Here is a 144,179-nt window from a genome sequence, read left to right as displayed (position 1 = left end):
TCATGAAATTGAAATGTTTACAACTTTTATAAACAAATCAGATTGTTTAGAGAGAGAGAAATGTCCAATCGTTGTACAGCAACAAATCATGTGATCAATGACAAGGTTGGACGAAAACACGAATATAGATCGCTCCCATTTCAACAAATTCAGTTGCAAGAAGAGAAAAAATGAAAAGAAAATATAGACAACAATAATAACATGAAATAATTGAAATTTTGTTTTATTTTTGGCCTGTCCTACGGTAACTGTAAGAATAAGAAATGTTCAAAGAAAGCAATTTTTTTTCATGCAAAACCACATTTTGGATAAGTGTTCATTCATTATTACTCTTCTACGGTCTACCTGAATTGTCTAGATAGTTAACCCCATTTGGGCGCTGTGATTATCCCCAGACACCTGTCTGGGGATAATGAAAATTCGTTATTCCCAGACACATATTTGAAACTCCGCTCTTTTAAATAATTATCCACATTCCAGAATATGGAATGTTTCCAAATGCACATAGAAATAAGGAAAGTTGATAAAATATTTATAAAAACATAAAATTAACCACCATTAAATCAGTTATTACTACATATATATACACAATATGCGTCAACTTCGAAGTGGGTGTCATGGCCGAATGGTTTAGTCGTCTGCCCTGGAAGTTTTTCCAGAATCGACGTTGTGGGTTCAAATCCTGGTCCCACCACTATTTTTTTTATTTTTTTTAATTCCGTCTTCTTTTTACAGAACGTTGCAAGGGATAAATGTCCCATCCATCCTCCCCCCACCTCTTTTTTTTTTTTTTGAGCGAGTCTATTCTTTTCTTCTTTTTGTTTGGCCTTTTGTTCCTTTTCTGGGCATGAATTTCTTAAAATTGTTTTTATTAAAACAAATATTTATTGTTTGTTTTTCTCTCCTCTATCTGACCATTTGGTCGCTCCCTGAATATGTCTGTTTGTTTGCTTTTTAATTATTTATTCTTTTTAGACACTTTTTGAGATTGGAGTGGGGACGAATTGGACAATTTGCTAGAAACTAGAAAGGAAAAGAGAGAGAGAGAGAGAGAGAGAGAGAGAGAGAGAGAGAGAGAGAGAGAGAGAGAGAGAGAGAGAGAGAGAGAGAGAGAAAATTTAAAAGAAAAATAAAAGGTGGGGGGAGGGTGGATGGAACATTTATCCCTTGCAACGTTCTGTAAAAAGAAGACGGAATTTAAAAAAAAAAAGAAGTAAAATAAAATAAAATAAAAAAAAACTGGCGGAACCAGGATTTGAACCCACAACGTCGATTCTGGTAAAACTTCCAGGGCAGACGACTAAACCATTCGGCCATGACACCCACTTCGAAGTCGACGCATGTTGTGTATATGTAGTAATAACTGATTTAATGTTGGTTAATTTTATGTTTTTATATATATTTTATTAACTTTCCTTATTTCTATGTGCATTTGGAAACATTCCATATTCTGGAATGTGGATAATTGTATCAATGACAGCCCCATTTGGGTGCTAAAAGGGGACTTGGTTCCAAGAGCACACTAGCTTGAGATCACCTAAAAGTCTCATCCTTACACCAGCACAGGTTCCCACTGAGACAAGAGGAATACACTCAAATGTTTGAAAGGGCCATCATAGTCGAGTCATAGCCTAATTTCAGTTCACAGTGTATATTTTCTTAATGTGTCTAGTCAATTGTGTGCAACCCCACAGTATGACACCAAGGCTCTTATTTCCTGGGAAATGTGTGAATTTGAAATTGAGACAGCTCATATATATGAGCCCAGGTGAAAACTCAACAACCAAGTGATTTTTGTCAAGCATCAAACTTCGTTTAGTGAGACATATAAAGAATCACAATAAAACATGACTGTCCCTTCGGGAAAATGGTATTTTTCTTTCCAAAATATGCTACAAAAAAAGTGAAATGATGCCCCCCCCCCCCCCCAAAAAAAAAAAAAATAGAAAAAAGGCCAAGATTTGCTGCTATTGCAGCTTGAGTCTTGAAAAGAATAATTAACAATAATAATAATAATAATAATAATAATAATAATAATAATAATAATAATAATAATAATAATAATAAAATAATAATAATAATAATAATAAAACATTGCAACAAAAAACCCCCACCACTTTAGAAGCAAGAATAAGAAAACAAAAGAGTTGACAACTAAAGGAGGAGAAAAGTAAAACAGCAGAATTATACATCTTTTTAAAAAAAGGAGTATGGAAGAATTATTTTCAGAATCAGAAAATTTGCAATTTCAGCAATACATTTTACACGAAAGATTCATCTGCTGAATTAACACAGTACAGGTCATGTCACCCGCTGTCCTCACTGTCTACGATAATTGGATCCTGACCCGCCTTCCCTTGCTTGCACGGTTATCTCAGCATGCTGTATTTTTGTTTGGCAGCAATTGCGTCACTCTCTGGTATTTTTTCTGTAGTTCTCAAAGTGAATTGGGTGAATGTTTTATCTTAATTGTTCAGGTGGAGTGCCATTTTCGAGAATGATGAATCTACCCTACCAACCATGAGGTTTGCAGTTCGTAGTGCCCAGTGCCCACTTGCATTAGGATGGGCTTTAATTTATAAAAGCAGTTATCAACTGCGGGTCTTAATAAGTACTTGCTAATTTTCTAATTTTAGCTGCTTTATTAAATGATACTAATCGATAATGTGGGTAACCTTTTTTCTTCTTCATTTTTTTTTTTTCTCCTCTATTACCTATTGATATTGAATTTACTTATTCACTTGTACCGTCAATATTGACTGGTATTGATTATTTCACATCCCTATGAGCAAAATGGCGACCAATGCTGTTCGGCCTTGATTCGAAAGCTACTGACTCAGTTCAGCTTGATTTGAAATGTTATTCAGCCTTATAAACGTAGTGGGCCACTACAGACAATTCAGCTCAGTGTTTTATTTTCTTTGGTTTTCCTAACCGAATCATTTACATAATCAGAAATTGGGAAAAACAGGTGAGAATAATGAGAGAAGCTGTGGCCTAACACCGGGTGAGAATAGCGAAAGGGGCAGCGACCCAATGCTGGGTGTAAATAGTGAAAAGGGCTGGTAGCTCTATTCTCACACTGGGTGAGAATTACCAGTCCCTTGAAGTTTCAAAAGATTTTCTTTAGTTATCCCACCAGTCAGAAGAGAATTATAATAATTTAATCTTGATAAAAAATAAATGTTGTTACTAGTAGTACTAGTTTTTTAATTTCATTACATTATTTAGTGTAGATTAGATAGTAGTAGTAGTATGCCCGTACATCGACATTGCCAATTTTCTTCAGATGTGAATTAAAACTTTTGCATAGATTATCAACATGTGAATTCATCCAATAGTTTTGCTTGATTTTCTAAATTTGCCATAAATTGTCAATTGATATTTAAGGGTGTAGCTGACCAATCCGCTCACTACTCAGCAGTGTGAATAAAGAAATCCCAGTTCTTTTTCTTTTTGACCATGTGTCTTGAGTTTCAATTTTTAATTTTGTAGTGATTTATATTTTATTTACTTTTCAGAAAATGGCTCACTTTGTTTATCCAACTGCAAACCCCATGGCACAATGTGCCCCTACTGCTCAGGCTGCATATCCCTCGGCTCAAAGTGCATATGTAGCAGCAGCTCCTCAACCAACTGCTTATGCAACTGCTGCTCCAAGAACAGGCCAGACGTATGAGAGTTACCCAACGGCAACCCCTGCTGTCCACCCGACTACACAGTATGCTTACTCAAGGGCTCAGGTTGCTGTGACGGTAAGTGAATTCACTGCAAGCCTTTACAGGTATGATTTATTGTTAACTTTAAATTATGCTCATATGGCAAACAATTTCAAAGTGGTTATGTTCTGTCCCTCCAGGAAAATTGAAACTGCCACAGCATCCGTATATATGCAGTGGCATAATTCTTCACGGCTTATTTAGAAAAACCAGGTTATTAGCAATTTCTTTTTGACCCACCCGGCACACAATTTGTGGTAGAATCGAATAATGTACTTGCGCATTATTGAAAACACATTCTATTACTCTAATACTAATATTTTTATTTGAGGTGAGTAATCAGGTACCGGAACTTTGCAATGCTGAATAATCTCGCACAAAATTACATTTATTTGATTTTGTTCTGAATACCATTTCGTTCGCACTAGTTCCTTTCTATGTTAGTTCTTCACTTCTATGTTGCTCATAGTATGACGTGTAGCTCACACTGCCAAAACCTAGAAATCTGAACCAATAAACTCCACCAGGCTATATCTTCTGTGGCAAAGTTGAAAAATACACTAGTAGTAGTAGTGACGGACAGCCATAGATTCTAGTTTTTAACCCAACGGGACCTGTGAAATTTGACAGTGACCTGACAAAGATGACCTCATTGTCAGGGCTTTTTTGTGTTCCTGAACTTGAGCTCAACAGGTATCATTCCACAGGCAGTGAGGGCATCCTGTGGGATATCTGTAAATCTCACCATTTTCTGACACAGTCAGAAAATATTTTATTGGGCCATGTCAAGAGGACCAAATTTTCCAAAATTGGGAACCACACCCCTTTTGATTTTCCTCAAACTTGGCTCAGTTGAAGATACTGAAGGCGAAAATTTTCAATTTTTGTGAGCGTCGCATTATGCTATGAGTTATTGTTGGCAACATTATAGTACCAGACCCATATTTTGGATGTATTATGTTATTTATTGAGATATACATCATCAATGACCAAAGATAAACTATAAAAGTCATGAAAAAAAAAATGGAAAAAATTCAATATTTTGGCATACAGAATGCGCAGCTATGTTCTAGGACAGATAACTCCAAAAGTTAAACAAAAAATCTATTCTTAAAGTTGTACAGAATTACCAAATTTGAGAGATTTAGCTTGATTAACAAAAAAGTTTTAGCCTCTCAAAAATGGACCCACGAGCGAATTTGATTTCGACACGTTTTGAGACAAAATTTCAATTAAAAAAATTTAATTCAAATATCCATATTCTGAACTGAAAATTTGGTTTTCTTCATGTCTCATAAGTATCTTCAACTGAGCCAAGTTTGAGGAAAATCAAAAGGGTTGTGGTTCCCACCCTTGGTCCACTTGACATGGAATGGCCCTATTGCTGTCTGTAGCAACCAGAAAGTATATATACATGTCATATACAGTCATTTACAAAAGAAACTAGACAGTATGTTTCAGCTAATAGTTCGGTTGGGACAATACAATAACATGATTTTGCAAAATTGAGCACAAGATTGAAATCAACACATGTGAGCTATCTTGTTTGCCCATCATTAGAATTGATCAATGCAACAAATCTTCTCCTCATTGGTGATGTCACCTGAAGGATTGTTTCTGCTGGTATATCATTCCAAATTGTATTAAAACTGATGAGCGGGTGGTTGGATGGGAGCATCACCCTTGAATCATATACCTATGATGTTCGCATGGGTGTACGATCCGATAGTGATGTCGTTTCTTCTTCTCTTTACTAGCTTATCCTGCGTCTTTGGTTTGTGATTGTATTTTTGACAGGGGATATTTTTTTTTCTGTAAATCTTCTGCCTGTTTGTTCTTGGTTATTTATAATTTAGCTTATGATATCTTTAGGTTATGATTTTGATTTACATTTGTACTATTTTTGTTAGATTGCTTGTTTTTTTGTTTCAGTGGTCTCTCATATAACCTCAATTGTGTTGGAAGAGACCTAAAGCAACAAACAAACAAAAACTGATGAACAGTGTTCTTGTTTTTTTATTTTTTAGCTTTCTTTTCACAAATCCCACATATGTTCAATGGGATTCACATCTGGTGACACAGCTGGCTACGGGTTCATCAACCTTACATTTGAATCATTTAGGAAAGCAAATGTTTGTCAAGCTCTATGTGCTGGGGCATTACCATGCTAGAATATCACCACTATTGATTTTTCTGATTCCAAATAAATGGAATGCTTCAAGAATATTGCTGATATATAGGTCTGAGTTGAGTCTGGTTGTTACGTATAAGCTCAGTTTTTCTACACACACCAACCAAATATAAAAAAGACAGGCCTCTGAATGATGTTTAGTCAAAGATGATTTTAATAATTATTGGAATGAAAATTATATTTTCTCCTTCTTGAATTCTAATACAAATGTATGGCTTTGCTCTTTATTTCCCTCAGCCAACTGTGACATATGACCAAACTAAAACATATTACCAACCTACTCCTGCTGCTACATATGCAGCATCTTCTGATCCGCAGTTTCAAGCTGGTGAGTTTTGCTTATTACCTATATCACACATTTCTGATACCAAATTCATTAATCATCTGTCACTTATAGAGCAAAAAACACAAGGGAGTATGTAATAAATTTAGTAAACAGTCAAGCACATATTCAACAAAAATGTTCAAATAAGCAAAATGATTGATTATTATGCAAAATAAATAAAGGCAGCTATATGGATTGGATAGATGTTGATTATGATTAATAGAAGTGGATTGATGTATTTTTATTGCATACGGTGAAGTACACATTTCTCTGCCTGTTATTCTTCGTTTTCACAGTTTCCAATCTAATATATAATATCTAAAATTTGTAAATTTACCTATTTTCTTTGTACAAATTTCACCTATTCCTTTTTTTCACGGATTTGACTTAAATATTTTGTCAGAGCAAAGATGAAGAATACGTGCTGTATATTTTTTCTCTCAGGTCAGACCTAAATAGCTTTATTTGAATGGAAACTGATAGCGCATTTCATTAATGTTAGTGTTTTAGGTATAATTGGGATTACTGATTTGTTCTATTTATTCTATTCAGCTCATAAAAGATGCTCTCCCCTTTTTCAAACTTTTGTCATTATTGTTTAGGAGGTTAGATGCCTGGATGGATAAGCAGATGCACCTTGTTTAAAATTTTGCCCTACATTTTTTGTTGTTGACTTGTTAAACAACATTGACCCTTTATCTCCATAACAATAATTACAAATGACATCCTTCTTTGAAATGCCTTTGTGCACACTCTGGTCTGCATAGAAAGTTGATGTAAAACAGTTTTTTTCTTTTCTTTTTTTTTCTCCTCTTACAGCGAAGCCAGTTTTCAGCACTGGTGCTACATATGCTAGCACACCTCGACAGACTGCAGTGGCAGCACCAAAAGCCCAGGCTTTGCCAGCTTCATCATCTGGTACCAGCTATGTGTATTCCTCAACTACTCCCACTGTGACCACCTATTCAACCAGTGGATATACAACAACCACTGCTGCCCAGTCAAATATATCTGGTAAGTGAATTATACAAAGGAACCTAATACTTGTGATTCATCAGGTAGTGATCCATTTCAATTTTCTATGTTATCTGGGACCCAAAGTGAGAAACACACATTAAGAAATTAGAAAAAAAAATCAGTAGACAAACTGCAAAATTTGTAACTTATTGTAAGTCCAGAAATCAAGTGTATGCGTCACACACGCTTTGAACCAACTGGGATAGCAATCATTAAGAGACTGTAGAAAATCAACCCTGCTTATTTTCTTTCTTTTTTTTAAAAAAACCACTCGTGCTAATCTGAATATCCCTACGGAATACACATAGCAGAGTAACTGCACTTCCAGACATAGCAATACCTATAAACTCACACAACCAGACACTAGAAAGGACACCTATAAATACAGTTTTTATCCTAGAACTATCAGGACTCGAAAGTGCTACCACAAAAATAGTAGACAATGCAAGCTTATGCGCATTCAAAACATCATTAGACACTTACTGTAAGTTACATTTGGTCTAAGATATTAATTTTTTTTCTCTTACCTCTTGGAATATATGTGTATGAAAATATGGAGCAGACCCAAAGTGAGAAACACACATTAAGAAATTAGAAAAAAAAATCAGTAGACAAACTGCAAAATTTGTAACTTATTGTAAGTCCAGAAATCAAGTGTATGCGTCACACACGCTTTGAACCAACTGGGATAGCAATCATTAAGAGACTGTAGAAAATCAACCCTGCTTATTTTCTTTCTTTTTTTTTAAAAACCACTCGTGCTAATCTGAATATCCCTACGGAATACACATAGCAGAGTAACTGCACTTCCAGACATAGCAATACCTATAAACTCACACAACCAGACACTAGAAAGGACACCTATAAATACAGTTTTTATCCTAGAACTATCAGGACTCGAAAGTGCTACCACAAAAATAGTAGACAATGCAAGCTTATGCGCATTCAAAACATCATTAGACACTTACTGTAAGTTACATTTGGTCTAAGATATTAATTTTTTTTCTCTTACCTCTTGGAATATATGTGTATGAAAATATGGAGCAGAATTTGTATGTCAAAATATGTCTTTTTTTATTCTTACTGTACAGTTATGGTGATGGGCACACATAGTGCCTTTTGCAACTCATGCTGTATGTAGATTCAGATTCACTAGATTTTCCAAATTTTTTATTCATAGGCTATGATGCAGCATTGTACTCTGCTGCAACAAATTATTACAGCCAGCAAGAGCATGGACAAGGAAAAAGTGGCACTGCATCATGGATGTTGAAACCCAAAGGTCCCCCTAAGACACCCCAACTTCATTATTGTGATGTGTGCAAAATCAGTTGTGTTGGACCGCAGGTAATTTTTATTTTGAAATGCATTGCCAATTTGTATACTACAAAGCATAAAGAAGATGCTGAATACTCTTTTTTTTCTTTTTAAAAATTTGAGATGCTGATGTACATTTTTAGTTTGAATTCATATGACTAAATGTTCAATGATAAGGTTTTCTAAGTTTTAAGAATAACTGCAGATTATTACATCCAATAATCTTTTGTGATATATATATATAAAATATAAATTGTCACTCACATTATATGGCCAAGATGTTCGTTTCTGTGGCTTTCGTCCACATCTTCAGTCGGCATCTGAAGACGACTGAAGACGTGGACGAAAGCCACAGAAACGAATGTCTTGGCCATATAATGTGAGTGACAATTTATATTTTATATTAGCTCTAACCATCATTATCGAGCACTTTCGTACCTACGAGTACCCACCAACACTCATAAATATATATATACACACACATACACAGAACTGCCAACATGCGATTATACAAACAAAGGATTTTGGGGAGCAAAAACAGAGATTTCTCATCCCAATCAGGGATAAAAGGAAAACTGAAGATAAAATAAAATTGCATTCACCAAAACGAGGAATATAACGTATTTAATTTACGATATATGAGAGGGTCAGGATCAAAATGTACTGTCACGCAAATCAGATATTGATAGAAACAAGCATTATAACAAAACTCATTTTTGTGGTCCTGTCTTAGTGCCAAAAAATTCAAACTCTCTTGATCTCTTGATTATTTTAGACAGATAGTTTCCTTCAATTAGTTTATTGCCTTTTTCTAAGTTAAGTCGTAGTTATGCTTTTGTATGTCTTTTTTGTTATCTATATTTATCCAGACATGCCAACTGTCCTGATTTTATTGGGAAATTCCTGATATTTATCTATATTCCCGATTTCCCCAATTTCCAGCTATATCCTGCTTTACATAGTGTTTTATTATTCCAGAAAAAATGATCATCATTACCATCACTACCATCATTCATCATCACTATCATCATTTATATCCCTTATTTGCCCCAAAATTTTCTAGAATTTTGTCTGTGAATAGTTTGGTTTATTTCTATATAACCCTATACACATTGTTACAGCACACAGACTCAGGAACAAAATATAAAATCTGATAATTTTAGTTGCATATTAAATTATTTTTTTTTTTAGATAAGTTCCACATGTAATATTTTATTGTAGAATCACTTCAATGGATTTGTCAGAGATTCAAATTGATTTTTACTAAGAATGTGTAAATTAAAATATTAAAAAAAATAAAGCAAATCATTAAAACGGTTTCACTTTTGACAAGAATTGTTTCTTTCATTCTTGTATCAAGACATACAGAGAACATTTAGAAGGTCAGAAGCATAAGAAGAAAGAAGCTGCAATGAAAGCCACCCAACCTGCAGGACGGCAACCACAAAATCAGATGAGATGTGAACTCTGTGATCTTACTTGTACTGGAAAGGATTCTTACGCTGCTCATATCAGAGGTGCAAAGCATCAGAAGGTAAATATCCGACCTTTTATTTTGAAATAAATATTCAGGCATTCCTATGATGATATTCCACAAGACACAGAGCAAATTTATGATGTTGACATAAGTTTTTGATTTGATAAGTATTTCATGAAGTTTTATTTTTTAAATATAGATTTTTGGTTTTAATCTGATGTAGGATTAATTTTTCTTTTCTTTAAACAATTTTTTTTTATCCAATAGGTTGTGAAATTACATACTAAACTAGGCAAACCAATTCCATCAGCTGAGCCTGTGTTAACTCCAGCTTCTACCAAAGCACCCGCAAAGGCTGCCTCTGGAAAGTCTGTGGTTGTGCAGTCTGCCACTGCTTCCAAGAAAGTTTTGGCTACTCCAAAGATTAATTTTGTTGGTGAGAATTTTATTTTATTTTAATCTTCCCTAGTTGTTAGTTGTTTTTTTTAAATGTGAAAGTGAATTATTTTGAGGGGATGGGGGACAGTTCGGAAGCGGATAAGAGTTAAAATGAAAACTGAAAAACATGTGAATGTGACAGTGAAACAACAAAGCAGAAGGAAAACTACAAGAAAAAAAATCATCCCAAATATGAGGCTTTCCTCGGCTGATTTTTTAGGACGGCTTTTTTTTGTTGTTGTTGATGCTTTGTCTGGCACTGTCTCTTAAACAGATTTTTATTTTGTTGGTTTTGCCCGTTTGTGTATGTCACAAAGTGACAATGCCAAAGAGTGAGTCGGTGGTCTGCAGAACCTCCATCCCAGTCAATGGCCTTAAAGGGTTGCTAACGTCCAACAAATTGACCAGCCCAACAAACTAACAATCGAAGAATGATGAGTAAATTTTCATATCTCAAATTTATTGATGCAAATTACTCTCTCACACACTCTCTCTCATTCGCACATGTAATGACGATCACTCAATTCACTAGACAGTAACAATGAACGTTGCACAGGTATACACACTAGTCAAAAACAGATTTCACAAGAAGGTGGGGCCCCTTACATTTACAGAACACATAGAACAAAGATATGATCTGTCCGTCACAGGTACGTCAGGGCTTCTTCCCCTAGTCGAGATGATGCTATCTGTCGTCCTTTCTCTCTAATGTCACAACTTGTAATGTCCAAACTCAAAGAGTGTTCTTGGAATCTAAGGCGTCGGCCTTATAACAATAATACGATAATGTCCACGGCTTTGGCCGGATATGATCAATATAGATAGATGGGTATAAAATCGCTGGCATCAGCCAAGGATAAGGCTATTAAAATGTTCTGGCTTTGGCCACAAATCAAAAAAAGAAATGTCTTACACCCAAAATTCAACAGGGTTAGAGTTAATTCATTAAATAGTTTCTTTGGCTTTGGCCCCAAATCAACAGGCCCACTAGAATGGGAAAGAAAACAATATATAATTACCATAGAAAAACAAAAGCAATAATACTTAAACTAAATCACCTTTACACATATCACAACACTACAAGCTTCTCAACACACGTGGTCACTGCCCTACGTGCTTGGCACAAACTACTAAATTAGAAAATCACTAGTATTAATAAACTCATAATATAAGCAGAAAGATTGAATCAAATGAATAATTCCACCAACCACAAGGCCTGCAACAATTAAAATCACAATTTGATTTTAATAAAATTAAGTAAAACTCTTGGAAAACAGCATCGGCTGAACTTTGCATAGAGAATAAAATACGTCCGAATCGTCTGACGGCCAACTGGTGAATGGGGAGGATGAAAGTTTTACAAAAACCAAGAAACAGAATTTTAAAAGAAAAGAAATACTTAAAGGAATGGTCTCTCTTTGTGTGCCCGGAAATGACTCAAGGGAAAATCCACGACCTGTGACATAGTATTTCCGACCTCAAACTAAAGCAACTAAAACGGTTCTACGCAACACCATGTCCCTATGTCCCTTTATCTATTACAGAGAAGTCAACCACAAAAGGACGAATGCGATATGATCATCACATCGGGACATTACGAACTAAGAATAACATTGGGATTAGCGTACACAATAAACTTAAGAAAACAGTCGTAATAACATTTCGTGACAGTGTATATAGTCCCTTTTATAGGGTCCTAAAGCTACAATGTTTGTTTTTTTTCTTTCTCAATGCTATTGACTGAATTAACATTTGTTTTTTGACTCAATCTGAGATTCTTTTTTTTTTTTTTAAATATTGTGTAAACATATTTCTATTAAATTTTAACATAAAGATTTGAATTTTAAATGTCTCATAAATACTTGAAAAAGATTAATATTTTAAAATAATACAAAGGTGATTTATTTTCGTTTTATAATATTTATTTCAGGTGGAACTCAGTTAAAAAGCACTGGAATAAAAACTAGTGAAGAAAAAATCGAGTCAACTACGACAAACACAACAGTCTCAACAGGAGCTGCAAATGAATCACCTGAAGCTGCAATGTCTGATGATGAAGGTTCAACTTTTTAAATTCATTAAAATGAAAACTCACTTTATGATCCTTATTGTGATCCATCCTTGCTTATAATACGACATTTATTAAATCTCTCGAGTTCAATATAAATCAGAATAGATTTTTCTTTGATTGTTTTTTTTTTTTTGAGGGGGAGGGAGTTAAGTTTTTTTTGTTTTTTTTTGTTTTTTTTTTCTCGTTTTCTCTCTTTCTTTTTTTGTTTGTTTGTGTCATGTTTATTGTTTTGTTTTGAGTTTTTTCTTTGTTCTTGTTATTCATGAAAACACAAGATTAAAAAAAAAGAAAACACAAGATTTTTTATTACCTACTGACTAGTGCCATTAAATAATCAAAATTCATTCTTTCCTTCTCCCTTCTCCCCATTTTCCATACTTTTTCCATATGTCCTCGGACTGCTAATATTCAATTTTAACAAATTGGTCAGTAAACATGAAACTGTAGAATGAGAGTGAGGATTCAAATCTCTTAATTTCTTGTACTTTCAAGGCCCAGTTATTATTTAGTGGTTTTCTTATAACAGAATCAGTGCATGTTCATTTTGTTTTTGCTTTTTGATAATTTGTTGTGATTTTGATTCAAACCCATCTCTCTTATGGTGTTTTGACTATTTTCCCTTTCAGATGATGCAAATACCCCTGAGAAAGATGTTACTCCTGTTGGTGAGTTATCTTATATTTATTCCACTCTTAAGACTACTAACATATGCATCATTATTTCTATTATTGGTGTTCAAATGTTCAGAATTTGGGATAAAAATGTTTGTCACCTAAATCTTTTCCCAGTAATTAGATGGTTGCAAAAATATATAAGGCCTCTTTTGTTATTTTCTTTCTTAAGGACATGAGTACATTGAAGAAATCACAGCAGACAGTGGCAAAGTCGTCAGCTTCAATTGCAAACTGTGTGATTGCAAATTTAATGATCCATATGCCAAAGAAATGCATCTCAAGGGCAGGCGCCATAGGCTTCAATACAAGGTAATATCATAATAATATTTTTTCTGGCATATATATATATATATATATATGTGTGTGTGAAGGACGATGTTTTATTATGGATTTGTTAAATAATTTACTTTTTCATTTCAACCTCCTGATGATTTAAACTTAAGAATTATTACAATCTGTACACATTTCATTTAAATATAAACAAAAGAAACAGATAAATAGCATTTAAATGCTTGTGATAATTTAAAGGGTGCCTTTTTAGTCTACTATCAAACTCAAAGATCATACTTAACAGAATTATTCTACTTCCTGCCTGTTTTCATTTATCTCCTTGATCAACTTATCTACATGTCATCATCTGTCTGCTCAGTAACTGATACATTTGATTTTGTTGTTCATGGCATTACTGAAAAACAAAATTTTGGTAACTCTGTGTTTTGGTGTGTGCCCTTAGAATTAATTTAAAAGTAGCCGGCAGTTTCTATTTGTTCTTTTTTTCTAAGGAATGGGGAATGGGTCTTTGAAATGGAGGGAGATATAATAATGATAATATTGAAAAATTGTTATTGTACATAGTATGGAAAATATAATAGATTGTCTGTAATACTCCTTTACCTCATGGAATGCCTCGGCAACGGTATCTCAGGATGTCGTGAGGAAGGACATAATTTATATTTTTAACGCCTGTTGAGGCTCGGGTAACTGATGTTTAAAAAAAAAAATCTCAGACACTTTCAAAAAAGATGATTTACAGGCCTGAGTGAGCCAAGATAGAGAGAGAATATGTGAGAGGGAGAAAGATTTAATTACATAGAGGTAAGCACAAAGGACGAATATGGTGATTACGAAATAAACTAAATAAGTTATTTCTCTTAGACCATAACAGGTATGCAAGTTATCTTTACTGTCAATTTAGTCTTCCAAAATTCAAGGTAAACTCTGGCTTCATGTAACTTATGAATGTGAAGATCTTCTTATCCATCAGTGGATGTAGGTCAAAATCAGTCATTGTTATTTTTGGAACAGGAATTCTTGTTAATGATTTCAGTTAACAACCTGGGTGGGGTTCCTACCTCCCATAGTAGGCTGGGAGGTACTTATTGTGTCTTCTATCCCCCTAAATCTGTTTTCCAACTTGCATTCTGTCTTTGTCTTGGAATGAGATTGCTTGGTTTTGTTCTGGCTGGGAGGGAAACAGTCAAATGCATAGTTTTTGTTTTGGGAGATGATATTTTTTTCCTTGTAAATCATCTCTCTGTTAATGTATTATTATATTTGTTATAATTTATAATGTGAGCATTTGAGTGTATTCCTCTTAGTGGGGGCCGTGCTTGTGTCAGATGAAACTTATTGGTGATCTCAAACTAAGTACATTGGTGGTATGCTCTTGGAATCTACATCTGATCCCTATTTGTTCCCAGTTCCCCTTTGTCTTACTTTTTCTTGGATGCTTTAATTGTAATTCTAGAACTTTTTACTATCCCATTTTCTTCCTTTTTACTAGCGCTGATATAATATAAATGTGTTGCAAGCGCCGTAAAACCCTTAAAAACAAACAAAACAATCAGTTAACAACGTTTTTCAAAAAATCTTATTTCATTTTAGAAAAAGGTGGATCCCAATCTACAGGTAGAGGTAAAGCCTAGCATTAAAGTCAGAAAACTACAGGAATACAAGATAAAAATGCAGGCTCGAAAAGAAGAGTTTTGGCGTAGGAAGGAACAACAGGAACGTCTCAGAGAGAAGATGAGGTGAGAGTAATTTGGAATATTGTTTAATCATATTTAAATAATAGTCAGGTTGATGGCCAGACTTGCTCCGATCAACAAATATACAATCCTGAGTGTAAGAAAAAAAATTCAGCTTCCACCAGAATCATTATTAATACATTTACAGCTCAACTTTTCCGGGCCAGTGTAATTCCAGGATTTTTAAAATTTTCATTGGTTCACAGCTGATACGTGAATATGGATTTAAATGATTCACAACTATTTTCAGGTTAATTCTGGTTTCGTGTTATTGTGAAGTAAAGATAAGTTTGAGATTTGGTGTGGAAAAAAAACTTTTTGAAATTGAACATTAATAAATCAATGAAATGATTATTGACTTTTGAAAGATAAAAAATTGACCATTAGCCATTAGTATAAAATGGTTAAAATGACCATTAGTATAGCTGCCAACCCTCCCTGAAAATGCGTGAGTCTCCAGGGATTATTGACCATCTCCTGTCCTCTAGCCGGTCATTAAAATCTCCCAGTTATGGATATAATTTTTTTATTTTTTTTGGAAAATCCCATTTCAGTATTGGTAATTTATAGCACTTCTCTATTAACAGCCCCATATATATTGCACAGGAATACGGGAAATATTTGATTGTAAACTGTCTCTTTAATTTCAGTTGCTCATGAAAGACCAGTTTTTCACTAATACCTTTTCCCAATAGCTCAGTTGGTAGAGCACTCACTTCAAACACAAAAGGACCAAGATAAATTCCTGGTGCAGTTGAGATTTTTTCTGACCCCCATGTCCACCCAACAGTGAATGGGTAGCTGAGTCTGTTAGATTTGGTGGAAAGTACTTTGCGATAGCCTATCCAAAGGATAGCAAGAAATTGCTATTGTCCATTTCACGCTATAGAAACCAGGATAAACTCCAGCTCCATGGGCCCAATGGCTCTGAAGGACTACTTACCTTTTCATTTTTAAAAATTCGGCATAAATGAATATTTAGATAAAGCATTTATAGTGGTAAAATATTGCACAAGAAAGATCTTTTTACAAACTTTTCTCATATTTTGTGAATGAAAAGCTTTGTAGAAAAGAATTTGATTTTAATCCTCTCAAACAAAAGGCTAGTGTATAATTATTCTGAAAAATAAATAAATAAATTTGTTATTGCATTGAAAATTAAATTTTTATATTTTTATCCGAAGACTCACAGGCACAATTTAACAGCCACTGAACAGCAAACAAAAATACAAACCTAAATCTTTCATCACTGTTATACATATAATATCAACCGCGTTTACTTATTTTGTACTCTCTTGCAGAATGGAAGATGACATTTATTGGGGTCATCGCCGTATGGAAATGATGGGTGGTCCTATGCCTCCAGAATTCATGGATTGGCAACGTTTTGGCCCAATGGGTCCCATGATTCGTGGTCCTTTCCCTATGCCTCCTGTGGTATGTAGTATTTTGTTTCAATATCCTCTTCGATCTCTATAAAACCCGTAGAAGTTATATGGGTTACAAAATACTATTGGCCCTTTGACTCCACAGAGATAAAGGTTTGAATTACCATTAGCAATAATAATTCCTTAAATTAAACAAAAATTTGGACATTTGTATATATTTGTTAAAATATTGTACTATGTGCATTAAGTTGTTATCTGTATACAAAAGATGTTTTCTAACAATGTTAAAACAACATTATGGCTTTGTTTTACAGATGCGAAGACCAGAATCATCAGATGACAGACATGTAATGACAAAGCACCATGCTATTTATCCAACAGAGGAGGAGGTAAATATTTAGCATTTATGAAGATATAAAATTGGGGGCCTCAATAGTTCAGTTAGTAATGCACTCGCATCACATGCAAAGGGATTGAGATTGATCTTGGTGAAGTCGAGATTCCTTTCTGATCCCCCTGTCCACCCATCAGTGATTGGGTAGCTCAGTCTGTTTGATCTGGTGGGAAGTTCCTTTGCAATAGACTAGCGTCCGATCCAAAGGGTAGCAAGCATTTGCTTTTGTCTGTTTCACGCTTTAGAAACTAGGATACTCCCCGGCTCCATAGGCCTAATGGCTCTGAAGGACTACATGAAGATAACATATAGGAAACAGATATGTCAACTCCATTCTTTTTTCAAATTGCTGGTTTTTGGCACTGGCCTCTGGCGACAGCAGATGTGTGTGCTCGACATGCACACTTGTAAACAAATTTCTTTTTAATGAATAAAGTATTATATCTTATCCTGCCAGGTGCTTGAAGTATGTAACTACATAAGAAACGTTGTAATGCTTCTTAAGTCATTTTATTACCCATTGTCTTTAGAGATTTTTCTTATATTGAGGTAATTATCGTTTTATGCCATTAAGACTGAAAGTATTTAATATTGTCATCTTGTCACAATCCTATTGCAGTTGATGTCTGTTCAGAATATTGTCTCTGCTTGTGAAAAATCATTGAAACAAGTGTCAGATTTCCTGGCGGACAGGTATGTATACCACACATCATGTCCAGTTATGTTTTATTCTTATCATTGTCCTAATGATTTTGCCTTTGAAACAATTTTAATTCAATCTCTTATTTTTTATATTAAATCTATTGATGCCATAAAATTTATTTCATGAAGTTTGCTTTCTTTCTTTCAGCATTTTTAACCTGGTATTTTCAATTTGTGTGTTTTCACTAAATATTTGATTCAGCTTGGCAACTTGAAGGATGAAAATATAAAAGCGTTGATTGAGCTTTTGAGCTTTATATAGCGCATTATCCACTAAATGTGCTCAAAAAGCTGTACAAGGGATCCCTGGTCAACAGCAACATTTAACATGTAGGACGGGACATAACGCCTGTTAGGCGATATTACAATTTTTCGGACAAAGACAACGCTGTTAATGGCCAGGTACTCATTTTCCACCTGAGTACGGTGAGAGAATGTGAGAAAAGAGCCTTTTCCAAGGACTCAACTACGTGCCGAGCGCGAGGCTCGAACCCAGGACCTTCCGATCCGAAAGCGAGTGTCATACGACTAGACCACATAGCCGGTATAAGTGTCATATTGATACAATTTTACTGGTTTCAATAATGTATCAATTGGATCATTGGAAACAACGATTTAACTTTAAAATCTAAATTGACATTAAAAGGAAATAATATGAAGTTGCATGTTCTTTTCAAATAAAAATTAATGTGAAGAAATATTGAGCTGTAATAAATAAAAAAGACAAATGACTGTTGAAGTTTTGGGTTTCCCCTTTATAAGAGCAAAGGATTTTACACATAAGAAAGCAGGAACAAGTAGATGGTGTTAAGAAAAAGAGAAGAAAATGTTAAAGAAAGAATTATTTAGGGATCATATCTTGTTCAAATAAGGTTGTGTCATGTCCAATGAAAGAACATGATTTTAGAACAGTACCAAGTTTTTGAATTCGCATATTTTGTAGCTGTGAAAACATGTAGATTTTCCAGAGAAAGCAAATTCATATTTTATTATTTGTTTACAGTGATGCTCCTGTGAAAGAGAAGGAAGACAAAAAAGCTGCAGATGGAGATGTCAAAATGGAAGAAGATGGGTGAGTCCTATAGTAAGGACAAAGTAATGGTGACATGAATAGTTATTGACATCTTTTGAGATTTTGCACTGGATCTCTTTATCAATGGAGGACGTTGGTTGCCACATGAGATGAAGCATTGGTGCCTCATGAGATGAAGCATTTCACGTAATCTACCTTCTCCCCCTTTCTCTTCCTCCCTCTCTGTTTTTCTCTCTCTCTCTCTCTCTCTCTCTCTCTCTTTCTCTTTCTCTCTCTCTCTCTCTCTCTCTCTCCTCTCTCTCTCTCTCCTCTCTCTCTCTCTCTCTCTCTCTCTCTCTCTCTCTCTCTCTCTCTCTCTCTCTCTCTCTCTCTCTCTCTCTCTCTCTCTCTCTCTCTCTCTCTCTTTTATTTTTTTAATTTAATACAAATATTGAAAGGGTTAATTGTCATTTTGTGTGCTCATCCAGGGATAAAAAAGATGATGCAACTTCAAATCGTGTGCTGAAGGGTGTTATGCGTGTAGGAGTACTTGCCAAGGGTTTACTTCTTCATGGAGACTTAAATGTAAATCTTGTCGTCCTCTGCTCTGAAAAACCCACTCGTACCATGCTTGAAAGAGTTGCTGATTCTCTTCCTAAACAATTGGCTGTGAGTATCTATGTTTTCAGTTATCTTTTTAATTAAATTATGTTCCATGAGGTATTTAACATTATAATTGACAGTGCTTAGAATAATGCCAACTAAGCCTGCTTTAAGAATTAATAGTTTTGTGGAAAAAAAATATGTTTAAGCTCTATTTTCTTGTTATGTTAAGTTTAGTCATACATACTGCCATGCAGAATCACTCTTCTTGATCCTGTGTTTGTTTCTTAACATTCTTTATTCAAGGCAGTGTCAACTAGAAAACATTGGGGTTTATTGGGGTTTTATGTTGCTTTTTTTCTTAGCCTTTAGCTTTCCAGTCCTCATTCTGTTTGTGGTGAGAATGTATTAGTATTGGTGACACTGATGTCTCAAATAATTAGATTATGTTGGCTTTAGAATACAAGATCAGAAATAACTTTAGATCGAAACATATTTAGTGAATTAATATAATGTGATTTGGTTAGACTTTTGAAGAAGATAAGAAAGTGAAGGGTAGGGTAAATTATATTGAATCAGAACAACGAACATTGTATATATTTTTAGAATAAAAATCGTTTCATCAACAGAGTGAACAAAAGATTTGAAATTAAAAAGTATAAATAATGGGTATGACAGGTATGATGATGTGCAAGAATTTTTTACCCCTCTCATGCCACTAATTAGCATTATGCAGTTCAATTATTGGACCGAATTAATCAAAATACCCTAATTGCTTTAACTCATTCAACCCTAACACCTTGTATTTGGCCCTGGTTACTTTTACCTAATCATTAAATACATTTTCTTAGTTATAGAAATATTATTAAAGTTACTGTTTTTATTTTTTACATGAAATTGGTAGTTGAATAAAACTATGTACATGGCAATATTCTTTTGCCATGAGTAAATGAGCATATTTCTTTTTTCAATTTTGAAAAGTAATAAAAGTTTTCTAGGGAGAGCGGACAGCTCTGAGGTAGAGGGCTTGGGTTGAGTGAGTTGAGATATCCTAACTGCTAGTCATTGACATGATCATCACCCTATTTGTTCTTTCACTGTCTTCAATTTGATGTCATTTTAAGGTTGATGTGAATTATTGTATTGAAACAAGAAACAAACATGAAAATATGTTTTGCTTCATTGCATAGTTGTATGCATATATGGTCACTTTTTCCTCCAACCAGAATGTGACAAAAGAGGAATATGAGGTTCGTCGCTGTGTAGAGGAAGCGGCAATCATCGTGAGCAGTAATTCTGAGCCACCCACAAATTGCACTATCACTCTCACTTCTCCTGTGATGAGAGAAGCCAATCTTCCTGATGGAGGTAACATTTCTATTTCTTATATATAGGACTGCAGACTTTTTTAAGTATGGTATACTTGTCGAGCAATTTATAAGCTACACTATCTCACATTGACCTCTCCTGCATATTTGTTTGGGTTGTGGGATGAGCAAAGAGCTTAAGGGTCAGGGTTGGAAATTGTCTCTTCATTTATGTAAACGGATACCAAATGCATAGTAGACTGGTCATGTTTTTAGCTCTTAATAGTGTGTCGGTGAAATACAGGGTGTTTCAAAATGACATTACAATTTTAAACACTTATTCTTGTCTTTGAGATCTAAAGTAAACAAGCTGAGGATGTAAACTAGAATAAATATTGAGCATTTGAAGTAACATCAGTTTTTTTTTTTTTTTACCTTCGCTTAATAGAGGGGGATATTTTTTGTTTACTTTGGCTCTCAAATAAGTATTTAAAGTTGTTTTTCTCTTTGAAAGACCTAGTATTACCAGATCTGCAATTAATAATGATTTTTCTCCTAACTGTATATGTAACCCAGTTTTTGTATTCATGAAGGGAAATAGAAAAAAAAACAGGGTGGATTTTGATTTTTCACTGATAAAATCATTTTTTAAAAAGTTTTGTTTGATATTTGTACGATATGACAAGCCAAAACTTGTAATGCAACTTTCATAACAAAAAGATATCACCTTGCCTCGATGGAATCCAGAGGTGTACTTTTATCTATACTGTACTGCCATATGGTTTTGATGGTTTGTTTTTTTATGGTGGCTTGGTAAGGAATTAAGAGAAACTGGATCTGTGACAATTACCATATTACCATATATAAACATCTTTGAGTACCGCATAAGGCTTCAGATGTTGCAGGGAATGGTGACTATCATGGAAAAGTGATATTGATAAATGTAAGAAATTCCATAGCCATAACAATGAAAAGAATGTCATGCCAACAAGGTCAGATTTGATTCTGATCCAATTCATGCATTTCATCTCATTTATTGTTATTACTTTATAATGTCATGACTTTAAGAGAGGTAAATATCAATGAATTTCATATCAAACAAAACTTCAATGGTTTTTATTTAATTTGAATAAGAAAAATGTGTTATTTCTTAAATGATTGTTCATTTAAAATCATTTTGATGGCCTTGGGTGAAAACTGTTTGATTTGGGAAAATCCGGACTCTGCAGGAGATTTGAATAAAAAAACAATGATACAATGATCAAATGGAATGAACGGTTTTGTCTAGTTTCAAAATATAGCATTTTATCCAAATACATGTAGATATGGTGCCATCTTGGCCTATTGTTTAGAAAACCGCTTATTCTTTGAATTGAACAGTTTATGACTGAAGCCATTGATTTGTTGATCAATTGAAATTAAAGCAAAAAGCATCCTGTATTTTGAAATTTTAATGAGTTTTCATGTTATTGAATTACTCGTGAAAGACTAAAAGTTTGGTGAATCATATTAAAACCTCCTTCTAATACGAATTTAGGGGACTGCATTATTTTAAAATTAATCCGTTGAAGCAAGAAATTGTCATGTATTGCTGAATAGGATAACTGGGACATATATGATGGAAATAGATATGTTGCAACTGGTGAATTTATTTAACAAGTTGATTGGTTAATTCATTCTTCATTTTTAAACAAATATCTAGGACATGATCATTCTACTCATTATTTTCCTTAACTATCACCAATTGCTTGCTTCCCCCTTGACACTTTAAGCTCATTGTTATATTTTATCTTAATGCTCTCGCTATAAATATTGCACACAGATTATTAAGTACCCACAGGTGTGATTGAAAAACTCATGGAACGTGGAAGGATTTTTGACCATTCAGATTGGCTTTTGGGAGCACAAGAACAATCCTCTTGATGCATTGTTTTGTTTCGTTATCTTGTTGAAATTCTTGTTTTTAAATGGTTTTATTGCTCATGTGCAGCCCTTTCTTTTCTTTTCTTTATTTGCCCCTAGTTGAAATTTTAGACAATTGATCAATATTGATTTTTAAAATCTCTTTTCTTTCTACCCATTGTTAAGAAAGAGAAGGAACAAGTAACAATATTTTCAAGTTTTTAAAAATTGATAAAAATGGCTCTCTCTAAGAGTTGAAAAACAGCCTAAAAGGCTATCTCTCTAGTTTAAAACGGTGCTTGGCTTTGGTACTTTAAAAAAATTTTTTTTTTTTGGATGGGGATGTTTGTGTTGTTATTTGTATAAATTGTATCTTGATAGAGGCATTATTGTGCTCCTAAACCCACATTTTATGTGCTGTAATGGTCAAACACCCATTCCTGGCAGTCCAGTGATACGAAGTACTTCGCCTTTCTTTAGAGACTGTTAGCGTCAAAGATCCTCCTGATGTCCTCGACAGGCAGAAATGCCTTGATGCTCTAGCCGCTCTTCGACACGCTAAGTGGTTCCAGGTTTGGCACTTTTCTTTATACTTTGCAGCCTTATGAAGTTAGTATTAGTTGTCAAATGAAAATAATGATCTGGGTGGAGAGATAGAAGGTGTTATTTGATCTTAAACAAAAATATTGTACTTAGTATAGGGTTGTTAGAATGTGTTCTGTAAATTAAATGATAAATCATTGCAGTAATACCGTCAGCTTTATTGTTCTTATGAAAGTGCATTCTGTTATTATATTTTCATATTCTTTTGGGTTAAAATTTTTTTTTTTTTTTGCAATGTTGACTATTGGAAGAACATGTTTTGAATTGAAACGAATGAACTATGAACTATGCGAGGAACTTTTTTATTGGCTGATCTCTCATGTTCCAATCCTGTTTATTGGGCATATGTTTTTCAACCATATGTTTCATGCTTCGTACATGATCCATACAAATGTATAATGACTGCCTTTCTCTGACATTAGTCAACTCTTAACTGATAATCGTTGGTGAGACATGAGCACAGGTCTAAAGCAAAGAGATGTACATGAGGCTGGAAAGTCAGATGTTAGAATTCCATCATTCAAGTGTCACGCCATTTTTCACAGATAATGTATATATTGTTTATAGAATATATTAAACTAATTCTGTATATACATGAGTTTAATATGCATTGACTTAGTTTCAGATTTAATTAAAATTAGTGATGTCAGTGTTTTGAAACAACTTTCACTATAAAAGGTTTAGTATTAATTTACTATAATTTTTTTTTTTACCTATTTCAGGCTAGGGCGAATGGGTTACCATCTTGTGTTATCATCATACGCATTTTAAGAGACTTGTGTCATCGTGTTCCTGCATGGTCACCACTAAATGAATGGGTTAGCAGCATATTTAATTTCATATTCTTAACTGTTTCTTAGTCTTCAGGTTATCATATATGATTTTCTTAATTTTGTAATCAAATTAGACATTTTCCACCACTGCCGTTTGTTATCGCAGTTTCTTATTAATCTGTTTAAAATTGCAGTGGTTTGGGGTTTTTTTGTATTGTTTATTTTTTTTTCTTATTGTTTATAAAAAATGTTATGATTTTGCACATTGTCCTGTTCATAATTCCAAATGTAAAAGAGCAAAACATCTTTCTTAAACTATTTTTTATTTTCAAAGAAACTAACTGATCTCTGTTGTCTGTCTTGTTTTATTGGAATTAAGGGCTTGGTGGTTTAACCTAACAATTTATATGTGAGCACAGTATCATTACTTGTCAGTATTTATCTTTTAACGTCAATGAGCAAAATTAACTTAATTTCTTCTGATTAATTGTAACTAATCAAATATGAATCAATATACAAACATTTAGGCACACATTTGTTAAAACAAAAATAATTGACTCTCTCATAAATAAGAGGTGTAATAATATCTTGCTTTGAAGCAATTGAAAGATGAGTGTGTCCCAAGCAATGATAAAATGATGATAATTTTTTTGCACATTTAAATAGTAGGTTATTTATATTTTATATTAATAACAGTGGTCACTTTTAATTAACTTGTCTACACATTAGGCGACTTCCTGAAAACCATGGACATAACAGCCTAGTTTAAGTACCAGAAGACCAAAATTTCAAAATCACTTTTAACATGAGTTTTAGTCCATTTAATGTTTGCTGGGTCAGGAAAATCAATTTGCTTCTTCACCTTTCTTTGATTGAAGATGAATTAATGAAATACAATGGAAGGAAAATGTTAAGGGAAAATATTTCTCACGTAGTTTGCCATTTCTGTTCATAATAATCTCTTCATTAAATTCTTGAAAGGGTGTACCTTTTGGTGTAGGATCTTAAAACACTGATTGTCCCATAGACCTGACAGACAACACAAATGATGTTTTGAAAGTGTCATTTCATAAGATGAGAGTCGTCATCCAGGCCAGAGTATACAAGAGAAAACCAGCAGTAGCAGCTGCATACACACCTGATTCACTATTTTAGGCATACACACCTGATTCACTATTTTAGCTCACTCAATCCTAGAGTTTTTTTATACTTTTCAAAATTGGAAAATGTATTAAAAATGAATATGTGCATAGATAGTTTTATTCAACTACCATTAACATGTAAAAACTAAAAACATTAGCTTTGACACTACGCATATAATTTGTCTCATAAAAGTGTAATAAATAGTTATGGGGTAAAAGTAACCCAGGTAAACTACGGATATAGTCGGTGTTAGGGTTGAGTGGGTTAAGTCAGACTCCCATTGCCCAATCTGCTATGTGCTCTGTAAGAGGATAGTTTTGATTTCCTCATGGCAGCTGTCGATTTAGACAGAGACCACTGCTTTTGAATTATTTTTGGTAAAATTATGTGTAGATGTTAATGTCAAAATGAGCAGGAAAAAATGACTGTCTAATTGTCAAGGGTTATTCATTTATCTTTATCTACTCCTTCTTTACATAAACAAATTTGTTTTACAACTTTGTTTAAAATTCAGGCAATGGAACTGTTGGTAGAGAAGTGTGTGAGTACAGGAGGAAATGCCATGGCTCCAGGAGAAGCTCTCCGCAGAGTATTTGAATGTATTGCTTCTGGAATATTGTTGCCAGGTCAGTTTGTATTGTCCTTGTCTGCTGCTCTTGAGTAGAATAAAATTGGAACTTTGTCATATGATGAGCTTTTCTGTTTATAATGGTTTGAACATTTAATATAGTTGTGCTTGAGAGTCTTTTCTGATAAAGAATTATTTAGCTTATTATTTTAATTCTCAATGAATATTGACATCACAAGTCCTTCCCTTCAACTCTTAGAGTGGGTAAGGCTTAACATCTACATGAGTCTAGAACGAAAACAGAAACTAGAATAATCCAATTATAACATCCTGCTCATCTGAGGAAACAGTGAAATTCGACAAAAAGATGAAGGAAGACATTACATTTCATTTTATCTGGATCAAATTTTTACAAGACATATTTTGTTGACCAAATTTTCAATCTGCCTGTACACTGTTGTTAAGAAAAAGAATCAGCCATCTTCTTGAATTGTTCATTAGTCTCTTTGAAAAAGAAGTGGTTTATTTGACATCAATTTAAAGTCTGCTGACTTTCAGGAAAGTGTGAAATATTTTTCATAAGGTATCAATCAAAGGGGGTAGAAGTGGCCGATTGGTTAAGGCATTACACTGTGATTAGGAAGGTCTTGGGTTCGAGCTCCACTTCAGGCATTTTCGTTTTTTTCCTTGGGCAAGATTATTAACCCCCAATTTGCTCACTTGGACATCATGGGTGATTCTTGTTGACATCAGATGGGTGGGGTTCCTGACCTTCCATAGTGGGCAGGGAGGTACATACTGTGTCTTCTATCCCCCTATGTCTGTTTTCCAACATGCTTTCTGTCTTTGTCTTGGAATGAGATTACTTGGTTTTGTCCTGGCCCTGGCTGAGAGGGAAACAGTCAAATGTATAGTTAGTTTTGGGAGATGATATTTTTTTCCTTGTAAATCATCTCTCAGTTAAGCACTGTATTATGTTTTGTTTTATGTATTATATATGATTTGTAAACATTTGAGTGTATTCCTCTTAGTGGGGACCTGTGCTTGTGTCTGGATGAGACTTTTAGATGATCTCAAACTAAGTACACTGATAGGTTGATCTTGGAATCTACATCTGTTCCCTATTAGAACACATTCCCCTTTACCTTACCTTTTCTTGGATGCTTTAATTGTAATTCTCGAACTTTTTACTATACCATTTTCTTCATTTTTACTGGCGCTGATATGACCTTAATGTGTTGCAAGCGCCGTAAAACCCTTAAAAACAAACAAAAGCATTGTTGACATCTGACATCCTGTTTGATGTATTTTTTATATTCCTTCAAGGAATGCCCAGGTGATGGGATCTTATGGTGCCGTTGCGAAAGGGCGTATTTTAAAAAAAATAATTTTCTTTGTCAATTTGTTGATATTGAGTTCTGTAATAAGGGCAAGACACATTATTATAAAAGATGGTTATTCTATAATTGTGGCTGTGTCAAAAGGTCGTTTTCCTAACATTTGACCAAAAAAAAAAACTTTATTATTTTTGAAAAGCTGTTGAAAATTTAAATTTTCATCTATTAATCTGAGATGAAGATGAAAAACTGATAGTCTAGCACCAAAATGATAGCAGAAATAGCTTCCATGCTTTGTCTACCCTTTTTGACACTTTAAATAATTATAACGGCAATACTAATGGTGGTAAACCCAAAGTTTTTGGGCTATTTATCATTAATCCTCCCAGAGGAACTGATGAAGACTAAAGTAATTACTCAGCTTTTTAAGATAACCTTAAAATAATGTCTTTTCGAGTCAAATGTTATAAATATCACCCACTGGCAAAACCTAGATTGCCCTTTCAAATATGCTCAATGTAGGCTGATATTGCAACCCTTTAATTCCTTTTGTTGAAACACGTGGGCATTATGACTAATTTGCCCGCTTTGTGTCTGTCTGATTTGATGCCATAGTGATTTTGACTGTGCTTTTTCTTTACAAGGTGGTCCTGGTTTATATGACCCCTGTGAAAAAGAAGCTTATGATGTGACAGCCACGCTAACTAATCAACAAAGAGAAGATATCACTGCTCTTGCTCAGGTAGGGTGACACCCCTTTGATCATAACTTACTTTGATAAATAAAGTTTTCAAAAATCCAATATACTAATCATATATGTATATTAATTAGACACTTGGTTAGTGTGGATTGAGTTATTAACAATTTTTATTGATTATATACCAGCTATTTCTTTTCTGTAATATTCAATAGTGCTTTCGGCAATTTGTTTATATTAGGTGAAACTGATGAAAAGTGACAAATATTGAAATATTGGTATTGTACTTTTTGAAGTTGATGTATACAAACACATTTGTATGTTCGACAAAATTATCCACAGCATGCCCTACGACTCATAGCTTTCCGACAAGTTCACAAAGTTCTTGGTATGGATATGCTGCCTATGCCACGATTTAATAATAGAAAGAGAAGACACACTAATAGTACAGAGGAGGAAGGTGAGTCCTTTCTTTCAATTGAAATAAGGAAATTTCAAAGTTTTGTTTATTAGCTAATATGAGCTCTTTCATTTCCATGACATACGCTCTCTCTCTCTCTCACACTTCTCTTCTCCTCTCCTCTTCTCTTCTCTTTTCTCTCTCTCTCTCTCTCTCTCTCTCTCTCTCTCTCTCTCTCTCTCTCTCTATACATATATATATATATACATATCATATACACACGCCAAGTGGCATCGTGCAGGAATAACCCATTATGTGATCCAAATGAGAATCAATAATCTTGCCCAAGAGAAAAAACAAAAGTAGAAATTGCCTAAAGCATGGCTTATATTTCGAGACCTCCCGAGTCCCAGAGCAATACCTTAACCCTCTCATCCATTTTCATGATTATTTGACATAAATCCAATTAAGCAATGGGCTTTTGGTACTGAAGAACCTCCACGAATAAGGAAATGACATTTCATACTAATGTGTTTTGTTACAGGGTTGTCATTACACTTTACATTTTTAATCCTTCTCAATCTATCTCACTGTAAACAGTCTAATTTCATTTTGTGTCCTTAATTTCCGCTTTCACTGATCTTTCAGCTAGGAGATGATGTGATTAATATGTGGCATCCACATTATATAATTTTAATGTGTTATTGTTGTCATTAACCGATACATTTTTAAAAATCTAAATTTTACCTTTTCTTTAATACAGTAAAAACCAATTAAACCAAAAATGTCAAAACTGAAAAGATTGCTAAACAGAAAGGGAATCAAAATGTTGTCATTTTTTCTTCTTAGTTTCTGTTACCCGAATATCGATAAACCGAAAGTACTATGCTCAAACTATCTTTAAGCCGAAAAGCAATTGTCAAATAACAATAAGCTAAGAAAAATATATTGCTGATAACCGAACAAAATTCCTGTTACAACCGTTACACAATGCTCTCTCTTGTATCCATTCAACACCGCTCACACACCTCCTTTGAAACCCTCTTTACTTTGCCACCAACTCCCCAACCCCATCCCCACACTAATCCACAGTGCCTTATTCAACTATTGCCTCTCTTCTCCCCCTCTCTACCAACCCCACCCTGACTACACATTCTTACTTGATGATGAGAACACAATATGCTCTGCTGGTTGAGAGCAGTAATGTTGTAACTACCAAAGATGACATTCGAGTTATAACACGATTGCTCTCTTTGGTACCTACTATCACAATGCTCGTTTGTGTACACATATAGGTACAAACACCCCCCCCCCCCCCCCCACACACACACACACATGCACAGAAACACGCTACACTTCTTCAACAATTGAACAATTTAATTTGATGCATTCTGTTTGACAGTGGGATAATATTATTATCCCTTGAAAATCATAACTTTTTGAGGTTTACCTAAATCGAAATAGAATTCCAAGTCCCTTGAATTACAGTTTAACCGGTTTTTACTGTATTATTATTATGTAACTTACTTGAAATTTTCCTTTGTTGGGTGTTTTTTTGTGACTATTTGCATTCCACAAATTAAATCAGATGATGTTCTCTCATATAAATTGCGTAATCCATTTTAGAGGTTAGATAAAAGATGGTGTATGACCACTATTATTAAAATATCTACATATTCACTCAGTAGATCTGTTACCAATGTTGATAATACGAGTAACAAATGATAAAGGCAAAATAAAAATTAAGTGTAGTTAATATAATTCATAATTCAAATGCAGTGATATGAATTTTGTACCTTATTTTCAGTTTTAGGTCTTCATCTGTGTGATCAGTTGGGAAAAAATAATTTGAGATACACAACAAACATATACATATTTGATAGAGTGACAAAACACCATTTTCTCTGATACGTCCAAACATAATGTAAGACTGCTAGTGCAAATAGGATTTGAAGATTTAAAAGTTATTTCATAAACGTTATTCAGTGATGGTGTTTTGTCATTTGACATTTTGAGGTCTTCAAATCAAGATTTACTATCAAGTTTAATATTAGAAATTATTTCTTCTCGTTGAAATATAGGTGCTGAAAAGAAAGACCGCAAAGAAGCAGAAGGTGCAACTGGTACTTCCAATGCCTGAACCGTCAAAAATTTTAGGCTTAAAATGTATATTCATTTCATTATTGTCTTTTTGTTGTTTGTTTTAAAAAGAAGGAAACAAAATTCAATTAATTTTCAAAACAGTTTCGCATTCATGCAATTGTCTTAAGTTTAGACTATTATTTTTGACAGCTTTTTACCTATTTAGGTTGTTTTTGAGTCTCATTTTGAATATTTTGCTACTTTTTCACTCTTTTTATAATTTATAAAGGTTGCCATTGTTGTTCACATGAATAAATCTAATTGTTTTTATTTTCAAATGTAAGATATATACAATGGGTCCTAATGGCTGTGGCCTCTATTTCAATAAGAGAAAATTAAATAACTGAAATATCTATGGTGTTAACTGTCATGTGGATTTTGTAATATATTTTCGCCAAGTCCCAACATCATAATTACATACAGATACATTTGTTGCCAACATTAATTTGTTTTTTTTTCACGACAATTTTAGGATTTCAGTCCTTTTCATTTTAGCTTTTTTTTTTTAGGTACTATAGTGATTTCATGAGAATTAAGGGCTGGTATTTTGTTAGGTTGAGATATTGCTCGTCAGTTTAGGTACTGTTGTGATTTCATGAGATTTAAGGTGCTGGCTTTTTGTTAGGTTGAGTTATTGCTCGTTAGACTTCTTAAATGTTCGCCCTTCAAAGGGAGCCCAAATGTCTACAATGTGGTTCTTCTATACAGTATAGATGATGAACATTATTCTCATTAAGATCTATTGCAATGTTTCATTACAAACCTTATTGGTAGTGTTGTTACGCACAACTGCAATGTTTTTTTTTTTGTTCATTATTGTAGATAAGCCTCCATTTAATGTAAGACTATTTTTGGAACAATAAGAAATATTCTCCACATTTCAAGAGTAAGAGTTGTCCCTATTGAGTATTGTCCCTTTCGAAGCATTATATATCGTACAATTTATTTGAATTCGGTATGTTGTTTAAATATTGACTTTTTTTTCTGAATAATTTTTGGGCATCACAAGTTATGCGATCCAAGTTCATGTGTTCCTCTCCAATAAAATGATTGTAGCTTCAATTCAATTATCTTGTTTACTTTTTTTCTTCTTTTGTGGGTGGGGACCCCCTTACCCCCATCATGGTATGTAGAGGTCACTCTAGCTATCTCTTCTATTTTACTGATATCCTTTATCCTGGGTGGGGTTCCTGACCTCCCATAGTGGGCAGGGGGGTACATACTGTGTCTTCTATCCCCTTATATGTTTTCCAACATGCTTTTTGTCTTTGTCTTGGAATGAGATTACTTGTTTTGTCCTGGCCCTGGCCGGAGTCCTAGCTGGGAGGGAAACAGTCAAATGCAGTTATTGTTTTGGGAGATGATATTATTTTCCTTGTATTGTTATGTATTATTATATTTGCTATTTTGAATGTATAATGTAAGCACTTGAGTGTATTCCTCTTTGTTGTATTTTGTGCTTGTGCCCGGATGAGACTCATAGGTGATCTCAAACAAAGTACATTGGTGGTATGCTCTTGGTATCTACATCCGATCCCTATTTGATCCCAGTTCCTCTATGTTTTAATTTTTCTTGGGTGCTTTAATTGTAATTCTAGAACTTTTTACTATCCCGTTTTCTTCCTTTTTACTGGCGCTGAAATAACCTAAATGTGTTGCAAGCGCTGTAAAACCCTTAAAACAAACTTTATCATTTCCATGTGGTTTTCTATCTTTGTCTGAGAATATGTAACTGAATAATGCTCAACTTCCACATTAGTACTCAGTGGTGCTTTATAATTCACATGTCATTCACCAAATTCACTCAACAATGCCTCTCATTTTAAGACAGATAGAATAGGCTGCCGTACCAGTTTGCTGCAGCTTATTGTCAAAGATAAATTAGTCATATGCTGAGTCATTATAGTTGATGAAACATGGAGTCATCATTTTGAGTCGGGCGGGTGGTTGGATGGGAGCATCACCCTTGAATCATATACCAATGATGTTCGCATGGGTGTACGATCCGAGAGTGATGTCGTTTCTTCTTCTCTTTACTAGCCTATCCTGCTTCTTTGGTTTGTGATTGTATTTTTGACAGGGGATATTTTTTTTTCTGTAAATCTTCTGCCTGTTTGTTCTTGGTTATTTATAATTTAGCTTATGATATCTTTAGGTTATGATTTTGATTGACATTTGTACTATTTTTGTTAGATTGCTTGTTTTTTTGTTTCAGCGGTCTCTCATATAACCTCAATTGTGTTGGAAGAGACCTAAAGCAACAAACAAACAAACAAAATTTTGAGTCGGAATCTAAGCTGCTTGTTTTTGTTTTTGAGGGTTTTACGGCGCTTGCAACACATTAAGGTCATATCAGCGCCAGTAAAAAGGAAGAAATGGGAAATCAGATATAAAAGTTATAGAATTCAATTAAAGCACCCAAGAAAAGGTAAGACAAAGGGGAATTTGTTCAAATAGGAAACAGAAGTAGATTCCAAGAGCACACCATCAAAGTACTTAGTTTGAGATCACCTAAAAGTCTCATCCAGACAAACACAGGCCCCCACTAAGAGGAATACACTCAAATGTTAACAAATCAAATATAACATGTAAATAAAACATAATACAGTACATAACAGAGAGATGATTTACAAGGAAAAAAATATCATCTCCCAAGGCAATAACTATACATTCGACTGTTTCCCTCTCAGCCAAGGACTCCGACCAAGGTCAGGACAAAACCAAGCAATCTCACTCCAAGACAAAGACAGAAGGCTATTGGAAAACAGATAAGAGGGGATAGAAGACACAGCAAGTACCTCCCTGCCCACTATGGGAAGTAGGAACCCCACCTATAATCTAAGCTGCAATCAGTGGATTGGCAAAATCTGCCATCACCAAAGGTGAAGATTTATTATTGTGAAAAATCAGGGGACTTCGTTCTCCCCCCCCCCCCCCCCCCCCAGAGATTAATGGGGGGGGGGGGGGGGGAAAGGTTATAAGAAAACAAACCAATAAAACCCAATTTATTTCTCTCCATGCTGATAGTTTGAGCCGTGTTTTCTACCTGCCTGGTTGACCTTTACTTGACCCTTCACGACTGGACATTCCCCTCATGGAGTGTCAATAATTTATTCAATCCTCAGTAGACTCATGGCCATATAGTGCTCAGCAGCGGGATGCCCGGATTGTTAAAAAGTTCTAACTTTCAATAGGTTTTTTAATAGTGAGACTGATATTGTATTCAGTCATATTTTTAACCACAATTTATCACTTAAGTTTCCGCAGACTTTGTTAATAACCACAAAGAGACTGTGGAAGATTTGTCTCCGTAGGATTGGGAATCACATCGCTGCTGTTACTGCTCTCTTGGTGAAAACGTTAAGATCTGATTTCAAGTTAAAGTTCAATAGAATTCTATTTGTGAAAGGGTTAAAATTCCAATAGACGAATACCTGCATGATTCTGTTTAAACCGAATGAAGTCAAATGAAATACAAACAAGGCAGTCGTGGTGTGTTTTAAACTTTAAATATTCTCTCTCATGTTTATTCTGATAGTCTTCTGCACTCACTCGATGAACATTCCGTGGTGGAATGTGCCTGCTTACCATTTTTTTTATTCAGAAAAGTATTCTACTAGTTACTAAATGAGGTCAGTCTGTTTAAATGAAGGAGAAAAGAATGAGTAGGCTGAGGATGTCGTGGAATTTCCTCTTTATTTCATTACAATGCTTAATGATAGTTCACCTTCACTTAACACAGCTTGTTTTTTCTAAATCTGACATGGCGGTTTTTTGAAAGTAAAAAAAAAGAATCCCAAATTTTGAAAGCTAAAAACAGTAAAATTTTATATAAAACAAAAATAATACAGTGCATAACAGAGAGATGATTTACAAGACAAAATAATAACATCTCCTGAAACTATACGTTTGACTGCTCCCCTCCCAGTCAGGGCCAGGACAAAATCAAGTAAGATCAGGGGCCCCACCCAGACTCTCAGCCACGGACTGTTGGCAGGGTCAGGACAAAATTATGGGAGGTCAAAAGATTCCACCCATTACTCATCCCTGTGGGCATATCCTTGACTGAGTAAAAATCGAATGAGAACAAACACTGCAAATCTACAGATGAGGTGTGCATTGTATTGTTTAACTTTTGTATTATTTTTTAAAGAATTGTTTGTTTCTTTATTTTTAAGAGTTTTATGGGGCTTTCAACACTTTTAGGTCATTTCAGTGCCAGTAAAAAGGAAGAAAATGGGATAGTAAACAAAAATTTAGATTTACAGTTGAAATCACACGAGAAAAAGTAAGACAAAGGGGAAGGGTTCAAATAGGGAACAGATGTAGATTCCATGGGCAAACTATCAGGGTTATTAGTATTAGTTTGAGATCATCAAAAGTCTCATCCAGACACAAGCACAGGATCCCACTAAAAGGAACACATTTAAATGTTTACAAATCATAGTATAATAAAACCAACAAATACAACAGCACAAATTTGAGAGATGATTTACAGAGAAAAAAATATCTCCCAAAACTAACATTATACATTTGGCTGCTTCCCTCTCAGTCAAGGACTCTAACAAGGGCCAGGGCAAAACCAAGTAATCCCATTCCAAGACAAAGACAGAAGGCAACTGAGAAAATAGTTATAGAGGGATATAAGACACAGTAAGTGACCCCCTGCTAACCATGGGAGGTCCAAAGTGCGCATTTGGAAAAAGTCAATATCAACAGTTCCTTCATTGACAGAAAAAAACGGAAATTTATTTGATTATGAAATATAATACGATCTATTACAATCAATAAGATACTGACATGACACTAATGACATTGCTTTCATCCCAAAATCATGATTTCCTATGGTACCTACATATCTTTTTTTTTAAAAAGAGAGGGGTGGGGGGGGGGGGGGGGGGGAAGAGATAAAATTAATAAATTGTAGATTACCTCAATAGATAGTTGCGTATGCACAAGCACTAGAACTATCCCGTTTAGTGAGTTCTTTAAAAAAAAATTTTCAGGTTTGCTTGAATTGTACTCGCTATCAAAAAGATTCACTGGGATGTAACGTGGTGCTCAGGAGTAACAGTCTAAAATAATCTCTTATCACAAAACAAAAAACAAAACACGTATTTATCCATTTTCCCCATTTAAAAATGGCATTCTCCCAAATAGTTATGGATATGAATAAATAAATAAATAAATAGTGACCCGGAACATTTAATAAAATCCAATAAATATCGTGATATTAGTGGTTAAGACAAAGAACAAAATATGAAGAGTGATCAAACTGCAATTGAAACCATTGCCAACTCATGCAATTATCAATTGCCTACTATTTAAAATTTTCTACATTGACTACACATCACATGGAAGCTTCAGAGCAAGACTCAGAGCAAAAAGTAAAAAGATCTCCTTTCCAGAGATTGGCTTGACAAGCTTACAATGAGGAAATAAGCAAACCAAAACATTAAAAAAATGTAATGAGAGGGAATGGGGGAGGGAGACTAGTATAAGAAGAAGGGACAAAACTGTCAATCTCATCGTGACCAAAATTTAGTTGTGTAAAAAAAAAATGAACATCTATTTGGCTTTCCCTTGATTTGCCACCTTGGCTTTGGCTGCTGCTACTTCCTCAGCTGATGCCAGGTAGTAGTGTCTCACGGGGCGAAGATTCTCGTCAAGCTCGTAAACTAGTGGCATTCCTAGAGAAAAGGGGAAAATGATTTCATCAATATTAAATTGTGACAATGTGAATGCTATATTTTTTTATTTTTTTTGGTCACAGTATAACATAGCAATGACTATGAAAATTTTTGTTTTCTATTTTTGTAGGAAATACTACTCTTAAATCAAAGCCCTATCTCCACTGAGTAAAAATCTTTTTGAATTTTGAAAATCCATTAATATATAACAAAGTTATGCAGTTTCAAAGGTGTCATTTATTTGGATGACTCACAAAGAGAAAAAAATACGGAAAATATGGGACGCTTTTTCTGCGTTTTATTCTGGTTTGTGGCTGTATCTCGGTTAATACGTGGAATTAGATATTGAAACTTGGCAATTTTATGGCAAAATTATCAGAAAATATGATGACAACAGAAAAGTTCTAACTTGTATAGTTTTAGAGCTGTATGGCTAGGGTCAACTTTAATTTTGTTTTAAAATATACATAATATTGATCATTTGGAACTTTTCCGAAGTGAAATCTTGTGTCTACAACCCATACAAATGACTCGAAAAATGCCTGCTAAATTATTATTAATCAGTCCCATGAGACCATGGCTTATGTTATTTCTAGTATTTATTTGAGAGAGAGAGAGAGAGAGAGAGAGAGAGAGAGAGAGAGAGAGAGAGAGAGAGAGAGAGAGAGAGAGAGAGAGAGAGAGAGAGAGAGAGAATGTGTTAATCTACTATCCCTATGACATAACAACGAAACACTACGTTAATTTACGCGCGAGGATTTGTGTCATCCGTCGTCGCGAACAAGATTGCCAGATGGCCACGTGTGTGGCCAAATATATAATTTTGCTTCTTTTATTAAATTTTATTGATCTATTTTTGTCTCAGTGACATTTATCCTAGTCTATTCAATTTTCTGTTTGTTAAAATTTAATTCATTTTAAGTGGGCCAGTCTTAATAATGAAAGCCATATGATTTTCTATTTAGCCACTTTTGAAGTCGAATTTGGTCAGGTTAAAGTCTGGCCATCTGGCAGCCTTCCCTCGCTCACGTCATTTTCATTTTTGTGTCGCGCGATGGTGGAGCAAAATGGCCGTCTCCATATTTTCACTCATTGAAATGCAAATTGGGTTGATGTTTTGTGAGAATACGGGAAAAGTACCTATCATAATCGAATGAAATTAGAAATATAAATAGAAGAAATGTGCATATATAACCTTATGAGCGACAAAATCTCTCCTCTTTGTAGTTTTAGAAATATTGTACTCCAAAGAGTAAAAATCTATTTTTAACGGTCTTCTGGTAATCGTACGAGTTTTGTTGCTTGACATAATCTAAAATGACCTCTTTTCTAACTGTGTGCCAACTTTCAGTTATATTCATCGATAAACAGCGTCGTAATTAATTTTTTAAAATAGCATGTACGGAACGGCTTCGTCCCATATTTTGTCGCGAATTTGGGCACTTCGTGAGCGAAAAAGAGGCCCAAAGATTTGTGCGGGATAGTCATTGCTATATAACACTCAGAAAAAGGCCAAGTGAACCATAACTCTTTTCAGAGCATTGATACTTTATTCTCAAATCATATTTTAAAAAATGTTTGACACCTCACTCCAAGCCCTTGCACTTACTATCTTTTCTTTTTACTATCATATCTTTTCTTTCTAGAAATTTAAAAATGTAATTCTAGTACATTGAAAACCATTTGGGACCTTTCATCTCAAAAAAGTATTGTGTTGTAGTGACCCTGATGTTTAAAATTGAAGTGAAGTCCAGATTTTTTTTTATGATCAGTGAATGGGAAGCTGGGTCAGCTAGATCTCGTGGAAAATAGTTTGCGATAGACTAGCATCCCACCCAGTAGTTGCTATGGTCCGTTTAACACTAAAAAAACCAAACTGGGGTAATCTCTGGCTCTATGGGCTTTATGGTTCTAAAGGATTATTTTGTAAGCTTTGAGATAAACGCCTTTTTTGATGAGAGTGGGGTTCATGTCTTCAATTTCAAAATCTTAAATTTTCTGATTCTGAATATTTTTAGTTAAAACTCAACTATCTGGCTCTGTCCAACAATATCAGATTGATGCGGTGGGTTATATGAGTACAGTGAAACCTTGTGCTAGGAGCACTTTTAGAAACCTTAGAAAAATGGCGGGTATAACGAGTTGGGAATATTACAACTAAATTTATCATTATTTAACACAGCCTGTGCTCAGCATCAAGTTGGTGGTAAGTGTGCATGCACACAAACACACACACACACAATCACACATACCAATACACACTGTCTCTACCTCTCACACAAACACACATTTACATATTGAAGCGAGAAGACCAAAAACAAAAGGCAATGTTCATTGTCAAGGTGATTGCACATAGGTAGAAAATATTTGTCAGTCACAGTATAATGAATGCCAGTTACAGCAAATGAACGACTGAATCAATGAATTACTTTATTGAAATTCAAAAGGTTTCTCTGCTAACTACACATCGTTATTAAATGCAGCTATTGAGCCAATATGCAACAATGCAACATACCTGTAGGGATGTTCAATTCAAGAATTTCCAATTCTGTCAGGTTATCCAGGTACTTCACCAATCCCCTCAAACTGTTGCCATGGGCAGAGATTAATACTCTTTGTCCAGACTGTCAGATAATGATAATAACAATAATAATAATAATAATAATAATAATAATAAAAAAATAATAATAATAATAATCTTTATTGTCCAAATAGGCAATTATTGTTAGGTTACAGCTGTTGTAATTGGCGAAAAAAAGTAATTAAAACAGTGGTAATGATGATGATGAAGTATAAAAACTGATTAAAAGCAGTAAAAGCAAAAAGAAAAACATTGGTAGATAATAAATCTTTTCCCCATTCACAAACATTAATCCTGCCGTCAACTCTACACAAAACTTCAAAATTGTAAGCAAATGACTGAACTTTTCCTTAGTTTTGTAGAAGAAATGTTGCCTTTCTAAAAATCAATATGAAAACATTCAAGGTAGACACAAGTTACGAAAATTAGTTGGCATGATAAGGACTGTACTGAAATAGTAATAAAATAATAGAAATTTCTCTAGTTCAACTTTTTTTTGTATCCCACAACAAAATATGTACTCATAACAAAAAAGTTTGAAAGAGGTGTTTTGTTACATTTTTAAAAAAATCTGTAGAAATATAGTTGACTTGAAAAAATCCTCCTTTATTATGTTTCTTTTTATATCACCATCCACACATCCATTGTAAGTCAGGTGCTTGCAAATTTTGTGGGTTAACAACAAATCTAATCATTTTCATAGATTTAAAGGGGGAAAATACCACCTCACAACTAACATTACTGTAAACAGTATTGTTTCAGTCCGAATAATTGTAACATCGCCTAACAGGTGTCACGTTACACCCTACATATTAAGTGTAGCTGTTGGCCAGGGACACCTTGTAAAGCCCTTTGAGCACGTTTAGTGGATATTGTGCTATATAAAAGCTCAATTTTTGTTTTTTTTTTGTTTTATAATGGTAGCAATTTACTCTTTTTATACCTTACCCGGATAGCAGGTACAATTGAATCATGCCAGAAGGGTAAAGTTCTTGCGACTGTGTCCTTAAGACACTCTGAACCTGGGATCACTCCTTCATCCATATTCTGATAGAAAAAAATAGAACAGAGGCAAGGGTTGAAAAACAGTAAACATCATTTTAATATGCATTTACTTTTTATTTTAAAAATCTGTTTTGATTTTGTATTTGAGGGTTTTACGTTGCTTGCAACACATTTAGGTCACTTCAGCACCAGTAAAAAGGAAGAATGGAGATTCCAAGAGAACATTATCAGTGAACTTAGTTGGAGATCACCTAAAAGTTTCATCCAGACATAAGTAAAGAATTCCGCTAAAGGGATTACATTCAAATGTTTACAATACATACTCAAGACAAAAATATAATAATACATAACAGAGAGGTGATTTACTTGGAAAAATAAATATCATCTCTGAAAACTATAGCTATATAGCCGACTGTTTCCCTTTCAGCTATAGAGTCCTTCCAGGGCCAGAACTAAACCAAGAAAATATAATTCCAAGACAAAGACTGCAAGCAACCTGGAAAACAGATATAGGGGGAAAAGAAGACACAGAAAGCGACTTCCCTGGCCACAATGGGAGATTTTAAAAATCTATATTTTAAGCTGATAAAAATGTATTAAGGGGGGAAGGTTAAGCTATATTATTTCCATTTGCAGGTAATTTGAAACTTCACAAATTAAATATACTTTTATAGAATTGTAAAATAAGTTTTCCAGATAATTTCTTTTTTGAAATTTGATTATATAAATGTAAATAAAATAGCATATAATCAAGTGACTTACAATATTTATTAATCTGGATCTACAATGTAAAGTTAAGAAATAGGGCTATACAGTTAACCTTTGGCCGAGTAGTTAAGGCACTGCACTGTGATCCGGAAGGTCTCGGGTTCGAGCCCTGCATCAGACACTTTCGTTTTTTTTCCTTGGGCAAGATTATTAATCCCCCAGTTCACTTTGTCCACTTGGGTGATTCCTGTTACCATCAGACATCCTGTTTGATGGACTATCTATATTCCTTCAAGGAATGCCTATATGATGGTATCTAATGATACCATAGCAGAAGGGCTATTTTAATTTTTAAAAATACTGTTTTGAGGCAACAGGTCCAAAATGTGATGGCAGATTTTGCATATATAATAATTTTACTTACAGAATATTGTCGCTGTTTCCCAGCCCAATTTTTGTCAGTCTTTTCCATTTCAAGAGGAGGGATATCATAAGATCGACGCCAAGTCTAAATACAATATAAAAAATAAGAATAACCTTTATAGTATATACTGTACAGTATAATGCACAAATCTTTATCCCTTTATACCCAAACCAAACAATTCTTAGCATATCTTATGGCAATGTTACCACCTCAAATCCATCCTCCTAACACCCCTCTCTCATTCTCTCCTTTCTCCCTTCCCCTTCTCTCTACCGTAAGCATTTACATGATCAACGTCCTTAAAGTACATACAAAATTTTAGATATGTCTTATTAAATCACACCCTCATAATTTATTTCTGGATGAAATATTCTAATTTAAAAGCAGTTTTAAAGAGGCAAGGTTAATACACTAATAAATTGAAGAAATAAATGACCCATGACTTGATAAGTTACAGAATAGTTATTACATGCATGTTTAATGCTTGTAATTTCTAACTCAGTGATCTCCTCTTACTCAGTCGCCTGTGGTGGAAATTAATTGCTCAGTGACTGCTTTATCTCTTGTAATCAGCTAGCGGAACCCTCAGAAACTGGGGGCTTTTTGCTAAATGTTCAGTTTCAGCATGTCTTACTGTGCTGTGCTGTGTACTTTGCTTAGTTTAGCACAAACCGTGTGGCTATGTGGTCTTGTGATATGACACTCGCTTTCGGATTGGAAGGTCCTGGGTTCGAGCCTCATTCGGTGCATAGTTGAGTCCTTTGAAAAGTCTATTTACTTATATTTTGTCACTGTACTCAGGTGTAAAATGAGTACTTGGCTGTCAACAACATTGTCTCTGTTGGAAAAAAATTGTATTATCGCCTAACAGGAGTCATATCTCGTTCTTTATGTTACGTATTGCTGTTGGTCAGGGGCCCTTTGTAAAGCGCTTTGAGCAAGGTTAGTGGATATTGCGCTATATAAAAGCTCAACTTAAACTGCCATTGTCATTGTTTATATTCTAAAGAATGTCCGAGGGGCATGTTTATGTTCCCTTCCACTAGTTGTCTATTAAAGGTAAAATACCTTCACTTGCTGCTCTCCGTATTTCTGAGCAGTTTCTGCTTTGTTCAAACCTTGAAGAGCTCCATAGTGTCTCTCATTCAGACGCCAGGACTTTACAACAGGTATCCAGTGGCAATCAAGAGCCTCATTGATGATGTTCAGGGTCTTTATAGCACGCTTTAACAAACTCGTAAATGCTATGTCAAATTCATACCCTCTGTCACTCAATGCCTTCAAACAAAAGAAATAAGAAAATTATGAGGACATTCTTTTTTTTTTAATTTACAAACATGGATTAAGGATGAAATAAGTTTTTCATTTTAACTCCTCATCAGAAAGACTGAAACTTTGAAAATATAATTTCTAAGATACAATACCAAAGACTTCTAATTTATTAGTATATAGTAAAATCTATGCCAAAAACTTAAGCAGCTACCTCAGTATGTTACACAATTTTCAATACAAAGCAGAAATTACATTTGATTCATTTCTAAAGATAAAATGCCCCCAATGAGTCCTGACTTGAATCCAATGAACTACAGCACTCGATCAATGATGTCCAACATGGCCTATAACTATAAGAGTCATACAATGTTTTACACAGAAGCAGAACATTAGAAAGTAAATTGGATCATGGGGGAGGGGGGGGGGGGGAGAGAGAGAGAAGGGCTATGCATCGTCATAAAGCAAAATGGGAGATCTACAGATGATATAAAAATGAGAGAATTATGTCCAAAATCTTCAATATGACAATCATGCAGTTCGTTTATTTCAGTTAATATTTTCAATGTAATTCCCTGAAAAATTGTGCACATAACATTCAATACGCTGTTTTGATTAGAGTAAGACATCAGTCTTTTGCATCATTTATAGCAGACCTGCCTCCTACTACGAAATTTTCGTAGAACTACAGATTTTTGGCTCCAAACTGACAATTATAAAAAAATCTTTGATAAAACTTCTTGAAACAAAGTTTTGTTGCTCTAGTCTATAAGGGAGTTAAAAGAAATCTTTTAACATATGAATGACAAATTGGTAATTTTTACTAGTAGTTCTGGAGTCTACTATGTTAAAAGCCCTGAAAACTACGAATTTTTCAAGTCCAGGTAGGCAGGTCTGTTTATAGTCAGCTGGCTAAAGGCTTCTAAATTTTCCAATTAAAAATTATTTTTTTCCAGCACCCGATATATGCAAGCTCTTTGAATGTCTTCAAGCAGTGTTACTGAGTACCTTCTGTTGACAACTTTGTCACAGGAATGAATTCCACGGCATACACTGTTTTTGGAATTTTGTCAGGTCCAGTTGCTTTTCTTGTATCAATATTAGAAAGGCTATAAACTCCTGATATTGAAATTTCTAGAGGTATAGAGGTACCTGGGCATTGTAGAATTTGGCAGCAGGTTCTAATGGTATCACACTACTATGTTATGATGATCTATCCAGCTGCAAATTCATCGCCACATTCGTGTACAGTCACGAACTCACCTGGAAGCTTCCTCACAACGCAATGCTTGACTAAATGCTCTGCCGTTTCGGGCTCTTGACCACAATGAGACAGGTGGAAAGTCCCTACTGATGAGCGTTGATACCTTGAGGCAGGTTCTCGACCGAAGTCATTCGCTGCCACCTATTGTCTCCTTTTGCTGGTACAGAGGCCTGGCAACTGTCCAAGGCCAGGCAAGCTAAGTACAGGGGTTGCTGGGACTTATTTTGGCTCAAAACAGGGGCACCGTTCATTATGTGCTTGAGAGGGGTTTCCCCATTCCCTCTCTCGATCTTATTAAGCCAGAATTTGGCATATGTAAGTTGGCCTTTCATTTGTGAAGGGCTATGCATTAAATATGTTTGCTTTGTTTTTGCTTTCATGGTAAAAAAAGGATGTTATCAGTCCGTTCTGTTAGATGTTTCCAACAATTTATTTCCACCTTCATTGAGTGTTACATTAACAGTCTGCACTTCTTACATCCTTTTGTTGCTGAGATTTGAACTGCTTGAACTTTGCCCAACTTTCATTTGTGAAGGCTTTTGGCAAGTTGACAAACTTAAAATTTGCTCAGATTCAGGGAAGAAAGATGATTATTTCATAAAATATGTCTAGATACTGTATTTCAAAACTGCTCTAAAATGTACTTTTTGTTGAAGTTAACGATGCAAAGTGAAAAGACTGCTGTGATGCATCTCAAAGCATACATGTTGGTTGTAGTTATGGAAAATGGTCCCTCTGTCTTGTTTGAGTAATCCAGAGTCCAATTTCAATGCTATCTAATGACAATGACATGATCACTTCTTGATTATGACTGATGACAATGATGTTTACGGTCATCATTATTCTAACTTAAGAATAGTTACACTATTTATAGGAAAGGATGGTTGTTTTGGATGATACATTTCTTTCAAACAGATAATTATTATACCTGGATACCTGGATACCTCTGTATAGAGCTTTTAGACTTGGTGTAGTCTCCTTCGCTCCTCCTCATCTATTAATGATTGGACCAATTTTTATAATTGAACTTGTTTCCTAGGGTGTTGCTTATCTCCAACTCTGCTTTGAATTTATTCAAATTTTTTGCTGATACTGTGGTTTCTTGTAGTTTATTCCAGTTATTTACAATTCTAGATGAAAAAAAGTTCCTTCTTTCATTTGTTTTAAAACGTTCTTTTTTCAGTTTCTTGCTGTTTCCTCGTGTCTGAATGTTCTTGTTTGGTTTAAGGAATCCTGCCTCTACCCTGTCTATTCCCTTTACTATTTTATATGTTTGGATCATATCTCCCCTTCTTCTCCTGTAATCTAAGGTCGGTAGATTTAATTCTTTCAATCTCTCACAGTAGGTTTTGTCTTTCAGGTGTGAAACTCGGGCACTCAGGTCACATTAATTTCACATTCATAATACGTATCTAGCCTTCATAATAATTGTTAATACTCAAACTAACCTGGCCTGCCTTTTGAGCCTCCTCCACGCCATGCTCGGATAAATCTGCATCATACCATCCGCAAAACAGATTTTTTGCATTGTATTCACTTTCACCATGTCGCACAAGTACAATCTTATACTTCGTTGTCATGATTATTTATTTTCGAAGGGAATCTTCCTGATAGTCAGTCGTGTATCAGAAGAGTCAGAGAAAGGGACAACGAAGCAAACGACCTTGTCCTCAGTGAAACCGACATAAGATCCTTAACCTTGACATTAGCCCAAGTTCACAGGGTCAGAAATGTCTAAACAAAGCGCGATAACTCTCAAGAATCAGATTTCCGCGGGTCGTAGAATCTGAGAAGAATAGGTCGACGATAAAAAGTTTAAAGTCCTGTTTTTTCTGATTTTTATTTTAAAAAAGGAAAACAGTTGTGATTACAATGTCAATCGACGAGCACATGAAACCACGGATTAATGCATCCATTTTACCTAATTATGTTGGCAAAAATGTATCTTTACTTGGGATTGCGAAAAACGTAAGTTGACGGTATCTCTCGAACTCTAGACCCTAGGTATTCTATTCTAGACCGTCTATCTATCACTATCAATATCAAGTGGCAGTTCGGTCTTAGTTAGTCTGAATAGTCCCTCCCGGCTATTCGGACTCAAAACTACAATGTACGTGCGCAAACACAAAGCAGACACTTCAGACAGTAGGCAGAAGAAGCGTTTAGAGGAAATTCTGTTTTGCCCATTTCAGACTGACTCAGCTAAAAATCCCTTCTTCGACTAGGAGGATTGTTACCTGTCTAACACTATCCGAATACTTACTTTACTGTTACAGCTGTAGTCAGGCTAATCGCCTATCAGCCGGTTGTTACTGTCTTCAGTGCTTATTTCTTCTTTTTCGTTGTTTTCATGCTCATATTGCAATTTAGTTTGGTCAGTTTTTGGTGCATGGAACCACTCAGATGTAAGGCAAAACTTGTAATTTCTCCAAATTTTGTCCAGTCTGTTTTTGAAGGCATTTAGGGATGGTGCTGATACAACATCTTCTGGAAGGGAGTTCCAGGGATTTATTATTCTGACACTGAAGAAGTTCTGTCTGACGGATGTTTTTACAGAGGGTTTCTTCAGTTTGAGACTCTGGTTTTTGAATTCCTTTCAAGTGTCAGGAGGTCTCCGTTTATGCTGTTAATGCCTTTCAAATATTTGAAACTTTCGATCATGTCACCTCTCGCCCTACGGTAGTGTAGTGATGGCATGTTTAGTTTTTTCAGTCTCTCACTGTACTCAACCTTCTGGAGTTCTGGGATTAGCTTGGTGGCTCTGCATTGGACTGACTCAAGTTGATCTTCATCTCCTTTATATCGGGGATGCCATACTACATTTCCATATTCAAGGTGAGGTCGAATGATTGATGTGTACAGGGCTGGTAGAGACGTGCTGTCCAATGTTGTGAAGCCTCTCCTTAGAAGTGTTAGGAGCCTACTTGCCTTTTCAACGTGGATGCTTACATGTTGTCTGAACTTCAGGTCTTTGTCGAAGTTTACTCTCAGATCTTTTTCGAGTTGCACATTCTCCAAGGGAACGTGTTGTCCATTTGACACCATTTTATATTCAACATCTTCACTATTATTCCCAATGTGCATGACCTTACACTTGGCAGCATTAAATTTCAATTGCCACACATCTGACCAAGACTGCAGTCTGTTTAAATCTTCCTGGAGTGTGACTACCTGGTCGGGTACACGGGCAAAAAGTTTTGTGTCATCTGCGAAAAGGTAGGTTGTGGAGTGGACAGTTTCTGGTAGGTCATTTACAAAGCATACAAACAGGTATACGTACTATTTTGTTGTGATTTTATTTGGATATTATATAAAGATGTAAGAAAAGCTTTCCTTTAGACCACAGTTACAGCACATTGTCATTAACTGACTTGTATTTCTTTTGAATTTGAAGGGAACTCTTACTCTTTCTTTTTAAACTACTTGTGTACAAGGGCGCCTTGGTACAATGTAAACTGGGCTACGCATCTATAATTATAATTCATATAAATCATGCATGGCTATAATGGGGTAATACTTCTTGTCTTAGAACATGGCTACAATGGGTGTGTGAGCTGCAATTTTAGTACCCAGTTGAGACAAGCTAGGTACTCAAGAAGAAAAGAGGAAGGCACACATGACACACATAACTTATAGGGCATGGAGATAGAAGGGTGTGGGCCAATTGCGGTTATTGTGTGTACTAACAACGTTTTTCTGTGTACTTTGTGTATATCCACAAAAATGATGCAACAAAAGGTCTGTGACTGACTGATCAACATCTTGATACAGTTTCAGTTAGGTGTAGATTAAAGTGAGGGAAGTGCGTCTATTGACTGGTTTGGTAACTGTCCAATGAGAAGTGAGATGGTGATGAGCTCTTTGTTAAGCCTGAAGCTAGGTGCGCTACTTGAGTTTTGAATTGCACTTAGTAGAGGTAGTGGCTGTCAGTGGCGAGGTTGGAATGGGTGGAAAGCAGAATTAACTGTTGTATTGTTCCAACCCTTGTATCCTGAAGTAAGTGGAAGGTGGGGTTAAGAATGGTGATTTATGGGGTTGGGGGTAGAGGGATAGAAGTAGAAGTAAAAAATCACGTCATCAGATTTATTTACTTAGGGAGATAACTTTCTTATTTCCCTCAGTATTGCTTCCCTTCAGATACTGTATGCATGGATGTAACGGGACTTAGCTACAACAGGGATTTTTTTATAGTCCCATTGTTTGTAACAGAGTTCCGCTGTATCTAACGTGACTTCCAATTGTTCAATGATTTTGTCTTTCACATCAAATAAGGCGGGTTTAGACTACCTGTTGATAGTTACTCTATCATTATTGTTATTTTAGGCACTTTGATAACCCCAGTCAAGTGGCCACAGATAGACCAAGATTTTGGTCTCCCGAACCAAAATCAACCGATTTGGCAACTGTATTTTTGGTTAGGAACTGTTTCTTTAAACGATCACTGTATTAGTAGAGAGGAGTTTGTAAAAATGACACGGTAAATATGTTCTTATAGATTGGAAGGTCCTGGGTTAGAGTTGCGCGGAGCATAGTTGAGTCCTTTCCTTGGAAAAGACTCTTTACTCATGTTCTCTCACCGTGCTCAGGATCAGTGAGACTCAGCATTATAGACTTTGCTTCGCAACCTAGTTCATAATCCATTGCGTTATGTGGTTTTCAGCAAGCTACTTCTCCTTAGCTCAATTTGTGGCGCTGCAACTCACACCTGGGTTATTCCAGTCTTCCTTTGGAGTAGACCCTAAGACAAATGTCAGCATGAGGATGAAGAAAGTGAACTTGAGGGAGATAACTATATATGCCATATTACAAGCTGTTTGTGTGTAGGGAAGGGAAGGGGGGGTGTTGTTAGTGACAAATTCATTTCCTGTTGTAGCCAATCGTGGCACTGAGTATAGAGCGAATGGCGAAGTGCTAAGAATAAGCAGAGAGGTGTCGGTTATGCGTAACGGCGATGGGATGTATGAGTGGCTGTGCATGTCTGCATGTGTATCAGTATCATATTGTAAACACATACGCAACTGTCAATCGAAATCACCTGGCTCATAAAAAAAAAAAATCATTAATCCATTTTATTTTTTTTATATTGGCTGAGTGAAATTTGTTTGAGGAAACTGTGTTTGAGGCAAAAATTAGTTCGAGGCAGGAATGGAATGTTAAAGAATAATAAGGAAAAAATTTGGGACATTCGAATGAGTTCGAGGAATCAGTGCTGGAGTGTATCTGCAAAGGGAGATGGTTGAATTTATTTATTTTTTTTAGATTTCAAGTGAGTTTTTTCAGGAATAAAAATCTGTGACTTGTGTTTCTTGCTCACTAAAATTTCCCATCTTTCTGTTGCAATTTTAGGATGAAAACGGGGATTGTTAGAGCATTCACAATCGGCTCTTTTATTTTTTTGGTGGTTAATTTATCAAATTATGTAAACACCAGAGATTATTAATTTAACCAAGCTATGGTTTTAGCCAGCACATAGGTGAATGAGAGAGGTGAGGCACAGATTCAGTCAGACATATAAATGCCGACTAAATGACATCTTAAACTTATCCCAGTCAAGTCATATAACATTTCAATGTAAAAATAAAAAATCACAAGACTTACCTTTGATTTTGAGGGATCTCTCGATTTACAAAATGTTCTCTTTCATAACATCGTAGCTTAGAAAGTCGATTCATTGCCATTTTTATGGAATGCCCTATGAAGCGCACTGCTTTAGCATTAATTTTAATTGGCACTTAGTGTTGCCATCAAAGCTGACAGGCTGACAGACCCAGCTACTGCAGGAGAGTTCAGGTAAACATGTGATGCGCATTTGTTGTTTGTGACAGTCTTTGTGGTACCCAGTTTGTAGTAATATTGTGTTGTAATTGGATTTATAAATTAATTGTAAACTTGTTTTCTAATGTTGTAGGTGGATAATAGTGGCAACTTCTTTACATTGACTACTTCTGATAATAAAGATGTCAAGGTCATGCTGCAGGAACCGGTAAGCGTTTATGTTCAATTTCATTACACATGATTATTTTAACATTTCATTCTTTATTTTAAGAAGAAAAAAAGGTTTTCGTCATGAAAAAACTGAAATACAAGAACCTAAATTTAGCATTTGCCAGAACGAAATTTTACATACTTACTATTACTAATAGTACAATGTGCACTTATTTAATTAATCATTTTAAATTCTTCCCTTTAACCAAAATCTATTTCACTTTTTAGTACAGTGCAACCCCTGGATAACGACATTGCTCGGGACCGGAAAATTATGTCGTTATTCCGGAGTTTTCAAGATGGCGGACAAAGGGGGTGTGGTGAGATCATGACGTAACTATAGTACTTTAGTCTGCCATGGGTGAGACCTATGAATACCTAACAGTGCGATGTGCGGTCCAGTGCCTGAAAGAAGACACGTCCAAAACCGTTAGAATGAGTATTTCTCCTATTTACAAAGGGTATAGATGCTATGCGATTGGCTAAGAAACTCACAACATTGCCATCCTGAAAAATAATGGACTAACACACATAACAATGTGTAACCTTGAACGTTTATAGTCTGGTTAATACAGTTTAGTGGGAATTACTCAAAATCATGGATGGCAAATAACAATAACAAATGCCTGAGTGATGTCAACTTCGTTCTATCTATACCAGTTTCGATTGAACCTTCAAATGTGTATTGCCTTTGTTTTGGTGATAAGCAGTGCTCGAACGCCATTTAACAAAACTAAGAATAAAGCAAGAAAATCAAGTACACCAATATGATAAATTTCCACAAGAACATAGATGCACACATCGAGACAGTTTTGATTTTAAGTAAAAAATAAATCCATACAATACTGCTATTGATATTTAAATACCGAGATTCTTTTTTAATAAGTGCACCAAAATTTACAAGCACTTAAAAATTAGTAGACCTAAATCTTGCGATAGTTATCCCCCCCCCCCCCCCCCCCCCCCCCCCCAAATAAATAAAACAAAACAAACAAACAAACAAAAAGATGTATAATAAAGTGAAAGAGGCTGTTACTGCTTTCCCGGCTATTCCAGCATATTACGTATGACCATAAAAATATCCTTAATTGTCCCCATTGGACACAGCATTGCCTGATACTGATATCATCAGCTAACCTCAACTGACCTCAGACAGGTAGCTATCGTGGATGGTTAATGGACCTTGAGAGTACCATCCACCGATAAACCTCTTTTGCTGTGAGCAATCGCAGATTCCACGCAGTCTAGTAAACATGTCTTCTGATTGGTCGGTAACAAAGCAATCTCATTGGGAGGGGGAAAAAGGCGTTTAGTACGAGATGACAATGTTTTTATGTATCAACTGCCGATTATTGCTATAACGATGTCGCTAAGTTTGCGGGTGGTTGGATGGGAGCATCACCCTTGAATCATATACCTATGATGTTCGCATGGGTGTACGATCCGATAGTGATGTCGTTTCTTCTTCTCTTTACTAGCCTATCCTGCTTCTTTGGTTTGTGATTGTATTTTTGACAGGGAATATTTTTTTTTCTGTAAATCTTCTGCCTGTTTGTTCTTGGTTATTTATAATTTAGCTTATGATATCTTTAGGTTATGATTTTGATTTACATTTGTACTATTTTTGTTAGATTGCTTGTTTTTTTGTTTCAGCGGTCTCTCATATAACCTCAATTGTGTTGGAAGAGACCTAAAGCAACAAACAAAACAAAAAACAGGGGTTTTACTAAAATGTATGTCGTTATTTTGGGGTTTTTATTACTAATATCATATAGCAAAAAATTCGGGACCAAAGGCCAATGTCGCTATCCAGGGGTGTCGTTATCCAGAGGTTGCACTGTACATATCTTGTTTTCATTCTTGTGCTATTTTCTCATTTTTTCATTTCATTCATGATTAATCATAAATTATAGATACACACTTTGAATACCTTTGCTGGCAGCAAATGGTGTTTAAATTATGACACTCACAGTTTATTTTCCCCTTTGACCTGTTTTGTTATGGTACACTTGATCAAATTATAGCATGTAGGTCTTGTGAGTTTTTCAATTTCCTTTGTCTTCAATATTTAGGCTCTTGTGACCAAACTGGGTTTAAATGCGGGAAACTCTTAAGATTATGTCACTGTCCTTCTTTTAAGTGCTCATCTGATCTAAAAGTGTCTTAAAAAGAAACCCTTTTATTTTCCTAAGGTGAACCAACTTGTATCGGGTCTAACAGAAGTCTATGGTACGGTCAAGTCACCAAATTCTGTCATCTGTGATGAGTATGTAGTGATTCCACAGGAAGTCGCAGCCAATTTCAGTAAGTAACAGCAACTTTTTTTGTGTCTATGTAGGTAAATTTCACATGCTGTTTTCAGATTATATTGACTGAAAAATTAGAATATATATATGTATATGAACCTTAAATTACATCATTTTGTCACAGCGCCCCTCCACTCATTAACTTTTTCTTCTTAAAATTTTGAATATTTCAATTACCTACCGTCTATGCATTTCCATCGCACACATTATTATTTTTTTTAAACAAGTAGATTTAGAACTTCGTAAACTTGTGTTAAAAATATCAAAGTCAAAGTGACAAATTAGGGAGCATGCACTGATGTAAGATAACGATTTGAAAAAAATTGTATAAACTAGTACCAAAGCAGAGAGGAAAATACAAAAAAATAAATTATCCCATAAAATCAGTCTGCCTCAACTGGGGATTGAACTTCAGGCCTTATTTACTGATCAGATGTGCTACCATTACACCACAGAGGTTACCCAATAATTGAGATGATTTAATGCCTATATTCTTCTCAAGGATATACATTTCCGCTGTGAACCCTCACTGCATAAAAAAAACACATAGAACACAAGTCACAAGAGAGGATGAGGCAGGCTGATTATTTTGGGATTGTTTTTTTCTTGTATTTTTCTATCTGCTCTGTCTAGCACTGTTACATACACTCACTTCTTGTCCACCCAGCAGTGATGGGGTATGTAGCTGGTCTGTTTGATCTGGTGGAAAGTACAATGCGATTGATTAGCATCTAAAAAGGTAGCAAGCAATTTCTATTGTCCATCTCAGGCTATAGAAACAGGGATAAACTCCAGCTCCATGAGCCTAATGTCTCTGAAGGACTATGTAATCAATAGGTTGGGGATTAAGGCATTCCGGACATGAAAAAAATGGAACTAAGCAAAGATGGATACAGTATGAATTGGGGGAAAACAAAATTAAATCGATGTTTAAATAGGTAATTGGTAATTTATTGAAATATTTTTGTCCTCACCAGATATGTCTTTGTACCAGAAAGCTTTGGAATATACACAGAGATGTTCCAACCTATACATTCAAGGAGGAAATATTGAGGACTAATCATTAATTTATCAATTTATTTTATATTATTTATTTTATATTATTTCACAAAAGATTACTCTTTTGTTTGATGACTTTAATATTGCTTCTTCTTTTTTTTAAAAAATGATCATTGCTTTGTGTCATATGAATATTATTGTTGTGCAAACTATTAGAGGAAGGGAGTATGTAATGAATGTGCGACAGGTTGAGGAAGCGTACATGCTCTGAATGTGTGAAAGGATAAAAAAGAATTAGTTAGAGAGTGTGTGAAGTGAACATTTTTGAATGATAAACATTGTTAATGAAAATACAGGAAGTGTATTGTTTTTGACAACATATTATGACTCAATTTGAATTTGATTTTATGCGGATGGAGGTGTTTGGTTTGGAAAATGCTTTTCTGTCTTGGGCAAATTACAAAAAATCAGTACACTCAAGTACGGTTTCTCAACCTCCTCGGCTGGATGGGGTCTTTTAACTTCTCATGGTGGGCAGGAGGTCACTTGCTGTGTCTTCTATCTCCTCTATATTTGTTTGATTTCTGTCTTTGTCTTTGAATGGGATTACTTGGTTTTGTCCTGGCACTTGCCAGAGTCCTTGGCTGGCTGAGAGGGAAGCAGTCAAATGTATAGTGTTAGTTTTTATCCCTCTTTTAAATCATCTGCTACATACTGATAGTTATACTTTAAAAATAAAATTTGTATACATGTGAGTACATTCCTCTAAGTGGGATCCTTGTGCTCTTTTCTTAGATCCGACTTTTAGGCGATATCAAATTAAGTACATTGATGGAATGCTCTTGGAATCTACATCTGTTCCCTATTTGTACCAATTCCCCTTTATCTTACTTTTTCATGGCTGGGTACTTTATGACCGTCCCATTTAAAAAAAATTGGCGCTAAAACTGTTATGACTTAATGTGTTGCAAGCGCAGTAAAACCCTTTAAAAAATTTAAAACAAAAACAACCTCCTCGCACATACAAAAAAAAGTTGGAGGAAACTGTGTCAATGTCTTGCCATAACATGTATAGTAAAATAAAGGGAGTAAGAATGACTTGTAAAAGATACAACACAAAGTAAATGATATTCGGCCATTGGCCTTCTTCAGGCAAACAAGAAAAGGAAATATGTTATATTAGTTATATTACATATTTTCATTATGGTTAATAAATGAGAAAAAGAGGGTAAGAAAACATTAGGGTTAAAAATGTGTGTGTGTGTGTGTTTACTTTGTGTTGTGTCTTTTATGAGTCATTTTTACTCCCTTTATTTTACTGCCGGTATACATTTTATAGACTCATTTAGGCACCTCTAGATGTTGCCATTACAACTTGATTATGGCTCAGCATTAAGGTCTTTGCTTCGTATGCAAAAGGTACTGAGTTCGACTATCCACCATGCTATGTGGCCTTGAGCAAGTCACCTCTCTCTAGTTCACCTGTGCTGTGACTGACACTGACACCCTAGTCATTCAAGTCTTCCCTTGGAATAGACTGTAAGGCAAATTTCCTCTTAGGGATGAAGAAAGGAAACTTTATTATTTATTTACTTTATTGATATGTTGAGGGAGATGACTTGTCACAAGGGATTTGGGGGGATTGCTATGTCACATTTATTTACCATCGTACCCAAGCATTAGCAAATCATGGATTCAGATTGGAACCAACTACAAACTGAAAAGAATAAGCAGGGAGGTGTTGGTTATGTGAAACACCAGTGGGTTATGTGACTCTGCGTGTATCATACTGTATCCATACACCCGCAATGTTCCGTTGCCACAAGAGATACACAATAGACACACAAGTCAAATGTATAGTTTTAGGAGATGATATTTTTTGTCTTGTAAATCATCTCTCTGTTATGCATTGTATTATGTTTTGTTTACATATTATATATGATTTGTAAACATTTGAGTGTATTCCTCTTAGTGGGGACCTGTGTTCGTGTCTGGATGAGACTAAGTACTTTGATAGTATCAACAAGATATGAAGTGAGTAGAAAAGTGCCAGAAGACAATAGAGAATAAAAAATTTTCGCGGCGGTGGTGGGGTTTGAACCTGCGACCTTATTGGTACGACAACTCCGCCTGGCAGGTGAGAGCGTGGCTCTACCGTGTGAGCTATCCACGAACACAAAAATATTCGTTTCAAACCCAAGTCATTTCTAGATCCCTCTCTCACCCACTTCTGGGACCGCCGATTCGTTCGCCCACCACCATCGCGAAGTATTTTGACCAGCAGTTAAGCTTAACAGCCAATTTCTCAACACAAACATATAACATAGAAACGATTGAGACATTGAGTATGCTCCGGTGTATGGGGTGAATTTTTAATTCAGAAAAGTGAGTGGAGCAGGCACTTATGTTGGTAACAACAAGATATGAAGTGAGTAGAAAAGTGCCAGAAGACAATAGAGAATAAAAATTTTTCGCGGCGGTGGTGGGTTTGAACCTGCGACCTTATTGGTACGACAACTCCGCCTGGCAGGTGAGAGCGTGGCTCTACCGTGTGAGCTATCCACGAACACAAAAATATTCGTTTCAAACCCAAGTCATTTCTAGATCCCTCTCTCACCCACTTCTGGGACCGCCGATTCATTCGCCCACCACCATCGCGAAGTATTTTGACCAGCAGTTAAGCTTAACAGCCAATATTCTCAACACAAACATATAACATAGAAACGATTGAGACATTGAGTATGCTCCGGTGTATGGGGTGAATTTTTAATTCAGAAAAGTGAGTGGAGCAGGCACTTATGTTGGTAACAACAAGATATGAAGTGAGTAGAAAAGTGCCAGAAGACAATAGAGAATAAAAATTTTTCGCGGCGGTGGTGGGGTTTGAACCTGCGACCTTATTGGTACGACAACTCCGCCTGGCAGGTGAGAGCGTGGCTCTACCGTGTGAGCTATCCACGAAACAAAAATATTCGTTTCAAACCCAAGTCATTTCTAGATCCCTCTCTCACCCACTTCTGGGACCGCCGATTCGTTCGCCCACCACCATCGCGAAGTATTTTGACCAGCAGTTAAGCTTAACAGCCAATATTCTCAACACAAACATATAACATAGAAACGATTGAGACATTGAGTATGCTCCGGTGTATGGGGTGAATTTTTAATTCAGAAAAGTGAGTGGAGCAGGCACTTATGTTGGTAACAACAAGATATGAAGTGAGTAGAAAAGTGCCAGAAGACAATAGAGAATAAAAATTTTTCGCGGCGGTGGTGGGGTTTGAACCTGCGACCTTATTGGTACGACAACTCCGCCTGGCAGGTGAGAGCGTGGCTCTACCGTGTGAGCTATCCACGAACACAAAAATATTCGTTTCAAACCCAAGTCATTTCTAGATCCCTCTCTCACCCACTTCTGGGACCGCCGATTCGTTCGCCCACCACCATCGCGAAGTATTTTGACCAGCAGTTAAGCTTAACAGCCAATATTCTCAACACAAACATATAACATAGAAACGATTGAGACATTGAGTATGCTCCGGTGTATGGGGTGAATTTTTAATTCAGAAAAGTGAGTGAGCAGGCACTTATGTTGGTAACAACAAGATATGAAGTGAGTAGAAAAGTGCCAGAAGACAATAGAGAATAAAAATTTTTCGCGGCGGTGGTGGGGTTTGAACCTGCGACCTTATTGGTACGACAACTCCGCCTGGCAGGTGAGAGCGTGGCTCTACCGTGTGAGCTATCCACGAACACAAAAATATTCGTTTCAAACCCAAGTCATTTCTAGATCCCTCTCTCACCCACTTCTGGGACCGCCGATTCGTTCGCCCACCACCATCGCGAAGTATTTTGACCAGCAGTTAAGCTTAACAGCCAATATTCTCAACACAAACATATAACATAGAAACGATTGAGACATTGAGTATGCTCCGGTGTATGGGGTGAATTTTTAATTCAGAAAAGTGAGTGGAGCAGGCACTTATGTTGGTAACAACAAGATATGAAGTGAGTAGAAAAGTGCCAGAAGACAATAGAGAATAAAAATTTTTCGCGGCGGTGGTGGGGTTTGAACCTGCGACCTTATTGGTACGACAACTCCGCCTGGCAGGTGAGAGCGTGGCTCTACCGTGTGAGCTATCCACGAACACAAAAATATTCGTTTCAAACCCAAGTCATTTCTAGATCCCTCTCTCACCCACTTCTGGGACCGCCGATTCGTTCGCCCCACCACCATCGCGAAGTATTTTGACCAGCAGTTAAGCTTAACAGCCAATATTCTCAACACAAACATATAACATAGAAACGATTGAGACATTGAGTATGCTCCGGTGTATGGGGTGAATTTTTAATTCAGAAAAGTGAGTGGAGCAGGCACTTATGTTGGTAACAACAAGATATGAAGTGAGTAGAAAAGTGCCAGAAGACAATAGAGAATAAAAATTTTTCGCGGCGGTGGTGGGTTTGAACCTGCGACCTTATTGGTACGACAACTCCGCCTGGCAGGTGAGAGCGTGGCTCTACCGTGTGAGCTATCCACGAACACAAAAATATTCGTTTCAAACCCAAGTCATTTCTAGATCCCTCTCTCACCCACTTCTGGGACCGCCGATTCGTTCGCCCACCACCATCGCGAAGTATTTTGACCACATTAAGTCTTTATCCTATGCTTCGCATTTTCTAACTCATCATATCTGAATGTTGACACATAGTTGCTCACTGTATGTGAATTAAAATTCAATAACGGATGACCAATGTCTCATATGTTGTACTAATGTTTATGTAGTGTAGAAAATGTGCGTAAGCTAATGAGTCAAAAATATTCCGGGGTGGTGGGGTTGAGAACGCGACGGTCCAAACCGCCTGGCGTGAGAGCGGGTCTAAATACGTGTGGCTTCTGAAACAAATATTTGTTTCAACCCAAGTCATTCTAGATCCCTCTCACTCACCCACTTCTGGTACCGCCGATTCGTTCGCCCACCACCATCGCGAAGTATTTTGACCAGCATTAACTTAATCAGCACTATTCTACACAATCATATCTGTTGTACACATAAGTGCCTCTCATGGATTATTTTTAATTCAAAAACGAGATACGCAGTCCTCATGTTTCTAGTTATATGTTATGAATATTAGAAAGTCAGAAGCAATAAGTCAAAATTTTCGCGCGGGTGGTGGGTTGAACAATGCGGTCCGAATGGTGACAACTGAGGAGTAGAACTGACTTACGGTTGATATCACGAACATATTTATGTTTCGGTTAAGCCACAGTCATTCAGAGCCCCTCTCACCTGCACAGGCGGATTGTCGACCAACATCGAAGTGAGGGACCCAGCAGAGAAAAATTTTATTCTCTATTGTCCTTCTGCACTTTTCTACTCACTTCATATCTTGTTGTTACCAACATAAGTGCCTGCTCCACTCACTTTTCTGAATTAAAAATTCACCCCATACACCGGAGCATACTCAATGTCTCAATCGTTTCTATGTTATATGTTTGTGTTGAGAATATTGGCTGTTAAGCTTAACTGCTGGTCAAAATACTTCGCGATGGTGGTGGGCGAACGAATCGGCGGTCCCAGAAGTGGGTGAGAGAGGGATCTAGAAATGACTTGGGTTTGAAACGAATATTTTTGTGTTCGTGGATAGCTCACACGGTAGAGCCACGCTCTCACCTGCCAGGCGGAGTTGTCGTACCAATAAGGTCGCAGGTTCAAACCCCACCACCGCCGCGAAAAATTTTTATTCTCTATTGTCTTCTGGCACTTTTCTACTCACTTCATATCTTGTTGTTACCAACATAAGTGCCTGCTCCACTCACTTTTCTGAATTAAAAATTCACCCCATACACCGGAGCATACTCAATGTCTCAATCGTTTCTATGTTATATGTTTGTGTTGAGAATATTGGCTGTTAAGCTTAACTGCTGGTCAAAATACTTCGCGATGGTGGTGGGCGAACGAATCGGCGGTCCCAGAAGTGGGTGAGAGAGGATCTAGAAATGACTTGGGTTTGAAACGAATATTTTTGTGTTCGTGGATAGCTCACACGGTAGAGCCACGCTCTCACCTGCCAGGCGGAGTTGTCGTACCAATAAGGTCGCAGGTTCAAACCCCACCACCGCCGCGAAAAATTTTTATTCTCTATTGTCTTCTGGCACTTTTCTACTCACTTCATATCTTGTTGTTACCAACATAAGTGCCTGCTCCACTCACTTTACTTTGATAGTATGCTCTTGGAATTTACATCTGTTTCCTATTTGAACAAATTCCCCTTTGTCTTACCTTTTCTTGGGTTCTTTAATTGTAATTCTAGAACTTTTTCCTATCCCATTTTCTTCCTTTTTACTGGCGCTGATATGACCTTAATGTGTTGCAAGCGCCGTAAAACCCTTAAAAACAAAAACAAAAACTCGCTAGGGAGCCTTGATTAAATCCTTAGGAAACACTTACACATTGACGAAAAAAAAAGGGTTTTTTTTTTTTTTTTGGTACAGTACTGAACCCTTGTGATTGTTTGAGGGTCCCTTGAAACAGAGTGGATTTCATTGTTTTAGCTATGCATTGATTAACAGATTTACTGTCTTTCTTGTTAGTACCGTATATATGATTTCACAACAACCTAATTATAAGTTTTAAGGCATAGATTTATTCATGGAACTCATTTTCTAAATAGTACATCGTCATTTCAATTTCACATTTACATTAAAAAAAAGTCACAATTTTTTTGTGTAGGTAGTTAAAGGATCTTATGTATGTTAAAGAAAGGTAATGAAGTTATATCAAACATAATGTGCTGATTAAAATAAATACTATTCAATCTCATGGAGGGAAAGAGAGGAGGAAGGGGGGAAGAAAGGTAGTGGTGGTAACACTGAACAACTCTGTAAGATTTCTGAAAAATCAAAAACTTATCGCAATACATTTAGCATAATTTCTCATCAAAAAAGCTTGAATTTAATATTAGAAGGTACTATCTCAACATTTTAAAATCAAAATTGAGTATTTTTAATAGGCAAAAAAAAAAACCTGCTAGCCATGTCATGTAAAAATTCTAATGTATATATCAATTATTGCATCCACATTCCAATAAATGTCAACTAAGCCCAAACTTCCCATTAAGTTAATTTATTCTGAAACTACATGATAACACGATGTTCAGCCATGAGAAAAAAGGGGAATTAAAAATGCCATTTTTTTTTTCAAAGGAATTCACGTCTTCACTAGATAACCAAACAGATCTGATGATTCCATCTTTTCAATCTATTTCAATGGCAGGCATAGGCGCATGTGCCCATTTTATTTAAGGCAATCATGCCATTCAGGCTGACAAAATCCGAAACTTATTCCGATTTCTGCACTGTATTGATTCCAATTTCAAGCTACCAGTTGAAATGTTAGAATTAGTCTGCATTGCCCATCACTATAACAAGGAATGAAAAAGAAAAGGAACAGTTTTAAAAATAGATGGATAGGTTTTCACAGAAATCATGAACTCATAATGGCTTCATTTTCAAGTGAAAGCATACCTTTATTTTGTAATAACTTGCATTCATCCGTGACATGGAACTTTTGTTTTAAAACATAAAAGCATGTCTTCAATTTTGTTTGGTATTTACATTAATACAACTTACAATCACACAAAAAAGGCAAACTTGATTTCACATATCACCAATGATATATTATTATTATTTTATCTCTATCATTACTGATTTGTAACTGGAAGACAGAGATTGTAATTTATCTGACTCGTAGGGATGTTTACAGAAAAACAGTGGAACCTTCAGTATAACAGTAATGGTGGGACCAGCCTCTCTCTCTCTCTAACAAAACACACATACGCTACTTTCAAACTGACGTGTGAGTGTATGTGAGTATTTTGTGCTACATTTGTCAGCTTTCAGCAGTGCTGTGCTATACTCAAAATGACGATGACGTAGCATAGTAGTAAGTACCCCTCACACACACACAGTATTCACGAACTAGGCCTAGTCTAGCTCTCAGTTGCCTTTAGCTGTAAGCTTACCCGAGTGTTATGTGGGCTAATGCTTTGTATTTGGAGATATTGAGTGGGTTTCCACGCCCTTGTTATAACCGACTAGGCTCTTAAAAGTCCCTGCTATAGCTGGAAAATGTTACTACAGGCAAAGAGGGAGAGAAAAATGGGGATTTAAAAACCCGTGTTATAAGCAGACCTGATAGGGAGAGTTCACATATTACGTCATCAACTAGGAAGGTCTGCCAAATGTTGACGTGCTTACATGTGGAAGAGGGGGTCAGACTAAATAAAGATGTCATCAAAAAGTACCCATTTAACCTTCATCAAAATAGCATTCCAAAAATATAACAAAAAGGTGGAAAAAAAAATAAAATTTGTAATATTATGTCATTTATATAGCGCTTTATTTCCCATCCCACTAATACTGCACTTTCAACAACAAATATAATCTACAGTACTTGGCCAAAAAAAAAAAAAAGAATAAAAAATATTGAGCTTTTTATATAGCGCAATATCCACTAAACGTGCTCAAAGAGCTTTACAAGGATAGATCATTTACTTTTAATTGGGGTAGTATGTTTATCACTTGATGCCCGTATGCCTTTTAAAAAAAAATTGAATGGCATCATGTCCATTAAGCTGATTCCTTTGTACATTCCTTTGTGATTTAATTCATTTATGTAATGTTACATAATATTCTATAAAATGAATAAGGGAATATTGAAAAACAATTACTCTTTCTTTTGTATGATGATGTCCTCTTTTGGGGGGGGGGGGGGGGGGGGTCAGACCAATGATGGCAAGTGATGACAAGAGGGGGGGGGGGGGGGGGGGGGGGGGGGTAAACTTTTCATGACGTAATACGTGAACAGTTCCTTATACATGGGTTCCACTGTACTCTCACAAATCCACATCATAGGAACAAAAATCACAGTTTATTTCTTTAGAAGACAAGTCTCTCATCCCTTGCAAGAATCGTCTTCCTTGACAGCAGACACTGGGATTGGCTTTGAGCTTTGACTGACCGCATCCAGCGACATACAACTGCATGTACATCCAGTCACCGGACACTCATTGTGCTCTCTGAAACAAAAGAAAAAAACCAAATCAATAACAACACAAAGACCCCACTCTCTGCCACAGATTATCAAGGAATATTTGAATTTTTGTTTTTAAGAATCTAAAAGCAATGCTGTGAAATATATATCAATGGCAGGAGATGATAAAAAAAAAATTATACGTTAACTCATGAGAAAAAATAATCCAAAAAGTCAAAGATTTTATGCAAGCAATGTCTGCTAATTGTTCTCATACCATTTAAAGAGATTCTAAACCAACGAGACCTGAAACATTTAAGGCGATATTATAATAAATTGTTTAGTTCCATGAGCAAATACTGTTGATAAATTATAAATGATAAGAAAAACAAAAATTCAAGCAACTTACCCGAACCATTCAGTCATGTGACCTGCATGGCCTCCATGTCTGCATGTTTGGCACCAGGTGAACCATTCATCAAAGGGACAGGACTTATTCTTGGAATCTTAAAAATAAATCAAAAACACAAATTCAGTCAAATAAAAGAAAATATGAAAAGAAAGAAAATATAGCATGATATCAACCCTTTAATAAGTTTTTCCATGGTTACAATAGTGCACCTGACCATTTTTTTTTGTAATGAGAGCGAGAGCTGCAACAGCCATTTGAGGCCCAGGCTTCCACTGTTACTGCTCTTTTAGTAAATGTGATAAGATATGACATCAGGTAAGAGTCGAATCAAACCCAATCTTTAGAGAATTAAATACACTTTAATCTATGACACACTCATTCATGGCATAGATATTACACATATTAAACTATCAAATTATTGTATTTTAACTCGTGTTAATTCTAAAGATCATTATTTGACTTAATCTTAAACTTTCTCTTACAGTGCTCGCTGGATTCTAGCACGCTATCAGGAGAAACCTAAAAGCGTGCAGAATCTGAGCATGCCGAAATCCAATGCTCATGGGAGGTAACGACTTATTATTGTATTATAGATAAAATTCAGTCATCCAGGTCCAGCATGCCGTATTGCAGAACAAGCTGGAATTCGGTGTGCTAGAGTCCAGTGATTATTGTATTAATTAATTATTATTATTATCTTTCAACACTTTGTATTGTTTTTAGAAACTTTTTTTTTAATATTGAAAATGTAAAAAAATTAATTTATACACAAGTATGGCAATAAAAGAAAGAAAAAAACATAATAAAAAAGAGATGAGGATTAAAAGATATACTTGTCTCTGCCATAGCACCAGACAGGGTTCCCATATGTGTTAAACATATAGCACAGCGTGGAAGAGCTTTTCTGCAACTAGGACAGCATGTAATCTGAAATAGAATAATTGTAAATAGGTCATTAAAGCTCAAATGAAGGTGAAAATACAAGCAGTTGATTATGATTGTTCTCCTCCTTTAATCTTGAGGTTTTGTTTATTTCAAATGATAATTCAAGGAAGGGTTGGAGTAACATTGTATTACTACATACTTGAATTGTTAACTGTCACGGTTCAGAGGTTAAAACTTATCAATCAGACAATAGCTTGTAATTTCAACAAAAAATCTTGACAACCATTTCTAAATCTATAGGCAAATTACTTAACAACTTTCTCATAAGCTGTCACTTTTATCTCAAAATGTACAATTCAATTTGCTGATAATCTGAGTTAGATTAATTCAAAGCTTTTACAGTCTCATTCTCTTAAATACAAGGTGAATTTAGAATATGTTAACAATGTGTCCTACTTTTGGTCTGTGTTGAGGACCTCTAAGTGCTGTTGATATGTGACTGCGGAATTTATTCATCAGTGACAAGTTGGAAGCCATAGAGGAGATGGATTTGCCACAAAAGTTACAGCTGACCAAGATTTGAGGATTGATTCGACTGTCGGGCACTAGACTTTGGCGGACATTGTCAAACACAGCCCTGAAAAAAAAAATATAATTAGAATGCTTAGTATATCCAACTTTTAAAAATCACAAAATTCCACGTCACACGCAAATACAAAAGTAACGATGAGCAAACGAAACAAAGCCTAAAATTCCCTTATCTCTGGTAACTTACTTACTTACTTACTTAGGCCGCCCCTTGGGGCGCCCAACATGAGCCACAAGTCTGCCATTCTGTCCTGTCCTCCATAAGCGTACGCAGCTCCCGGGTGTTGTCCATTCCTGTGTGTAGGTTTTATTCTGCCTGCCTCTGCTTCTGGTTCGCTCAGGTGGTTCCCATAGAACGAGACTGTTTGCAATCTCCTCTTTGTGTCTCCAGCAGTGCCCCGCAAGTCTCAGTCTTCTCTTTTGGATCTTCGAGGTCACTGGGGGGAGTTCATTGTAGGGCTCTTCATTTGTTAGGTGCTCTTTCCAGCTTACATTGAGGGCCATCCTCAGCATACGGGTGTAGCAGCCGTCCAGTTGCTTCTCCAGGGCTTTTGTAAGAGTCCATGTCGCTGCTCCATATAGAAGTACTGACTCTACTGTTGCCAGGAACAGTCTCTTCTTTATTTCCCTCTGTAGGTTTGAACTCCAGATTTTCCTGAGTTTGTGACAGGCACTCCAAGCCAATGCTATTCTGACAGAAATATCAGAGGAACTGCTTTTGGTCCAACCTCCTAGGTACTTGAAGTTGTCAACTTCCTTCAGCAATTCTCCATTCTTTACCTGTATGCTAATTGGCCTTTCTTGGTTGTAGGTTTGGAATACTGTCTTCTTAGCATTACAGCATAGTCCTACTCGTTCAGCCTCAGTTTCAAGTCTGTTGAGGACTTCTTGTGCCTGGTCCATCTCCTCGTTCAGTAGAGCCAGATCATCTGCGAAATCTAGATCCGTGACAATCATAGCTGGATTGCGCCTACTTCTTTGTCTATGCAGAGTGAAGCCCAGCTCGTTCTCCATGCCAGCGTAGGTCTTTCTCATCACATAGTCCAAGACAATTGCAAAGAGATAGGGGGCTAATGTATGTATCACCTTAAAGCACCCCTGCTTTGATCTCAAACAGCTCAGTTTCACCATCTGGAGAGATAACCTTTGCCCGTGTGTTCTCATACATTCTTTTAATAGCAGAGAGAAGTTTAGGAGGTATACTATATGCTTTTAAGATTTTCATCATGGTAGGGCGATGTATCGAGTCAAAGGCCTTCTTAAAGTCTACGTATAGAATGATTGCCTTCTTGTTGTGGCTTTTTACTCCTTCTATTAACCTTCTCTGGTAAATGTGGATTAAATGAGGTGTTATCTATTGCAATGAACAATTCATATGAATTCCGTTGGCCTTGAAAATAGTAAAGTAATGATTAGTAAATTATTATCTACAATAAAATACAGCCTATAAAATAACTCCTCTGGTAAATATTGTAGCCTGTAAGATCATAATGCCAAATAATATCTTTTCATTCCAATATATCATAAATGTTTGTATTTCACTTTAAAGGAGGAAATCATATTTGACTTAAATTACATCGATTTTTAAACAGTCTCTTAATCTTAAAAGAGTTATTGGGACAAGGTAAAATAAATGAAGTGAACTGACATTTGGTACCAAAAGTTTTTCAAATTGATGTGACGTTGCAATACAATGAATAATAAAAAATTCAGATGCTCTTACAGTTAACATGATTTCAATAGACTTCAGTGAGGAAAGGCTTTCAATTGTTTTATTATTATTTTTTAAGCGCATTTAAGATATTAAAAAAAAAACAACCCATGATAGATATTTTAAAAATAACGTTTCCTTGTGTCACTCGTACAAACAGTTATGAATGGCACAATTCTAATTTAAAAACAAATCCTTATGCACATATCAATGTAGTTGGATGCAGGAATTAATAACCAACACATTCATCTCAAATTCCTTATATTGGTGTCTGTCTCACGTTGTGTAACAGAGAGTGATTCATTACATGTACAATATTTCAGGAGATAGAGAATAATCTTAAATTTATAATCACTTAATATTCAAATAATCAAAAATAGTTCACCCCTCCTCCTCCTCCTCCTCATTGATGGAATACTGTAAATAGACAGATAACACCAAAGAATAATTACAGGGAAGGATATTAAGCAATATCTTACTTGTTTCCATTGTCATAGAGGATAAGGTTTTACTGAAACAAATTAATCCATTTACAAAATATCTTTTTACCTTTGATGCCATAATTTCCAACGATCCATCAAGTCCCTGTACCTGGAAAATAGATAATTAATTCTTTTGTCAAATTAAAAAAAAATAGAGAGATAGAGAGAGAACTCTTAGAATGAAAGCGATTGATGAAACTTTTGTCTCTGTAAAGTTTTTACAGTTCTTTCACACTGACATAAATATTTCTTTAAGGCAAATGGAAAATTCAAATTAGCAGTGGTCACCTATGCCCATCAGGTTATTGAATCATCCCAATTTCTACGATATGAATCCTTATTTGTCAAATGCACAATATCCTGTGAGTAGGACTTCAAAGTCTATCCCAGATTTATTATTAGAATTGGCAACCCAGTTACTGCTGAGTGGACAGGGAGACCAGTGAAAAAAAAAAATCCATGACGTAACATGAATGGAACCAGCTCATTTTGTACACGAGTCAAATACTCAGCCATATAATGTACTCCATCTCCGTGACCAATCCCGAAGGAAGCATTTTTACTACAAGTTTTGAAAGATTGAGTAAATCGAATGGAGATATAAATAAGAGGACATATTAGGAAATGACAGGATGGATATTTTGATGAAGGTTGGATAGGTAAATAAACCAAAACTTAAATTGTTATTAGTTTTATCATCATTAATAATAAAATTGAATTTACTAATATGAATAGTAACATACAAAGAGACCAATTAATGCATATCGACAATAACAAAATGACAGAACTGCACATTTTCTAAAAAGAAAAAAACCCAATAAATTCATTAAGTACAAAGACATACCCATCAACCCATTCATTGACTCTTGGGTCCTTCATGACAGATAGTGAGCATGAAAAGGAAGCTGCAATAGCCGCAGTCTGGACGTCTAATGTATAGTTGACATATCGTTGGAGTAAATCAATTCCCTGTCTCGTCATACCTGATTGAGAAATTGTAAAGTGTTATTACATTCTAGAAATTGCCCAAATTGCTCCACAAACACCACAGGTGTTGATCAATAGCTATTCATTTAATTTTCGTAGGATTGACCTTAACTCTTTCTTGACTGGGTTAAAGAGTTAAGATGAGTTATTCTCTCCCTCCCCCCACCCCACTCTCCCTTCCCCTATGGCTTGCATCATCTCAGAAATGTAATCTCCTCACTCCCACGAGTTCCAATCTTCTTCACATCCCAAAGCCAGTATCTTCCACAATGATACACATAAGCACCCAACCTACTAGCACAGTCACACCAAGAGAGACAGAATCATCACGATGTTATCATAAGTGGAGCTGACAGACCACAGCTCGCCCTAAACCTTCACACATGCTATACCTATCTCAATGCCCTGATTGTTAGTATATTCTAGTTTGAAAGTAGTCTACCAGACAATGCAGGTTTTTTATAAAGCTAAATTTGGAAAGCAATGCAAGATTTTTTTTAATGCTTATCGTGACTCCACCTGTGGCATGCTCTTGCAGTTTCAATTAATTTGTCGTAGCCTAGGTGTTTAGTTATGAAATTAGTTGAATGTGAGGCGCCTTAAGTAGTGTCAAATAGGTGGAAAAATTAGTTAAATCCGAGGTTTCGTTAGCTCAGAGTTTGCTGTATCAGAAATGCAATGTACCTGGGATAGGTTTTTCTTTCAATAAAAAAAAATTATTTTATCTTCTTTAGTGTGTGTTTGTGTGTATGGTTATTTAAATTTATTTTTACTTATTATAAAAGTGCAAAAGGTGCTATATAAATCTGCTATCATTACAATTACCTGTAAGAAGAATTCCGTCAAGGTCACCTTTCTCTGTCAATTCATCAACCAGATTTGTTAAATAGACTTTCAACTGAAAACAAAAATGATAGCAAAGATAAACATGCAGACAGCAAGAAAGCAAGTAAAAATTTTACCACAAAAAGTTCGAGTATAGGATGAATATAAAAATAGTTTGATTAAAGCAAGTAATGAGCTTTTGGTAAGATGATGTATAAAAATTAATAGGACAACTTTATTAGCAACTTTTTCTTCTCTTCAAATAACAGATTTTATGAACCACAGCTTACTAAAATACATTTCAATTTTATGCAGTCTCTTCAAAACTCAAATGTCGATTTGCTTAAATATATACAATATGAATCTTAGTTTAGATTACATTTTTTCATCTTATTATTTTTTTTTCTGAAAACGGTTGTTGAAAAAAAAAAATCAGTTATCATAAATCCAACAATACCTTAGCATCTGATAGATAATGTAGAGCATACTCCACCCGATCAGCAACCAACATTTCTGTGTCATTCTGCCATGACGAAAAAGAATAAATCATTGCAATTATCATATCTTGTCAGTCAATACTGTGTACAAAGAGAGCATTAATGAAGAAGTCCAGAACCCTGTTATATCAGTCTTACCTTGAAAAAGAACCCATTGGGGTGAAGAAACAGGAATTTGTCCATTTTATTCCTAATATTATAAAAGAAATGAATAACTAAGTAAATAAGTAAATAAAAAGGAGAAAAATTTATTTTAGCTTTCTTAATAAATAAGAGAGATTTTGAACATGTTCATTGAATTTCAAAACGAGCATCGAACAGTGCAACCTCTTTACAGAGACATCGACAGGACCAGACAAAAAAAAAAAGTAATTATAGCATTTGTAAAAAAAAAAAAAAGAATTAATAAATAAATAAATAAAAAAAAGAAAAAACATGAGTGTCCATTATTCATACTTCTTGATCATTTATATTCACTGCTTTATCAGAGGCCCCTTTCTAGAATTTCGAAAAAGGAGGGAAAATAGATGAAAAGGAGGAAATAGTATGCCATGCATAGAATTTCAAATAAATCAGCCTACACTGATACCCGTAATTTCACAACACCATAATTTTAGCATATATATTTCAGTTACTTTAAAATATTCATCATTTGAGGCATAAAATCAAATTTCATACCTTTAATGGCAGGTCAATAAGTTTAAGGGATGGAGGATGAAGAAGAGGGTGCTCTCATTGTTTGCCAAACTGAGCACCATGCTCGTCTGGCCTATCCCGAGGATAACGGAATTCTGCTACATAGGGGTCTCTGTTTATTCAATTTATTTCAACGAATACATTTGGCACCTATTTCTCTTCTACTCAGGTTTCTTGGGTTTTTTTCCTACCAAATTTTATGCGTTGTTTAATATTCTGCCATGCAGAAATGGACTTGTACTTCCTCTATTGTTGTTGGGATGAAATCAACAGTAAAATATACATATATGTTGAAGTCACATACATACCAAAACTTCTTCATACTTGTCATCTTCACAAGCAAGGAATGTAAAAATGGCTCTGAGATATGGGTTCTCCAACTGTGTTCGCACGTAACCACATGTCTTTTGCCACAGAGTGTCTTTCTCCTCTGTGTAACCAGACAGTGCCATAGCAACAGCCTGAAGAGATGGCTTATCTATAATATAAAAGAAAATAAGTTACCTGATGTCAATTTCTAACGTTCTATTGCTTAAAACCTTTATGTCTTGACCTAAATATATGTAAATACAAAACTGAAAATCAAACATTGTGCAACTGCAGCTTACACCATTCAGAACGACATAAAGAGATCATTAGTGATCAACATATCAATCCACTTTCTTTATCCAAACAATTCTTTTCTTGTTTTTTATTCTTTTGTTTCTCATTCTATCAAGGAACAAATATATCTATCTTAGAATCACAAATGATTAATCAGATTTTGAAACAATGTACACATTATTCTAAATTATCAATTTGCCCAATGTATGTAAGAATATATTACCCCCTTCAAATTAAGCTTGAGGACGAAGTATATGAGGCCTGACCTTGCCGCTATGTAACAATTGGAATGTAACACAGGCAATTCAAATAAAGACTACTGAGATTTGAAATTTGTTCAGCAATTTATGCCTACTCCAGGTAACTCACCTCCAGATGAACTGGGTGCAGAGGGACTGGACTCACTGAGGGTTTCTAATGCTGAATCTATGGCTAAGTAAAAGACATCCATGGCTGCTGATCTTTCGACTCCATTTGTCCTGCTTCAAAGTAAAACAAAGAATTTTTTATTTGAACAAACTTGAGACAATAAATTTTTAATAATTGAATTTATCAAGTTGTATATAAATTGACTTTTTTTTGGTCTCATTTATACAGAATCTGCAAATTTAATTAATGTTTATAGAATTCATTCAATCCAATACAGCATCTACTAGGGTATATTGATGCTATGCACTTAGTTTAAAAACTCACAACATCTGCCAGCCGGATAAAACGTAACAAAACACAAAACTATGTGAAACCTTAAACGTTTATATTCTGATTAATACAATTTAATGAGATCTGAAAAATAACAAACATAAATTAATTAGTGTGAAAATTGTACTGAATTAGTTCATTATTTGAAAAAAAGGCAAAGATTATCAGGCAACTCTATAAATCAAACATTTGGTTCGACCAGCAAAAGCACATGAAGCAAAATAAAATGTCCCGCATAATTTTACATATTTATATTCTATTTATACATATTTTTTTAAAGCTAAAAATTAATATGAAGAGATTCATTGCAACTTTACCTATCACAAAATCCCTGGAGGCTCTCCATAGAAGGGTCAGGACTCCATCGACAGATCCTTAAAGCTAGATTCCTGTTTTTAAAATGATATTTCAATAGTCGTTACTGTTATTGACACACATATTTTCAAATTAACCAAGAGATGCTCTAATTACAAGAATGAATAACTTGAAAATACAAAATAACCCCCCCCCCCCCTTTAAAAATAAAAAGATCAATAACAATGGCTTATAATAGATGTGAGATAATTATCAATGAGTAAACATATTGTAAAGAATAAAATAAAAAAAAACAACATAATGTCTCAGTACTTTACACAAGTTCAAAATGTGTTAAATGTCTCAGACACGATAGCTTGATAAAAGAAATGCTAAAAGAAAAAACAAAAAAACAAACAAGCAAATCTCATCAAACCAACCTCTCTTTACTCCTATACATGGTTCTCTTGGCATACTTTGCCCCTTGAGAGGTCTTCCAATTTGTGGGTACAACTTCGCTTCTAAGTGCATCAGGCTTGTCCAGGTTCAAAACAGACATGATACCCATGTCAGCTGGTGACAATTTGCATTTGCTGTTAGCTTCCAAACTTGGCTGAAGAGATCGTACATCTTTTGGTATTTCATCAAGGAAAAGCGTAATATCACTATAATCTTCAATAAAACTAGGAGAAAAAAATGTTAAACAATGCATTGCCATCAACATTAACAAAGACGACAAGAAGAAAGAAAGAAAAAATTACCATATTTAGATTACAAAACTGCACTGATTTAACAACTATTGGGTGTTGTATTGTTTTTAATGGGGTAAATGTTCTGAATCAATGAAATAATGTAATAGGATGGACATCCTTTTCCTACCCTCAGCAAAAAAATATAATGTAGGGTAAATTTATAGATAATGGAATGAAGAAATGATTCAATACCTTATCCTGGTTTGCCATTGTTGATCACATATTCAACTTAAGACTTTATAGGGCAGTTTGAATTTATTCTGACCTGAAATTAATCTTACTGTTTTCACCAAACAGCAGTAGAAGTAATGCAAGCCTGTTTTAAAAGAAGACCTGAGTCATATAGTAGTCACTGTCCTTATGGTGAAAACTTTTAGGTATGTGGTTATCTTCATTTAAATGCAAAGGAATTATTGTTTTAATACGCCTCTCCCCTTTAAAGGCTTAGTCATTTTGTTAGACAATGAAACAACACTGTAATTGAATGTTTTTGTTCATTCCCTTCAACTTAAAACCTTCTTGAATTATCAACAGTCCTTAAGTGAAAAAAGAACAAACTCAATAAAATTGAAAAATTTCATAACCATTGCAGGTTAGGTGAACACCACTTCCAGGACAGATGATGACCATAAATACAGAATTCAAATAGCTAGACATGCTTTCCTTGTAATAAGGCCATTATGAAACTTATGCGCAATATCCGCCTATAGTAAGACTGAATATTTACAATTACAACTTAAAGTAAAATAATATTTATGCAGGACTCAAAAACTTGCAAGACCTCAAAAACTAGTCATCATCAAAAACGCTTATGCTCTATTTTTAAAACAAATAGACTGACAAAATCTCTAAACAGTGAACTCAGAAAGAAAATCAACTGAATTACTTTGTCAAGGAGGAAATAAACTTAAGATTAGACACAACCTGTGAGAGGATTTTAATAGTGAAACCAGATATACTCTGATTAGAACCAACGAGGGAGGAAGATGGAATAGAAGAGACATGGTGACAATATGTGAAAGAAACACAGGACAGTTATTGACTTTATTGATAGAAATGATCTATATCCTGCTATGGTGGAAGAGTTCAGTACTGTTGTGTCCCACCTGGGACCAACAGAATATATAGAAAGCAGGGGTATATTATTATGATTGTGAACTTTACATGTTTTGTTTGATGTCAGTTTAATCTTAGCCACATCGAAATTGCTGAGAAAAAAGTGCATCCAAAATGTTTGCTTTTATCATCAAGTAAAAAGGATACTGTGAATCCATTTCCAAAGGCCATGTAGATGAGGTTCTCCCTCTATAGCTGCCATACTCACATGAATATTGTTGGGCTGTCAAATTCAAGAAAAAAAACCCAAAATAGACGCAAATTAGTTTTTTAAAAATAAAAATTAAGAATCTATAAATATGAAAGTCGATCTTAATCAAACGTTTTTGTTAAGTCAAAGAAATAAAACTGTGGCTGAGCAAAGCATAATAAATGCAAATTTAATTACCACTACTCATTTTCAAATACTACTGGTTAGCTCTCTCATAATTATAAAGACGATTAAACCAATCAAGTTATCAACAATTCCCCAATTCTCCATAAAAACTATTTGAAAACATTTTTTTAAAAAATAACAAGGCAAAAAAAAAAAAAAAAAAAAAAAAAAAAAAACCCCAATCCCAACAACAAAAAACATTTTCTTACATAAATAGGGGATTTAAACATTAATAATGTTGTGCAAGTTATACAAGCAAAAACAGTAAATTCAAATACTTTTAACATCTCATGGTGTTTTAAACTAAGTTTCATAATAAAGCCATCCTCCTTCCAATTCACTTGTTTCTCTGCCATTCCTTACATTTTGCCCATAATTCTGCGACAAGCGTTTCTTCATTGTAACGATGATATCCTCTTCTTTAGAATACTCAGCACAGTTCACCACTGCTTTGTCAATTCGCATTGCCATTTTTGGATTTGATGACCATTTCTGGTGAATGAAAAAAAGTTCAAGGAGAAATAGGTGAAAATGAGGTAATATTGTAGAAATTGATAATTTATTGTTGCTCACAATCAATGATAAAGTTGATGATGACTGCAATGACAAAGAATATAAAATTATTTTGTAAAATTATATAAAATTATCATGTCTGTGACAAAATAAATATCATAAAAGAATAATCACAACTCAATTTAAATACCTATTGCCAAAATTTGACTATTTAAAAAAATAATTTTCAAAGAAATTAAAAATGAACAAACCACTGGGAGACGTTCAAAGAACACCATATTCTTTAGCTGTCCATTGGGCATGACAGTCATTAGTCTGTTCTCCTGCTTGGGATGCCAAGCAAATGATGACATGGCAGATTTGAATGCTGAAAAGAAGAAAAAAAAAAGGAGTTATGGATGACATCATGTACATGATAAAGCATCGAGTTGAAGATAAATTCTGATGGTTTTAACTGCTTGTTTAACATCTGAGGTTGATGGTGAAGAGTGCAGGTATGTAGCACAAAATAGACTTGTCAAAAGTTGCACACGTAAAATCAAGAAAGTCACAAAGAGTACAGGTGCTTGTTTTTTTTTGTTTCTAAGGGTTTTAAGGCGCTTGCAACACATTAAGGTCATATCAGCGCCAGTAAAAAGGAAGAAAATGGGATAGTTAAAAGCTCTAGAATTACAATTAAAGCACAAAGAAAAGGTTAGACAAAGGGGAATTGGTTCAAATAGGGAACAGATGTAGATTCCAAGAGCACACCGTCAAAGTTTGAGATCACCTAAAAGTCTCATCCAGACACAAGCACAGGTCCCAACTAAGAGGAATACACTCAAATGTTTACAAATCATATAATATAATATGTAAACTAAACATAATACAATGCATAACAGAGAGATGATTTACAAGGAAAAAAATATCATCTTCCAAAACTAAAACTATACATTCGACTGTTTCCCTCCCAGCTAAGGAACTCCGGCCAGGGCCAGGACAAAACCAAGTAATCTCATTCCAAGACAATGACAGGAAACAATTGGAAAACGGGTTGGGGGGATAGAAGACACAGCATGTACCTCCCTGCCCACTATGGGAGAAAGAGTACAGGTGCGAACTGTATCTTCATTTCTTACATTCAAGCACACTTAATTAACACATCTGTAACCTAAACTCTAGGAAATAAAATAACTATCTTGATCAATGATTATTTATGACCACATCTTGTGAAGATCTGAGCCCTTCCTTTCCTTACCCCACTTTTACATCATGTCAGCGTCACCACAAGTAAATAACGTGCCTACTCCCCACCCCAACCCGAATACTGTTTTAATAAGCTGCCAACAAAACTGCCAAACATTATCATTTAAGATTAAATGACAGACATGCATTGTCTGTCTCATCACGTAAGTGTTCATTGTTTTGTGCAAGCGAGATAATGATGGAGTAGTGAGGTGTGAACCAAATCTGACTTGGAGAGCATTTTGATGGTTTCAGTTAACGCTGTCAATCTTTTGTATTAGCAATGTTTCTCTTTTCATTTATTTACTCAATTTCTATTTTCTTTAAAAAATAAATAAAATAAAGTGATGGTCAGAAAATTATGTGAGCTAATAAACAGAGTCCTTTTCTGTGAGTGTGCTTTAAGGGGGTAAATTTATATAGTGAAAATTCAAAGTATGCTTATAGAGCAGATTGTGCTTATAAACGGAGACCTACATATATTTCTTTTCATTACAAACTTACGTTGAATTTTCCTTTCAATAGACACCTGCTCAATTTCATCCGATCCAAACAAAGAATGACGTATATCATGCAACTTGACATGGGAGGAATCTTTAGTGAGGACGGCTAACATTCCAAGGCTAAAGCAGATGAAAACAAGTAATAATAATTAGCCAAGTTAATTAATAAGTTATCTATATAGCACTCAACTTACACATAAGTGCTCACTGGCACTTGGATGACACAGTTTCAATGGTGTACTAATAGTATGCCATTATAAAAATGTCTTATATTACTCCTTGCAAACAGAATTAAAACAGTTCTATACAGGCAATGTCATTTCCAAAATTAAAAGAAAGCATTTGGGCAGCAACATACATTTTCTGCTTCTTAAGAGAAGGCAAAAATTACACATTGCAAATCCATCATCCCCGCCCAACCCCCCCCCCCCCCCCCCACCACTCCCTACCTTTAAGCAATGTGCACCCTCCTATACTTAGCCAAAATAAAAAGGGCAAAAAAAAATAATGAGGTATATCATTAAAGTGATAGACTTTTATTCATTTGAAATGAATTCAGTTTAAAACAACGAATTCTGATATAAAATGAATGGATTCTTGTGATGACAACATACAAATTTTAAATGTAATTAAACAAAACAAGAGATCGGAATATAATCAAAGTGGTCTTACTTTGTTGGGCACCAGGACATTTTCACAACATTTTTGTTTTCTGTGATCACATTGATCTTACAGATGTGTTAAAGAAATGTACAATTGTATGTATTATGTTCAGTTTAAAAAAAAAATCCAAAATTTGATCATACAAGCAATCCGAATAATGACAATGAACAAAAATAAAGAATAAAAACTTTTTGTTTTAAAGTAGTAATTATCATTTTGAGCGCCATCCTATCTAAGTCAACAACAACAACAGAACTACAGTTTAAAGTTTATGTTTTTGGCTAAAGATAGCTTTGAGTCCTCGATACCTCTTTTTTTAAGCACTCATATTATTCAACATTTTTCCTTGAAGAATTCCAAGACCACAGCTTCAGGTATCCTATCACTGACTTCAGAAAATAAAGACATTGTTTCTCCATACAACCATTTCCATCATAACTGATTGTAATGAGATGTGGCATTTGTTCTTCATTAAAGATAACAATAAATTAACAATCAAGAGTAAAGGATACAGGTCTGTCAAAACTACGGATATCCCACACAGCAACTTGGTTCTGAAGACATGATTAAAAAGAAATTTTTATTAATTCTGTATGCTGTCAATTTGAATTGAAAAACCTACTGACTGGAATAGGTGAACAGCAAAATGAAAACATGTGAACATATTATACTACTCCTGTTTACAGTTTTCATTAATATATTGAAATATTGCTATTGTTTTTTTTTTAATTACAAAAAAAAAAGTCTAAACTAAAAAACAAAAACAACAACAACAAAAAATGATATTGCTTAAGTTAAAAATTTAAAGGTGAACAAAGACGAAAACAAAATAATTAAAAATGAGTGAGAAAGGTACAACTTAGCACATCCAAAATGTAATGCTGACATTTTAATGAATTGCAAAATGAGAAATTTCCTTTTCAATTGCATTTGTAACATGCCACTCTATGAGTTCCACAATTATAGTTGCCATATGTACAAGAAAAAAAAAAAAAGGTTAAAAATATCTGATGCACGAAAGAGGAATAATATACTGCATAGTCCTAAGTTTTTATCAGGTTCCTAATGGATATCTATGATTCATGCTAACCTCGCTAAAAGATGCCATTCTTGAATCATCCAATGGATCCATGCATATACCATACACACAACGGTGATGTGCTTCCCTCAGACATTTGTTTGGATCTGGAAGAAGTCAAATAATACCAAGCTGTTAACATCTAAACAGAAAATTTGCAAGGTTATAAAAAAAATATAATTGTCAATTAAATCCTGGTACTGCTGCTACACCTACAACAAAAACTACTAAAGAGCTGCCAAGCCACAAAGCCAGTTCTATCACAATTTTGATTTCAACAAAATCAGAATTTATTCTAATCCGGTTCTCCAAAATAATAAGACATCAAGAAATGCAAGTCTTCATACTTAAGCCCAATAGAAATGTGCCATAAACAACATTAAAAGATTATCAATTAGTCATATGACATATATTAACATCTAAAAATCATCAACAATTTTTTTTTTTAAATCAAGGTAAAATAAGATTTTAGAGCTCCTCTAAGGATTTATAATTTATCTCAATTGAGATCCTAAAAATAACCCCAGGAGAATCCCAGCCGTAGGAAAACAGGAGATGACAACTCAGTCATGTTACTCCTGCTACTACTACTACTACTACTACTACTACTACTACTACTACTACTACTACTACTACTACTACTACTACTACTACTACTACTACTACTACTACTACAACTATTATTGATAATGATGATGATGATGATGATGATGATGATAATAATACTAATAAAAATAACATTAATGATAATCATGATAATAATAAGCATGATCATAGGCCCCCATAAGTGATAAGATGAAGGCTAATTACCTCTGAGGTCATAGATTCTGAGATGCTTGGTGCTGTTACCAGTCACAAAGTTTGAGGCACTTTTTGGAAACCAACCGAATGAAGTACTACCCTCACCAAAACCTTACAAAAAGAAAGAAACAAATAATAAGAATAATAAAACAAATTAGCAATGACTATTCCGCACAAATCTTTGGGCCTCTTTTTCGCTCACGAAGTGCCCAAATTCGTGACAAAATATGGGACGAAGCTGTTCCGTACATGCTATTTTAAAAAATTAATTACATCACTGTTTATCGATGAATATGACTGAAAGTTGGCACACAGTTAGAAAATAGGTCATTTTAGATTATGTAAAGCAACAAAACTCGTAGGATTACCAGAAGACCGTTAAAAATAGATTTTTACTACAAAGAGGAGAGATTTTGTCGCTCATAAGGTTATATATGCACATCTCTTCTGTTTATATTTCAAATTTCATTGGATTATGATAAGTACTTTTCCCGTATTCTCCAAAACATCAACCCAATTTGCATTTCAATGAGTGAAAATATGGAGACGGCCATTTTGCTCCCCCATTGCGTGACACGAAAATGACGTGTGCGAGGCAAGGCTGCCAGATGGCCAGACCAAATTCGACTTCAAAAGTGGCTAAATAGAAAATCATATGGCTTTCACTATTAAGGCTGACCCACTTAAAATGAACTAAAATGAACTAAATTTTGACAAACAGAAAATTGAATAGACTAGAATAAATGTCACTGAGACAAAAATAGATGAATAAAATTTAATAAAAGAAACAAAATTATATTGGCAACCTTGTTTGCGATGACTGATGACACAAATCCTCGCGCGCTTTAAAAAAATTAAGGTATTGTTTCATTGTTATATCATAGGGATAGTAGATTAACACATTCTCTCTCTCTCTCTCTCTCTCTCTCTCTCTCTCTCTCTCTCTCTCTCTCTCTCTCTCTCTCTCAAAAAATACTAGAAATAACATAAGCCATGGTCGCACGGGACTGATTGATAATTTAGCAGGCATTTTTTGTGTCATTTGTATGGGTTGTAGACACAAAATTACACTTCGGAAAAGTTCAAAATGATCAATATTATGTATATTTTAAAACAAAATTATAGTTGACCCTAGCCATACAGCTCTAAAACTATACAAGTTAGAACTCTTCTGATGTCTTCATCATATTTTCTGATAATTTTGCCATAAAATTGCCAAGTTTTAATATCTAATTCCACATATTAAACGAGATACAGCCACAAACCAGAATAAAACGCATAAAAAGCATCCCATATTTTCCGAATTTTTTTCTCTTTGTGAGTCATCCAAATAAATGACACCTTTGCAACTTGTTATATATTAATGGATTTTCAAAATTCAAAAAGATTTTTACTCAGTGGAGATAGGGCTTTGATTTAAGAGTAGTATTTCCTACAAAAATAGAAAACAAAAATTTTCATAGTCATTGCTAAACAATTGAACAAAATATTCCGATATACTTATAGCACAGATTATACCAATGTAAGACAAACAAACTAACAAGAAGAAAAATTAATAAATAAATACAAATAAAAGATTAAAATCGTTCTCATATGACAATGAGGATGTGTAAAAAGTCTGAAAAGTTTTGAAAACGTTATAAAACAGTAGATAAGGCAGGATTTGTTTCGAAAATTTAAAAAAAAAAATAACAGTATAATACTATAATATGATATAATATTGATGATGAGATTTAAAAAATATATATATAACAAACAAATTTTAAAAATATAAATTGTTGATTAATATTACAAATAGACACCCTGGACTCATCACCCCCCCCCCCCCCCCCCTCTTAAAAAAATGAATTTAATTCTAGTAAAGACTGACCATGAGAGAAGCACATCAAATATATTATCCAGATGTTACATGCTTCTCCACTAGATGCATTTTGTAAAATAATTAATATATTCTAGTTTCGGCCAAAGAAAAAAAAAAGTAAATTAAATTCTCTCACCCATTTCTACATAAGGCTTCACAATGGGTCCTTCACTGAAACTGTGTCTGCTTCTGTCTGAGATCTCCATATTGGAATCTCTCGCAACATCCCATATTAGAATGCATGGATCATTCCTATTCTTTTCAAATCCTTGGGCAAGCTGAAATGGCAGTGATAATTATAGATCAATATAAACCGTAAATAGGGTGTTGGGGGGGGGGGGGGGGGGGGGGGGGATAGCTCTGTTGGTGGAGCACTCGCTTCACACACAAAGGGACTTGAATAGATGCTGGGTGAAGTCAAGATTTCATTTTCTGAACTCTATGTGCCCTGTCCAAAGGGTAACAAGTGATCACTTTTGTCTGTTTCACACTACAGAAACAAGAAAAGACTCAAGAGGCCTAATGGTTCTAGAGAACTACATTATAAACCATGTATATTTATAATATGGTTATCTGCTGTCCCAGCAAATATATCGTATCGTTCTATCTGTCTGTGTGTGTGTCTGTGTGTATGTATATATGTATGTATGTATGTATGTATGTATGTATGTATGTATGTATGTATGTATGAATGTAGGCATGCATATACGATGATATGCTGGTTTGTATGTATGTCTGCATGTATGTATGTATGTATGTATATGTGTTTGTATGTACGCTCATTTCTTTTGTATACATGTGTAGAAACAATGTGCAAGCGTGTATGTTCGTGTATGGCTGTGTCTGTATTTGTAAATGTGTTGATGTTCATACCATGAACCAAACTGAGCATTGTTTACCTCACATGAATTGCCTTTAATTTGGACAATAAAGATTATTATTATTATTATAAGTTGGTCACTAAACATTTTAATATTATTGCAAACCATACAAATCATACATTTTTAATATACCCCCTCCACCGAATTATTATAAAAAATAAATCAATAAAGAGCAAGTTTCAAACATTGTAAAAAATAACTCTGAATTTTTAAGACTTTTTATTGATGTACAAATAGACTTTGAAGAGTTCTGAGCAAACTTTTCAAAAATGAAATTCAATAATGACAGAGTCAGAAAGATATTTCAAACTGAAATAGTTTATAGTATTGACTTGACTTAGATGCCTTTCGCGTCTCGACCGAAAGATCGGGTCGCCTTGGCTGTTTCCAGTATTTCCTGTGTGAGGTGTCTCCAATATTGCCGGTCCTCTGCTAGGGTTCTCAGATTTTCAAGGTCCCCTGCCGTTATGAGACTAATGCTTTGTCCAAGTGTTGTGAGGTTTTTGTTTAGGATCACAGGGAGTGTTGTGATCGGTCTTCCTCTGAAAAGGTTCCCGTGTTTTTGGAAGTATCCCGACATGGCTTGGTTAGCTGGTATGTTTTTGTCCCTGCGTAGTATGTGACCGAAAAGTTGCCATCGTTGTTGTAAAATGTCAAGGGAGATTGGTCTTTCTTTTGTGATCTTATATAGTGATTCATTTGAGATCTTTTTTGGGTATTTGATGTCCAGTACCCTTCTTAGCTGTGTGCGATGGAAGGCATCCAGATGTTCTTCTTCGGATTTTGTCAACGCCCAAGTGCCGCAGTTATACAGAAGTACCGGTTTTACAAGAGCATGGTACAGTTTCAGTTTGGTTTTTCTCTTTATTTTGTCACCTCTAATCCATACATTGGTGAGTTTACTGAGTGCGGCGTTTGATAGCTGTTTTCTTCTTTGTACATCCTCGGTGTCTCCAATTAGTGAGCCGACTTTCTTTGTTCTTTTCCATTCCTCTTTGTTCCTCGATATTGTTGTAAATTCGGTTTTATTGGCATTGACTTGGAGGTTATATTTCATGAGGGTATTTTGTATGATGTCTATATTTGCTGGTGTTGATCCAATAAAATCGACATCATCTGCATAGGCGATTTCTCTAGGGATTGCATTCTCAATATGAGTCGTTGGTTTTGGAATGACTTTTCGAACTTCTTTCAGAGCGTGTTCTAAGTATATTGTGAACAGAATCGGGCTCAGACTATCTCCTTGGGGGGTCCCGATGTTACTTTCGAACTGCGTCTGTTTTGTGGCCCCGTATATCCTTGGTTGTATCTTTGTGTTGCTGAGGAGAAATCGGATTATTCGGAGCTCGTCTTCGTCTACTATTTCTGTTAATATCTCCAAAAGTTTTCCTCTGTCGATCGTATCAAAGGCTGAGGACATATCGATTCCGGTTATTGTTATGGATATGTTTTCTTTGAGTGCCTTTGCTGCCAACCATTTATGTGTCCATACAACGTCCGATGTGCTTCGGTCTTGGCGAAACCCGCTTTGGCTATGTGATAGATATTTTTCTATTTTCGGTCTAATTCTGTTGAGGACAATAGTTGACAGTGTTTTTCTTATGGTATTCAGTAATGTTATTGGGCGCAGGTTGTTTACGGGTCCTTTCGTTTTTCCTGGTTTTTGTATTGTACGAGGGCTCTTTCATAATTAACCGAAAAATGCCTGTAAAATCTGCGTCTTTTATGCTATCAACAAAATTTTTGCACGTGTCCTTACCCTGACTCGTCATTCATTTCTCTACGTAACAGCCAAGTCTGTCGACACACTTCTGCCAACGCCGCACCATGGAATAGATACCCTCTCGGAAGAAATTTCCGTCAAGGTTTTGTAGACATTTCCGCACATGGTCAACAAGCTCTTCATCGACATCAAAGCGCTTTCCTGCCAGCTCACGTTTCAGTGGCCCAAAGAGGTGATAATCAGATGGTGCGAGGTCTGGACTGTGTGGTGGGTGTGGCAAAATCTCCCATCCATATTTCTCTAGCCAACCTTGCGTCACTCGTGCTGTGTGGGGTGTAGCGTTGTCGTGTTGCAAAATGACCCCGTTGGTCAACTGCCCTGGGCGCTTTCTGCGAATGGCCTCCCTAAGCTTGTCAAGAGTTTGGCAGTACCTTGCAGCATTGATTGTTTCTCCAGGTTGTAAGGTTTCGAACAGAATAACACCACGACTGTCCCAGAAAACAGCTCCCATTATTTTCTTTGCTGACCGCATGACTTTGAATTTCTTCGCGACAGGTGAGGATGGATGTTTCCATGTCATCGAATCTTGCTTTGTTTCTGGGGTGCAGTGGTGCAACCAAGTCTCATCACCGGTGACTATGCTGTCAAGAAAAGTCACGTCGTACCCTAGAAAGTCTCCGCCGGCGTTGGCAGTATGCCCGTGAACCCTGCGTGAGCTCTTGCTTCTTCTCAAAAGTTCCCTGCAGATGTCCAATCTTTGTTCTTTATGATTGTCTGTCAATTGCTTAGGAACCCATCTTGCGCTGACTTTTCTGTAGCCAAGTTCATCAAATACAATTCTATGGGCAGAAGTTTCCGAAATTTCAAGACTGCTTGCGATTTCATGAAGTTTCAACCTCCTGTCTTGACGAATAAGCTCATCAACTCGCTTCACATTGTCTTCTGACGTCGCAGTTATCGAACGCCCTCTCCCTTCCCTGTATGTCAAGTCGGAATGGCCGGCTTCAAAAATTACACCAGTGATAGACTTGTGTACCTCTTATAACATGCTCACCATATACACTCTGAAGTTTTTTTTATGAATTTCCGTAGGATTCAGACTTTTGGCGTTCAAAAAACGTTTGACAGCTCTGATTTCCTCCTTTGACCAAGATTCAAGGTGGGCCGCCATCTTTAAAATCGTCTAGAAATTCATTGTGCAAAATGATGCACTTCATAATTTCTGGGAATATCCGTAAGGAAATAAGGAATATCATGTCGTTTACAGAATTAAAAAATCTCCACTGGTTGCTGAGCAATGGGCATTTTTCGGTTATTTCTGAAAGAGCCCTCGTAATTAGGACACCGCTGTTTATGTCCCAGTCTTTGTGTGTTGAGAATGTTTTGTTCATTATGTTTGCAATGCTCAGATCCAGGGAGAGGGTACCGCATTTCAGCAATTAAGCTATTATAGTATAGGAAATTATAAAACCAATTACTTTTAGGTTACACACATTTTTGTGTGCAAATCAATTTGATTTTAAAACCATGTATGAGAGTAACTTTAGTCAGATTTTAAATAAATGGTGCGTATTTTTCTTCTTTTTCTCAGCTGCCCCCAAATGCATAGCTGCAAAAATTTGTATGAACCTCTGAATCAATTTGTCGTAATAAAAAATTTTTTTTTCATGAATTTTAAAACAATAGGAAAGGATTTCGTTTATAACAGCTATATTATAATCGATAACAGGTGAGGATCGGAACTCAAAGATTTACATTACCAAAATTATGAATTTCCCGCATATCCATTTTGAAGGAATTCGTTAAACTGGAGTGTTCGGTTAATTGAAGCTTAAACGATATACGTGCAGTATTTGAATATGAAGCAACGAATGGCAATTATTAACTATCAGACATCTACATTTTATAACTATCAATACACATTACTGGTGATTACAAATGAAAGTGAACATAATGCGCTTCCAATATAATTTTGATTGCAAAAGTTTGAGAATTAGCTTGTGTTTATGCCAAAGAGGATTACATAAATTTATGTAGACTGGTCAAAAGTAAAAATTCATCAATTATGAGACAGTGTCTCCACAAATATGTGTTCAACAATAACAACAACAACAACATTCAAGAAATACTGGACACATCATTCAGCACAGTCTGATGATGAGGATGATGGAAAGGAGAAATAAAATGACTACAGAAAGATTACGAGCATCACTCTATCCAATGAAATGTAATTTTCCTCTAGTTTGTGAAAGTTGAGGCATGCCTTTTCTCAGTCTACTCTTTATCATTTATTGCCTAGTCGGTGAGAGTAAATTTGTGTTCCTCCTCTCAATCTTTTCCTCTACTTAGGCCTTGATTGGGGGAAGTCGTGCAACCTCGTGGTCAAAACTCCCTGATTAGACAGTCTGCTTTGAAAGCTGTTTCTGGTTCATTTCTTTTTTTTTTTATACTAAGGAGTATAGTTAGCATTTTTATAAATGGTCAGAATATGTAGTACCATCTGATTGAAAGCATGAAATCATGTCAGCCTTTATATTTGCCAAAGTTGGAGCCTTAAAGTGACCATGGGCCAACGAATGGTAGCGTTGTCCAATACAATACAGCTGGGTGCTTCAATGGAGGGCAGCAAACGATATTTAGTCAGTCTTAAAACACCTTTGCATTGACCCCAGAATAATATTCTAGATGATGCAGAGAAGAAAAAATGGCATGGCATCCTTTTAAATATCCGGTATCATCACCACCTGCAAGAATAACAATGATTCACTGTCCAGAACCCATGGGCCTTTTTCTGCTTGAATAATCAGACGTCCAATATTTTTTCGGATGTATATTTACGCTCACCCATACATCTTTGAATGATATCCATATCAAAGTTATCTATGATCCTTTTCCTGCCACGTCGTTCTACATTGATGATATCTCTGTCATATTTCGATTACGATCTTCTCATGGTTGATTGTGAAATTCCAAAACCATTGCCGTCCTCTTTAATGACTTATCGATAGATACAAGAAGACTTCTTTTCGCAGCTTTATGAGAGTGGAACCGATAGAGATTCCGTACTGTATCGTGTTGTTTAAGAGTCTAATATGTTTTTAAAACCTTTAAAGGCCCTGTGAAACGTTCAGGCATAGACAAAAATTTGTGAAAGTTATATAAACAGTGTTTGTTAATTTGACAATATTGAGTATACAATCACTATTTCAAATGATTTAAAGCGAGAGATTTCATATCAGTCTTTGGTAATTGCGACATGATGTAGATAATATGCCATAAATAATACATTCCAAATTTAATACAAACTACATAAGTGGTATGTTTATAACACTTAAAGCGATTTGTTGTTATTGGAAAGAAGTATGACGTGAACTCATAATCACTACGTCAGCACAAGATTTTTTTTTGAAATACGATGAATTCATTCATACTTTGTGGTGCATAACTTGTTTTCATTTTTTACAGTGTAAAATCTCTAATTTTGTGTCAGCTGTTTTAAAGTAGTTTTTTATAGGTCTTAAAGAAGAAAAATTTTGTAATATGGCATCAATACGGTCCAAAATCTAGATTCAGTTAAGACAAATTGAATCAGAGGTTGACACAAATTTTTACAACTTTTGATAGAGTGACAGCTGAGAAAAACCAGAAAAACATGCGCCATTAATAAAAAATCTGACTATAGTCTTATTTGTTTTGTTAACAGTGAGAAATTACCAGTAACACATCAGTCACTTACATAGTTTGACTCTATTGTGTTCCATGTGATGTAATTACTGTTTTTCTGGCCAATTCTAATATCTGGAGATAGAGATGTGAATTTAATATATTTCATGTAATTGCGTCACATAAGTTTAAAACATTTAAAATATAAAGTCGAGCTTGAAAATATTTCATTATCATCAATCAACTGAATCTAAAAAAAAAATAGGCTTTAAAAATGCTTTGCTGTGTGAATATCAACTTGACACAAAGATGTGGCTAAGAAAAAGGAAGAAAAGGACGGTTTATATATTCGTGATCACTAAAGTAGCCTGAATAAAAAATGCATGATTCCGGGTTACATACATGTTAGAATCTGAAATAAATCTGAAAATAATAATGATAAAGCAAAGACTTGCAGGTAATGGTGAATCAATAAAATATAAGGAAAAATAAACAAACAAAAAATAACTTGCTGAAAGCTAATCTTTTGAAAATAAATAGTCAACTAAAAGCTAAGTCTATAATAACTATACTCACTGAATTCTTTGCCGATCCATTCATTATTTGCATTGTCTAACCTGAAGAGAAAATTTAAAAAAAGAAGTGTTTAGTACTTTTCAAACACAATTAAAAAAAAAAAAAATACAAGAAACATTTTTTAATGGAATGTTTAAATCTATCTACAGAATATATTTTATCTCATACTTTCATTTTGAGTTAAACCTCAATTGAAGCTATTTGATTGCATTCCCATATAAACACAGAATTTTTTTCTTTAATAATCAGAAAGTGTTTTTCAGTTGAATCATATAAATTTTACATTGTTCAAATCAGTCACAATAATAGTAGAATAACTTATCTCCCGTATAATTTCTCATTGCTTTTTTTTTTTTCAAAGTGAACATTATTTAGTCTCAGCAAAATTCTCACCAACAATTCCAAATCAGAGTCGATTTTATTTTGAGTTTCTATATACAAAAATGTGTACTCTGAACATCTGGAATGTTATACCAGTCTTTTAAAAAGCCAGATCAAAATCAACTGGACACTTTTTGTCTCTATCATTCATAACCAATGTATTTTCCTTTCAAAGCGAAGCTCTCTTAATCTCCAATGGCTGCTATTTTTGCATTCATAGATCCTAGTCACTGACTAATATTGTTAGTCACCTTTCAAAAGATAAAAATTAGACAAAAGCGACTTGGTATCAGTCCCTGACTTCCATTAAACTGCTCACATCTTCCAACTAAATGCAATGACTAAGTCAAGCACTTAGGCAATTTACCTAAGAATGCACCCAGGAGACTGCAAAGATAGCGCCATTCTTCAGTCACCAATTAATTTTACCAAGAATCAAACATTCTTAATAAGTTCACTGTCTGTAACAAATTAAAAACTGAACTGAAAACTTTTGTGTTAAGATGTTGTAAGAGAATCAATGTAATATTCGTTGTTGTCTGCAGTTTGATATCTAATCTTTCATTTTTCAAATGTGGTCAGAACCTTTTTCATTAATAAGAGAATAAGCTTTTTCACATAAATGTGCATCATTTAGATGGAAAATATTTTAAAAGGCTTTCATTGAAACCAACATTTCTAAATAGCTGGATTTAAAATGAACAATGACACTGATTATTCCAAAATATTTATTAATATTTGTATTACACATTTAAATGATATTTGAGATGATTAATTCAGCACTTTATTAAATTCTTGAATAAAAAATGTTTAAGATCTCTTTTCAATGCTTGTATAGAACATGCTGCCAAGTGCCTAAATTATTTAGAAGATGTGGCTTTGATTAAAAATGGAATATGCAGCAAAGTAAAATAAATGAGTTTTTTTTTAAATATATAAAGAATGTACAAAACCAAAAAATTTGGTTGAGAATAAACCCCAGATCTCATACCTTCAATGGAGGTTTGTTTCAAACTGTTTAGTTTCTAATTATAGATCCAAAGTCCATTTTTGGGAAGAGATAAGATAAAAAAATTTTGTACTCTTTCTCCACTATGGCTGGTAAATTGTTTGAACATTTCTAAATCCCTTGATCAACATGATAAATGAATGACAAAGATTTTTTTTATAAAACAACTTCCAAACTATATAAATACCCTGTTATTGTGATCCTTCCATTAGTTTGTACAACAGCAAAGACGTTTCTTCGATCTGCTTTTGGATACCAAGCAACATGCTGGAATATAGTTAATATTTTTAAAAATTAATTTCTCAGTTTGTTCAGTTTAAAAGTTGCCCACTCAAGAGGAATTGAGCCTTGAAAGTTAAGAATTATCAGCCTTTTATTTTAAATGTCAAAGACTCCTAAAAGTGATTTTAAAAACAAAACAAAAAAAAAAAACAAAAAATATATAATAAAAAGCCAAAAAAAAAATAATAATAAAAAAAGACCAAAAAAACAACAAAACAACCCCCCCTCCCCTCCATGCCTTCGAAAACCCCCCAAAAAACAGGGGTTCAGCCATTTAAAAAATTTAAACCCATTGTTGAATATATTTATGCTGTAAAATGACATCAAAAAAACATTTTTCACGTTTATATTCAACAAACCATAAGCAAAAATATTTGAGGCCAATAGCTTCCAAAAAATACAATCATCCTTAGGAGTTAAAAATAAAAATAAAAACATTAAAAAAAAAAAAATTAATGAAGAGAACAGAAAAAAATTGGTTAATAAGGGTATTAAGGCCCATGGAGTGAAAGCTTATCTCTTTTTCTGTGACATTAAAAGATAAACATTTTTTGCAAGTCTTTCAATAAGTCACTAATGTAATGCAAAGTATGTACTTTCCGATAAATCTAACAAATCCACTACCAAATTACTCCTGATAGGAGAGAAAAGCCAGGGTAAAACCTCACTCAGTGTTAGACGAGTGATTTACCATTTAAGCTATCAGGACTCCTCAACCCCTCATATTATATGAAAGTAAAGATACAGAAAAAAAAATTCAGAGTTAAAGATATGACCTACCCTCATCTGCTGTTGCGGTTTAGTGTCTATAGTAACAATTCTTGGATCATTGGAAGAACTGTGTCGCTCTGAGGGGAATAAAGTAAAAAAAGAAAAATCCATAGATTTCAGTCCTATACACACACATCAAATGCCTTAATTCAAACCAATTATTAATTGTCAATAAATAATTATAGATTTTGTTTCTTCTTCTTCTTATTATTATTATTATTAACAGTTGTCATGCTAACAACAAACACTACACTATGTTCTGCATCCTCACTCATAGGGCAGAGAAGCTGTAACGTCACACCTCCTACTCTTCCAGTTCCAAACTCCTTGGAAATGTGTATGTAACCAGTTCTTCGGAGGACTAATAATGAATAGGTTACACATGGAATCAAAAGGTTACAAAACTATTTTCATATCAGGATGTGTAGGCAGATTGTGTAATGTGTTCAGCGCTGGAAGGCTGCTTTTCACAGAGCTCTTAAAATTATTGCATTTTACGGCTGTTTTAAGTGTTATTTCTATACAGGACGAATTTTATTTCATATTCAGAGGATTTCTTATGACTTTGTGCTGCTTTTGAAAAATTTCGTGAATTTTAAACAATTGATTTAGCAATATTTAAAAGTTTTGTAAATTTTTGCAAGGATTTTATCATCTATTGAGACCATTTTTGTTTATGTTTTACGATTTTAAGAAGAAAAAAAACAACAGTGAGCTATTTTAATCTTATTACAACGGTCGACGATGAACATCGAAAATGACAACACCTAATTATTGTTATAACTATTCACCCCAACACCTACGTACAATACGACACACAATTAATAATACACCGAATTTAGAAATAGTAAACATTTTGAGATCTTTTGAATTATTCAAAGCATACAGAAAAATAACAAAAAGAGGAAATAAAGGTGGAAGGAAACAAAAACAAAAACCAGGAGAAGCCAAAGAAAAAAATCAAAAACAACTCAGTCAAATTAAAATGCAATAATTTAAATTCTACTAATAACAATTACGGAAGGCAACAGAAAACCACCGTCACTAACAAACTTTCCCAGGACATCAGATGTCCCGAACACGTTGAACGTTTCAAACTGGTGCGAAATGAAACAACCACATTGGCCACGTGGAATATACGTACATTAAACCATTTAGGAAAATTTGAAAACATTATTCAAGAAATGAAAAAGTTCCAAATTAACATCCTTGGAATCTCAGAAACGAAGTGGAAGGGAGAAGGAGTAGTTAAAGAAGATGATTTTGTATTGTATTATGCAGGTGGAAAACATCATGAAAAAGGAGTTGGAATTCTTTCAGACAAATCAATATCAAAGTGCTATTTAGATCATGTTGCAATCTCAGAAAGAGTTATTTTAGTAAAGTTGAAAGGAAACCTGTTTAATGTTAATATCATTCAAATATACGCCCCAACATCAGACAGTGACGAAAACACAATTGAGACATTCTCTCAAGATATGGAACAAGCATTAAAACAATGTATATCTGATGAAATTCGTTTAATAATTGGTGATTTCAATGCAAAGGTGGGTAACAAGAGAGTTGGAAATATCGTTGGCCCCCACGGACTAGGTACCAAAAATGATTGAGGGGAAAGACTTGTAGACTGGTGCAGATTGGAAAACCTTACTATTGTCAATCCATGGTTTAAAAACCACGATAGAAAGAAGTGGACATGGATAAGCCCAGGTGGCCTTTATAAAAATCTGATAGACTTTATTCTGGTCCAACATCGATTCTGAAATATCGTACGCAACGCAACAACTATTCCAAGCGCAGATTGTAATAGTGACTACAGACCTGTCAAGGCCACGCTAAAAATAAACTTAAACAAATAAAGAAAAAGAAAGTGGAACCAAAACTGCAATTAGATCTATTGAGAATTAACCATCAAATAAAAAATGATTACAAAGAATGATTGAAAGAAAAAAGTGAAAACTTGACCTCAGATATAAACATAGATGAGTACTGGAATCAAGTATCGAACTGCATCACAGAATCTGCAAGAGAAACTATTCCATCTGTGAAAAAAACACGAACCAAAACATAAGTGGATGGATGACAAGATCTTGAAACTGATGAATGAAAGACAAAAACTAGAACGCAACAGCAATGAATATAAAGAAGCTAATAAGATTATAAAACGTGAGTGTAAGAGAGCAAAGGAAGATTATATTGAACATGAATGTCACAGAATTGAAAGACTAAAACAATCTAACACCAAACAATTCTACCAGTCAATACAAGATCTAAGTGGAAAACGCCCAGCCGTGGCAAGAAAATGTGTTAAAGATGCAAACGGTAATATACTTATCGACAACAACGAAATTTTGGAACGTTGGGCAGTAGACATAAAAAATCTATACGCGGATGACAAAAGAGGGACGAGCTTGGATAAAGAAATCTCTACTGTGAACATGGGTCCCCAGATTATGCGAAAAGAAGTAGAAGCTGCTTGCAAAGAGATGAAAAGGGGGAAAGCGGTAGGGCAAGACAGCTTCTCAATAGAATTGATTGACGCCCTCGACGATCTGGGAATAGACATTCTGACAAAAGCCTTTAATGTCTTATATGAAAAGGGTGAATTGCCTACTATCTTAAGACAATCGGTATTCATTACGATACCCAAAAAACAAGGTACTATTGACTGTGACCAACACAGAACAATCAGCATAATGAGCCAGGCCACAAAAATTATGTTAAGAATACTTATGAAAAGAATGAGGAGCAAGATCTCTCCAGAGATAAGTGACGAGTAGTTTGGTTTTGTTAAAGAAAGGGTACAGTAAATGCAATCTTTACATTGAAAACATTAATGCAACGTTCAATCGAAAAACAAAAATCACTTTATCTATGCTTCATTGATTATTCCAAAGCTTTTGATTCAGTACAGCACGATACGCTATTCAAAATCTTAGAAAGGATCGGTATAGACAGTAAAGACCTTCGACTTGTGAAAAACTTATATTGGAATCGAACAGCGTGTGTCAAACTGGATAATGAAACATCGGACTTCTTTAACATCGAGAAGGGAGTAAGACAAGGTTGCGTCTTATCACTGGACCTTTTTAACATATATAGTGAAATAATACTCAAAGAAATTGAAGATATGAAAGGCGTCGTCATTGGAGGGCAGAATATGAATAGCATAAGATACGCAGACAATGGTATTCTGATGGCCTACTCTCCAGAACACGTGCAGAAAATTTTAGATATAGTGGTGTGCAAAAGTGAAGAGATGGGCCTGAAACTATGTGCGGCTATGTGGTCTTGTGGTATGACACTCGCTTTCGGATCGGAAGGTCCTGGGTTTGAGCCTCGCACTCGGCGCATAGTTGAGTCCTTGGAAAAGACTATTTACTCACTTTCTCTCACCGTACTCAGGTGTAAAATGAGTTTCTGGCCGTTAACAGCGTTGTCTTTGTCCGAAAAATTGTAATATCGCCTAACAGGTGGTATGTCCTGTCCTACATGTTAAATGTTGCTGTTGACTAGGGACCCTTTGTAAAGCGCTTTGAGCACATTTAGTGGATATTGCGCTATATAAAGCTCAATTTATTAATTTATTAACTAAATATTAAGAAAACCAAATGCATGATGGTCTCAAAGAATGACAACAACGCGACCTTCCGCTTGTCAAGCGTAGGAGAGACCATCAAACAAGTAAAGAAATTTAAATATTTAGTCACTATCATCATCCATGACGCACGTGACATAGAGGATATAAAACAAAGAATAGCAATAGCAAAAAACGTGTTCCATAAAATGCGACCAGTTGTGTCAAACAACAACCTAAACTTGAAGACCAGAATGGCTGACAACTGACCGGCAACATGCTCAAGAGCACAAGCCACGATGGATGATGAGGCAGATTCTTATAATTATTGGGCATAAAAGAGCAAGGATGGATTATCTGTATATTGACGACCAGCATTTAATTATGCTAGAAAATAAGATACTATCACTCTGAAACCAGAAGCTACAAGGTATGTATCCAGTCCTCTGGGGGACTAGTTTCACGCTTCCAATGAGATTGAAACCAGAATTTTGACGTCATACAATTGTTCCCTATTGTATGAATTGAACAATGTTTGATGCAATTAGAATATCATCTACCAGTGCATTCCAATCCTTGGTCTTGGGATGAAAGCTCATTTGTCAACATGTTGTAGATGATTGCTCATTGTTCTAAGTTTGCAAATGTTCAATACAAACATTATGTCTGCATGATGAAATTAGTACTTTTGCATGGTTAACCCTTTCCTTACCAGCCATTTTCAGAATTTTCCCCAAAATTTCACACCCACCCAACACAAAAATAGATTATTCTTACTCAAACAGAAAAGCAACAAATACATTCTATGCATAATTTTGATCAGCAAACTGAACTCTACAACATAGTGTCCCGTTTTTATAACTATAATAAAACATTTTTCTTTAAATTGTGTGATTTTCAAAAAAAATCTGAATGATAAAAGTGCTGGTTGGATCGTAACAAATGTGACGATTTTCCAATGGGTGGTAAGGAGAGGGTTAAGGACTCTTGCTTGTCCTAGATAGGATCTATAAAAAACAGATAGTCTTGAGTGTTTTATTTTTTTTTTTTCCAAATGGATCAGACTTAAGGCATGCATTTCATGTGTAATATCTTGTGTGCATTTTTATGTTATCCAGTGCATACCTCGCCTTTGCATTTTTACAGAAAGATTATCTCTTCTATTGTGATGAGATCCTATTCTATACTAGGCTAGCATATTCTATGGTTGATCGCTTAAGTGTTTAGTATTAGTATACTGGCAAATTTTGCTGGCTTTCTGGTTTGAAGATTTCTCGTCCAAGAGTGTTATTAGTTTCATTGGCCATATACATATCATGTACTTGGTGGGTTCCAATTATTTCATGCATATGCTGCGTGTAACCCCAAGATATTTGGTCTGCACCAATTTTTGTAATCTGATATGTTAATACTACGGCAACAAGTCATGTGTTGGACTGAGCACTTTGAGACAATAAAATCCATTTCTTCTTCATTTCCCTATTTTATAATCTGTCTTGGTTTTTCTTTTTTTTTTTTTTTTTTTTGTTTTTTGTGTGTGAAGCAAAAACCTCATTGTATCAAACATAGTCTAAAAGAAAGTTGTTTGAAAGGCAATCAACAAAAGTTATTTTCTGCAACACAGCTTTACATCAATTGTTATTGGCGAGTGCCATTCTACTTTAACCTAGAATCACATATCGTCTTTCGTAGTTTGTCTTGGGATTCAAAATAAAGTAGTCAATATGCTTTCTTGCTAAAAACAGCTAACACAGTCATGGTAAAAAATACAAAAAATAATGGAGAAATTATAATTTGATTTCTGTGAGGTAAACTCTGATGAATTGGTCAAAATTTTAAGAGAAAATATTTAGATCTTAAAGGAAAGAAATATACAGGGTGTTTGTTTTTTTTACTACCCGATAAAAAACTGAAACAGCTTAAAAACTAGAAATGATAGAAACATCTAATTTTTTGCATAGTTTTCCATTAAGATTAAAGTTTTGGTGAAAATTTCAGGAAGATGCTATAAGCTGTTACAATACAGTTGCGCTTTTTGTAAAAAGGAAGAAATTTGACTCTAGTAATTTTTTTACGTGTATTTATTTTTCTTCCAATTTTTGCGTCAACAAAATTGCTCTAGTCAAATTTTTCCTTTACAAAAAGCACGACTGTATTGTAACAGTATAAAGCATCTTCCTGTAATTTTCACACCAAAAAACTTTAAAAGTGATGGAAAACTATGCAAAAAACAAGATGTTTCAATCATTTCTAGTTTTTAAGCTATTTCAGTTCTTTATTGGGTAGTAATAAAAAGAAACACCCTCTCATCCATGACTTACTATCTGGATTCAGTTCTCTTGTTGAGAAGTCATTCACAATTCGGTGTAACGTAATTGCAGAGCCTGATGTGATGAAAAGATCATCATCTACAGGTGACCACTGGACATCGTACTTTATACCACTCATTTTGATCTCATTTCACAGCCACTAGCAAAAACATTCCTGAGACAAGAAAAAAAAGAATAATATATCAAATGGAAAGTTATTTTTTACGATTAAACATTAATAATTTTAACAAGCATCTCTTCTCCCGTTTGCCGTTGATTTATATAAAAAAATAATCTGTGATGGTTATTAGTATCGTTCCTGACTCATGGTCACAAAATATACAAGTCTGAAACAAGAGAGAATGTCCTCTTAGTATCAGCTTTGTCAAGTCTTTGTAAAATTTTGAGATAAATGAATGAATTTATTAATGAAAAAAAAATGTTCTGCTTAGAAATAACATATTCATAGTGAATATAATCTGACTCCGGTGTGAACAGGGAAAATTAGTTGACTTCTTTGTCAGTAATTGGGGATCTTTTTTTATATTTTATTTTCCTTTGTCCTAGGGAAACCTCTCTAGTGAAAAACACAAAGGCAATGCTAGATTCGCTGTGCATGTTGAACTCAAAATTCACTTTTCCTTTCAAACATTTGCATTAAAATTCATATAATAATTGAAATGGTAAATAGGCACTTTCATCATATTCTGAAACTCAAAACATCTTAATTTGACTCAATCAGGTGGATGAGACTTGAAATAATATTTAATTGATACCTTATATTATTCATTTCTCTACGATATAGAGTTATTGATATTCTTCTGTTAAAAATTTTAGTCAATTTTACAGACATAATCTGTGATCTCTCTGAGCTCTCCTAACCAGCATCTCACAGCAATCAGGAAAGTTTGGGTTTTGCAGTAGAATTGGATCACTTGTTGTATTCACTAAAATTGTGTCAATCAATTAAAAAAATACTTGACAAGTGAATCACTTTAAAGATCTCTTAAAATAAGCTTTATTTTCATATAATTCATTTTCATGTATGGAAAAACTTATTTGTTTTTTTTTTAAAGTGAAAACTGATAAGAAATATGAGGTTCTTGTCCTGAAGAGTATGGTTAGTAAAATAAAAGTGTACGAGAATACCAATTTCAATTAAATTTGGCAGAGATATTCCTCTGTAGTGTCTATATGTATGATATAATTACGTGCACACCAATCAAATGTTACTATACACAACCAATTGCTACACTACTGGCAATTGAGAGTTTTAAACAATTTAAAAATGAAAAAATTGCATAATGATTAAAAGTAAATATGCATGCGGAATAACTGATCGTTAAAATCAACTTAACCCTTTATTATAAATGGCGATTGTCGCGATCAGAGCTGCCTGGTGGTTCAAGTTCCTCGCAGCCAATTTCAAATTCAAAAGAGGCCAAATATAACTTCACATGGCTAAACACCACTAACACTGTGATCCCCTTGAAAATTGCATTGGTTTTGATAATAATAGACTAGGAAATAAGAATTTATGATAGAAACACATACATGGCCATATGGTAACCTTGGTCGCGATTACGTGTGAATAGAAAATACTATCCATGCACGTAATTACGTATGTATAGACTCAGCCATATTCTTCATTTAATTGTCTATCCTTGACGATGCACCATGTGATTGAAATGTATCCATGATTCAAAAAGTTCTTATAATTTGAAAATAAATAATGGCTGTGGCTATTCAGACTCGAGTCAGAATAGTCTCCCCTGGCTATTCAGACTCAAATTCCAATGTGCATGTGCAATCAACAGGTTATTTGGACTCATCAGAATAGTCTTCCATTCTATAGTATAGTTTTATTTTAAAATATATTTTAAATATTGATAATATACAATTCATGCAAATCCAAATAACAATTATAGTAACTGTATTTGATAAGAAAGACAAAATCATTGATCAAAAGTAACAATAGTCAGTTAAAATAACTGTGGTCTAAAGGAAAAGCTTTGTTAACAACACAAGGCAATATCCAACAAAATCGGGACAATTTTGTTTTTTATTTAACATATTCTGACACTGTTAGACAGGCAATAATCCTTAGATCTACAGTCCGAAGCAAGGTTTATGAGACTCATTCTGACATGAGCAAAACAGAATTTCTTCTGAAATTTTCTTATGTTTCTTTATCAGTTCTGCCCACTGCCGCACAGTGTATGCATATTTACTTAATCATTACGCAATTTTTTTATTTTTTAAATGTTTAAAACTTCAAGTTATTGCCTGCTCAATCGCCATTGGGTGTGTATAGCAACAGTGTGTCTATGTGGTCTAGTGGTACATACCTGCCAACCTATGCTGAAAAATAATAGGAGTCAAGCTAAAAAAAGAGGAGTATGGGGAAAAAAATAGGGGTAAACCTAAATTTTTATTTGAAAGACTTCCATTTCACTATATATCCGATACTTTTTATGAAAGTTGCCCAGCATCCCTAAATGATTATTACCTAGTACCACAAATTTTTTTAAGTTGCACTCACCAACATGAAAATTTTTTTGCGCATTTTCGCTTTTTTTTTTTTAACTCTTTGTTTTGGGGTCAAGACATGATGGATGAAAAAAACCAAAAAAAACTGAGTTTTCCATATTACGATGGGATACTCAAAAAGGAGAAAAAAATCGGAGTAAATTTTATCGGGGTAATTGGCAAGTATGGTGGTATGACACTCGTTTTCGGATCGAAAGGTTATGGGTTCGAACTTCACTCGGTGCATAGTTGAGTCCTTGGAAAAGACTCTTTACTCACATTCTCTCACCCTACCCAGGTGTAAAATTAACAGCGTTGTCTCTGTCAGAAAAAATTGTAATATTGCCTAACAGGCATCATGTCACGTCCTACATGTTAAGTGTTGCTGTTGGTCAGTGACCCCTTGTAAAGCGCTTTGAGTACGTTAAGTGGATATTGCGCTATATAAATGCTCTAGTTTGCTCTCTAGTTTAAGTCTCGATTTTCACTGAACATTGGAATTTGAGTCTGAATAGCCACGGGAGACTATTCAGACTCAAGTCCAAATTACCGCTTCGATAAATAATTGTCAACGTAATTCACTTTCTGAGAAATACAATCAGGAATTAAGAATTAAATAAACAACAAAAGAAGCTTGTTTTGTGTACTGACTGATACTGATACCAAAATTAGCCACATAATCATAGGTTTACAAATAATGCGATAGATAGTAAACAAAACAGAAAAGGTCCCAAAAAGGAGTTTCACTTTACAGTGAGCATATCGGCGGCAACTTTACTGGAGTTATAGTTATATTAATTATAAGTACCAGTTCAGTAGTCTCAGTAGTTAATTCTGAATTGTGTCAGTGCATGGCATAATCAGTCGGAAGGTGAAAATTTTGGATTTGCACTTTTTTTCATTTTCTGAAAGAATATGCTCCCCAGAGCATATTTAATCTTTATTTGAAAGTAAATCGGGGGATTTTTCATGAAGTTATGGTCAGATGTATGGGAAAGGTATCCAGCAACTTTTCTCAAATTTCCCTACTTTTTCAACTTGACTAGCTGTAAAAAATATTTAGAAGTGAAATTAAGCTTTGACTTTGATATTTCCCGACAATGTACAAGTACAAGGGTTGTCAAGTTGATTCCGACTGATATGTCATTCACTGTAATAAATGGTAAACAAAATTACAATTAATATTGTTGAGAATATGTTTTAAAAATTTGATGAAAAGCAATCCCGTGAAATACAAGAAATGACAGAGCGTATAAAGCTCTCTGTTGCATTGTTACTGTTTACTCTGGAAAGATAGAGACTGGTGAATCTGTGACTGTGACTCTGTGACTGTGGGCCTGCCTGGGGCCCCGGTGACTGGACAACTTTGTGAGAGATGTGATTGATAGTTAGCGCGAGTGCTCTTATTATTTACAAGTCAAATAATGAAAGTTGTAAGGGTCACATATTACTTAGCAATTTACATGTATTTTACCCTTATCATTTTTTTCCTGTCAAATATTTCAATCCATTTTTCATAGACGGAGACAAGGGAGAGAGGGTGGTGGTTTGTTGTTGTTTTGACCTGTGGGCAGGGCGATTACGGTTGATTCTAATATTGACTAGTCTAACGGATTCGTGACTATCGATACCTGCTGAGCACTGGCTTAATTTACTCGACTCCTCGACTCAAAAAATATCGACAGATAGAGCAGTAAAGTTAGGTGCCCCAAACGTAAACAATAACAAGTTGCTAGTGATTTCCGTTAGGGACCGGAATAATTTACGCACAATATAGGTCTCCCAATTTTGTAGTTTGAGTTGTAGGCAATACACTTTCAGTATTGAAAATATGTTTACATAAAATCTAACAGTTGCAGAAATAATAATAAAGGCTAAATTATTATGAAAATCAGGCTCCGAATAATTCTCGTTTTGTTCACACCAGCGCAATAATTTGCTCTGGTCTAAAAATAGATAGACTGTAACTTTTGATAAATTTTAGAAAATTTTACCTTTTGTTCCATAAAATATCCATATCTAGACATTATTTGATGCATGATCGAGTATGTATGAATATGTGTTTCTTTTGCCACCTAACAGCCAAATTTTAAAGGTTATTTTTTTCTATTATTTACATTGGAACGTGAGCTGTCAAGACAGGAACATGTGGTTTGCCACGTGCTTCTCGACCTTTGTTTACGTTTGGGGCACCTAACTTTACTGCTCTATAAGATGAAAATGAAAACCGTTCATTCTTTCTGTTCTTAAAGAGCAGCATTTCTATCAAGCTATTCCATTCATAAAATTATGATAAACAATACTTTGATGAGAATTAGCCGAAGTCCGTATATAGATAGAATGAAGTAGACGTCACTCGGGTCTTTGTTATTGTTTTTTGCCACCCACTTTTATGAGTAATTCTCACTTAACTGTATTATCCAGACTATAAAAGTTCATGGTTACACAAAGTTTTGTGTGTTGGCCCGTTATACTCCCGGATGGCAATGTTGTGAGCCAATGTTTGTTTGTTTTTAAGGGTTTTATGGCGCTTGCATCACATTTAGGTTATATCAGCGCCAGTAAAAAGGAAGAAAATGGGATAGTAAAAAGTTATAGAATTAAAATAAATTTAAAAAATAAAATAAATAAATAAAATTCCCTTTATTCATCCCCAAGGGAAAATGTGTCTTTATGGTCTATTCCAAGGGAAGACTGGAAATTACCCAGGCGTCAGCCGCAGAGCAGCGCCGCAAAGTGAGCTAGGGCGAGGTGACTTGCTCAAGGCCACACAACGCAGCGGCGGGTGATTGGACTCGGTACCTTTCGGGTAGGAAGCAAAGACCGTACGTATCACTGAGACATGCTGCCCCTATTGTTGAGAATTACAATTAAAGCATCCAAGAATAAGGCAGACAAATGGGAATTGGTTCAAATAGGGAACATGTGTAGATTCCAAGAGCACACCATCAGTGTACTTAGAATGAGATCATCTAAAAGTCTCATCCAGACACAAGCACAGGCCCTCATAGATAACACAGGACTAGATACGACAACAGGTAGGATAACGTCATCAAAAGTGGCTAGTGAGAGGTCGAGCGCCGCCATTTTCTTTTCTATGCAACCAGGGACGCTGTGCGATTTTATCTCTATATGAATGACTTTGACTGAGCTCGATTAACCTTGATTTGTGGACGGAAAAATAGAAAAAAAGGCCAGGTTTATGATAAACCAAATTAGACATATTAAACTACACTTTTACTTGTACATTTTAGACTTGGCTCCAATGATCGGGTTATATTAATAACTTTAAAAAAGATTATGAATAATTTATAACTCCCTTATATGTGGGGCGATTTTGTCATTCGTGGTATCAATTTTATTGTAATAAAGAGATAGGAACTTCAGAGTTATTTTTTCTGATGCGAAATTATTACTTTGTAATTTTAGCACTAAAGTAGTTGGTAAAAAAAAATTTGGTACACCTCTTTGATCTACCGCCACCGTCCATTCGTGTAGAATTGTGAATCAAGCGTCTCAAAGTCTTCGACCAATCACAGGCTATCTATCCAGCTGGCCGAAACAAAGACGCTTCTCACCGTCGATGTATTACGCCCCTATTGTTACGCAAGGAATATAACACCTTTTTGAGTAGGCCTAAAAGCTAAAATCTAAAAGTAAAAAATATAATTCTGAGGAATTTGAAAGTCACATTGTTGAAATCAGCTTGAAAAAAAGAACATTGGTCCTTATTTCAGAAAAATCGGTTGAAAACCAACTGTTTTACGAATAAATTTGAATTTAAAAATTGATTTTGTTTATTTTCGATTTTTTTTAGCAACTTTTTTATTTATCAGCCGATTTTCTTGATTTTTATATCATTCTTTATATCTTAATGAGACGAGATCAGTGATATACTTTGTTTGTTTCAAATGTAACTAGAATATAATTTGGCTTTTTTACCTATCAACCGTGTCTGGATAATATATTCAGCAACGTGGTGATTGTGAAGCAGCTATGCCATGAGCGTCTTCCAGTGTTTCAAGGATGATTCAGTTCATTGTTGACGGCTGTTGACACGTGAGCTGTCAGAACGACCAATCGTTGAAGGGTCAAGATTCTCAATAGCCAATCGTCCTTCGATCAAAAAACTTAAGAACTCACGAGAACAAAAGTTTGAAATTTGGTGATGGACGGACCTATGAAATCGCTTCTGGGCGGAGTTTAGCCAGGAGTGACCGTAGAAAACGAAAAGGCGACTGCAGACATCAAAGGGTATGCTTATATCATCAAAGGATGTCTACATGATTGACATGGGCATATAGGGAACTCATTATCTACTCCCCCATAAAGAATCTGAACACGAGAGGGTTAAATACGATGGCGGCGATTAGCCACTAAAAAGTGGCTGTTGTCTGATCTGCTCCTAGTAGTTTGTGCAGGTCCCTACCAAGAGGAACACACCCAAATGTTTGCAAATCATATATAATACACAAACAAAACATAATACAGTGCATAACAGAGAGATGATTTACAAGGAAAAAAATATCATCTCCCAAAACTAAACATTTGACTGCCCCCCCCCCCCCCCCGCCCCCAAGCCAGGGCATTGGCAGGGCCAGGACAAAACCAAATAATCCCATTCCAAGACAAAGACTGAAAGCAAGTTGGAAAATAGATATCTATGGGGGATAGAAGACACAGTAAGTACATACCTGCCCATTATGGGAGGTCAGGAACCCCACCCAGTTCAAGAGTTTAAAGCAGTTCTCGACATACAATCGCTACGATAGCAACAAGTAATGTTCTGAAGTAATGCATACAAAAATGATTGTATCAGTTTTAAGACAAGAACAAAATAACAAACTCGGAACTTGCTCGTTTGTTTTTAAGGGTTTGACGGCGCTGACAACACATTTAGGTCATATCAGCGCCAGTAAAAAGGAAGAAAGTTGGATAGTTAAAATATTCTAGATGTACAATTAAAAGGACTTGAGAAAAATTAAGACAAAGGGGAATGGTTCAAAAAGGGAACAATGTAGATTCCAAGAGCACACTATCAGTGTACTTAGTTTGAGATCACCTAAAAGTCTCACCCAGACACCAGCACAAGATCCCGCTAAGAGGGCTATACTCAAAAGTTTAACAAATCATATCTTTAAAAAAAATAATAAGTCCATATCAGAAAGATGATTTACAAGGAAAAAAAATGTCATCTCCCAAAACTATAACTATACATTCGACTGTTTCCCTCCAGGACAAAACTTATGTTTTGTTTATGTTGTTTTTAAGGGTTTTACGGCGCTTGCAACACATTTAGGTTATATCAGCGCCAGTAAAAAAGGAAGAAAATGGGATAGTCGAAAGTTCTAGAATTACAATTAAAGCACCCAAGAGAGAGTAAGACAAAGGGGAATTGGGAACAAATAGGGATCAGATGTAGATTCCAAGAGCTTACCACCAATGTACTTAGCTTGAGATCGCCTATAAGTCTTATCCGGACACAAGCACAAAATCCAACAAGGAGGAATACACTCAGATGCTTACATCATACATAAAAATAAATATAATAATACATAACAGAGAGATGATTTACAAGGAAAAAAATATCATCTCTCAAAACAATAACTATGCATTCGACTGTTTCCCTCCCAGCCAGGACTCGGGCCAGGGCCAGGACAAAACCAAGTAATCTCATTCCAAGACAAAGACAGAAAGCATGTTGGAAAACAGATATAAGGGGATAGAAGACACAGCATGTAACCCCCTGCCCGCTATGGGAGGTCAGGATCCCCACCCAGGACAAAACTTACGTAATCGCATTCCAAGTCAAAGACAGAAAGCTATTGAAAAACAGATACAGGGAGATAGAAGAGCAAGTAGGCTCCCTGTCCCTATGTACCACTATGGGAGGTCGTGAACCCAAACCCCTTCTTTGGTCAATACCTTCTTCTTCTTTCAGCTTATCCCACATTTTGCAGGGTTGTGAATGTCACATCTCCATGCATCTCGGTTCAGAGCATCATCTTCCTCCAGGCCCAGTTCCTTCATATCATCCTTTGCCTGATCAAACCATCTAGTCTTTGGGCGTCTTCCTCTTTCCCGCCAATTGTAATAAGTCCAATACTTTTCTTCGCACCTCAGTCCTTCTGAAGGCCTCGCAATGTAGGGCGGTTATAACGGGCGGCAACGATTGCCTGCTTACTGTAGGAAATGTGAAACATCCTTCACATTATACAGGTTCAGTTACATCCAGTCTATGTTTTTAAAGTTTGTCAGATTTTGCACTTTACTTTATTATTTAAAAAAAAAAAAAAAAAAAAGGGGGGGGGGGGGGGGGGGGGGGGGGGGGGGGGGGGGGGGGGGGGGGGGGGGGGGGGGGATATAGGAGTTGACCTCCCAAATTTTATTCAGGGAAACGGGAAATGAGAAAAATAAGATAAATCACTCAATGCTTATCAAAATCATACATTTTTATTGAAGATGATCAAAAAGTATTTATATAATACGAGATTGACCTCTTTATATTAATATAATATATTCTAGCAAATTTCGTTCCAGCATTTCACTACATTTATTCAAAAGTTTTAAAGAATGTTTATAAATAAAAGAGTAATAATATAAGATTAGCATCAGGTCAATTCAAGCTCTACGTTAAAATAAAAAAAAAAAAAAACAAAAAAACGCCATAAACAGAATATTACAACAATATAGAGGATGGAGCACAACAATAAGAAATGGAAACAGTAAGTTGCTTAGAAAAAAAAATGAGAGCATGGAGATCATAAAGTCAAGCTCTGAGATAATTCAGTTTCTGTTTAAAAAAAATTTTTTTTTTTACATTTTAATGCGTTTGTGTTTCTCTTTCTGGGTGAGTCCCACCGTCTCAAAGCGGTAGTAGTATTATGTTGGGATGAGCTGTGTGCTGGGAGTTGAATTTATAGACACAAACATGAAATTTGGGTTTCATTTTTATACATTATGATGGAAAATAAATACAATTTCTCAGATTGTAAATACTCAAAATTTAACATCTCTTCTCCTTTCAGTTCTAAATCCAATTTTCGGGATCCCATTCATCCCAACATAATACCGTTTTGAGACAGCGGGTAACATATAGTGCTAAAAGTGCTTTAAAAAGGCTCCCAATAATACAGCAATATAAACATGTAAGACATGATGATACACTGCGTTTGTAAGACAATATTACAATATTTTTCAAAGATAATGCTGTTACTGTTACTGACCACTTGAACTTTTATAAAGCGCAACATCCGCTAAATGAGCTCAAAGCTATAAATAAAGGTTCCCTAGATCATAGCAAACTGAACATGTCGGTGTCTGGCATAAAACAGAAAATAGTGAAAAGTAAAGCAAGTAAAAATTTCAAAGAAAATACATAAATACGTATAGGTGTAAAATTTATATTACACAGGAGGTCATTGAAAAACAAAAAAACAAATAAAAAACAAAAAAGAACCCCCCACCCGAGAAAAACAAAACAAAACAAACAAAAAAAAAAACAAACCCCAAAACAATCTTAATATCAGAGGGTGAAAAGGCATTCAGGTTCGAAGGGCAATTTGTAAACAAGATCATCAAGAAGAGTGTTACAAAATAATGCATTCTGAGCCATTCTTGTGTTCTTTATGAGGATATATTGCAATGCAGTCCACAAGCTGGCCTGCCACAGACAGCTAAATAAAATATTATATTTTGCAACCCCCCCCCCCCACACACACACACACACACATACATACACTCCATTCCATATCATCGCAGATTCAATCTTTGAAAGTAATCGCAACAATTGTGCTTTGTGGGTGGATTGGGTTGACATGCTTAGAAATGATAGAATTTTTAATGACTGATTGTTGTTTGTTTTTAAGGGTTTTACGACGCTTGCAACACATTAAGGTCATATCAGCGCCAGTAAAAAGGAAGACAATGGGATAGTAAAAAGTTCTAGAATTACAATTAAAGCATCCAAGAATAAGGCAGACAAAGGGGAATTGGTTCAAATAGTTTTTTTGTTTGTTTGTTGCTTTAGGTCTCTTCCAACACAATTGAGGTTATATGAGAGACCGCTGAAACAAAAAAACAAGCAATCTAACAAAAATAGTACAAATGTAAATCAAAATCATAACCTAAAAATATCATAAGTTAAATTACAAATAACCAAGAACAAACAGGCAGAAGATTTACAGAAAAAAAAATATCCCCTGTCAAAAATACAATCACAAACCAAAGAAGCAGGATAGGCTAGTAAAGAGAAGAAGAAACGACATCACTATCGGATCGTACACCCATGCGAACATCATAGGTATATGATTCAAGGGTGATGCTCCCATCCAACCACCGGCGGTTCAAATAGGGAACAGGTGTAGATTCCAAGAGCACACCATCAGTGTACTTAGTTTGAGATCACCTAAAGGTCTCATCCAGACACAAGCACAGGCCCCTACCAAGAGGAACATACCCAAATGTTTGCAAATCATATATAATACATAAACAAAACATAATACAGTGCATAACAGAGAGATGATTTACAAGGAAAAAAAGATCATCTCCCAAAACTAAACATTGACTATTTCCCCCCAAGCCAGGGCATTGACAGGGCCAGGACAAAACCAAGTAATCTCATTCCAAGACAAAGACAGAAAGCAAGTTGGAAAATAGATATCTATGGGGGATAGAAGACACAGTAAGTACCTCCCTGCCCACTATGGGAGGTCAGGATCCCCACCTAGTTAATGACTGAAAGATTGCAGTTATTGTTTTTGTTTTACAGAAGCAGATACAATCAAACTGCTTTAGGTCCAAAAATTATCATAGACCTGATGTAATGATTGTATGGGGATTGAACAATTACTGTCTCATCATTTGTAAAGATGACGAGATAAACCATGAATGCTTCTGAGATGCACGTAAATCTCTGAAGAGCCTGAAATTCCCATTAACAGTAATAATCTTCAGATCCATTAATCGTTTTATTAAGTTGATTCTAATTCAAACCAATGATAAACATTTAAGTGGTGACATCAAAATAAACATAGTGAATCATTTTTTATTCTTCTTGAGATGAAAACATTTGTAAAGATAAACCATGAGCTAACAGCCACTGATATAAATAAAATAGAAATAGATTTAAAGTCTGCTTCACGGCACAAACATTTTTATAAGAGGAAAAGCATCTGTACCATGGATGAAATTAATTCAAAACTGACATTCAATATTTCTATAAATTAATTTTTTTTGTAAGAACAGCAACTCTACATCAAAAAGTAATAAACAAAAATGAATATAACAGCTACAAAAAGAACAAAATACCAAACACGGAATGTTTTGGGCTCGAAAAACCTTTCTTTAGCCAACAACAAAAAAAAAACAAAAAAAAACAAAGCAATGAAAACCGTAATACTTTAAAAAACCAGATCGACGGCAGAGATTGCTGTCGATATCTGGTTTTTAAGTAATGTATTCATATTTTCATTGTTTGTTTTTTTTTTGTTTATTTACTTTTTACAGTCCACAGCTTCTAGCAACTTAGCATCACTTCAACTCTAAATTTAGCAGTTCCTTATAAAAGCTGTTGAGCTCTTGACTCCTTTACATAAACCCATAAACCCTGCAACCTGGGAAAATCCACATCTTCCGATTATTTAGATCTCTCATCTTCAACTTAAAGAACTTGTCATTGCCCTGAGCTTAACCATTATTCACAACTAAAAATGGTAGGAATAATGGGAAAAACATAACAAACAACAAACCCAAATGCACCAAGAATTGCAAGCAATAATATATATTTACATTAAGGACCAAAATTATAGACATCTAATTAATAAAATGATTGTACATTTGAGTTCATTTGTATAATGCTATGAATCATACATCGAACGACACTAACACTTATGATAAATCCAATTTTGCATAAGAATATTTTTCATTCACACGTACATATATAGGTTTCTTTCTATGACCCTGTTTTGTTGAAATCAATATTAGTAAGTAGCTAAATTTGTACATGTGTAAAATTAAAAAGTATAATCCTTTAAAAACATGTTAATAAATAGCACAATAACCTCTGCAGCATATTCAATTTCTTTCTTCCGAAAAACAAAGACCAAAAGTTTTGAAAAAAGGATATAGTCAATAAAATTAAAGAACTGGTTGTATGATATAATGAATGAGTATAAAGCTTATATGCATCCTTACACTTCAGACGTTCTCCTTATCATAAATAGAATAAAGTATTTGTGGATGAAAGTATAAAAGAATACATGAATATTCATATAGCTCAAAACACAAGAAGGAAGTCATAAATTATATACCGTAGATAGGCAAGAACACATTTTTGTGAAAAATATATTGGAATAAAATGGCACTGTCTGCTTATTATAATTCCTACCCCTAAGTCTTAACACTCCAAAAATATATATATACATACATACAGTGCAGTGCAGTTTGTATATTGAATAACTTTCAATTTTAGTAATGGCCCCTCAGTGTAATCCTCATGAAAAGATCAACTATTTTGAGCTAAATTAAGTATTTACAAGTTCAAATGGTAATGAGATGAACCTCAATGAGAGTAACAATAAACAACATAAGCTGTAAACTGGTGTGGAAAGGGGTTCTGAGCTAGTGCCGAGCAATACTGAGACTGAGTACCAGTGATAGAGGTACTGAGCTTGCTGGTAATATTTTGAGACAGAGAGAGAGAGAGAGAGAGAGAGAGAGAGAGAGAGAGAGAGAGAGAGAGAGAGAGAGAGAGAGAGAGAGAGAGAGGGAGAGAGAGAGAGAGAGAGAGAGAGAGAGAGAGAGAGAGAGAAAGAAAGAGGAGAGAGAAAGAAAGAAAGAGAGAGAGAGAAAGAGAGAGAGGGGGGGGGGAGGGGGAGTATCGGTGTCATAACCAGTACTCAGTCTCCGTATTAAGACCGAGACCATGGGATTGGGCAGGAAGCTCATGGTGACAAATGGACAGTCTCGTACATAGTGGGGTGATTGTGGGGAGTATTTCTCGTAAACCCATTAGTTGAAAGCCAAGTAATACTGGGAATTATCAGTACTGGTATTGGTATCGGTAATGGGAATCCAAGTTTTCATTACTGGTATCTTCTCAGTACTGAGTAATGCTGGTACTGCCCAGGCCTAGTCTGAGCCCATTGTGTCTTTGCTTTACAAGGGGAAATATTCACCCTTCTTAAAAGCCATGTTTTGCGTTTTCTTCATTCAAAAGCATTGAAAAATAAATTCTGCCAGTCACGAGTTTTTATGTCTATCTTTAGCTTCCAATTTAAAAAAAAAGGTGACCTCACCTCAATCGGGTTTTCTGTAGGAGTGAAACAAATGTCAAACAATAAACTTAGAGTCAAAATGATTAGTTTGACATTTTTCTTATTATCAGTTAAAGACCTACACACAGAAAAATACAATTAAAATTCCTTGGCCGTTTTTATAGAAAGTCATCTATAAATGTCATGTATTATCATTATCTATACAGAACGAGTAATATTGAAAAATAAGTTTTGTTGGGAAAAGATTGATGGAAACAAACAAAAAAAGTAGATGTAGACAAGGGACAGGCTATGTCACAAGTCTTTGGACATGAACTGGAGAGATGGATATGACAAACATCAACTTTCTAAGACAATCAGGGGTTAGAGAGGATTGGAGGGTCATGATCACTAATGTCTATCTCAGACCCGACACCATTTGAAGACGATGATAAAAGAAACTTTCAAAGAGTATGTGTTAGGTGCAACATTTTTCGTGGATCCACAGAATGAACAATAATACATTGACTGTTACGCTTCTTTGTATATTACTACAAATGCTTCTAATACTACTACTACTACTACTACTACTACTACAATTACTACTATTAAATGAACTCAAAATATTTATTTCAATATACTCTCTCAACCCCATAAAATAATATTGATTGGAATTACGCAATACAACCCATGGGTTGGAGTGCATTCTGTGGATCCACAAAAAAGCACCTGACACATTTATTTAATTTTTACCCAACATTAGACCAGTTTGAGATGGTGGGTCATAAACATGGTGTATATAATGGATTACATGGTGTATATGTTGACTAAAGTTTGTAATTGAATTTGTCCTTCTGTTCTCTAATCATTGCTAATGCCCTTGCACGTATTTCATCAGATGGAGTGGTAAAGTCCCCACAGTCAATCATCCCTAACTGACGCAAGATGGCTTCCTCAGAGGTTCGCAGAAATGGGTTGAAGCTCTTCTCTTCTCCAATTGAGGAAGGGCACTGTATGAAAAGAAAAATGTTTTGAAGTGTTAAACATATATAATGGTGAAATTATTGTATACTATTATATTAACGATTGTGAATCGCCCTCTCTGTTTCAACTTGGAGCTTATCAAACAAAACTCCTGTTTCCTTTTGTTTAGTCATTAATTTTGTAAGAAATTGTTAACTGACATTGATCAACGAGATGATCAGGGCCCATCATGTGTTTCTATTGATCATTTCCATTGTTTTTTTTGGTGCACACTATTTTCTAATGAATTTCAATGCACATCATCTAGGATTAATTGTATTCACTGAAAAATATTAAATTTAAAGCACTTACTGTACACAAACTGCTCTCTCTTCTACTTTCCACCCATTCAAGTTTTCTCTGAAACGAAAAAACACACAAAAAAAACCCCAACAGAATTTGATATCATTTTTTATTTTAAAGAACATTTAAACAAGTAAGTTAAATATCATAAATAGAACGACCAAGTCTTACAAATTAATGATCATGAAACATGGTAAATACCCCCCCCCCCCAAAAAAAAATACAAACAAGACCTTATATAGAGTGTGTGATTTGATTATTGAGATACTTTGGGGGGGGGGGGGGGGGGGGTTTGTCTTGGCAAAATCATTAAATAATAATGGGTGATTTCTATTGATGTCAGACGTTTGTTCGATTGATTGATAATAGTCTCTCATTGTATTTATCTTTCTATTCCATGCAGAAGGGTATAATTTCTCTTTTATGTATAACATAATCATGATCATGCGATAAATATCTTGTGCTATCCTTTTAGTCTATTAGTATTGGTCACACAACAGTAAACCATTATGAAGAAAAACTTGAGATAAAAAAACAAGACAAAAAAAAACAAAAAAAAACAACCCCCCCCCCAAAAAAAAAAAAAAAAAATGAAACAAAAAAACAAAAATACCAATAAACCCAACAAAAACCTGAAAGAAGTGAAAAAAAAAACAATTAACTTTTTTGAGTAGAATAAAACAAGCCATTAAAAAAAAATTACCTGCGCTTCACTATTCTCTGAATCTATGTTGCAAGCAAACTCCAAATTTTCTTTTGCATATTCATGACCTGTTTGAAAAATATGATTGAAATCAAATAAAAAATTCTTATCATGAATAGGCAATTCTTTCCAGAAAATTTTCATACAAACACTTTAGAATGGTGTATCTCAATAATCTTGTGATTAACAAAACAAACAATCAATTAATGTTAACTAAATTATTCACAGCATTATATATCGGAAACCAATGCATTCGAGTAAGGAGGAGCATTTTATGTCATTAACTTATGTATTCAAATAAAAAAAGAGTAGAAAGTGACTAAAGATATTAATTACCTGGCCATAACAAAGTCTCGTTGGGTAGAGTGAGTATTTTATCCAGTGATGCCAACATTACGGAGGGTTTTGCTTCAAACATTCTTCCTATAAAGGATAAAATCAATAATTGAAAAGGCAATTGGTCAAACAAAATTACTACTTGATCAGTAGATTATTAAGTGAGTAGCTGGATCTATTAGGTCTAAGACTGGAATTTTATTTCTAGGATAGGAAGCCATTATTACTCCTCATTTAACATTTAACACAACTGAAACAAGAAAGATTATTAATATTAACCACCAATTTGCTCACTTGGACAACATAGGTGATTCCTGTTGACTTCAGACATCTTCTTTGATGAATTATCTATATGCTTAGGTGACGATATCTTATGATTAGACCTGTAAATGAGCTCTATAAAATTTTACTGAAACTCTTCGAATTCGTAGTAGCGGAAAAATCCAAAGATTCGAACTGAATAGTAAACAGTAAGCTCGTTTGAGCAAAACAATGGCAGAAAACTAATTTGCGCGAGAATTAATTAGGGTACTTACCATTGTTCCTTATAATTAGGTACCCAATCAGTGAAGAAACTAGAAACGGTCAAACAGTTTGTTTACAATATAAGGCAATCAAGATTGAGATAGCAATCCTTAACTTTCGATTTGAAGGTGTCTACATAACGCACTTCCGGCTTTCGCATTTTACTTTTTTCATACTTTTAATTCCCTCCAGGTAAAAGTGGTCAATTTTGTCTTAGACGAAACAGTAAAATTTATCGCTCAGCGGCTCTGTTGAAATTGGCTACCATTGGGATCACGACAGGTTTGGAAAGTGAAAAAATAATTTCAAGAAGGTTGTGTGAAAATACACTGGGATGTGCTCAGACACGGTAATTCTAAAAAGTGTCACTTAGCCTTGGCAATATATCTATCGTTAATATAAACGGCCCATGAGCTATGCGTAGTGCTGTGGTACAACCCTAATTACTTTACGGTCATTTGACTACGATTAATGAATTCTTTCTTTCTTCATTTCTTTCTTTCCTTTTTTAAAATATTTGAATGTGATGAATTGACTGATTTCAGTTAATTGATTGAGAATTTACAGGTCTATATGATGTTTTGGCATAATTTGAAACAAGAAAAATCTCTGATTCCTTCAGAGCCATTAGACCCATGAAACTGGAGTTTATCCCGGTTTCCATAGCATGAAATGGACAATAGCATTTGCTTGCTACCCATTTGGAGAGGTCAACAGTCTATTGCAAAGTACTTTCTACCAGACCATATAGACCCAGCTACCCCATCACTGCTGGGTAGGCTGAGAGGTCAGAAAAAATCTTGACTTCACCCGGGATCAATCTTGGTCCCTTTGCGTAAGAAGTGAGTGCTCTACCAACTGAGCTATTTCGACCCCCTTCACGAGTCTAAGGACTATTTTTAAAAATAAAGTGATGCAGATACAGAAGCACTTTTTTCTCACCACAACCCGCAATGAAGACATGATCCCCTGAAAACAGACTGTCCGGTGCATCAAAAGGCTTTCCATCCAGCAAATACACAATGTGTCCAACAGTATGGCCTGGTGTGAACATCACTTTAAAATGAAGATCTCCAAAATCAAATGTTTCCTTGTCAACCAATGTCCTGGGAAAAAAAGTGTATATAGGTTATACAGTGTTTTATACTCACATTCAAGAGGCAGCAATAATGATTTATTTGGAGTGCAATGATATAACATACACACCATCTACTTTATCATTATACTCCAGAGAAAAGATTTTCATTATATAAATATACCAACCTTTAGAGTAAGGTGTGAGTGGAGGAGGAGAAAGAAGAAAGGGGAGAGAGAAACATTTCATCTAAATTCAATAAATCATGTAATAGCAATCCTAAAAAAACATTGGATCGGTGGAGAAAAACATTATTACCATGATATGGTTTCTACTGTCAACCAATACACTCATTAGAACTTAGTTGTCATGCTTTGTAATAATCTCAAGTTTATCAATCTAATATTTAAAAAAACAAAACAAAAGGAAACCCCAACAAACAAAAATAAAAAAAACCCCAACAAAAAACCAAAAACAAAACAAAGCAAAAAGACAAAACATAAAAACCCCAAAAAGCAATAGCATTTTAATTCAACGAGGAAGAGATGCAAACTTTTATAATATATGTACAGTAGGGAAATTATTCTAAGAAAATATAAATATGAATAATTAAACATTTAGATGAGTGAATAAAAAAACGAACCGTGTAATCCCAGGAACATTGTCTTCAGCCCCTCCATACAATGGGACATTAGGAAAGTGACCTTTGAGCTCATCATTACCACCACTGTGGTCCCTGAGATTTTCATTTAAAAAAAAAAAAAGGGAGATTTCTCAATCAATTTCTTTTGCTCGTGATTTAGATGTCGGTTAAAATTGAGAGAGCGTAAATATTGAATCATGTCCTCCAACAAGACAACCTATGGTTTGGAATATAAAATATCATACTTTGAACTTTTACTGCTTTAAGTTTTCAAATATTTTGAAAATGTGATTTTAAAATGTGGGGCTTAATGACATTGTAGAATGACACTTGACCTCTGGCCTGGTTCAAATCTTGTTGTGGACATTGCAAAGATAAGTCTTTGGAAAAATCTTTTTACTCACATTCTCTCACCATCATCTGGTGTTAAAAACTATTCTATGATAGGGGAGACAACTAAAGTTTGACTCTTATAGTATGATTTTGATGTGTATTATTAATTGAGTAGAGGTCCTTCAGCCTTGTATTTTAATTGGAGAAATTGTGCGGCTATGTGGTCTTATGGTGTGACACTTGCTTTCGGATCGGAAGGTCCTGAGTTCGACCCTCGCTTGGCGCATAGTTGAGTCCTTGGAAAAGGCTCTTTACTCACATTCTCTCACCGCAATCAGGTGTAAAATGAGTACCTGGCCGTTGACAGCGTTGTCTCTGTCACAAAAAAATATCGCCTAACAGGCGTCATGTTTCGTTCTAAATGTTACGTATTGCTGTTGGTCAGGGGCCCCTTGTAAAGCGCTTTGAGCACATTTAGTGGATATTGCACTATATTTTTAAAAAAGCTCAAAAGAAGTTGGGAAACAGGGGGTAACGAAGACCGTTGGGAGTTTTTCCTTTTTATAAAATGTTTTGTGATCAAAGCTGTTATGAGTCGAAAGCAGACAACTACTGTTTTGAACTATGAAAAGAAACACTTGACGTATAATTCATCCTTTATTACACCTTGGTGTAAAATGAATATCTGGTCTGCGACAGCATTGTCCCTCTTCATTCTATGTGTTAAGTGTTGCTGTTGGATTGCAATCATTTTGAAAAATGCTTCGAGAACATTTAATGGATTTTTGAACTGAGTGCAAGCTCATCTTTATCTTTAATTGATTGACAGATTGTCAGATATGTGTATCCAACAATATACATTATCGCTGACAGCGTGTCAGACACATGCCACTGACAGATTTTCTGCTCGATCTAACAGACCCAGCTACCCAATCACTGCTGGGTGGGAAGTGGAATCAGAACAAACCTCAACTTCACTCGGGATTGATCTTTATCTCTTTGAGTGTGAAGTGAGTACTCTACCAACTGAATAATTGGGACTCCCAAATGTGCATAAGGGAAACTAATAATTAAAACTGAACTTTTATTTCTTGAATTATTCCTCCTTAACCTCAATCAAAATAAATGTTGAATCTCTGTTTACATGAAAACAATGCGTCATAGTTGTGTATAACAACAGAAATGGCATCTTCTCAGTGACTCATGAATGTCAAATAAGTTTCTTGAATCACTGTTGTAGGATGGATCTGGCAAACTATCAGACTAAAAAAGAACTATTCTGTCCCCGCGGAAAATTGCAAATGAAAACCCCAAAAATTACACCCAAAATTTAAAAAATTGCATGCAAAAAAATGCAAAAATTGCAAGGAAAAATTGCAAATTTAAGACATTGTTTTCAATAAACAGCGCACAATAATTTATTCTTGCTTTAATTCTATGACAAGCAAGTCCACCAATTTTAGTTGGTATGTATTAAACAGTATTGTGTCCATAAATTACATTAAATTACATTGATATTGACATTGCATACACAGAAAAGAAATAATATGCCAGGTATATACAGGGGATGCCACCAGGAGATTTTGAAAAACAAAACAAACCAACACTTTTACACAAATGCATGGATTCCTAACAATTGTGTGGTAGAACAGCTCATAAATTTAAAAAAAAATTATTATTATTATTATTATTATTATATTTCCAAGTACATCTATACATCATAATAATACAGTGGAACTCGGGAGTAACGAGATCGAGGGGACCGGCCATAAAAACTTTCTATTTCCAAGTTACAGGAATCTATGTTTATGATAGAATATTAAACACCCATAGAAATTGTCTATGTCGGTCCCGGGCTGTTGTCTTGGAACCATTCTTTGCTGAATTATTAGACATCATGAGCGATTTTTTTTTTCATACAATTCAAACTCAATTTCGGCACAAATCCAACAAAAGCCTACTAGAGGATGATAAATTGCCGGGATGAGTCAATCGATTGAAAACAATGAATTATCTACTTCCTGTGTTGTCAAGGGAAGCTACTTGCGAAATCTTTAATAGTTTTGTGTGACGGTGGCAGTAGTATTTTCCTATGTTTAGCATTATATGATTATATGTGACTCCAAAACATGGAAAATTGCGGTCCCATTGCCGCGATTTCCTGGAGGGATAGACTAATTAGAACAGTTCAGAATTTAGTATCATTTTTATATTTTTTTCTGTCATCATTTTATACAGTTATTTTCTATTCTAACCACCTGAAACGTCATTATCGATGTACTGGCAAGTGTCAGAATTCAGTTTCAAAATGGATATTTCATAATTGTTCAAGTTTATCAAAAATCCATTTGCTGATATGTGTCAGGTTTGAACTTTAAAAAAAAACAAACAACAATCCTGCTTGATTCTATCATCAAAACAACTATGAACTTTTGAAATTTTTTTTTTTTAATTATGTACTACAGATGTCGGCTCACATCAAAAATGTTGCAAAAGAAATTACTTTAAAAGCTCACTTACCAGTGTTTGTGGGTAACAAGGATAGCATCAGGCTGAATATTTCTGCTGTTTAGCACTCTCTACAAGAAGAATCATAAATTTTAAAAAATATTAAAATATATATCAAGTTGGGATATGAATAAGAGTATGATCAAAAATAAAAAACACCATGAAACTTTGAGAGGAAGAAAATGCTGATACCCTATTCATTTCGAAACATGTAATCTAAATTGTCAATATTTTTCAAATCTTATCTTCATGACAACCACATAACCAAATTATGAAAAGTTTTTGCTTGCATGCGATTTTATTGATTAATATTATGTGGGTGATATATATTCCATTTCATAATTTTATACGACCATAAAATAAAATAACGAAATAAACCTTTTTCTTCGTCTTCTTCTTCTTCTTCTTCTAATTATTATTATTATAATTACTATGATTTCATATTAATATCATTTTATATCCCAGACACAAACCCTCGTCCATTTCTATATCAGTTATCTTACTTGTACAGCCTCTGCATGACCGGGATCAATAAGGATATTTTTGCCATTCTTTTTGTCAGTCACCAAATATGCATAGTTGTCCAGGAGCATGGGGATGGGTAAAACTGTCAAATCTGAGAGACAAAGAAATGATTTTAATCAACTACTCTCATCGTAGGACCAACCTCATTGCGTTTATTTAGGAGTCCACAGAAAATGAATTCTTTTGCATGTAAAACAACACCCCCCCCCCCCCAAAAAAAAAAAAAAAAAAAAAAAAAAAAAAACACAATTAACCCCCCCCCCCCCCCCCAAATAAAAAAACCCAAAAAGCACACGTTTTTTTAAAAGCTAAAAAACGAACACACACACATACACTGACACAGACAGACACATACATACCTATACACAAACACACATACACACCCTATTCAGATCAGCTTTCTGTAGTAGTAGTGGCAGTAGAAGTAGTGGTAGTAGTAGTAGTAGTATTAGTAGTAGTAGTAGTAGTAGTAGTAGTAGTAGTAGTAGTAGTAGTAGGAGGAGGAGGAGGAGGAGGAGGAGGAGGAGTATTGATAATAGTTGTAGAAGTAACAGCAGTAGCTGAACAAAAGGAAAAAGGAGCAGTAGAGGTAGTTGTAGATGTAGTGCTGAAGAACGACAAAAAGGAAATCAAAACTACTGCTGTGGTTACTGCTAATGTTGTTGAAGACGATGGTAACAATAACACGTATGTTGATGATGAAGTGCAACAGATTTTCATGTGCTAAAAATCTCCAGTCTAGAGACAACCCCTCCCCCCCCCCCCCCCCACAAAAAAACAAACAAACAAAAAAAAAAACCCCAATAATCAAAGTCATGATAGTGATAGCATTACAATTGTTATCAAATCCTTACTGCCATATTCAAAATCTGTTAATTCTGAATGGCCATTGTCTCCCAACTTTTCCTTAGCTTTCTTAATATCTTGTTGGTGATAATAGTATCCAATTCTGGTTCTAGAATAGAAATAGTATCTGGAGGAATGGAAATAAATCAAACAGAAAAATTGTTAGGATAATTCAAGGTTTTAAACTTTTCAAACAAATCAAAAAAAAAAAGAAAAAAAAAAAAGGAAAAACCCAAAACAAAACAAAACAAATAAGTCAGTTACTTTGTGATACATTTCAAAACTGTTTATTTGTTGTTTTTAGGGTTTTACAGCGCGTATGACACTTGTAGGTCATTTTAATGCCAGTAAAAAGGGAGCTGATTGGAAAAAAAGTTGTAGACCTGAGGTTAAAAGGGTACCAAAGGAAAAGTCAGACAAAAAGGACTAACTCAAACTCAATTAGGGAACAAAGAATTTTACCATAATTCCATCAATGACAATGTGTGCCTATTATGATATTACCTAAAAGTCCCATCCAGGCAAAAGCAAAGGATCTCGCTATGAAAGATATACTCCAATGTTTACAAATATATATTCAAAACTTTAAAAAATGCCTATGATAGCACATGATAGAAGATTGATTTAATTAATGGAAAAATCATCTCTAAAAAAAAAAAAAAACACATTAAAAAAATTGAATCATACATTGACTCTCAGTTAAGGAATCCCGACACGACCAGGAAAAAACCGAGCAATCTCCATCCAGAACAAAGACAGAGAGCTACATGAATATATAGGTTTGTGGATAGCAGGATAGCCGCCCTCTATGGATGTTGATGGACAGTGAAGTACCAAATGGTCGATGTCCTGATTTGGAGTGTTACAGGCTTGGCATGTTGGTGTTGTTATATAGCCCCATTTGTGGAGATTAGATGCTGTTCTACCGAGTTTAGATCGTAGTCTGTTACAGGAAGACCACTGTTTTCTGTTTAGTGTGTAGAAACCTGGGAGTGGTGTTGCTGTAGGGTCTTCGATTAGATCACTGTTTTTTGGTTTGTTTTTCTCCCATTCAGTTTTCCAGCTATCAGAGAGGTCGAAATGTTCTTCTTTGGATTTGTAGAACGGTTTGCGAGATCTTAGGCGTGATGTTGTGGGGGCTGATTGGGTGATTATTCTGAGTGGAGTATTTGATGTTGTTTTCTCCAGTCGGTGATATTGTTTTTGTGTCGCCTCTTCTCTTCAGGACATATACAAAATTGGTAACTATACATTAGTAGATATCATCCACCATAAACAATATGGCACCATGATCTTCTCAAAAAACCCTCAGTGTACTACCATTATGTATTCATCATTATCCGTAACTAATATACATAAAACAATTGCTAAACACGCGGAAATCACACTAATCAACATCTACAAACCTCCCCAAAAGACATGGCCTACTCCCACCCTGCCATATCTCACACATCCTACTATCACCACAGGCGACTTCAACAGTCACCCTCCAGAATGGGGTTATAAAACTAGCAACACTGCTGGAGAACAAATATCCGAATGGGCCTCACAAAACAACCTCCATCTACTTTTCAATCCAAAAGAAAAGGGAACATTTTTCTCTGCCAGGTGGAAAAACGAATACACACCTGACCTTACATTCATAACACAGGACGAAAATCAAACACCTCTCCGAGCTCAATGCCAAGTCCTGAACAATTTTCCAAACAGCCAGCATAGACCCATCCTTATTACAATCGGTCTCACCATCCCAATAACACCATCCCTACCCAAACCACGATGGAACTTCCAAAAGGCTAAATGGGAACAATTCACTGAACACATCGATCGCGTTTGTGTAAGAATACCACCAAAACAAGAAAACATCAACCGATTTTCCAAACTCATCATCGCTAGTGCTACTAAACACATACCACGCGGATATCGAAAAACATATATCCCATGCTGGACAAAAGAAAGTGAAAAATTATTAAAACTATACGAGGAAACACAAAACCAAGACATAGCTGAAGAGCTTCTTCAATCCCTACAGGAAGGAAGACAAAAGAAATGGATTAACACGTTTGAAAACCTCGATTTTAAACACTCTAGTAGACATGCCTGGAATCTTCTCAAAAAACTAGATCCAGATAAAGGCCAATCAAAACAACAAGCTGCCCCGATAGAGGTAGAAAAAATAGCCAAAGAAATAAAAACTACGTAGTACACACACACCCAACCACAGATTCGAAAAAGGAATCCGCCACCAATTCCAAAAACTATATCAATCGCGCCCCCAAGAAGGGCTCTCATCAATACCAATCTCCAAAACCGAAGTAGAAACTGCAGTTAAAAATAAGAAAGCAGGACGCGCCGCCGGAGTGGACGATATATACCCTGATATGATAAAACACCTTGGTGCGAAAGCAACACATTGGCTCTCCATTGCATTGTCAGACGTAATAGAAACATCAAAATACCCCAACGCATGGAAAGAAGCTAAAATCCTCACACCTGGCAAACCACCTAATGACCCAACCAGCTACCGACCAATATCTTTGCTCTGTTGTTTCTTTAAACTACTAGAGCGCATCTTACTCGGCCGTATTTCACCTACCTTAGATATGTATATACCACCTGAACAAGCAGGTTTCAGGCCTGGACGTGACACAACTGAACAGGTACTAGCGCTCACATCATTTATCGAAAGCGGATATGAACGAAAAGTTAAAACGGGGGCAGTGTTCATCGACCTATCAGCGGCCTATGATACAGCAAAATAAGACCCCACATTGATGTCAATAATCAGCATAAACAAAAATTTGTAATAATGTGAATGATTAAAGATTAAATTTAATTGAGTAGTATTTATAATTTGGCTGTCATTATTCCCAGACGCCTGTCTGGGGATAATAAAAATTCGTTATCCCCAGACAGGTGTCTGGGGATAACCAATTTTTGTTATCCCCAGACACCTGTCTGAGGATACTATCCCCAGACGCATGTAGCAAGTGGGCAGAAAGATTTTATGCAAAATGCCAAACTAGGCGTGAAAAATACCAAATATTCTGGAAAAAAATACTAGTGGTTGTGTCCCAAAACAGTTAATATATCAAGTGATATTTAACACAAGATGAAAGTAAATAGTGATCAAATGTCAAATCCAGCTCTTTAAAAAAAAAATATTTTAAAGCAAATGGATCAATGAAATTTCTTTTGTTACTTTGATCTGAAAACGTCAAACTGGCAATTCGACTTTTTATTTTCAACCAGGAAGAAAGTTGTTAATCATCAAATCTGTTCATAGTCCACCAACCATTTAAATTTTCATTACCAACCTATCTGTTAACTTTATTGATCATCTCTTGTTTCTATAATTTGCTCATTCTGGCCACAATTTTGGCGACGACCGGGAATAATTTTTATGTCGCGGACGAATTCCTAGGCCATGGTGTTGTTCGCCCCAAAGCCCAAAACCCACACCTGTTATTTCGCTGTCTGCTTCGCACAAGACAATACAATTTAGTATCACACGTCCACAGAACTAGATCCAACAACATATTTTTATTCGAATCAGAGATGAAAATAACTACCAAAACAAGGAAGCAAAAATGGTGGAAATATGTTTAGCTCATATATGAATTTAAAATATCCCGATAGCGGTGTGGATAGGCAGCTCAGTGGGTAAGGCCACCTTTCATTTTACTCCTTTTAGCTGCACAGATTCGACCCAGTCCCGACCGCCCCCGCCCCAACTCATTTTTGTTTGTTTTTTTACTTTTCTTTCTTTCTTCCCAATTGATTTTTATTGTTTTCACTTTTGTTCCGAGTTCCGAGCAAGAGTTTTTTTTTTTAATCAGTTGAATTTTTTATTTCTCCGATAATATTATTTCATTATTTAATTTGCTCTAGATCTATTATTGTCTTTTTTTGTTTTGGTCAATGATAATAATAATAATAATAATAATAATAATAATAATAATAATAATAATAATAATAATAATAATAATAATATTTGTTATTATTATTACTATTACCATCATAATCATTATTATATTATTATCAATAATAGTATTATTTTTATTATTAATACTCTTATTATCATACTATTATTATTATTATTATTATATTATTATTATTATTATTATTATTATTATTATTATTATTATTATTATTATTATTATTATTATTATTATTGTTGTTGTTGTTAACACTATTCCCTGCTCCGAGGGAAATCTCTCTTTTTCTTTTTTTTTTTTTTATTTTGACCTAAACCTTAGAGTTTTTTGTTTGCTAAACCTTTATGTAAATGTTCCGTTTCTGAGCATGAATTTCTTAAATTGTTTTTATTTTTAGAACAATTATTGTTTTTATTTTTAACACAATTATTGTTTGTTTGTTTTTTTCTCCTCTATCTGACCATTTGGTCGCTCTCTGAATATTTCTGTTTGTTTGCTTTATAATTATTTATTCTTTTTAGACACTATTTGAGATCGGAGTGGGGACGAATATATTTGCTAGAAAATAGAAAAAAACAAGAGAGAGAGAGAGAGAGAGAGAGAGAGAGAGAGAGAGAGAGAGAGAGAGAGAGAGAGAAAGAGAGAGAGAGAGAGAGTTTAATAATAAAAAAAAGAGGTGGGGGGAGGATGGATGGGACATTTATCCCTTTCAACGTTCTGTAAAAAGAAGACGGAATTTAAAAAAAAAAAAGTGACGTTACCAGGATTCGAACCCACAACGTCGATTATGGTCAAACTTCCAGGGCAAACGACTTAACCATTCGGCCATGACACCCACTTCGAAGTCGACGCATATTGTGTATATGTAGTAACAACTGATTTTAATGTTGGTTAATTTTATGTTTTTATAGATATTTTATTAACTTTCCTTACTTCTATGTGCATCTGGAAACATTCCATATTCTGGAATGTGGATAATTGTTTAAAAGAGCGGAGTTTCAAATATGCGTCTGGGGATAATGAAAATTCGTTATCCCCAGACAGGTGTCTGGGGATAACAAATTTTTATTATCCCCAGACAGGTGTCTGGGGATAATCACAGCGTTATAATTTTGTTTTGCTGTTGAACTCTCTGAACCTTTCCTTTCTCATACCTGCCAATAATCAAAGAATCTTACCCGATTCTAAAGAGACAGCCACCTGCCTTTGCCATTTCAGTTGTAAAAAAGAGAACGATGTAATTTCAATGAAACTTCTTCATTTACCTTGATTTTGAGAGAGATAGAGAGAGAAAATCATTTTAATAATTAATAGAAAATTTAATTAAAGTTCAATAATTTCCATTTTAAAAAAAATGTTAACACATTCAACTAAAGCATTATTATAAACCCATGCGCATTTAAAGTTACCTACTTAGTTTACTTTCCCACTAAGTTTCATGTCATTTGGGGGATTTAAATTAAATGAAAGAGATAAGAAACTGAAAACTCTGCTCGACACAGAAAATTTTAGTTTAGTAATCAATTAACTTTGTGCTGTTTTCATCACAATACTAGAATTACACTTTACATTACATTGTGCCATCCAAACGACAGTGAAAGTTTGAGTATGAGTTTGAGTCCTTCAAGGCTGGAATAGTCAGCTAAGAGATCAAAGAGCTGCGATGACACAAAAAAAAAAGCAGTTGAGTTTCTTACTGTTTACAGTTTTGAGAGCCTGTGCTAAGTATATCGCGGTACACCTACAGCAACTCCACTAGATAGAATTCTACATATATCGAAATCACATAAATTATTGAAAATAAATTCCCAGCTCTCCTATAACTATAACGTACTTACGATCGTTTTATGGCATTTGTGGCAAGAAACGCTAAAATTATCGAATTATAGTGATTCATAGCTACCAGTCTACCCCAGAGATATTTCATCAAACAAAGATGGCCGACAGCCTTCTTGTAGGGTGGCTGCACTAGAGCAACAGGTGCTCGCTCGTCAAGAGGGCACAAAGTGCACCTACGCTCTCTACTGCCTATATAAAATAATTCGTTTTTTGTATGAAAATTGTGTTAATTAAGGGTTAGCTAATATTAATCCTTACAATTAATATCAAAATGATTTTGAAAATATACAAAAAGGCTTACATTTGATTTTTGGGAAGAAAAAATGTGTCAATGAGTTGTTTTAACAATGTATACGGTAAGGCATTTTTCATGCAATAACTAAGAGATAAGTAGGCACGATTATGATAAAAATTCCATTTATCGGAGTAACTTAACACACATACATACACTCACACACACATACACATACACACACACACACACACACACACACACACATATATATATATATATATATATATATATATATATATATATGATGGAAGGATGGATGGATGGATATATAGATGGATAGATAGATAGATAAGTAGGCAGGTAGATGGATGGATGGGTGGATAGATAGATAGATAGATAGATAGATAGATAGATAGATAGATAGATAGATAGATAGATAGATAGATAGATAGATAGATAGATAGATAGATAGATAGATAGATAGATAGATAGATAGATAGATAGATAGATAGATAGATAAATAGATAGATAGATAGATAGATAGATAGATAGATAGATAGATAGATAGATAGATAGATAGATAGATCGATAGATCGATAGATAGATAGATAGATAGATAGATAGATAGATAGATAGATAGATAGATAGATAGATAGATAGATAGATAGATAGATAGATAGATAGATAGATAGATAGATAGATGGATGGATGGATGGATGGATGGATGGATAGATAGATATATATTTTTTTAGATAGATAGATAGATGGGGAGATAAATGGATGAATAGATAGGCAGATATGCAGGTAGACGTATAGATAGTACACATTTCAATACATTAATTCCAAACGGACACTTATAAATGAAGGTTTATAGTAACGGAGGTGCATAAAAACGCCACCTATTTAATATTACAATTTTTCGGACAAAGACAACACTGTTAACGGCTAGGTACTCATTTTACACACGAGTACGGTGAGAGAATGTGAATAAAGAGCCTTTTCCAAAGACTCAACTTATGCGCCGAGCGCGAGGCTCGAACCCAGGACCTTCCGATCCGAAAGCGAGTGTCTTACCACTAGACCACATCGTCCTTTAACTAACCTTAGGAATGACAAACACCCTAGGATCTTTACTAAGACATATAACTACGAAGTGGTTATTTGTACTACCACTACAAATAGCGAAAACTACCGCTTTTCACTATTTGTACTCCCAGAACTCTTATGTGTTTAAAGTTGCAAACCACCGCTCCTTTACCTATTTGTAGCTACCTACTCCCAGCACTCTTATGCGTTTAAAGTTGCATTTGTGAGCTTTCAAGGACCAGCCGACCGCCGACCAGCCTCCACTTTTCGCGGTCTTTCTTTGAGAAGCAGAAGTGTGAAGCAAAAAAAATGGCCCTCTCGGTAAACGAGACATTCTCATCTTTTCTCCAATTTGAAAACATTCGAAAATGAGAATAATGTACTTTTTATTTAAAAGTCAACAAAGAAGGTAAGTAAACTTGATACGACAATTTTTTTCCTTAATTAAGTGGCAACTCATTTCTCGTCATTCTCACTCTAACTCTATCAACTAAGAAGAGTACACCACCTCAAACATTTGTCAGTTCATATCTTTGCTTTTATGAGGTCTATTTTCATTTTGAAAAGTTCAAAGTGAACAACTAAATGACGCCGATTCAGTGGTGTATTTGGTCTATCTTCATGTGAATAAATATTTTATTATTGACTTTTCCAAAATTCCAATGGGTCATTCAATCATTCATTTGTATGTCGTGATCTATTTTTCCTTGATTTCAGCTGTCTCAGCTCTAAACTATACTTTTCTTTCTCAATAAATAATTCATTTTCTGTTTGCAATGTATTACAGAGATGTTGATTTACCACATGTAAAAATTTCAAAGTTGTATCTGAAGCTGTTTCTGAATTATCCATTGGGATGCTGTGCTTTGGTCACATTTTTTCCTATTAAGCTATCTATATAGATTTTTTCCACCACAGAAACGGTCATAACTTTTTAACCAGTTGAGACAGAGCGATAATTTTTCACTCTAGTTAATGTTTCACTTCCCTTTATTTTTCTACGCTAAATTAATACCCATAGCCACTATTTTGAAAAATTCTTGCAAGTGCCTACTAAACTAAGAGGGTTGAACTTGAACCTGAACATGCTCCTTCTTCTTCTTCTTCTACTAATAACTACAACTAGATAGGTACTACGCCTCTCCTGAATGATCGGAACCGTTTAAGAAACTAAATCACGGGTTCCACCGGCGCAGCTCTCTAGACTTCCAGTCCCACAGTGCCCAGTATGGGCGGGAGACCTTACCCCCGATGTTCCTCGAGCCTCGAGGTAGTTTCACTTTATAATTGTTTTAGCTTTTGAACTGTGGATCTTTTGTCAAACGTTTTATTTTAATTTTTCAAATTTAGTAGCACTTTAAAGGTCTGCGTTAGGTATCGCTCTGCTGTACTGTAACTGTAAGAGCGTAAGAATAACATGGTAAAAGTACTGTAAAAGTATGCTGATGAAAATGATATTGACAATGAAATTATAATAAAAGAAGAACAATAGAACTTATAAACAAATCAATAAAGAAGTAAGAAAAAACTGCCTCAAGAAGTGAAAAAAAATTGTCCCTGTTGTTGAGATGTGAAGTGGACATAATCGTGTCTGTTAAGAATTAGAAGAAATGAAAGATGCCACTTTTTATTTTAAATGTAGATTGCACATTAGCAGAACACTAAAAAAAAAAGTAAAGAAAGAAAATCCAATGTGGCAACTTGGTTGCGAGTGAAAAAAGTAAAATTACTCCGCTCAGCATTGCTGCTGGTGTGATGTCTAGTGTTAGTTAGGTGTCACTATATTAGAGTGATATCTTGTTACTTCATATTTTCATTTTAAAACCTGTAGAACAACTTGATTGATTTGTAAATTTCCTTATATGACCATTGTTTTAGTTTTCCGCAGCCATTATAATTCAATTTGAAATATTGAAAGGTACTGGAGAGGAGTCTTAGCGGGGTTTTTTTTTGTCTGTTAGTTTTAGTTATAGGTCATAGTGCAGGTCCAAGTGTTGGAAATGTACAAGGTTTTATTTTTTATTTTAAGGTTAGTTGAAGGAATACTTTCCTTAGCTCAAGGAACGTGCAGAAGACCTCCCCTATTTACTACTTACTACTACTACCCAAGTACTAGTGCTAGACTACTTATTCCGCCACCTCACTCCTAAATGGACTGACACCACAGGCAACTGATATTATTCTCTCTCTCTCTCTCTCTCTCTCTCTCTCTCTCTCTCTCTCTCTCCCTCTCTCTCTCTCTCTGAGTGTGTATCTGTCTGTCTATTTCTGCCCATCTCCCCTCTTTTTACTAATTAGTTTGTAGGTGTTTGGCAAATTCTCAAGAACAGCCAAGATATATGCGGCTGTGTGGCACTCACTTCCGGATTGGAAGGTCCTGGGGTCGAGCCTCGTCAAGGACTCACATTCTCTCACTGTACTCATGTGTATGATTTCCTATCCGCTAAGAGCGTTGTCTGTCAGAAGAAAAACATCGCCTAACGTTCTACTTCTTACGTGTTGCTGCTAGTCATGGATCCTTTGTAAAGTGCTTTGAGCATGTTTGGTGGATATTGCGGCTTATGAAAGCTCAATTCTTTTTTAATATTTATATATATATATAAAAAGATGCAGGATGATGACGGGCATGCGCTACTTTATGATGTAGTATAAACCATTCCTAATATATGATTTTGCTAAATAGGCCTACACTCAAATTTTACGAGTGTATCTGGTGGCAAATATTAGACACTCGTTGCCACTGTGATTTTGATGAAACTTGGTTATACACAGATACATGAATTTTCCTAATACGGCTTCAAACATGCGATCTGAACTTCAATTTATAATGAAGTAATTTTTCTCAAATGACAGCTTGATTGAATGTGACAAGATCCTTTTACTTAATACAATTCAATTTAGTGTGGTCTGTAGTTGTTTGCCTAATATTAGAATGCACAGAATTTGAATTTTTATTGACTTTAAATATTGAAAACAACATACCTTTGGGTTTCCATTTGTGCCATTCCATTCAGCTTTTGACCTAGTCCCTGATTTGAGTACCACGTCACAAATTTAAGTTCTTCGAGAAAACTCTCGACTTACTTTCTTATTCCTCTAACGTACTGAACTGTAACACCTTTGTCTCAGTTGGAGAAAATATTGCAATTTTTAAACTTAATATTTAGGTATTTATGTTATGATCTTTTATATTATTCCGTGTTTTTCAGCTTCCATCATATCACCCTGAGGAAAGTTGGCTAATTTATGACTTTTGTGTCTATGAATGCAAGCAGGGCAAAAAGCAATTGACTTCAAGCAAAGGAGTTCGCCCTAACCAGAGGTAGGAGGTTGTTTTTGGACGGGGCAGGAGGTGTTTTTTTACTTTTACATATTTAAAAAAAAATGAAAATATTATATGCACAAGGTTATAATATTTCAGAATAACTCGGAAGTAAATTATCACCATCAGCTTTTCTATCTTGATTGCCAAGACAATTTTAATAAAGCAATCAAACTGATTCTGAATTTTAAAACATCCAGAGGAAGAGGCAATGTGTGCCTATCTGCAGCTCATTTACAGTCTTCAGTGGGCGGGCTGCACGATGTAATGCAGCAAGACAATAGTTAACTATTACCAGAACAGTTTTAAAAAGTGAAAGACTTGATTTGTTCAAAAAATCTGATTGCGCTGGATTAGTATTATTATTGAATGTCTTATTAAGATTTATTTTCAATTGCTCTATAATCTGCATGTTGAAATCCTTCACAATTGAGTTATGCAAGTGACAACGCTATTAATATTTTATCATACTATGTTGTGGATAATTTTATTATTTTGTAATAAAAAGTTTTTCTTACCATGCAGGACTCTGAAATTAATACTGGCTTCTGAGGGTTACAGGGGCTAATCACAACCATGAAAATCACCCATGCGATAAATTGGTAAGACTCATTCATTTTATACTTATTTTCCATCGACATTTTGTCCCTGCAGTTTTTCACTGCCGAAAATTTTACACTTGACAGCAATTAATCGCAAATTCTATTTTAGTCGCAATTAGACTCAATTTTTTTTATAAATATGTATTATTTTTTCTTTTCTTGTTACTTTATATTTTCAGTACTTAATTGTCCCTCCCCCCTCCCACTATTGAGTGTAATATATAGTTCCATGTTGCTCCCTGTCTTTGTTATGGATTAAGATTGCTCATTTTTTTCCTGGTTCTTGCGGGGGTCTTTAGTTGGGAGGCAGACAGTCAAATACAGTACCTTTCTTCTTGAGATGATTTTTTATACTGTAAATCATCTCTCTGTTATGTACTGTTATAGTTATAGGTTTTGAATATTATTGCATTATGTAAATGTTTTAGCAGGATCCTTTGCTTGTGTCTCGGTGAGACTTTGAGGTAATGTCAAAATTGGTACATCTTTGAGGTGCTCGTGAAATCTACTGTTCCCTATTGAATCAGTCACCACATCATCATCCTTTTTATAGTGTTGTAAGCGCTATTAAGTCCTGTAAGACAATATAAGCAGATCTAGGTGGTGGTATTTTTTTGGGTCTTTTTTTTTTGTCTTTGTTTATTTTTTGTTCCAGATAAGGAATTTTAAGATTTGATGGTTGTCCATAGACTTTTCAAAATAAAATTTGACTTTGACTATGAGTACGATGCAGTTATAAGTGCTTGATTTCTGAGGACTAATTATAAATGGTGACCACTCTATTGCGTTTTTGTATGCCATGAAAATGTTACAAAGACAATGAAGCGACGTTTTTTGGGAATTCTGCAGTCATTCATTTAACCCTTGAATTTGATGAGCGCCTGTTGCATTTTAGTTTAGTCAAGTATTTTAGAGTGACAAACACAACTCGTGCATTATGGGTTTATATGCAGATTTTTGTCTTTAAATTGTCAATAAAAAATAAGATGCTTTTTTTTTGTTTTGTTAGCTGCTATTGCATACAATTTTGTACTTTTAATCTTTTTTCTTTTTACATTTAGCCATCCTCACTTTATCCGGAGAATCGCCTGCCCCTCGTGAATGAGACAGTGAAGGCTATGGCTCAAACAAAGGTGTCCACAACCCAACTTAGGCAATACATTCAATCAAGCCAAGGATAAAATGTATTGCCTAAAGATGTCGAAGATTTGCAGCGGAGATTGTTCAAGACTGATATTGACAGGACGGACGGTGAGACGGTACAGGAATTACTGAGAGAGATAGAGGAGGAAGGAGGTGTAACAAAGTTCAGTGTGAATGAGGATGGTGGTTTTGAGTATTTGTTTTAAGTAACGGGAAGAATGAGGCGTGATTTGAGTGTTTTTTGTGATGTGTTTGTTATGGATGCAACATACAAAGTAAATCGATATTTGTATCCACTTGTGAATATTATGTGCATAGATGATGAGGGTCATGGCGGGCGAAAGACTGGAAATCCACGACCAACCTGAAACTGACATTGTACCAGTATGACGTGTGACAAATACACAGGAAGGGCTGTATCGAATTGTATCTTCAGTGACAAACAGGATCAATAGCTTGTTTCAAGTTATGGTAGAACATCAGTTTCTGCAAAGAATCTCCCAGTTGGAACAATTTTTGACTCTTGTCTCTGAAGATAAAGACTTTGACATTGTCGACATGACTGACTTAATACAGACAAATCCCCATTCTAACCCTCTTTCTGACTTTTCAGAGACACCAGACATTGTAAATGCACGTACTGACCAGAGACCACAGACATTATAAATACACACTCTGCCCAGACAGAGACCACAGAAGTTATGGACACACAGACTGACCAGACAGAGACCACAGACGTTATGGACACACAAACTGACCAGACAGAGAGACCACAGACGTTATGGACACACAAACTGACCAGACAGAGAGACCACAGACGTTATGGACACACAGACTGACCAGACAGGGACTCCAGATAACAGAGACAGTTAGACTGCGAAATTTTTCAAATGTGACTCTACACAGGAAATCTCATACAGAATTCCCTTAATACCTTTACTCATTGTCCATTTGTAAAATTTATTTTCATGTAATAAACACCAAAAAAGTAAATTTTTAACGTGGGTGGGGGCTGTCACGTTACTGTAGAACGAGCTTAAGTCTCAATGGGATATTAGCTTTAGGCAACCACAAGTTGGTATTTTTCAAACCTGTTGCTATGCTATCTTGTAATGACAACGTCTCTCAGTCGCCAAACGTCACTAGCTATCCTTCACATAATGCAGGGTTGATTGTGTGAAGTACGTTTGGGGCCGGAAGATAACAAGGCATAGTGCAGGCTACTGTACTGTGTCAGTCCGTGAACGGGTGACCAATTCATAGTACAGAGAAGGCAAATCTGTTACTATATGTCCCAATAAAAATATAACACAGAAAAGGCCGAAACTGTGTTATACAGGTCGGTACAGAATAAAACAAATATAACACAGGAGACCAAACACTGTGTTGTAGAATATCAAAATTTCAAAGGTGGTCGGTCAGTGACGAAATAAAAAGGGACATTATAAGTCGTAATATCACATCCCAATAAAAGAGTGTGATAGTAAAAAGATGCCCGTTAACAATTGAGTCGGTCAAGTCTCTATCCAGATTCAAAAGGATAGTGCAAAGTCCTGTATGTAAAACAAATTTGAGAAGCATGGTTGTTCTCAATACTTGTTGGGTCGTGATCGGTATAGAGTGAAGTAGTGTTTATGCTACACATCTTCACGAAAAATCAGAGCAATGCTGTGTCAAGATTACAGAGGAGCAAGAAGACAAGATTTGTTTGTGTGTCTTTATATGTTACGGAATAGGTACATTTTGGTTGTCAAAACTTTCATTTTTATTTTGACATTTTCTTGATCTTTTAAAATAAAATTATAATTTAATTTAATCAACAGACTTGTTTAATAATTTAAAGATATACTTTTGTGGGGACCTTTTGTAAAATCATTAGTCCGATTGTAGTTGTAAATCTCTTTATATTCTAATGTCATAAAATCAGTGACACCACTGAATTCCTACCAGCGCTTTTACTCACCCAGTCCCTACCACCAGCGCTATTACTCACCCAGTCCCTACCACCTGAGCGGGGTTCCTGACCTCCCATAGTGGGCAGGGGGGTTCATACTATGTCTTCTATCCCCTTATATCTGTTTTCCAACATGCTTTCTGTCTTTGTCTTGGAATGAGATTACTTGGTTTTGTCCTGGTCCTGGCTGAGAGGGAAGCAGTCGAATGTATAGTTAGTTTTGGGAGATGATATTTTTTTCATTGTAAATCATCTCTCTGTTATGTACTGTATTATGTTTTATTTACATATTATATTTGATTTGTTAACATTTGAGTGTATTCCTCTTAGTCGGGACCTGTGCTTGTGTCTGGATGAGACTTTAAGTACTTTGATGGTGTGCTCTTGGAATCTACATCTGTTTCCCATTTGAACAAATTCCCCTTTGTCTTACCTTTTCTTGGGTGCTTTAATTGAACGAAGTGGTTATTTGTACTACCACTACAAATAGCGAAAACTACCGCTTTTCACTATTTGTACTCCCAGAACTCTTATGTGTTTAAAGTTGCAAACCACCGCTCCTTTACCTATTTGTAGCTACCTACTCCCAGCACTCTTATGCGTTTAAAGTTGCATTTGTGAGCTTTCAAGGACCAGCCGACCAGCCTCCACTTTTCGCGGTCTTTCTTTGAGAAGTGTGAAGCAAAAAAAATGGCCCTCTCGGTAAACGAGACATTCTCATCTTTTCTCCAATTTGAAAACATTCGAAAATGAGAATAATGTACTTTTTATTAAAAAGTCAACAAAGAAGGTAAGTAAACTAGATACGACCATTTTTTTCCTTAATTAAGTGGCAACTCATTTCTCGTCATTCTCACTCTAACTCTATCAACTAAGACTAAGAGTAAGAAGAGTACACCACCTCAAACATTTGTCAGTTCATATCTTTGCTTTTATGAGGTCTATTTTCATTTTGAAAAGTTCAAAGTGAACAACTAAATGACGCCGATTCAGTGGTGTATTTGGTCTATCTTCATGTGAATAAATATTTTATTATTGACTTTTCCAAAATTCCAATAGGTCATTCATTTGTATGTCGTGATCTATTTTTCCTTGATTTCAGCTGTCTCAGCTCTAAACTAGACGTCTATACTTTTCTTTCTCAATAAATAATTCATTTTCTGTTTGCAATGTATTACAGAGATGTTGATTTACCACATGTAAAAATTTCAAAGTTGTATCTGAAGCTGTTTCTGAATTATAGTGATTATCCATTGGGATGCTGTGCTTTGGTCACATTTTTTCCTATTAAGCTAGACCTCTATATAGAGATTTTCCACCACATAAACGGTCATAACTTTTTAACCAGTTGAGACGGAGCGATAATTTTTCACTCTAGTTAATGTTTCACTCCCCTTTATTTTTCTACGCTAAATTAATACCCATAGCCACTATTTTGAAAAATTCTTGCAAGTGCCTACTAAGAGGGTTGAACTTGAACCTGAACATGCTCCTTCTTCTTCTTCTTCTTCTTCTTCTTCTTCTACTAATAACTACAACTAGATAGGTACTACTCCTCTCCTGAATGATCGGAACCGTTTAAGAACTAAATTACGGGTTCCACCGGCGCAGCTCTCTAGACTTCCAGTCCCACAGTGCCCAGTATGGGCGGGAGACCTTACCCCCGATGTTCCTCGAGCCTCGAGGTAGTTTCACTTTATAATTGTTTTAGCTTTTGAACTGTGGATCTTTTGTCAAACGTTTTATTTTAATTTTTCAAATTTAGTAGCACTTTAAAGGCCTGCGTTAGGTATCGCTCTGCTGTACTGTAACTGTAAGAGCGTAAGAATAACATGGTAAAAGTACTGTAAAAGTATGCTGATGAAAATGATATTGACAATGAAATTAAAATAAGAAGAACAATAGAACTTATAAACAAATCAATAAAGAAGCTTTAAAAAAAATGAAATTTAAAAGAAGTAAGAAAAAACTGCCTCAAGAAGTGAAAAAAATTGTCCCTGTTGTTGAGATGTGAAGTGGACATAATCGTGTCTGTTAAGAATTAGAAGAAATGAAAGATGCCACTTTTTATTTTAAATGTAGATTGCACATTAGCAGAACACTAAAAAAAAAAGTAAAGAAAGAAAATCCAATGTGGCAACTTGGTTGCTAGTGAAAAAAGTAAAATTACTCCGCTCAGCATTGCTGCTGGTGTGATGTCTAGTGTTAGTTAGGTGTCACTATATTAGAGTGATATCTTGTTACTTCATATTTTCATTTTAAAACCTGTAGAACAACTTGATTGATTTGTAAATTTCCTTATATGACCATTGTTTTAGTTTTCCGCAGCCATTATAATTCAATTTGAAATATTGAAAGGTACTGGAGAGGACTCTTAGCGGGTTTTTTTTTTGTCTCTTAGTTTTAGTTATAGGTCGTAGTGCAGGTCCAAGTGTTGGAAATGTACAAGGTTTTATTTTTTATTTTAAGGTTAGTTGAAGGAATACTTTCCTTAGCTCAAGGAACGTGCAGAAGACCTCCCCTATTTACTACTTACTACTACTACCCAAGTACTAGTGCTAGACTACTTCTTCCGCCACCTCACTCCTAAACGGACTGACACCACAGGCAACTGATATTATTCTCTCTCTCTCTCTGAGTGTGTATCTGTCTGTCTATTTCTGCCCATCTCCCCTCTTTTTACTAATTAGATTGTAGGTGTTTGGCAAATTCTCAAGAACAGCCAAGATATATGCGGCTGTGTGGCACTCACTTCCGGATTGGAAGGTCCTGGGGTCGAGCCTCGTCAAGGACTCACATTCTCTCACTGTACTCATGTGTATGATTTCCTATCCGCTAAGAGCGTTGTCTGTCAGAAGAAAAACATCGCCTAACGTTCTACTTGTTACGTGTTGCTGCTAGTCATGGATCCTTTGTAAAGTGCTTTGAGCATGTTTGGTGGATATTGCGGCTTATGAAAGCTCAATTCTTTTTTTAATATTTATAATATATATAAAAAAGATGCAGGATGACGACGGGCATGCGCTACTTTATGATGTAGTATAAACCATTCCTAATATATGATTTTGCTAAATAGGCCTACACTCAAATTTTACGAGTGTATCTGGTGGCAAATATTAGACACTCGTTGCCACTGTGATTTTGATGAAACTTGGCTTATACACAGATACATGAATTTTCCTAATACGGCTTCAAACATGCGATCTGAACTTCAATTTATAATGAAGTAATTTTTCTCAAATGACAGCTTGATTGAATGTGACAAGATCCTTTTACTTAATACAATTCAGTTTAGTGTGGTCTGTAGTTGTTTGCCTAATATTAGAATGCACAGAATTTGAATTTCTATTGACTTTAAATATTGAAAACAACATGCCTTTGGCTTTCCATTTGTGCCATTCCATTCAGCTTTTGACCTAGTCCCTGATTTGAGTACCACGTCACAAATTTAAGTTCTTCGAGAAAACTCTCGACTTACTTTCTTATTCTTCTAACGTGCTGAACTGTAACACCTTTGTCTCAGTTGGAGAAAATATTGCAATTTTTAAACTTAATATTTAGGTATTTATGTTATGATCTTTTATATTATTCCATGTTTTTCAGCTTCCATCATATCACCCTGAGGAAAGTTGGCTGATTTATGACTTTTGTGTCTATGAATGCAAGCAGGTCAAATAGCAATTGACTTCAAGCAAAGGAGTTCACCCTAACCAGAGGTAGGAGGTTGTTTTTGGACGGGGGCAGGAGGTGTTTTTTTACTTTTACATATTTTAAAAAAATGAAAATATTATATGCACAAGGTTATAATATTTCAGAATAACTCGGAAGTAAATTATCACCATCAGCTTTTCTATCTTGATTGCCAAGACAATTTTAATAAAGGAATCAAACTGATTCTGAATTTTAAAACATCCAGAGGAAGAGGCAATGTGTGCCTATCTGCAGCTCATTTACAGTCTTCAGTGGGTGGGCTGCACGATGTAATGCAGCAAGACAATAGTTCAACTATTACCAGAACAGTTTTAAAAAGTGAAAGACTTGATTTGTTCAAAAAATCTGGTTGCGCTGGATTAGTATTATTATTGAATGTCTTATTAAGATTTATTTTCAATTGCTCTATAATCTGCATGTTGAAATCCTTCACAATTGAGTTATGCAAGTAACAACGCTATTAATATTTTATCATACTATGTTGTGGATAATTTTATTATTTTGTAATAAAAAGTTTTTCTTACCATGCAGGACTCTGAAATTAATACTGGTTTCTGAGGGTTACAGGGGCTAATCACCACCATGAAAATCACCCATGTGATAAATTGGTAAGACTCATTCATTTTATACTAATTTTACATTGACATTTTGTCCCTGCCGTTTTTCGCTGCCGAAAATTTTACACTTGACAGCAATTAATCGCAAATTCTATTTTAGTCGTAATTAGACTCAATTTTTTTTATAAATATGTATTATTTTTTCTTTTCTTGTTACTTTATATTGTTACTTAATTGTCCCTCCCCCCTCCCACTATTGAGTGTAATATATAGTAATAGATTAGTTAGGTAAATGCACTATTGACACCAGGACCAAATGGTTAAAGGACAACAGCCATTCCAACTCATATTTTATTACGATACATTCAAGGTGGCGCACTGAGATGGAGAGATGATGACCAGCTTGTGACAAAATTGACTGTTCCATTTAAGGTAATGTCAAAATTGGTACATCTTTGAGGTGCTCGTGAAATCTACTGTTCCCTATTTATTGAATCAGTCACCATATCATCATCCTTTTTATAGTGTTGTAAGCGCTATTAAGTCCTGTAAGACAATATAAGCAGATCTAGGTGGTGGCATTTTTTTGGGTCTTTTTTTTTTTTGTCTTTGTTTTTTATTTTGTTCCAGATAAGGAATTTTAAGATTTGATGGTTGTCCATAGACTTTTCAAAATAAAAATTTGACTTTGACTATGAGTACGATGCAGTTATAAGTGCTTGATTTATGAGGACTAATTATAAATGGTGACCACTCTATTGCGTTTTTGTATGCCATGAAAATGTTACAAAGACAATGAAGCGACGTTTTTTGGGAATTCTGCAGTCATTCATTTAACCCTTGAATTTGATGAGCGCCTGTTGCATTTTAGTTCATTCAAGTATTTTAGAGTGACAAACACAACTCGTGCATTATGGGTTTATATGCAGATTTTTGTCTTTAAATTGTCAATAAAAAATAAAATGCTTTTTTTTTGTTTTGTTAGCTGGCAGGTCTGAATTGAATGCTATTGCATACAATTTTGTACTTTTAATCTTTTTCTTTTTACATTTAGCCATCCTCACTTTATCCGGAGAATCGCCTGCCCCTCGTGAATGAGACAGTGAAGGCTATGGCTAAAACAAAGGTGTCCACAACCCAACTTAGGCAATACATTCAATCAAGCCAAGGATAAAATGTGTTGCCTAAAGATGTCGAAGATTTGCAGCGGAGATTGTTCAAGACTGACATTGACAGGACGAATGGTGAGACGGAACAGGAATTACTGAGAGAGATAGAGGAGGAAGGCGGTGTAACAAAGTTCAGTGTGAATGAGGATGGTGGTTTTGAGTATTTGTTTTAAGTAACGGGAAGAATGAGGCGTGATTTGAGTGTTTTTTGTGATGTGTTTGTTATGGATGCAACATACAAAGTAAATCGATATTTGTATCCATTTGTGAATATTATGTGCATAGATGATGAGGGTCATGGCGGGCGAAAGACTGGAAATCCATGACCAACCTGAAACTGACATTGTACCAGTATGACGTGTGACAAATACACAGGAAGGACTGTATCGAATTGTATCTTCAGTGACAAACAGGATCAATAGCTTGTTTCAAGTTATGGTAGAACATCAGTTTCTGCAAAGAATCTCCCAGTTGGAACAGTTTTTGACTCTTGTCTCTGAAGATAAAGACTTTGACATTGTTGACATGACTGACTTAATACAGACAAATCCCCATTCTAACCCTCTTTCTGACTTTTCAGAGACACCAGACATTGTAAATGCACGTACTGACCAGAGACCACAGACATTATAAATACACACTCTGCCCAGACAGAGACCACAGAAGTTATGGACACACAGACTGACCAGACAGAGACCACAGACGTTATGGACACACAAACTGACCAGACAGAGAGACCACAGACGTTATGGACACACAGACTGACCAGACAGGGACTCCAGATAACAGAGACATGCGACCATAAAGATGCCCTTGACATGACAGAGACAGTTAGACTGCGAAATTTTTAAAATGTGACTCTGCACAGGAAATTTCATACAGAATTCCCTTAATACCTTTACTCATTGTCCATTTGTAAAATTTATTTTCATGTAATAAACCATCAAAAAAGTAAATTTTTAACGTGGGTGGGGGCTGTCACGTTACTGTAGAACGAGCTTAAGTCTCAATGGGATATTAGCTTTAGGCAACCACGAGTTGGTATTTTTCAAACCTGTTGCTATGCTATCTTGTGATGACAACGTCTCTCAGTCGCCAAACGTCACTAGCTATCCTTCACATAATGCAGGGTTGATTGTGTGAAGTACGTTTGGGGCCGGAAGATAGCAAGGCATAGTGCAGGCTACTGTACTGTGTCAGTCCGTGAACGGGTGACCAATTCATAGTACAGAGAAGGCAAATCTGTTACTATATGTCCCAATAAAAATATAACACAGAGAAGGCCGAAACTGTGTTATACAGGTCGGTACAGAATAAAACAAATATAACACAGGAGACCAAACACTGTGTTGTAGAATATCAAAATTTCAAGGGTGGTCGGTCAGTGACGAAATAAAAAGGGACATTATAAGTCGTAATATCACATCTCAATAAAAGAGTGTGATAGTAAAAAGGTGCCGTTAACAATTGAGTCGGTCAAGTCTCTATCCAGATTCAAAAGGATAGTGCAAAGTCCTGTATGTAAAACAAATTTGAGAAGCATGGTTGTTCTCAATACTTGTTGGGTCGTGATCGGTATAGAGTGAAGTAGTGTTTATGCTACACATCTTCACGAAAAATCAGAGCAATGCTGTGTCAAGATTACAGAGGAGCAAGAAGACAAGATTTGTTTGTGTGTCTTTATATGTTACGGAATAGGTACATTTTGGTTGTCAAAACTTTCATTTTTATTTTGACATTTTCTTGATCTTTTAAAATAAAATTATAATTTAATTTAATCAACAGACTTGTTTAATAATTTAAAGATATACTTTTGTGGGGACCTTTTGTAAAATCATTAGTCCGATTGTAGTTGTAAATTCTTTATATTCTAATGTCATAAAATCAGTGACACCACTGAATTCCTACCAGCGCTTTTACTCACCCAGTCCCTACCACCAGCGCTATTACTCACCCAGTCCCTACCACCTGAGCGGGTTCTGACCTCCATAGTGGCAGGGGTTCATACTATGTCTTCTATCCCCTTAATCTGTTTTCACATGCTTTCTGTCTTTGTCTTGGAATGAGATACTTGGTTTGTCCTGGTCCTGGCTGAGAGGGAAGCGTCGATGTATAGTTAGTTTGGAGATGATATTTTTTTCATTGTAAATCATCTCTCTGTTATGTACTGTATTATGTTTATTACATATTTATTGATTGTTAACATTTGAGTGTATTCCTCTTAGTCGGACCTGTGCTTGTGTCTGGATGAGACTTTAAGTACTTTGATGTGTGCTCTTGGAATCTACATCTGTTTCCCATTTGAACAAATTCCCTTTGTCTTACCTTTTTTGGTGCTTAATTGAATTCTATAACTTTTTACTATCCCTTCTTCCTTTTACTGCGCTGATGACCTTGATGTGTTGCAAGCGCCGTAAAACCCTCAAATCAAACAAACAGTCCCTACCACAGCGCTTCTACTCACTGAGTCATAGAGCTTTTACTCACTGAGTCCCTACCACCAGTGCTATAACTCACCGAGTCCCTACCACCAGCGCTTTTACTCACTGACACTGTCCCTACCACCAGTGCTATTACTGAGTTATAGAGCTTTTACTCACTGAGTCCCTACACCAGCGCTTCTACTCACTGAGTCATAGAGCTTTTACTCACTGAGTCCCTATCACCAGCGCTCACTCACTGAGTCATAGAGCTTTACTCACTGACACTGTCCCTACCACCAGTGCTATTACCGATTATAGAGCTTTTACTCACTGATCCCTACCACCAGTGCTATTACCGAGTATAGAGCTTTTACTCACTGAGTCCCTACGACCAGCGCTATTACTCACTGAGCCCTACACCAGCGCTTTTATCACCGAGTCCCTCCACCAGGCTATACAGAGTCATAGAGCTTTTACTCACTGAGCCCTACACCAGCGTTATTACTCACCGAGTCCCTACCACCAGCGCTATATCAGTGAGTCATAGAGCTTTTCTCATCGAGTCCTACGACAGCGCTTTTACTCACTGAGTCCTACCACCAGCCTTTTACTCTTGAATCCCTATCACGCCTTTTACTCGCGAGTTCCTACCACATGGTATACTGAGTCCCTACCACCAGTGCTATTACTATTAGCCACCAAATCCCTACCACCAGGGGGGACAATATAAGCTCAAATTAGACCCCAAAAATTCTTACAGTGATGCAGAAAAAAACAACGAACAGATCTCTTTCAAATTTACACAAAATGTTTCTTACAACAAGATGGATAGGTTTAGCAATAGTCTTGAAAATAAATTTTTCAGAATTTTTTTTCGATTTCTTAGTGAAAATTTGGTGTGACTGACATGACAGGAAAAAAAAATTGATTTAAAAATTCATAAAACTGCTAAATTTTTGTTTAGCCCAAAACCCAACCATCATGATGCAAAACACATCATAAGAAAAATTCTGACCAAATTTGAAGACAATCTGATGGGAAACAATCCAGATGTGAATGTTAGAAAATCAGAGAATGACGCACAATGAAATTTTGAGAAAATGAAAAATTTGTCTTTAATTTGATAATAAAGCTAATTATGCAGACAAAGGCCAACATTCATCAAGTATAACCAATATGGAACAAGAAAACAGTAATATTTTATAAATTGATCAAATTCTGAAAAAAATATTAACGATTCGCTCACCCATACCTCTAAGAAAAAAAATTGCGAAATAATTTAATATCTGCTGTTATTCACCAAAAAATTACTTTAGTGGTCAAATATGCTTTATAGTTCTAAAATTCTTTAATTATATCTCATGAACGAATAATGTAATGTATAATTTGATGCTAAACACCAAAAATACTAACTGAATTAAAAAAAAAAACTTTTTCAAGGGGCAACATAAGCTAAAATTAGACGTAAAACCCTAAAATTTCTAACATAGATGCACCAAAAACTAGCATATAAATTTCTTTCAAATTTAAACACAATGTTTCTTTCATAAATAGCTATATCATGAAAACTCTTGGAATAATTTTTTTAGAATTTTTATTTGATTTCAACTGAAAATTTAGCGCGGATCGACAGGAACAAATGAATTTTAAATTTATAAAATTGCTAAATTTTAATTTACCCCCAAACACTTACATCATGATGTTTTTTTTTGTTTGTTTGTTGCTTTAGGTCTCTTCCAACACAATTGAGGTTATATGAGAGACCGCTGAAACAAAAAAACAAGCAATCTAACAAAAATAGTACAAATGTCAATCAAAAGCATAACCTAAAGATATCATAAGCTAAATTATAAATAACCAAGAACAAACAGGCAGAGGATTTACAGGAAAAAAAATATCCCCTGTCAAAAATACAATCACAAACCAAAGAAGCAGGATAGGCTAGTAAAGAGAAGAAGAAACGACATCACTATCGGATCGTACACCCATGCGAACATCATAGGTATATGATTCAAGGGTGATGCTCCCATCCAACCACCTGCACATCATGATGTAAAACACATCATAATCATAGAAAAGATTCTGAATAAATTTGAAGATAATTTAAAGGAAAATGATTGAGGTAGGATTGCTAGAAAATCAGACAAATGACATAAAACAGACATTTGAGAAAGCGCAAGCTTTTTCTATAATTTGACATAAAGTTAAAAGGCTGATTTTGCAGACAACTGAAAGAAATGATCCATCAAACTTTCAAAATATGACCGTAATAGGACAAGAAAACGAAAATTTTGTAGATTGATCTAAGTCTAAAAAAAATTATAATCGGTTCACTAACCCATACCCCTTAGATAAAAAAAAATGCTGTAAAATTGATTTTTTTACGCCCAGAGATAAAATAATTTTGTGGTCAAATATGATGTCATACCTTATGAATTCATCATTATAATCACAAAACCTAATTATTTACTGTATACAATAGGTTATACAGATGATTTCTAGATATATTAAATGATTTTTCAAAATATGATATGGCACGCTATCCTCATTTTTCATTTTTTTATTCTACTTGAGAGACAAGTCATATAAAATTAGATATCAGTCAAGTTGAACTGCAAAATCAATTCTATTTTAGACAATAAAACAGTTAAATAGTGCACTAGCTCTGAATAAAAAGCAATTTGCTTTCCCAAACCCTTGGAATAAAAATCTCTTTCGCCTCAATACAGAAAAAGTCAACACTACTTGTTTGCCACCACTTTTTTTGTAGTTCCACAAAGAGGGTTGATCCTGCTTGGAAAAATTGAAATAAAAAAGAGACCCATTTCATTAGCAATTTTTGGAAATGGCATTATTGTCATAAAATGCATTTGTCAAAGACATAGCAATTTTTAAAAAATGATCATTATTCACACCAACACACTTGAAATTTCATTGGTTTTACATCCATAGAACAAAACTCTTGGCAACAAACTATAGTCTGTCGTTAAGTTAATACATTCAGTAGTAATTCAATTCAAATGATGCTTTGCCATTTTCATTTAGAAAAATGAGCATTTATTTTATTGATCACCAATAAAAAATGTAAAGGCGCAATGGAGATTTGAAAACATTACTAACCATTGTCAAAAAGTGCATGCAGACACTCTGGTCTGCTGGCCCAGATGATGGTTTGCTGATTGATGAGTTTTGCCACAGGCAAAGGTTTGCCTCAACACACCTTGCCAGAATAGCCCTTGAGCCAGCATCTTTATGGATTGTCAGGACACCAGTAACGTCAACAGTGTTCTTCATGTTAGCTGTCGATGAAAACAAAAAAATTAAATTAAATTCACTACAGCAAAATAGGCACATGCCAATGCTAACGTTTATAACAGCAACACTTCGCATGTTGAACGGGACATAACGTCTGTTAGGCGATATTACAATTTCTTCGGACAGAGACAACGCAGTTAACGGCCAAGTACACATTTTACAACTGAGTCCGGTGAGAGAAAGTGAGCAAAGTGCCTTTTCCAAGGGCTCAACTATGCGCCGAGCGAGGCTCGAGCCCAGGACCTTCCGGTCCAAAAGCGAGTGTCATACCACTACGACATAGCCGTACGTAATTTTTAAAAATATAATAAAAATAATCACACTAATATAATTATCTCACGTTGTCATCATCATAGGCATTTCAAAACTACTAATAATACTACCACTACAGATATCTTATCATTATAAAATACTTCTCTCTCTCTCTCTCTCTCTCCATGAACATAACATACAAAACCCAATTTTCCGATATAAAAAAAACAGCCCCCCCCCCAAAAAAAAAAAGTTTTGAAAAAGTATGGACGATGCATGCTGTGTCGGCCATAATAAAGATAATAAATAACAATAACTGAATGAAAAGTATTTTTTTAAAGGACCCTGAGCCTGGAATGTCGTGAGTACTCGAAACCTCTTGATCTTGATAAAATTAGAAACCTTTTGACTGGGGATCGAACATTGAAACACCTGGTTTTAATCGCCTGACATGGAAGGCTGATTTAAATTATTTGGGGGGGGGGGGGGGGGAATTAGTATTTTAATTTGTTGTAAGCCCTGTTACTGTTAATTGTTAATTAGCGACAAATGTGTCAGCTGATGCACAATCAACAAACACACAACCCCAAAGCATGTTTAGTTATAAAAATAAGAAATGAATTAAAATGTGCATTTCGTATGCTTACCTTGTAAACTGAGTATTCTGTGACTTGAAAAGAGTGAAGAATTACCAAAGTCCGTCAAAATCAACTTGTAATAATAGTAATATGTGATGTGATGAGATGAAGTGGTCACTTTTTGACTTCCAGATAATTCATTGTATATTGCAGTTCTATCCGTATAAAATGTTATATTTTTAGTAATTACGCAAATTCTATTTTTAGTAAGAGTACAGATAAGCTCTGGCGTTATTTGCAGTGGTAGTACAAATAAGCGTAGCCTTAATTGAATTCTATAACTTTTTACTATCCCATTTCTTCCTTTTTACTGGCGCTGATATGACCTTGATGTGTTGCAAGCGCCGTAAAACCCTCAAAAACAAACAAACAGTCCCTACCAGCAGCGCTTCTACTCACTGAGTCATAGAGCTTTTACTCACTGAGTCCCTACCACCAGTGCTATAACTCACCGAGTCCCTACCACCAGCGCTTTTACTCACTGACACTGTCCCTACCACCAGTGCTATTACTGAGTTATAGAGCTTTTACTCACTGAGTCCCTATCACCAGCGCTTCTACTCACTGAGTCATAGAGCTTTTACTCACTGAGTCCCTATCACCAGCGCTTCTACTCACTGAGTCATAGAGCTTTTACTCACTGACACTGTCCCTACCACCAGTGCTATTACCGAGTTATAGAGCTTTTACTCACTGAGTCCCTACCACCAGTGCTTTTTACCGAGTCATTAGAGCGTTTTACTCACTGAGTCCCTACGACCAGCGCTATTACTCACTGAGCCCCTACCACCAGCGCTTTTACTCACCGAGTCCCTCCCACCAGGGCTATTACAGAGTCATAGAGCTTTTACTCACTGAGCACCTACGACCAGCGTTATTACTCACCGAGTCCCTACCACCAGCGCTATTACTCAGTGAGTCATAGAGCTTTTACTCATCGAGTCCCTACGACCAGCGCTTTTACTCACTGAGTCCCTACCACCAGCCCTTTTACTCGTTGAATCCCTATCACCAGCACTTTTACTCGCCGAGTTCCTACCACATGGCTATTACTGAGTCCCTAACACCAGCGCTAATACTATTAGCCACCAAATCCCTACCACCAGGGGGGACAATATAAGCTCAAATTAGACCCCAAAAATTCTTACAGTGATGCAGAAAAA

At 35.2% G+C, this 144,179-nt stretch overlaps 5 protein-coding genes and 1 long non-coding RNA gene across 20 annotated transcripts in view; 3 read left to right on the top strand and 3 right to left on the bottom strand.

The window, feature by feature from the left end:
* The window catches only part of LOC144966360 (zinc finger RNA-binding protein-like), a 31,848-nt gene extending 554 nt beyond the window's left edge, over window positions 1-31,294 (top strand). Inside the window, exons 1-23 of one of the 3 annotated variants that reach the window (XM_078902697.1) lie at window positions 2,504-2,525; window positions 3,522-3,755; window positions 6,148-6,238; window positions 7,055-7,249; window positions 8,433-8,599; window positions 9,930-10,103; window positions 10,314-10,482; window positions 12,415-12,543; window positions 13,182-13,220; window positions 13,399-13,538; window positions 15,114-15,259; window positions 16,558-16,693; window positions 16,959-17,033; window positions 17,658-17,731; window positions 18,744-18,812; window positions 19,241-19,421; window positions 20,582-20,723; window positions 23,045-23,136; window positions 23,890-23,985; window positions 25,598-25,709; window positions 27,633-27,730; window positions 28,028-28,145; window positions 30,167-31,294. In XM_078902697.1, coding sequence (XP_078758823.1) covers window positions 3,525-3,755; window positions 6,148-6,238; window positions 7,055-7,249; window positions 8,433-8,599; window positions 9,930-10,103; window positions 10,314-10,482; window positions 12,415-12,543; window positions 13,182-13,220; window positions 13,399-13,538; window positions 15,114-15,259; window positions 16,558-16,693; window positions 16,959-17,033; window positions 17,658-17,731; window positions 18,744-18,812; window positions 19,241-19,421; window positions 20,582-20,723; window positions 23,045-23,136; window positions 23,890-23,985; window positions 25,598-25,709; window positions 27,633-27,730; window positions 28,028-28,145; window positions 30,167-30,225 — 2,733 coding nt within the window. In that variant the 5' untranslated portion in view covers window positions 2,504-2,525; window positions 3,522-3,524 and the 3' untranslated portion in view covers window positions 30,226-31,294. Of the gene's footprint in view, window positions 1-2,503; window positions 2,526-2,776; window positions 2,972-3,521; window positions 3,756-6,147; window positions 6,239-7,054; window positions 7,250-8,432; window positions 8,600-9,929; window positions 10,104-10,313; window positions 10,483-12,414; window positions 12,544-13,181; window positions 13,221-13,398; window positions 13,539-15,113; window positions 15,260-16,557; window positions 16,694-16,958; window positions 17,034-17,657; window positions 17,732-18,743; window positions 18,813-19,240; window positions 19,422-20,581; window positions 20,724-23,044; window positions 23,137-23,889; window positions 23,986-25,597; window positions 25,710-27,632; window positions 27,731-28,027; window positions 28,146-30,166 lie in introns of those variants that run through there. The other 2 variants (XM_078902696.1, XM_078902695.1) reach the window with 2 other exon arrangements.
* A 3,656-nt stretch (window positions 31,295-34,950) lies between these two features.
* LOC144966357 (2,3-bisphosphoglycerate-dependent phosphoglycerate mutase-like) lies at window positions 34,951-44,881 on the bottom strand. The gene is made up of 6 exons (XM_078902693.1): window positions 44,617-44,881; window positions 41,704-41,913; window positions 40,636-40,719; window positions 39,447-39,545; window positions 38,433-38,541; window positions 34,951-35,917 (listed from the first exon to the last, which is right to left on the bottom strand). The coding sequence occupies exons 1-6, from the start codon at window positions 44,746-44,748 to the stop codon at window positions 35,796-35,798; spliced, it is 756 nt and encodes a 251-aa protein (XP_078758819.1). The 5' UTR covers window positions 44,749-44,881; the 3' UTR covers window positions 34,951-35,795.
* Window positions 44,882-44,922: 41 nt separating this feature from the next.
* LOC144966358 (replication protein A 14 kDa subunit-like) lies at window positions 44,923-52,842 on the top strand. Its single transcript, XM_078902694.1, has 4 exons — window positions 44,923-45,136; window positions 49,077-49,151; window positions 51,346-51,457; window positions 52,437-52,842. The coding sequence occupies exons 1-4, from the start codon at window positions 45,041-45,043 to the stop codon at window positions 52,517-52,519; spliced, it is 366 nt and encodes a 121-aa protein (XP_078758820.1). The 5' UTR covers window positions 44,923-45,040; the 3' UTR covers window positions 52,520-52,842.
* Window positions 52,843-59,080: 6,238 nt separating this feature from the next.
* On the bottom strand, window positions 59,081-98,334 carry LOC144966356 (GATOR2 complex protein MIOS-like). 3 transcript variants are annotated; one of them, XM_078902692.1, is made up of 27 exons: window positions 98,232-98,331; window positions 94,241-94,403; window positions 88,352-88,419; window positions 87,477-87,556; window positions 85,900-85,940; window positions 85,397-85,458; window positions 79,193-79,334; window positions 77,205-77,306; window positions 76,407-76,501; window positions 75,829-75,870; window positions 75,326-75,381; window positions 74,655-74,773; window positions 73,178-73,293; window positions 72,777-72,905; window positions 72,185-72,260; window positions 70,610-70,799; window positions 70,193-70,264; window positions 69,546-69,655; window positions 68,882-69,051; window positions 67,838-67,903; window positions 67,381-67,453; window positions 66,413-66,551; window positions 65,636-65,677; window positions 63,244-63,424; window positions 62,736-62,829; window positions 61,900-61,996; window positions 59,081-61,536 (listed from the first exon to the last, which is right to left on the bottom strand). In XM_078902692.1, exons 2-27 carry the CDS (start codon window positions 94,365-94,367, stop codon window positions 61,413-61,415), a joined length of 2,613 nt encoding a protein of 870 aa, XP_078758818.1. In that variant the 5' UTR covers window positions 94,368-94,403; window positions 98,232-98,331; the 3' UTR covers window positions 59,081-61,412. The 3 variants fall into 3 exon arrangements, with proteins under 3 accessions (XP_078758818.1, XP_078758816.1, XP_078758817.1); XM_078902690.1 differs by having other exon boundaries at window positions 61,272-61,536; window positions 69,546-69,658; window positions 98,232-98,334; XM_078902691.1 differs by having other exon boundaries at window positions 61,285-61,536; window positions 69,546-69,658; window positions 98,221-98,240.
* A 4,854-nt stretch (window positions 98,335-103,188) lies between these two features.
* LOC144966355 (putative thioesterase PNKD) lies at window positions 103,189-122,710 on the bottom strand. 6 transcript variants are annotated; one of them, XM_078902686.1, is made up of 11 exons: window positions 122,609-122,710; window positions 121,949-122,035; window positions 116,841-116,959; window positions 115,965-116,077; window positions 115,474-115,532; window positions 112,621-112,713; window positions 111,845-112,008; window positions 110,378-110,464; window positions 110,042-110,109; window positions 109,348-109,395; window positions 103,189-109,022 (listed from the first exon to the last, which is right to left on the bottom strand). In XM_078902686.1, the coding sequence occupies exons 2-11, from the start codon at window positions 121,981-121,983 to the stop codon at window positions 108,840-108,842; spliced, it is 969 nt and encodes a 322-aa protein (XP_078758812.1). In that variant the 5' UTR covers window positions 121,984-122,035; window positions 122,609-122,710; the 3' UTR covers window positions 103,189-108,839. The 6 variants fall into 6 exon arrangements, with proteins under 6 accessions (XP_078758812.1, XP_078758813.1, XP_078758815.1 ...); XM_078902687.1 differs by having other exon boundaries at window positions 122,605-122,623; XM_078902689.1 differs by lacking the exons at window positions 121,949-122,035; window positions 122,609-122,710 and adding exons at window positions 117,520-118,051; window positions 119,292-119,353.
* Window positions 122,711-123,996: 1,286 nt separating this feature from the next.
* Window positions 123,997-138,166, top strand: LOC144966354 (uncharacterized). Of its 6 annotated transcripts, none has more exons than XR_013644198.1 (7): window positions 123,997-124,339; window positions 127,140-127,252; window positions 127,778-127,854; window positions 128,916-134,667; window positions 135,194-135,270; window positions 135,590-135,651; window positions 136,274-138,166. It is a non-coding gene; the product is annotated as an uncharacterized LOC144966354 (long non-coding RNA). The 6 variants fall into 6 exon arrangements; XR_013644193.1 differs by lacking the exon at window positions 123,997-124,339 and adding an exon at window positions 124,350-125,200; XR_013644195.1 differs by lacking the exon at window positions 123,997-124,339 and adding an exon at window positions 124,350-125,848.
* Window positions 138,167-144,179: the final 6,013 nt, after the last annotated feature.

The sequence above is a fragment of the Berghia stephanieae genome, chromosome 2 (genome assembly GCF_034508935.2).
Source record: "Berghia stephanieae isolate SIO BIC M18660-M18661 chromosome 2, UCSD_Bste_1.3, whole genome shotgun sequence".
Lineage (NCBI taxonomy): Eukaryota > Metazoa > Mollusca > Gastropoda > Nudibranchia > Aeolidiidae > Berghia > Berghia stephanieae.
The sequence above is the reverse complement of the archived record's forward strand: the minus strand, read 5'-3'. Positions and strand labels throughout refer to the sequence as shown.

Excerpts from the sequence above, each read along its gene's own strand:
- LOC144966358 (XM_078902694.1), top strand. The coding sequence starts at position 45,041 with ATGTCAATCGACGAGCACATGAAACCACGGATTAATGCATCCATTTTA. Across the intron at positions 45,137-49,076 it reads TACTTGGGATTGCGAAAAAC|GTGGATAATAGTGGCAACTT; the intron begins GTAAGTTGACGG and ends CTAATGTTGTAG. Across the intron at positions 49,152-51,345 it reads AGGTCATGCTGCAGGAACCG|GTGAACCAACTTGTATCGGG; the intron begins GTAAGCGTTTAT and ends TATTTTCCTAAG.
- LOC144966356 (XM_078902690.1), bottom strand. The coding sequence starts at position 94,367 with ATGAGTGGTATAAAGTACGATGTCCAGTGGTCACCTGTAGATGATGAT. Across the intron at positions 76,502-77,204 it reads CAGAATCTATGACCTCAGAG|ATCCAAACAAATGTCTGAGG; the intron begins GTAATTAGCCTT and ends GACTTCTTCCAG. Across the intron at positions 70,800-72,184 it reads CCTTTGGAAATGGATTCACA|ATGTACGATCTCTTCAGCCA; the intron begins GTATCCTTTTTA and ends AAATACCAAAAG.
- LOC144966355 (XM_078902683.1), bottom strand. The coding sequence starts at position 119,124 with ATGAGAGCCCTTCTTGGGGGCGCGATTGATATAGTTTTTGGAATTGGT. Across the intron at positions 116,960-118,903 it reads CTAGAGTGTTTAAAATCGAG|ATACTATTTCTATTCTAGAA; the intron begins GTTTTCAAACGT and ends CCATTCCTCCAG. Across the intron at positions 116,078-116,840 it reads AACAGATTTTGAATATGGCA|ATTTGACAGTTTTACCCATC; the intron begins GTAAGGATTTGA and ends TTTGTCTCTCAG.
- LOC144966357 (XM_078902693.1), bottom strand. The coding sequence starts at position 44,748 with ATGACAACGAAGTATAAGATTGTACTTGTGCGACATGGTGAAAGTGAA. Across the intron at positions 41,914-44,616 it reads AGGCTCAAAAGGCAGGCCAG|GCATTGAGTGACAGAGGGTA; the intron begins GTTAGTTTGAGT and ends TTTTGTTTGAAG. Across the intron at positions 35,918-38,432 it reads TGAATTGAACATCCCTACAG|GAATGCCACTAGTTTACGAG; the intron begins GTATGTTGCATT and ends CCTTTTCTCTAG.